A 144179-nucleotide genomic window follows, 5' to 3' on the forward strand; every position below is an offset into this window, starting at 1 on the left:
AAGTTCCCACCGGCTCCCGCATTTCTTCCTCTACGGAGGATCCCAGAGACAAGATTTGTTTTCCATTCAACAATTAATACTTCATTCCTATTTTCCTTTACTGAAGATATCTTTTTAATTAATTAATTAATCAATTAATTTTTGGCTGTGTTGGGTCTTCGTCTCAGTGCGCGGGCTTTCTCTAGTTGCGGCAAGCAGGGGCCACTCTTCATCGCGGTGCGCGGGCCTCTCACTATCGCGGCCTCTCTTGTTGCGGAGCACAGGCTCCAGACGTGCAGGCTCAGTAGTTGTGGCTCACGGGCCTAGTTGCTCTGCGGCATGTGGGATCTTCCCAGACCAGGGCTCGAACCTGTGTCCCCTGCATTGGCAGGCAGATTCTCAACCACTGCGCCACCAGGGAAGCCCCAGATATCTTCTAAAGGGGCTAAAAACTGGGTTGGATGTGCCCAAACTGGGTATCTTCATCCTTGGGAAAAAAACATCCTTAGCAGTTATTGGGGGAACTTGATGAGCCAACTCACTTCCAATCCTTTATGTCAGATGTGTCCATGTAGGCTTTAACTATCACAGTGACTTAGTAAAGGGGGCAGAATTCACTCTGAGCCCAGATGAATAAAGGACTCTATCTTTTAACAGAAAAAGGCCACGACAAACGCTAATGAGTTTTTGATTGATGTGGATGAAGGAGAAAACTACTGTTTCAATGTTCAAGCAGTGATTCCATCACGAAGAGCTAACCAGAAGAGTCCAGAAAGTCCCATCGAGTGCACTAGCCAAGAGAAAGTTGTGTCCACGGGTGAGTGGCTCTACCCCTGATCCATCTGGGAGGGAGGGGTGCCTTCCAGGACCAGGATGTACTTTCTTCAGGGGAAAACTGCCTTGGTTTTTTGTGGTTTTGGGGGTACTCATAATTTTAGGCATTTAGAGATGTTTCTATGTTGTTCCCTTGTATTAGCAAGTGCTTTTTTGAGCACATACCATGCGCTAAGCTCTCTGCTGAGCCCTGGGCCCATGGTACGTGTTTAGAATTTAGCATCAAATGCAGGTTTCTCTGAGCATTTCTTCATACTTAAATTCTGATTTGGGGAGCTTGGGGGGAGCTTCTGGACCAGGTGCAGTAGCACCTGATGCACATTTATGAGCACCTACCGTGGGCTGTTGCCACAAAGGTTGTAACCCACGAAGGGAAGGGACTGAGTCTGTCAGGTATACCACGTGCATGTGTGTGTCCCTGGCCGGCACGTGTGTGTGTACATATGTGCCACACCAGGGCCCTGACACCAAGTGAGGAGTGGATCTTATCTGGAGATGCCATGGAGGCTCAGACACGTGCGTGAGGATGAGAGCCCAGGAATCTCCCACCAGGCTTGAGCGGGATAGTGCTCTGAGTACTTTTGGGAACAAAAAAGTCAAAGGATAGCAATAATGACCTAGTGCCTTGTTAAGATGTAATTTAAGCCTTTTAAAAACACTTCTAAAATTCCCTCCCATTTATTGACACCGACAGAAGGAAAGGGCTCTCCTTCCCTCTGGTTCTGCACCGTCTGGGCCCTCATACCCACAGCCCTCAGGTCCATCCTCCTAAAGCCAGCTTGAGTTCCGCTGCTCTCTGACTTCACGCACACGTAGATCGCTGCTTCCCCTGCCTCTTCTCTATCTGCTGAATTGGGTCCTTTGAGAATCATTTCAGATGCCACCTCTACCAGGAAACCTTCTTACTGCCCCAACCAGTTATCATCTCTTCTTTACTTGAATCTTGGTGGTGCTCGGTATCTCTCTTTGCACTCATAGTTCAGCTTCTATAATCGTTGCCACCAAACTCAGCATCATTTTTAGCCACTTGTTTCTAACAGCCGTTCTTGCTTCCATCTTCATGTATCTTTCTAGACTGTGAGCATTATCCAGTTTATTAAATCATTTTCACCATTGTCAATTGCCTGCAAACATCTAGGGTTTGACAGATTCTTTCCTAATCGAAATGTGTTGTGGTGGAAAGAGTGCAGGAAAGATTTCAAGTTACGCAAAAGCAGGATGGTGTAATTTGGGGTTATGCCTTCAGTTCTGCCCACTGATAAATGGGATTCAAGCTCTCTGAGTTGACTTGGTACCTTTTATTTTTCAGAAATGTTCTTCATCGTTGTAGCAGTGACGCTTGTGGTCATCATCTTCATCATCGTCCTGTCTGTGTCTCTGTATAAGTGCAGGAAGGCGAGAGCAGGGCGAAGTGGGAAGGAGAGCTTGCCCCTCAATGTTGCATGAAAGATCCTGCTCTTGGATCTGCCAACTCTGCAGAGCTCGTGTTGCACTGTGACCAAGAACATTTAAGGCAGTAGAATACATGGAAACACAAATGAGTGTTTGTTTGGAGCTTAGAGACCCTTGGGCTCAAAGAAAGCTCTTATCCGACCTGTTCTCACAATTAGCATTCTGGTTTCAACATCAGCATTAGACACTTTGGAATGTAATGAGCGGTACAACCAATTTCAAGTTTTTAAAATTTCTATTTTAATGCTACAGCACCTTTTGCACATATTGTGCTCTAGACTGTATATTTTCTACACTCAAGTTGAAGACAGATCATCTAAGGAAAAACAAATGAACAAATGCCCTAAAAAATCCTGGGTGGATTTTTGGAGAACTTTTGAGAGGCCGACTTCAAAGCATGTGGGAGAGTAAAATGGAAACTGGGTAGACTTTCTAACGTATGTCTGTCCTTTTGTAATATGGTGTTTAGGGGTTTTTTCTTGAGTACTTTTGGAGGTTCGAAACAATTAGCAAACATTTATATGAATGTGTTAAAAGCAGAAGACTTGTATTTGGGGCACATTCATAACATGCATTACAGTTTAGCACTTTAACTGACTTAAATGCTGTTGATGAAACACTTGACAGATAGCTGTATTTTTATAAGACCACTATACCAACAAATTACATAGAGTTTAAGATTTAAGGTACTTCACACTTTATGATCAACATTGTACATATTTATATAATTTGAAAAAAGGTTTTATATATGGGGATTTTCTATTTATAGAGGTAATATTGTTCTGTTTGTATATATTGAGATAATTTATTTAATATACTTTTATATAAATAAAGGTAACTGGGAATTGTGACTATTTATTATATCTTATTTATCTTATTTAGTTATTATTTATGGTTTGGCCTTTGTATTAGTTGGCTCTGCTGCAGTAACAAATGACCCTGAAATTCTCAGTGGCTTATGACAATGGTATCTTTACATTACACTTACAGTTTGGTGGCTGTAGATTGACTATAGCTCTTCTTAATGTCTTCTCATTCTTGGACCAAAACCAAAGGTGAAGCCCCTATTTGGATCAGGGCAGAGGGAAAAGCAAAAAACTAGTAGAACAGGGAGCCATGTCTTCAAGGTTTAAGCCTCCTCCTAAAACTCCACTCCAGAGTGGCTCAGTGTCACTTCTGCTCACATGCCACTGGCCTAAGCAAGACATATGACCAAGCCTGGTAACACTCTGCCTGCCGGGAGGCACCATGAGTCACACAGCAATGGGCATGGATGTATGGTTTCCAGGGAAGGGAGGATCTTATACCATCTACTGCAGGCTTAGCGGGAGAGAGATCTTCCCATGGGCGTTAGTTTGAGTTGCAGATGAGGGAGAGGAGAACAGAAGAAAAATTCTTCAGATTATTGAAAGAAAATTTGATAAAAGGACAATGTAAGATAGGGAGAGAGAGAAGTGGAGTTTCTAGAGTTATTAGAAGCAAACTAGGTTGAGAGCTCTTTGTGGGCAGGATGGGGGGTCACCGTCTGCTGCTCCTTGAGGGTGACCGTGCCAGTGGGCTCTTAGACATGGCTGAGTCGAACTGACTTCACTTCCTCCATCTAGAATGTAGAAATAGTGAGTTCTCCATTCAAATGCAAATAAAATCTAGCAGAACAGTCTTGACCTCACAACTGCACTGAAAGAGGATTCTAAGTAGAGATGAAAATGAGGCTCCTGGCACCTGGTTGAGCCCAGCCGTGTTTGCCTCCTGTTGTGGAAGGCTGGGCCAGCGCGGCCTGGGGAAAGCTTCCAGAGGCCACCCCCGCCTGGACGTGGTCCCACCAAGGAGACACTGAGCAAGCACTGAAAGCCAAGACTCAGCTCACTGTCCAGCTGTTCATGAATTAAGTGCATTTTGTTCCTTTGCTCCAAAGAACTCAAAGCATTGTCAATAAAAATCTAAACATGAAATGTTAGGTATAACACCATATTCTTAGAAAGAATGGGGCCAAACAACCTTTCACGTCCTCAGAAAGATGGCAGCCTGAAAAAAATATATATATATATATTTTTTGGAGAAATTAAGGGAAACAGACCAGTGGTTGGTTTATTGGCTGGTTCTGATGGGTTGTTTGCCAGTCTGTGTCAATGCTGGAGTGGCATTCAAGCCAGAGAAAGAGGGCGTGCATTTGCAGCAGAGTCAACAAAGGAGAGGTTGGCATGGGAGCATGTCCCAAAAGAAGTATGCTTTGGCTGTTATCTTGAATTCCTGCTCACATGGGGCTATCCAGGACAAAGAGCTCAGTGCATGGGGGTAGAACAAGCTCCCAGAGAGGGTATCTGACTGGGTGGTTCCATCAGGCTGCTCTCTCCCTGCCAGGAATAAGTACAGCATTATGCAATTCCATGGTCTCATAATCTAAGGAACTTGAATGGTCCCACTAAAGAAAGTACTGGCAGAGTGAAAGCAGGTCTGGGTAGTAATGAGGTGTCTGGCTGTTCACAGGGAAGGAATTCATTACAGATCCAAATGAGGCTGCACTGCAATGATCGGGAAGCTTCAATATTGCAAATTTTAACCACGACTCAGGTTTCCACCCCCGCCCTTATCCCTGAGACTAAAGAGCTGCTGCTCAAATCAACATCGTAATTAGCACTGGAGCAGAAAACCATACTCTAAATTGTTGGCTGGTATCCAGAAACTACTGCCCTCCAGTGGGCCAAATTATACTTCATTATTTATCCCGGTCCTTAAAAGTATCCCATAAAGCTAATTGCTGGTAAACTAAACGTTCATGCTTTGAAGACAGATTTTTACCATCTTAAATTATTAACCAAGTTTGACTTACATATAAGAGACTAATACTTGTGAAATCCAAAGACATTTTATCTTAGTTAGAGCTGAGAGCCAATAACCTAAGGACTTGTCTCAAATAAACAAAGGACCAATTCTATCAAATAGTAAATAAACTCATTACCAAATGCAGTTTTGACCTGTTCTAAGACATGTGTATTTAGCATGTGTTATTTTTCTTCGGTGGTTGCCTGAGAAGCTTTGTGATGGTTACAAGGTGACTTTCATTCATACCACACACTTATAGTGGACTCTAGTTCTTCTTTCCCACAGCCCTGCTTTTCAACTGCAGACAGAGGTGATTCTGGCTTTGCCATTCAGCACATTCCTTCCTCATGACTGCAGAAACTGGTTTAGGGGTAAGCACATGCCCTAACTTGGTCTAGGAAGGGTGAATCTCAGCACTCTTTGTGGGAATGTTGGGATGCTCTCTTTCTTGATGAACATAATGAAGAAACATGTAGCCCCAATGTTAGCTTAATCTGATGGTTCTCAAAGTGTGGTCCTGCATCTCAGGTGATGGAATAAGAATTAGCATCACCTGAGAGCTTGTTAGAACTTCAACTTCACAACCCTGACCTCAGGCTTACTGAATTAGAAATCTGCATTTTAACAAGAAGCCCTTCAAGTGATTCTAATGCCCAGTGAAGTTTCAGAACCACTGGCTTAATCTATAATTTACTGCAATGAGAGACTACAAGTAGCTCTAGACACAAATGGGGCATTCCTAGCCCTGGGAGAGGTCAGAAAGCAGCTTGCTGTGAAGCCAAAATCAAATTAAGAATACATAAAGCATAGACAAGATCCTCTGTCTTTAGCTGCACTGGAAGGTCTGTCATATATGGGTCTGTTAGGATTTTTTCTGTTGCAACGTACCGAAACTCTTCCAAGGGAACTTAAGCAAAACTGGGGAGCCTGTTTTCTCTTTTGTCAAGTGAGCTAATTGGTTGAAAGCTCTTCAATCTCTTTTAGCCTAAATTCCATGATTATGTATTCATTAGATAGAGCATGAATAATTAACAACAGAAAGACAACACTTTCTCTGGGAGAAATGAAAACACTTCAAAACAATCCAGGAATTTTGTAACAGAAATTGCAATTCATCTTGAATATACAAAATTTAATAAACATTTAAAACAGGGTTCTAAAAAAGCTTTAAGAAAAAAGTTTTTGACCTATCTTAATCCAGCCTGATTTTCAAAAATCACTGGAAAACTATGCTCCATCTGCAAAGAAACCTGTCTTCTCTAAGCATATATCAGGCCGGAGAATAAGAAACATTCAGAGGGGCAGGAAAATGCTTTTCCTTTGCATAACAGCATTTAGGATGGAAGTGTCCTTTAATGACTAAGATTGTGGTGCCATCTTCAGTTCCTGAGGAGGATTGCAACTTAACCAGAATTCACGAACTGGATTGTAAAAGCAAAGGAATAGTAAATAAAACCCAAAACACCTGTAAATGATTAAGAATGAAGGAACATGGTGGGAGGGGTGGGCAGAATCACTGAACCAGAGAACCTTCTCCAAGTTGCTGCAACTCTACCTGTGATGGTCTCTTTAGTCCACAGCTAGAGCTCCACCCCAGATCCTGCTACTTAAAGTGTGGTCTCAGGACAGCCTTTGAGCATCACTTGAGAGGTAGTTAGAGATGGAAATTCTCGGACCCCACCCCCGACCTACTGAACCAGAATCTGCATTTTCCAGGTGATTTATATGCACATTGAAGTCTGAGAAGCTCTGTGCTCTGTGCTTTCCCCAATCATTTAGCCCACTCTTCTGATTTCACAAAGGCAGGGTAGGGGAAGTGAGGTGGAGAAAGGGAAGAGACACCTCACCAATGGATAGAACTGCACAGCCTTGACAAGAAGTTGCCATTTATTAAACTTAAATTTTAGCAAGTTATTAATCCATGCCAGAAGTAAAAGCAGAGCCATGATCATATTGTAAATACTACACATTTCACTAGGACAATACTTTGAGGACCTCTGCTTTAATCCACAGTTTTCTAAAGACCAAAAGCTTTCCTGCCTCAATTTCACTGATTCATGTGCCCTGCTTCTACCTACCCATCCTTCCAGACTGGATAATAATTCCTGGATCTTACCCAGGAGCTTTCCTCTCCCATATTCCCAGTGTACTCTTCCTACCTCCTTACTGCATTCTCACAATTCTTTCTTACCACCCTTAGTATTGTACAGATCTTTACCTGTTACAGCCCCTTTCTAGATGGTAATTTTTCTGGCAAGAACCATGCTTATTCATTTGAATTCATTCATTTATTCTAATATTAAGCACCTACTATGTGCCAGGCATTTTGGATTTGATAAAATACAACAGGTATAATCTCAGCTCTTGTGGAGCTCATGTATTTGCAGGGTAAAATGTCAAACAAGTAATGAGAATAGAACATAAACATTATGATAGGGGAAGTATAGGGTGCTTTGGGAACTCATGTGGGGCCACCTAACTTGGACTTGGAAGGGCTACCTAAAACCTCAGCTGAAGGACACAGTTAACCAGGCAGATGGAGGAAAGGGAGAGGAGAAAGTGTGAGAAGTGTTCCAGGAAGACGGAAGGCTTGATCACAAAACAATGTCTTGGACATAGGATAATGCCCAAAATAAATACGTGTTTGAAAAAGCTTGGAGTTTTGTATTGCCTTAAGCATCCCAAAGTCAAAGCCATTTGGCAAAATATCTTTGGCTAAATAGTTTGAGCAATTAATTGATGCTTAAAATTTAAATTTCTAATGGATATGTGTATAACTCACTCACTTTGCTGTAGAGCAGAAACTAACACAACATTGTAAAGCAGGCTAGGATCATTAGCTAAAAGCCCACCTGTGACAAACTCAAATCCTCACACATCGACTGCTTTAAATATTGTTCCAAACCATAATTTTAGCCGATTAGAGCCTACCTAACTTTATATACCCCATGAAACTGTAATGAACATCTGCTGACCATAGATAAGACAATCCTATAGCTGTAAGACCCCAAACCACTGCTCGTCCTTCAGAGCAATTGCTGCTGAGGGACATCACTAGACACATGAGCCCCTCTCTGATTTCCCTGTTGCCCCTGGGAGTCCCCTTGTCCTATTCCGCTTATAGGCAGTGGTCTCACGCCACCATCTCTGGAACTAATTTTTTCTTAAGTTCTGTCAGTTTTCACGTGTTGAAGGACTTCCTCTCTCATGCAATCCTGTCCAACTGCCAACCAAATAAAGTTTATGCATTTAAAGTTTATCTTGTCTCCTCCTTGATCAACACCCAAGCCCCTGACTTACCACAAGAACTTACGAACTTCACAGGTTCAAGGGGTGGGATTATAAATCTCACTTCTCCTTGGAGGATGTTCATACCACACTGTAAAGAGCATGTGGGATGGGACCATCCTTGGAAAATACAATCTGTCACAAAGATCAATTTACAAAAATTAACAAGTAGAAAATAAAACATACTATACTAGAATCAACAAACATCAAATGCCTAGCAATGAAGATGTGCAAAACCTCTACACAGAAAACAACAAAATATTACTGACAGAAATTCAAGAAGTCTTAAATAAATAGAGGGATTTATCATGCTCAGTGAATTCTGCAGTTGCTGGGTACACGTTAATTAGGTCAAGTTGGTTAATTGTGTTCAATATTTGTGTGGGTTTTCTTCCCCCCACTACTGGTGGATCAACCTTTTATCATCATGAAACGTCCTTTTTAATTTTTAGAAATGTTCATTATCTTAAACGTCTACTTTGGGTTCTGGGACAAGATGATAGAGTAGAAGGACTTGAGCTCACCTACTCTCATGAAAACACCGAAATCACAACTATCTGCTGAACAACCATCAACAAAAAAGACTGGAACCTACCAAAAAGATATTCTATGTCCAAAGACAAAGAAGAAGCCACAGCAAACAGTAGGAGGGCGTATTTGTGATATAATCAAATCCCATACCTCCTGGTTGGGTGACCCACAAACTGGAAAATAATTGTATCACAGAGGTTCTCCCACAGGAGTGAGAGTTCTGAGCCCCATGTCCGGCTCCCCAGCCTGGGGATCTGGCATCAGGAGGAGCCCCCAGAGCATTTGGCTTTGAAGGCCAGCGGGGCTTGATGGCAGGAACTCCATAGGACTGGGGAAAACAAAAACTCCACTCTTGGAGGGTACACACGAGGTCTCATGTGCACTGGGACCCAGGGAAAAAGCAGTGACTTCATAGGAGCCTGGGCCACACCTACCTGCTGCTCTTGGAGAGTCTCTTGGGGAGGCGGGGGTGGCTGTGGCCCACTGTGGGGACATGGACACTGGTGACAGAGGTACTGGGGATTACTCATTGGCGTAAGGTCTCCTGGAGGCTGTCATTCTGACACCAAGACCTGGCCCCACCCAACAGCCTGTAGGCTCCAGTGTTGTGACACCTCAGGCCAAACAACCAACAGGGTGGCAACAGAGCCCCACCCATCAGCAGACAGGCTGCCTAAAGTCTTCCTGAGCCCACAGCCACCTCTAAGCACGCCCCTTGACGTAGCCCTGCCCACCAGAGGGTCAAGACCCAGCTCACCCACCAGTGGGCAGGCAACAGTCTTCCTACTAGGAAGCCAGCACAAGTCTCTAGACCAGCCTCACCCACCAGGGGGCAGACACCAGAAGCAAGAGGACCTACAACCCTGAAGCCTGTGGAATGGAGACCACAAACACAGAAAGTTACGCAAAATGAGATGGCAGAGGAATATGCTGAAGGAATAAGATAAAACCCCAGAAGAATAACTAAATGAAGTGGAGACAGGCAATCTACTCAAAAAAAGAATTCAGAGTAATGATCGTAAAGATGACACTAGATCTCAGAAAAAGAATGGAGGTACAGACCAGGAAGATACAAGAAATGTTTAACAAAGAGCTAGATGCTATAAAGAACAGAGTTGAACAATACAATAACTGAAATGAAAAATACACTAAAAGGAATCAATAGCAGAATGAGGCAGAAGAACAGATAAGTGACCTGGAAGACAGAATGGTGGAAATCACTGTCATGGAACAGAATAAAGAAAAAAGAATGAAAAGAAATGAGGACAGTTTAAGAGATTTCTGGGACATTAAACACACCAACATTCACATTATAGGGGTCCCAGTAGGAGAAGAGAGAGAGAAAGGGCCTGAGAAAATATCTGAAAGGGCCTGAGATAATAATAGCTGAAAACTTCCCTAACATGGGAAAAGAAACAGTCACCCAAGTCCAGGAAGTGCAGAGTCCCATATAGGATAAACCCAAGGAGGAACACGCTGAGACACATAGTAATCAAACTGATAAAAATTAAAGGCACAGAGAAAATATTAAAAGCAACAAGGGAAAAGCAACAAATAACATACAAGGGAATCCCCATAAGGCTGTCAGCTGATTTTTCAACAGAAACTCTACAGGCCAGAAGGAAGTGGCACAACATAAAGTGATGAAAGAGAAAAACCTACAATCAAGAATGCTCCACCCAGCAAGGCTCTCATTCAGATTCAACAGAGAAATCAAAAGCTTTACAGACAAGCAAAAGATAAGAGAAGTCAGCACCACCAAACCAGCTTTACAACAAAAGAACTTCTAAAAGAACTTCTCTAAATGGAAAAGAAAAGGCCACAGCTAGAAACAAGAAAATTACGAATAGGAAAGCTCACCAGTAAAGGCAAACATATAGTAAAGATAGGAATCATCCACAAACAAATATATCAAAACCAGCAATTGTGAGGAGAGTACAAATGTAGGATATTGGAAATGCATTTGAAATTAAGAGACCAGCAACTTAAAACAATCGTGTGTGTGTGTGTGTGTGTGTGTGTGTATGGACTGCTGTATCAAAACCTCATGGTAACTGCAAACCAAAATTCTACAATACATATACACACGAAAAAAGGAAAAGCAACCCAAACACAACACTAAAAATGGTCATCAAATCACAAGATAACAAAAGAGGAAGAAAAAAGACCTACAAAAACAAATTCAAAACAATTAACAACATGACAATAAGAACATACATATCAATAATTACCTTAAATGTAAACGGATTAAATACTCCAACCAAAAGACAGACTGGCTGAATGGATACAAAAACAAGACCTATATATATGTTATCTACAAGGACCCACTTCAGATCAAGGGACACATACATACAGACTGAAAGTGAGGGGATGGAAAAAGGTATTCCATGCAATTGGAAATCAAAAGAAAGCTGGAGTAGCAACACTCCTATCAGACAAAATAGACTTTAAAATAAAGAATGTTACAAGAGACAAAGAAGGACACTAAATAATGATCAAGGGATCAATCCAAGAAGATATAACAACTGTAAATATGTATGCACCCAACAAAGGAGCACGTTAATATATAAGGGATATGTTAACAGCCATAAAAGGAGAAATCAACAGAAACACAAGTGTAGTGGGGGGTTTTAACATCCCACTTACATCAATGAACAGACCATCCAGACAGAAAATCAATAAGGGAACACAGGCCTTAAACGACATATCAGACCAGATGGACTTAATTGATATTTATAGAGCATTCCACCCGAAAGCAGCAGAATACACTTTCTTCTCAAGTGCACATGGAACATTCTCCAAAATAGATCACATGCTGGGCCACAAAGCAAGCCTTGGTACATTTAAGAAAACTGAAATCATATCAAGCATCTTTTCCAACCACAACACTATGAGATTAGAAATCAACTTCGAGCCCTCGTGCAGGAAGATCCCACATGCCATGGAGCAACCAAGCCCGTGCACCAAAACTACTGAAGCCTGCATGCCTAGAGCCCGTGCTCCACAACAAAGAGAAGCCACTGCAATGAGAAGCACACGCACCGCAACGAAGAGTAGCCCCCACTTGCCACAACTAGAGAAAGCCCATGCGCAGCAAGAAAGACCCAACGCAGCCAAAAATAAAATAAATCAAATAAAAAAAAAAAGAGAAATCAACTACAACTAAAAAACTATAAAGAACACAAACATGTGGAGGCTAAACCATATGCTACTAAATAACCAATGGATCACTGAAGAAATCAGAGGAAATCAAAAAAATACCTAGAGACAAATGAAAATGAAAATATGATGATCCAAAACCTACGGGATGCAGCAAAAGCAGTTCTAAGAGGGAAGTATTCAATATATAGCAATACAAGCGTATCTCAGGAAACAAGAAAAATCTCAAACAACCTAGCCTTACACCTGCAACAACTAGAGAAAGAAGAACAAACAAAACCCAAAGTTAGTAGAAGGAAAGAAATCATAAAGATCAGAGCAGAAATAAATGAATTAGAGATGACGAAAACAACAGAAAAGATAAATGAAACTAAAAGCTGGTTCTTTAAAAAGACAAACAAAATTGATAAACATTTAGTCAGACACATCAAGAAAAAAAGGGAGAGGGTTCAAACCACTAAAATTAGAAATGAAAAAGGAGAAGTTACAACTGACACCACAGAAATACAAAGGATCATAAGAGACTACTACAAGCAACTATATGCCAATAAAATGGACAACCTAGAAGAAATGGACAAATTCTTAGAAAGGTACAATCTCCCAAGACTGAACCATAAAGAAACAGAAAATACGAACAGACCCATCACAAGTACTGAAATTGAAACTGTTATTTAAAAACTCCCAACAAACAAAAGTCCAGGACCAGACAGTTTCACAGGCAAATACTATCAAACATTTAGAGAAAGTTAACACCTACCCTTCTGAAACTATTCCAAAAAACTGCACAGGAAGGAACACTCCCAAACTCAATTCCATGAGGCCCCCATCACCCTGAAAACAAAATCAGATAAAGATATGCCAAAAAAAGAAAATTACAGCCAATATCATTAATGAACATAGACACAAAAATTCTCAACAAAATACTAGCAAACTGAATCCAACAATACATTAAAAGGATCATATACCATGATCAAATGGGATTTATCCAGGGATACAAGGACTCTTCAATACATGAAAATCAATCAGTGTGATACACCACATTAACAAACTGAAGAATAAAAACCATATGATCATCTCAATACATGCAGAAAAAGCTTTTGACAAAATTCAACACCCACTTATGATAAAAACTCCCCACAAAGTGGGCATACAGGGAACCTACCTCAACATAATAAAGGCCATCTATGACAAACCCACAGCTAACATCATACTCAATGGTAAAAAGCTGAAAGCATTTCCTCCAAGATCAGGAACAGAACACGTTTATTCAACATAGTTTTGGAAGTCCTAGCCATGACAATCAGAGAAAAAGAAATAAAAGGAATACAAACTGAAAAAGAAAACTGTCACTGTTTGTAGATGACATAATACTATACATAGAGGATCCTAAAGATGCTACCAGAAAACTACTAGAGCTCATCAATGAATTATGGTAAAGTTGCAGGATACAAAATGAATACACAGAAATCTGTTGCACTTCTATACATTAACAATGAAAGATCAGAAACAGAAATGAAGGAAACACACCCATTTACCATTGCATTAAAAAGAATAAAATACCTAAAAATAAACCTACCTAAGGATGCAAAGGACCTGTACTCTGAAGGGAGTACACAAAGGGTATCCAATTACATATGAAGTTCACAAACAGGCAACCTAATTTATAAGTCAGGATAAAGTGGCTTTTATGGGCTAACGATTGGAAGAAGACATGAAGGAGGCTCAGAGGCGTGACAACGTCCTATTTCTTGATCTGGGGGGTGGTAATGCACATGAACACTTTCTAAAAATCCAATGAGCCTTTGATTGATCCAATGAGCCAATGATTTGTGGGCCTTTCTGCTTATGTATTATATTGCAATAAAGTGTTACATGTGGTGGCTGTGGCTGGAATACAGGCAGCAGGGGATGCCTAGAACTGACAAAGTAAGAAGTAGCTATATAATACACTGCTTAAAAATAAAACCATCACAAAACAGTTACAGGTTAAAAATGGTTGCCCCACTGAACAGCAGAAACAACCTCAGCATTGTAAAGCAATTATACTCCAATTTAAAACAAAAAAAAAAAAGAGAGAGAGATTGCCCCTAGGGTGTGGGGAGGGACTGTTATTTATGAATTTCTGCTACTAGATTTTTTTAAGTGGCATGCATACGTTTATAGGTCAGAGCATTTCAACTCTTCACAAAAGAAAAATTACTGGAGGTAAAAATATAAACAGCTTCCTAAAACTAACAATGCTAAAGTCCCATCTGATAGGAGAAAACTCACTCTGCTTTTAGGCAAACTATGGTTTTAAACACCAAATTTAAAAGTTAAAAAATTATATAAGGAAATGATATATGCTATAATATCACCAGTTTTAAGCCAAATGCTAATTAAGGGGGGGAGGGGGAAGAGGTGAAGGGTGGTAGGATTTGTCATCCCAAAATATGCCACTTTGGCATAAGGACTAGTCTGAGCTACAGGCACTTAAACAGCAGGTGCAGGAAAGGCACTCTTACTCTCCCCCTTTTCTTCCTAAAAACAGGAGAAAAAACCCCCATATGGAATATGTCCTCACTACACCAGAAGGAGAATAACACTGTTATCAAGGACAGATGTTGAGGCTGAGAGAATTCTATACAAAACTTTTTAAAAATAATTCTTACCTTCTTTTAGCTTCTCCACATAGTTATTTTCCACAATTGCTTGTCTGTTCAGCTTTGTAGCCTCAGGTTTTGCCACTTCTTTGGGGCTTTACTTCCTTACGAGGGCTCCCGTGTCACATAAAACTTATATTAAATAAATGTATATGTTTTTGTCCTGTTAATCTGTCTTATGTCAATTTAATTCTTAGGCCCAGTCAAAAACCCTAAGAGGGTAGAAGTAAACTTTTGCCTCCCCTATAGAGGCAAACCCCAGATACATTTATTCTATTAGTGCATAGCATACAACCCTAGGTGTCTGCATCCCTATTTTCTCACAGAAGAAGTAGAAGCTTGGTATGATACACTTGATACACTTGATATGCAGTGTGTTGCTCATGGATAAAAGTCCTTATCTTCAGTTTATTCTTCAGATTAAACTGCCATTTCCCAGTTCAGTCTATGGATGATACTAACAGGAATTATGTGGGAAAAGATGTTCCATGGTCAATCACGTTCTGGAAACACTGGATTCCTTTACTGCAAGCCTTCCTAGAACCAACAAGTTAATGTATACTGCGATTCTCCAGGAAAGGGATCTTTCTTTATACCTCATACGGTGAGGCACTTTAACATTTGTTAAATTAAAAAGGGAAGAAAAAATAAAGAAAAAAAAACAAAAACAAAAAAATTTTTTTGATTGCAAGAATTCATTACAGAGAAATAAGGAGGCAGCTAGGAAAATACTTCTATTAGTAGGCTTAGGGTAACCTAGAAATCTGAAAATCTGAAATTTCCCCTATGCCATAAAATGTTTCCCAGGACTGATACTATCTTTTAAGGTCTGTCTATTTGGTAGCATTTGTGAAGTACACTGAAGGTTTTTTCCTGGCTTTTCTAAAGAAGAAATTCATTCCATTAAAACCACATTTGACAAAAAATTTTAAAAAAGAGATACTGGATGCTAAAAGGGCTTTCTGAATGTTTATTTTTGTATTTTTCAAGTCAAGACTGTATAACTCTGTATGAACTACCTAGGATTTATATACCAGAATAAAAAGAACAAGCAAAGGTTGTATAGGATATCTGATTCTTTTTTAATCTGAACAGAAAATAGGTAAGTATACAAGTTTGCTAAAGAGAAGTGGTAAAAATTGAATGTTATGTATTATGGAATCAGTACATCAAGTTTTAACTTTGGTAGTCAGTGATTCTTACAGTTAATTCTGAAAAAAAAAAACCCAAACCAGTTATGCAGAAACAAGAATATAAAAAGCCCCTTTCTGAATCCCAGTTTGATAAAACTGATTTCATATCTAGCTTATTGATAATACTCAATTTCAGTTCTCCCTGTGCAAATAATACACAGTCATTAATGGTGGTCTGGTGAGATGAAATTGATTCCTCTTAGGATATAGTTCAACATAATGACCCAAATATAAAAAGGTTATTAAAGAGTCACAGAGATAAACCAGTGCCTTAGGAAACATAATTCACTCATGTGCATAATTTTATAACATATTTTTAAACATAAAATCACAGTCAAAGACAGTGATAACATTGCATACTCAGTGCTTTACTTCATGTAGTACATTCCTATGGCTCATCTGGAGTTTAATGCCATGTAACCACCACACTTCTAATGAATGGGCTCCTAACATATACAAATCCATCTAATTCTTTAAAAATTCTAAAAATCTTATAAGACCTTGAGCTTGACATGTAAGGACTTTGTGTTTTCATATTCCATCACTGAGAAGATTAGGTGTGAAACACAGTAACCATTCCCTGTAAGCAAGGCTGCACATATACTTCTGTTGCATCACCACAAATAACCCTCAAAACAACTCAATAATGAAGATTGCGAGGGGCATATTTATTATTTAGCCAAAGAAAATCCAAATGGCTTTCCTGGATTCAAATGTACCCCAAGACATAAGGAATGAGTATAACTGTGGCAGCTGAAGACATCTGCCACAGGGTAATAAAGGCCATTATGACAAGATGTACATTTTGATAATTCACTATGATTTGTTTGTTTCCCACTATCATGGGCCACAAGAAAATGAAACTCAAGACTATCTTGTTAGAACAGGACAAGTGATGACCCTAGTTTTAAACAGGGTTCTTCATTGAAGGAAAAGATAGAGCCATAAAAGTCAAAGTAGCTGACTTCAAATGGTTTACATCCCAGGATGAATCAGGTTACACTGATTTAAGCCCAATTTAATTTAGGCAGGTTTTTAACCACAAGAATAAGGACATTCTTAGTACATATTAATAATTAAACCGACATATACACAATTAGCAATATCCTATATAATATTAAATGTTTCAACAACTTATTCATGATTATTTTATATCTAGTTAATTTGTTGTTTTCTTTAAAAAAACAAGCTCAAGTTTATTTTACAATGTACTTTATATTTCTAATTGTATTGTGTAATTATTTCATTGAAGCTGGTTCAATACAGTTCTCTGGATTCTAAGAGCCAAACTCAACTGTATCTTCTGTTATCTGTTTGAATTCATAATTGCCTCTGCCATCCATATGCAGGTAGTACTATGGGAAAGAAGGGGGAAAAAATCAATAACTGAGAATCTCCTTTTTGTCAGGAATTTATGTAGAGGTTATTATACAAGAAAATGATTGAAAATAATTATTTTAAGCCACTAAAATCTTCAAAAGTTTATACTCAGAAATGCATACCATTTTCCAAGGAAAGACTAAAAGAAGATGTCCGCTCTTTTTAAAAGGAGCCACAATATACATCTGCTTGTAGTGGATATAGTACTTTCCATTAAGAGAACTAAAACACCAGACTTCCTTATTATTTTTTTTCCTTATTATTTTAAAGGAACCAAATCTGTAAGCATCCCACAAATTAGAATGCTTCTACCACTCCACAACCAACGATCTGATCTACAGAGGTGCAAGTGCACTAAGTGCAAGCCTGTCGTACAGGAGAGCCTCTAAAATACTTACTTTAGATGGTTTCCCAGATCAGCTCAGAACCTCTAACTTAAGGCTTTTTGTTCATTTGTTCTTTGACTTAGCAGAGGAGGATGAGAACTATAGAGTGAGCTCAAATATCTCATCCTATGAAGATGCTTAGGGCAGCAGTTACAAAGCCTTCCGTTTTATTTAGTGGTTTTTTGTTTACAGAAAAGACCTTTGTTTTTCCATTTTCTATATTGTTATTTTTAAGCTATTCTAGACTCTTTAACATTGCAGTTCTTTGTGTTACCCCTCCTTCACATGATCACTGGCCTGATGGTTATTTTGATAACTGTCTACACCTCCAGGAGAAGAGGAGAGGGGAAACCCAAGTGCTTTCACTGTCCTATGGCTGTAATGTTTATGAACTTCTGAGAAAACACAAAGGCTTGGGTATATTTTAAACTGCTTTGATTTCTAGTTATTTAGTTTTTCATTCAATTCATGAAAATGGGCAAATTATAAATATGTCATTAAGATAATAAAAGTATCTTTAAAAGTCAACAGCTATATAGAACTTCATTACGGTTTTTTAAGAACTTTCATACAGGCTACCTCTCTGATCCTCACGGTAATCTGAGACAGTTAGGCAAGGATCAATACTTTATTAAACGAAGGAAGCAATTAATGCCAGAAAGTGATACCTGAACCCAGGTTTTCTGACTTCAAATCCCATGTTCTTCATTTAACCATTTATACACTATCATCTAAACCGTAAGGTTCTTTTTTTTTTAATTTTTCTTTATTTTTTATTTTTATTTTTTTGCTTTATAACAAATTTAATCAGTTATACATATACATATGTTCCCATATCCCCTCCCTTTTGCGTCTCCCTCCCACCCTCCCTATCCCACCCCTCCAGGCGGTCACAAAGCACCGAGCTGATCTCCCTGTGCTATGCGGCTGCTTCCCACTAAACCGTAAGGTTCTTGAGTGTAAGGACAGTACTCTGTATCCCTCATGACACTTAGCCCAGTATCTGGTTAAAAAGATAATCAATCAGGTATGTATTTTATGGGACAAAACACCCTTACCATGTTCCAATTTTTCTCAACCCTTTTCTGTATCAATTAGGAAGGAAAAAAAGGAAAGAAGAGGGAAGGGAGAAAGAAAGGATGGAAGGAAGGAAGGGGGGAGAGAGGAAGGAAGGAAGGAAAGAAGGAAGGGAAAAGAAAAGAAAAGAAAAGAAAAGAAAAAAGAAAAGAGGATCTAAGCTGGGTTTATTTTTAGGGTTTGATTATTTTACATTAAGAGTTGAAAAGGACTCCCATACTGAGAATGGCACTATGGCACTGCTGGAGCACCTGTACCCATGTAAACCTCACTGCAATATCTTTGTAAATTATAGTGACCACCTAATGAATTCTGTTTATTACAGTGTGATGACAAACATAGCTGACATTATACAGTTTCCTCCTTGTAGTCCTGATCTCTACTAAAACTGTCTCTAAACTTTTTGCTGATCCTCCTTAAGACTTTCTCCTTCTGTCAATACAGAATGGTAAGAAAAAGTTTGTTTGGCCATAGTTGTGATAAGATTATGCACATTTTAGTCAGTTATTATACAACAGTCATTTATAAAACTGGAGAACCACTAACTGGTTCTCTAATATCTATCATATGTAACTAGGGACTGTTTACATATATTGTAGCTTTCAAAATTAACAACTACAATAATATTTATGAAAATCCTGTTTTATAAAAATGAATTAGAATCACCTTTTTCCCTTAAGTTATATATTTATAAGGGAATATACACCAAGAAATCTAAAACCATAATCACCTGAATTCATATATGAAAATAAACTCTCACTATACCATTCAGTATAAGAAATACAAACCTCATGGTGTTTCCAAAGAGACTTTCTATGTGACACAGTGAAGAGGGTAATGCCAACCTAATACAAGGAAAATGATTTAGGTTTATATCAATAACACAGAGTCACAAATTAAACTAGTCTATATAATTTAAGCTGTTAAGATGACTGTCTTCAGTAGCTATAGTTAAAAATCAATGCCAAAGAGAAAAAACTATAACTGACGCCAAATGTTTAAGGTAATGCAAAGTACAGGCCATTGACCACAGAATAAAAACTAACAAGTATCAATATAATCTTTAAGAAAAAAAAACTAAACTAATAGGTACTAGCTTAATTAAGTGTATTATTTTGTTTTGGGCAGAAAATATATATCCTAGCACATTTTATATTTTATTGTGAAAAATATATGAAAAGAGTATAAAGGTGGTAAAAGTAGCAAAAAGTCAAAAACAGGAAAATTAAATCAATATAGTACTGCCTACAGTAAATTTGTTTTTCAAATACAGGGTCATAATCTTTTACTGGAAACCCTTATTTTGGAATGTCTTAGAATTCAGATTTTGGAAAAGTAGTATTTACCACCCCCAGAGGGTTCTGAGGCAGAATTCTGAAATCAAACACATCAATGTTTCTGCAACAACACATTTGGACATGAACATTCAGTGAGATAAATAAGAGCTTAAAAATCTTCTGTTAGTTCAGGCCAGGTCTGGCTACCCAGTGAGCTTGCTACAAAATAATGAAAAATCTTTTGGTTTTACAAGCTTACTGGATCTCAGACTGTGAATGAGGATTTATGGGTTGTTCTTCAAATTTTCAAAACAACACTAAGAGATATAGCTAGTTGCTCTGGATCAGTGATTCTCAACCAGGGAGGGGAGGCAGGGGATTTTGTCCCATAGGGGACATTTGGCAAGGTCTTTTTGATTGTTGCAACTGAGAGTGCTACAGAAGTCTAATGAGTAGATGTCAGAAATGCTGCCAAACATCCTACAAAGCAGAGGACAGCCTCCCACAAGTAAGAGTCATCCAACCCACAATGTCAATAGTGCTGAGATTGAGAACACTTGCTCTAGATCAGTGTTTCTCAAAATGGATCTCTCGAGGCTGAGATACATGTTAGGGTAGCCAGGAAATCTCCACCATGAGTTCCAATTTTTATATTCCTTTTGATAATTAAAAAGAATTTTGAGTAAGTATGTTCTTCTTATCACTTCTATCATGTGCCCAAGTTTGTGTTTACACTTCTGTTGGCACCAAGTGGTGACTTAAAGTGGTATCATTTAAAACTTTTAATGTATCATAAGTTTGGCTGCCATGGGAAAGGTTTTCAAACAGGTTAGGAATTGCATGACAAGTATACGGTCAGTTATTAATAAAACATATATTTCGATGGTAAAACACATCTGATTTTTGAAAGCTCACTTCAGATATTATTTCTCTTACAACTCTAAAATAACTGGATTAGATCTCAACTTAATGAAGGCATTCTTATAATAGAATTACTTAGGTCAAAATACGTAAGCAAAATTCAAAACATAAGATCTGGACCTCCTATTATTTTTGGACCTCAGATTAAACCTAAACCAGTGGTTTAGTTTCAGCAAAACAGTATCATAGGTCTCTCTAATGCTGCAGTTTTGAAACTGTGTTTTAAAGTTTTATCTGTACTTAATTTATAGGTTTATACTGGTTTTGTAGCTTTTGTAAATGAGTTTTAAGTTTAAGTTCATACTTCATTTCATGCTTATCCATATTCAAGTGCCATTATAGTAATACAATTTATCAACTGGGGGCTCCATAAGAATTTTTTCTTTTAAGTGGAATCTATACATAGGAGAATTGCATCCTTTGTGGGGACTTGCAGCCTACAGCTAGATAGAAGAGGAAACTGCATGGACAAAATTACCAGCAAAGAGCCTCTAAATCACTAATCAAGTAGAGACTACATGGTTTTATGTGTAAGAGATTCCACAAACACCTCTAATGCCTATAAATCTGAAAATGTGTATGGACAAATGGATAAAAAATTATAAATGACTAAAACTGATTAAGAACAGAAAACCATTAAAGAAATAAAATCAGTACCTATAAAATCTTCCTAAAATATGAATGTAGCAAATTTATGCCTTCATCATTATGCCAATTCTTCTCAAACTTTAATGTGCATTTGAATCATCTGGGGGTTTTGTTAAAATGCAGGCTCTGATTTAGTAGTAGGGCTTGAGACTGCATTTCTAACAAGCTCCGAGGCGATGCTGCCGCTGCTGAGCTATGACCACACTTTGAGCAGAAGGAATTGTATGTATATATATATATGTGTGTATATATATATATATATATATATATATATATATATATATATATATATATATATAAATGTATATATGCATCATGACTTTTTATATTTATTGTGAATTCCCAAAGAGCAGTTACAAAACGTTAAAAGACTCCTGTACTTCATTTGCTTACACTGAAACTCTAAAACAGTTAGGATACATTGCTCTTGTTCTCAAAATCCAAAACAAGTATAGATGATGGTGACAATTCCTCACAGGAAAAAAAAACAAACAAAAAAACTGAGATTACTGAATAATTACTTAAAGAATGGAACCAATGTAGACAGCCTAAGAAAAGGCTACCAAAAGAAGCCTTGGTAAAATACTGGCCAGGCCAGAGAAAAAAATGGATAAATTAAAAGTTGCCAAATAATTACTATCGAATTTTTTTAATTAAATTTTTTTTTTATTTTTCGCATTTTCTTTATAAAAAAACAAATGATATTTAGGTAAAGTTGATGGAACAAATTAAGAAAATATCAGTTTATTAACTCTGAGTATAGAGAATGAGTTAAAAGGAAAATAAATTTAAACATTTATTTTATATCTAATACACGGCTAAAAAGAATTATATTCAGAATTCATTGATAATTTTTTTACTCATATCTATTAATTATCAGTTTAAAATATTAAAGCAAGATATCATCCTATGATAGTAATTTTGTCACTTTATAACTTGGAATCTTCTCTTTGGGTAGATATTTGGTTGGACACAGAGTAAACTGAAAGGGGGGACTGAGAATTTATCACACTTACCTTTCGACAATGACTGTAAATGTAGTCTTCCACATCCACACTAACTGCACTTGTGCATTCATCCAAAATGGCAAACTGGGGCTTATGATAAAATAATCTTGCCATCTGAAGCATAAAAAGAAATATTCTGTATAATCATTTAGAGAGCTAAAATTAATATGTGAAAATAGATTTACTTTAAATACTCATTTACAGTCTTCTAAAGCAAAGATGGAAATTATTCTAACTCAAAAAATCGACTCCTCAGAAGCAAAAACAATATAAAGAAACATGATTGTTTTTATTGTCTTCCCGAACAAAGGGAAAAATGTAACACATGGGAAATATTGTTAAGAGTAAAGCAAAAACTTTTAAGACTGATGGGAGATGAAGTTGAGTTTTAAACTAGTATTAAAGAAAGTTCTCTAAAAAAGGTTAGAGGGTACACTTTTTGATGAAATCTTAGAATTCAGACTATAGATGACTCATGCAAAAACTGACTATTTTTAAACATTTTGTTGCTAAAGTAATGTCAATATTATGTTACCAATTAATATTCCCACCAACAATGTTTGAGTGTACCTGTTGTATATATCCCTGTGGTCAGTATTGGGCATGCTCATTTTTTAAAGGCTGTGCTAATTTTATAAGTGAAAATTAACATCAAGGTTATTATAGCTTACATCTCTTTGATTAGCAGTAATGCTGAACATTTTGCTGTTTATTTTCCATATGTATCTTATTTTCTGGGAATTATTTATTCTGATCCTTTGTCTAACAGATATTTCAAATTGTCATCTGCTCCTAGCAATGACCTCCATGTTGCATGACCAATGGACACTTTCTATCCTTGCCCAATTTATCTTCTCTGCAACATTCAACGCAGGTGACCATTCCCTCCTTCTTGAGAAAGTGAGAGTGAAACCATGGTTTTAAGTTTCTTTCCATTTCTTATGCTGTTTTCTCAGTTTCTTTTCCAGCATTTTCTCTTTCACTTGACCATTAAATGTTGGGGTCCCCGAGGGTTAATTCCTAGGTCCTCTCCGCTTTTTCCTATGTTGTTTCTCTCTGAGTGATCTCATCAAATCTCATGATTTCAAATATTATTTACATTTGTAAACTCCCAATATATCTCCCTCACCCATACTTCTCTTCTAATTTCCAAACTAATACATAAAAATTCCTATTTGATCTTTCTATTTGGATATCTTACAGGACTCGCAGACTTTAAAAATCTAGAACAACGGATTTTCTAGATTTTTCCCTTAAATCCATTCATCCATTTCCCCCACCCCATCTTGAACATTTCAGAAATGAAGCTATCAAACAGCTGCTCAAGCTAGAAAGCTGTGAGTCCTCCTTGATCTTTCCCTTCTCCTCCTCCCTTCCCTTCCCCCACCCCCATTTTCAGTCCATTCAAGTCAGTCCTGTGGACCCTACTCACTTTCCCCCAGCTCACAATCATGTCCTTAGCCCAGAGCATAATTCTCTCCTGCCTGGATGACCACAAATAGCCTCCTGCTTCCTCTTTTGCACCTCTTTAACCCATTCTCCATGTAACCAGAGAGGATCTTCCAGAAACATAACAGAGAATTTCATTCTTCTGCTTAAAACCCTTCAATAACTTCCCATTTCACTTAGAATAAAATTCAAACTCTTTACCATGGTCTACAAGGCCCCACACAACCTTATTACTACTCACTCTCTAACTTCAACATTCCAGCCACCATCTCCTCTCAACTACTAGGACACAATGTGTCACAGGTCTTACAGGCTTAGCACATGTCACTTTCCTTATGTCTCAAACGCCTTACTCTGCTCCTTGCACCTTTCAAACTTCTGCTTAATGTCATCTTCTCAGACAAACCTACCCTGATTCCTTTCCCCATTCCAAGTGGGTCCCTTCTGTAACATCTCTGCAGCTCTTCACATACTGTAAATTGTATGTTGTCTGCTTCTTTGTCTACCCCTTAGGCTATAATATTCACAAAAGCTGAGACTCCGTTTTAAACATTACTGTACACCCAACACCTGTATAGTATAGCAAACATTCAAATATTTGATAAATGACTGACTAAAACATAAAAACAGCTTTCTTGGGGTTTATATCTTATTTATAAGAGGTGTGAGGAAGGGGAAGCAGCAAGGACAGACCATCAAGAATTTCAGCTGTGCAGAGAATGAAAGGTATAGACTACATGGGACCTTTGGTTAAGGCAGAGTTTGCTTTTTAGATCACAGAGACCTGAAAATATCTTTCTATAAGAGGACTAGAAGAGATTAAATATTGGGGGGGGGTGTCGGAGAGGGTGCATAACTGAGGGAGAGGGATGTGATAAAGTTGGAGAAGGGAGGGTCCAAAAACATAGATGGAGACATTAAGCCTTTCTCAAGAGGAAGGATGACATATCCTCCACTAACAGTGGGAGCAGGGAGGTCAGGACAGCCCGGTGCAAAGTTATTAAGAGGAGTGATTATTTGAAGGCATTCCACAAATGCCCCTCCTCTGTGTTCCCATGCAATGCTTTGCATACCTTCGTCACCACACTTAGCACATTATATGGAAATTTTTTCATCATGTGTCTTTCTCTCTCCCACTATGTAGTCAGCTACTTGGTTTCTCAATACAAGGAGATTTTGGAGTATATGAACTCTGCAGTCATACTGCTGACTGAGCATGACAGGCCACTCCCACCCCCCACCAGCTTTAACATTTCCTAGATATCTTTGCCTGGCAAGCCACTTAACTGTTCTACATTCTATTTCCTCTGTGAAATGGGACACTCACAGCTCTCATCTCACAGGACTATGGCGAGAATGAAATGAGATAACCCGTGTAAAGTGCTTGGCATACTGCCTATCGCCTATTTAGCACTAAATAAAAATTAGCAGTCATGTAACTGAAATAACAGCATCTCTTTTTTAAGAGGAGAGTTATTCTGCTGAGAGTGGGGGAGTAGGTAATGGGGTAGAAAGCCTGAGACTGGTAGTTTTCAAATGATTATATCATGAAAAATGAGACAGAGGGACAAAAATCAGTAATAGGATTGCCAAGCCATGCTGTGAATCCCTGTAATACTGGAAACCATGGAAGTGCAGTGCCACCAATCTATCTTATTCCCTGATTTTTTTCCAGCTGTGCTCAGAAGCCAATGTACAGAAATGCCAAGGCAAACAATTGCTCTTGGATTGGTGTTTAAATAATACGAGAAAACAAAAAGTGGGAAAGGAAGTTAAGGGGAAGGATCATTTGTTCATTCCTTTAAGAAATATCTCCTGTGTTCTAGGCCCTGGATTGTTAAGTCTGTGCTGGACAGGAAAGAAGGTAGTCAGAAGGGAACTGATCAATTATAGAGAAGGAATGGGTCAATAATAGAGAGACCTCAGTGAGTTTGAAGAACGGGGACAGTTGCCAATTAGGTAAAAGAAAAAGAATTAATTACAAAAATGAATTTAAAAAAATACTAAAAATCTTATGACAGTGGTATGTCTGGTAAGGTGGTTTGGGCCTTTCTTTTTCTTTTTCTTTTTTTTTTTTTTGGCGGTACGCGGGCCTCTCACTGTTGTGGCCTCTCCCGTTGCAGAGCACAGGCTCCAGACACGCAGGCTTCAGCGGCCATGGCTCACGGGCCCAGCTGCTCCGTGGCATGCGGGATCCTCCCGGACCGGGGCATGAACCCGCGTCCCCTGTATCAGCAGGCGGACTCTCAACCACTGCGCCACCAGGGAAGCCCTGGGCCTTTCTTTACACTTTTATAAATATTCCAACTTTTCTATCATATATACTTTTTCATAATTCAATATAAAAAAAACCATCACTAAAGAGGAAGAGCAAGAACAGAAGAGTAGAAAAGAAAACTATGGGTCAGAGAAATAAGACAGCCCAATTTACGATTAGGTGGAGCAACCCTGGCTGATGTTTGGGTCAGGGTTGGACTAGCTGATGGCTGGACCCAAATGGGTACAATGGGGGAAAAAGACATGTCACTTGAGACTTCAAGGCACAGTGAGAGAAGAGAACTGGTCAGACAGTCCACTTGCACATTGAAGGCCATATACTGTAATGTACTGGTTAAGAGCAAGTGTTCTGGGGTCAGACCCACCTGCACGTGGATCTCAGTTCTGCCATGCAGCAGCTGTTTGGTATCAGAAAGCTGCTTAAGTTCTCCAAGTCTTTCCCTCATCTGTACCTTACTTCACAGGGCTCTTGGGAGAATTAAACAGGACCTGCCATTCCAAATCAATCTTTCCCTCAACAATATTCTAGTGCATTTTCTTTGTAATTATCACTGAAGACTGCCTGCCTGGTATCATAATTAAAGGAGCATATCTGGCTCTCCTAACTAGATTATAAAGGCAGGCACCTAGCTAAGTGCCTTGCACAGAATAGATTCTTGGCTAATCCTAAACTCTGTGGCAAGCATACCATAATTAATTTTTTTGCTGTTAAAATAATGGAATAATATTTCCCCCTATATTTATGTTGATATTTTTCAAGGGACTTTTAGAAATGTGTTCACCAGATCTCCCTTTATTCAGTAGTTTTATTCCATTCCCTCAAATTCAAATCCTGATTCTCCTTACCTAAGAGTTCCTTTGGTTCATCTGTTTATTTTTTTTTTGCGCTACGCGGGCCTCTCACTGTTGTGGCCTCTCCTGTAGTGGAGTACAGGCTCCAGATGTGCAGGCTCAGCGGCCATGGCTCACGGGCCCAGCCGCCCTGCGGCATGTGGGATCTTCCCGGACTGGGGCACGAACCTGTGTCCCCTGCACCAGCAGGCGGACTCTCAACCACTGCGCCATCAGGGAAGCCTTGGTTCATCTGTCTTACACCAACCTTCACTCTTATAGATTCACTGTTTTGGTTAAACCTCTCACGTCTGTTCTTCCTAAAAACTATAATTTTTATAATTTATAAATTATAGGTTTTTATAACTTATAAAAATTATGTCTTCTCTTCCCATCAACTTTTTACTTTGAAACTTTTAATCCTACCAAAAAAAATGAAAGAATAAATGATTACTCCACCCAACTTCAGCCATGTTAATATTTATTGCATTAGCCTTTTCTATCTCCCTCCAAACCCTTCTAAAGTAGCAAAACAATATGCTCTCTTTTAAACTTCACATTCAATTCTCCAAATATTGGCCTATACAGAACACACCTTGTCAAGGGCTTGGCCATGCAACTGTGTTACAGGTGAGCTTTCCCCATTTCCCAGCTCTATCATGGTTCATCTAGTTTTACAGGGTTCCTTCCCCCACTACCTATTCTTCCAAAATAACCTCTCACTCCTCTAGGCATACCCTTAAATTTCATATCTTCTAATAAAAACTACCCTCTGTGTAACATTTATACCACACATATAGAATTCCTTAGTTTAAGCAGATTTATTTTTCTTTCTGAGTCTCCATTGTGTCCACTTGTGAATCTTGCCTTATCCTTCCACTTTCTTTGAAGTCATAGGATAAGAATTTAAATTAGTTTTCTTGAATTGCAGTTATTTCTATAGGCATCTTCTAAACTGATTCCAGAAATGCCCAATCACTTTAAATTCTCACACCCTCAGCCCAATTTCCACTTTGAGTATGGCTGATATCTCTCTTCTCTTTCGTTTATGATTCATTCATCACTCTAGATTAATCTCACTAGCCAAACAAATCACAATATTAAGTTGATATTAAGTTCATATAGAATGGGTATGATCTAGAGAAAAACAACATGCAAAACAATCAGGGAATAGGAGGTAACCAAAAGGTAGAATATAACCTGAAGATAAACAGTAAACAATTCTGAAATAAGTACATTCTTCTGCTATCTTTCCTTGGCTACAGTTTTCTCTAATTTCCACAAGGTTATAACACTCCCTCACCAAAAAATTCCTCTGGATCTGCTCAAACTATGGTATGTCTAGTTAGAAAATTACTCCCTAAAAGTTATCCCCCTTGTGACTTCCCTGGTGGCGCAGTGGTTAAGAATCCGCCTGCCAATGCAAGGGACACAGGTTCAGTCCCTGGTCTGGGAAGATTCCCACATGCCATGGAGCAACTAAGCCGGTGCACCACAACTAAAGCCCACACGCCTAGAGCCCATGCTCCACAATAAGAGAAGCCAATTCAATGAGAAGCCTGTGCACCACAACAAAGAGCAGCCCCTGCTCGCCGCAACTAGAGAAAGCCCGCGTGCACCAATGAAGACCCAACGCAGCCAAAAATTAATTAATTAATTACAAAAAATAAAATGAAAAAATAAAAGTTATCCCCCTTTACAGAGTACTCAAAGAATCACTCTTAATGTGTCACATTTTGTAGTCATGTTTGATTGAGATAACTTCAGTTGATCATAAAATAATTGCTTTGAAATGTTTCTTTATATTAGGAAAATTTTTAAATTCTAAATAACTTTAGGTAGTAGATACTGAGCCCTGAAACAAGGATAAATATAATGATAGAGGGAAAGGACAAGAACGGAATAAAGAATAAAATGATAATAAAATTAACATCTCTAACACCTTCAGCTACTTTAGAGAGAACAGGCTAAGACAGAGAGGTGTCTATAGGGAAAAAATACTGAAAGGGATCTCATAACCCAACCAGGACCTATGTGCTACAAAGTTCCCCCAACTTTTGGAAAAACGGATTAACGGTATATAATTGGATCTGCATCTTTTCCTTTCATAGGAATATTTTTGAATTTTTCAGAATTCCAAATTTACATGCAAGCTATACTTCTATTATCATATAAACTAAGCCACACTATAATAATTGCTAAATAAAAAGATTAAAACAAAACTGTATGCCTTGATTATCAAAATGCTGGATTCTAAGAGTGACTTTATGCAACCAGATGCATCGCTGTGCAGTGTTTTCAGAGCACACTTACCGCCATTCTTTGCTTTTCTCCACCACTGAGTACATCCATCCAATCCTGAACACTGTCCCAGCCTCCTTCACGTTCAAGGATATGACCCAACTGGACATTGTCTAAGTATTCCTTCAGTACCTTTCAGCAAAATGATTAAAGGTGAAATCATGCTTAATATAAACCAATATTCTCTATCTTGCTTTATTTTTTAAACTAGAAGGACTATAATACTATTGTCAATATCACTAAAAAAGGCACATTTCACAAAAGAATGTGGCACAAAGGTAAACAAACTCTTTACTTCCTATTTATACTAATTTTGACAAAATATATCTAGAGGCATAAAGAAAATAATACTATTGTACATAATTAAAGGACAAGGGCAATGAGAAAACAAACAATAGTGTAAAGACAAGGTTAAACATTCAACAAGTCATATTTAAGCAAAATGGTTAACGTCTTACCTCAACCTGGAAAGTTATAATTAATGATTAGGCTGTAGAAGCCTTTACAAAAGGTTATAAACTACTTGAAATCTAAAATACTTAACTGATTAAGATAAAGACTCTGAAGTGGAGTGTTTTCAGTAAGTCTAGGATATAAACATTTCCTTACGAGGTCAGAAATTCCCTTCTTTTTCTGATCTTCTCTTCCATCTGGATATATCACTTGGTCTCGAAGTGTTCCAAGGGTCATATAAGGTCTCTGATAGTAACAGAGCAAAAATCATTAGAAGTGGTTTAAAAAAAAATAAGTTAAAAGATCTTGAAATCAAAGATTATAAAATAACTCAAACAAGGTCTTACCTGGGGAACATAAAATAACTTTCCTCTCTCGGGTTTAGTTAGACGTCCTCCAAAAAGAGGCCATAACTATAAAAGCAAAGGAGGAGGGGGAAGAAGAGCTGTAAATTCCACAATGTGGTAGATTATATGGCAAAATAAGACTACAAAACCTTGAGGCCAATTTTTACTTACTTCACCAAGAACACGGAAAAGTGAACTCTTTCCACAGCCATTTGGACCACAAATTAGAACGTTGGCCCCAGATCGAACCTGAAAGGAAATGAGTCTATGAATTAATTAAATAGAATATACACTCAATGAACATTTCCATAGAGTCAAATAGCTCTTTGCTAATGATAAGCTTTCTATTATGTCTATAAATGTGATATTAGGTAGAAGCAGTGGAGGGTATGGATGAAGAGACCTTTTATTTTTGTTTACTTTCAATTTTTACTCAGTCACTTTTTTTCCCACTTAAATATCACTATTGAATGATATCAACTGAATCTCAATCAGAATACAAAGATCTAAAGCTTGAATTCTTGAAAACAGTAATTATGTATGTAAACACAGTCTTGTTTTAAAAAATAGAATTGTACTATATATACTGCTCTACAACTTGTTATTATTTAACAGTATATCAGGTGCTGAATAGACTCATCCTGCCTAGTTGGGGAGTTCAGCAAAGAACTATAATGTTTTATTTTGCTTTGCCTTTGAGGTTTTTAAAATGTACTTTTAAAAAAATCTAGTTATATATTGTTTACAAGAAATATACCATAATAAAACGGCTCAGGAAAGGTATAAACAAAGACTTGTACAAAATATATGATCAGATGTAAACAAAATGAATTTCATGGAAGGGATCAAGATGGTGGAATAGAAGGATGTGCCCTCCCTCTTGCAAGAGCACCAGAATCACAACTAACTGCTGAACAATCATCAAGAGGAAAACACTGGAACTCACCAAAAAAGATACCCCACATCCAAAGGCAAAGGTGGAGCCGCAATGTGACGGTAGGAGGGGAACAATCACAATAAAATCAAATCCCATAGCCACTGGGAGAACACAAACTGGAGAACAATTATACCACAGAAGTCCACCCTCTGGAGTGAAGGTTCTGAGCCCCACGTCAGGATTCCCAACCTAGGGGTCTGGCAATGGGAGGAAGAATTCCCAGAGAATCAGCCTTTGAAGGCTAGCAGGATTTGATTGCAGTACGTCAACAGGACTGGGGGAAACAGCGACTCCACTCTTGGAGGGCACACACAAAGTAGTGTGCACATCAGGACCCAGGGGGAAGGAGCAGTGACTTCACAGGAGACTGAACCACACCTACCTGCCAGTGTGGGAGGGTCCCCTGCAGAGGCGGGGGGTGGTGTGGTGGCTGTGGCTCACCCTGGGGACAAGGACACTGGCAGCAGAAGTTCTGGGAAGTAATCCTTGGCATGAGCACTCCCAGAGTCACCATTAGCCCCACCAAAGAGCTGGGTAGGCTCCAGTATTGGGTCACCTCAGGCCAAACAACCAACAGGGAGGGAACTCAGCCCCACACATCAGCAGACAAGTGGATTAAAGTTTTACTGAGTTCTGCCCACCAGAGCAACACCCAGTCTAGCTACCACCAGTCCCTCCCAACAGGAAGCTTACACAAGACTCTTAGATAGCCTCATCCACCAGAGGGCAGACAGCAGAAACAAGAAGAACTACAGTCCTGCAGCCTGTGGAACGAAAAACCACATTCACAGAAAGAAAGACAAAATGAAAAGGCAGAGTACTATGTACCAGATGAAGGAACAAGATAAAACCCCAGAAAAACAACTAAATGAAGTGGAGATAGGCAACCTTCCAGAAAAAGAATTCAGAATAATGATAGTGAAGATGATCCAGGACCTCGGAAAAAGAACGGAGGAGTCAAAGATTGAGAAGATGCAAGAAATATTTAACAAAGACCTAGAAGAATTAAAGAACAAACACCCAGAAGATTTAAGAACAAACAAACAGAGATGAACAACACAATAACTGAAATGAAAAGTACACTAGAAGGAATCAATAGCAGAGTAACTGAGGCAGAAGAACAGATAAGTGACCTGGAAGAAATGGTGGAATTCACTGCAGTGGAACAGAATATGGAAGAAAGAATGGTGGGATTCACTGCTGTGGAACAGAACAAAGAAAACAGAATGAACAGAAATGAAGACAGACTGAGAAACCTCTGGGACAACATTAAACGCATGAACATTTGCATTACAGGGGTCCCAAGAAGAAGAAGAGAGAGAAAGGACCCGAGAAAATATTTGAAGACATTAGAGTCTAAAACTTCCCTTAACATGGGTAAGAAAATAGCCACCCAAGTCCAGGAAGTGCAGAGAGTCCCACACAGGATAAACCCAAGGAGAAACACACCAAGATACACAGTAATCAAACTGGCAAAAATTAAAGACAAAGAAAAATTATTAAAAGCAACAAGGGAAAAATGAAAAATACAAGAGAACTCCCATAAGGTTAACAGCTGATTTCTCAGCAGAAACTCTACAAGCCAAAAGGGAGTGGCATGATATATCTAAAGTACAACTAAGATTACTTCCCTGGCAAGGATCTCATTCAGATTGAGTGGAGAAATCAAAAGCTTTACAGACAAGCAAAAGCTAAGAGAATTCAGCACCACCAAACCAGCTCTACAACAAATGCTAAAGGAACTTCTCTAGGTGGGAAACATAAGAGAAAAAAAGGACATACAAAAACAAACCCAAAACAATTAAGAAAATGGTAATAGGAACATACATATTGATAATTACCTTAAATGTGAATGGATTAAATGCTCCAACCAAAAGACACAGGATCGCTGAATGGATACAAAAACAAGACCCATAAATATGCTGTCTACAAGAGACCCACTTCAGACCTAGGGACACAAGCAGACTGAAAGTGACGAGATGGAAAAAGATATTCCATGCAAATGGAAATCAAAAGAAAGCTGGAATAGCAACACTCATATCAGATAAAATAGACTTTAAAATAAAGAATGTTACATGAGACAAGGAAGGACACTACATAATGATCAAGGGATCAATCCAAGAAGAAGATATAACAATTATAAATATTTATGCACCAACACAGGAGCACCTCAATATATAAGGTAATTGCTAACAGCTATAAAAGAGGAAATCAACGGTAACACAATAGAGGGGGACCTTAACACCTCACTTACACCAATGGACAGATAATCCAGACAGAAAATTAACAAGGAAGCACAAGCTTTAAATGACACAACAGCCCAGACAGATATAATTGATATTTATAGGACATTCCATCCCAAAACAGCAGATTACACTTTCTTTTCAAGTAGATATGGAACATTCTCCAGGATAGATCACACCTTGGGTCACAAATCAAACCTCAGTAAGTTAAGAACACTGAAATCATAGCAAGCATCTTTTTCGACCACAACACTATGAGATTCGAAATCAATTACAGGGAAAAAAACGTAAAAAACACAAACACATGGAGGCTAAACAATACATTAATAAATAACCAAGAGATCACTGAAGAAATCACAGAGGAAATCAAAACATACCTAGAGACAAATGACACTGAAAACACAATGACCCAAAACCTATGGGATGCAGCAAAAGCAGTTCTAAGAGGGAAGTTTAGAGCAACACAATCCTACCTCAAGAAACAAGAAAAATCTCAAATAAGCAATCTAAGCTTACACCTAAAGGAACTAGAGACAGAAGAACAAACAAAACCAAAGTTAGTAGAAGGAAACAAACCATAAAGATCAGAGCAGAAATAAATGCAATGGAAACAAAGAAAACAATAGCAAAGATCAATAAAACTAAAAGCTAGTTCTCTGAGAAGATAAACAGGATTGATAAACCTTTAGCCAGACTCATCAAGAAAAAGAGGGAGAGGACTCAAATCAATAAAATTAGAAACAAAAAAGAAGTCACAATGGACACCACAGAAATACAAAGCATCATAAGAGACTACTATAAGCAACTCTATGCCAATAAAATGGACAACCTGGAAGAAATGGACAAATTCTTAGAAAAGCATAACCTTCCAAGACTGAACCAGGAAGATATAGAAAATATAAACAGACCAATCACAAGTAATGAAATTGAAACTGTGATTAAAAATCTTCCAACAGGGCTTCCCTGGCAGCGCAGTGGTTGAGAGTCCACCTGCCGAGGCAGGGGACATGGGTTTGTGCCCTGGTCCAGGAAGATCCCACATGCCGCGGAGCGGCTGGGCCCATGAGCCATGGCCACTGAGCCTGCACGTCTGGAGCCTGTGCTCCGCAACAGGAGAGGCCACAACAGTGAGAGGCCCGTGTACTGCAAAAAAAAAAAAAAAAAATCTCCCAACAAACAAAAATCCAGGACCAAATGGCTTCACAGGTGAATTCTATCAAACATTTAGAGGAGAGCTAACATCTATCCTTCTCAAACTCTTCCAAATTATAGCAGAGGGAGGAACACTCCCAAACTCATTCTATAAGGCCACCATCACCCTGATACCCAAACCAGACAAAGATACTACAAAAAAAGAAAATTACAGACTAATGAACACAGATGCAAAAGTCCTCAACAAAATACTAACAAACAGAATCCAGCAACACATTAAAAGGCTCATACACAATGATCAAGTGGGATTTATCCCAGGGATGCAAGGATTCTTCAATATATGCAAATCAATGCAATACACCATATTAACAAATTGAAGAAAAAAACCATATGATCATCTCAATAGATGCAGAAAAAGCTTTGGACAAAATTCAACACCCATTTATGATAAAAACTCTCCAGAAAGTGGGCATATTGGGAACCTACCTTAACATAATAAAGGCCATATATAACAAACCCACAGCAAACATCATTCTCAAAGGTGAAAAACTGAAAGCATTTCCTCTAAGATCAGGAACAAGACAAGGATGTCCACTCTCACCACTTTTATCCAACATAGTTTTGGAAGTCCTAGCCACGGCAATCAGAGAAGAAAAAGAAATAAAAGGAATACAAATTGGAAAAGAAGAAGTAAAAGTGTCACTGTTTGCAGATCATATGATACTATACATAGAGAATCCTAAAGATGCCACCAGAAAACTACTAGAGCTGATCAATGAATTTGGTAAAGTTGCAAGATACAAAATTAATGCACAGAAATCTCTTGTATTCCTATACACTAACAATGAAAGATCAGAAAGAGAAATTAGGAAACAATCTTATTTACCACTGCAATGAAAAGAAAAAAATACCTAGGAATCAACCTACCTAAGGAGGTGAAAGACCTGTACTCAGAAAACTATAAGACACTGATGAAAGAAATCAAAGATGACACAAACAGATGGAGAGATATACCATGTTCATGGATTGGAAGAATCAATACTGTGAAAATGACTATACTACCCAAAGCAATCTACAGATTCAATGCAATCTCTACCAAATTACCAATGGCAATTTTTACAGAACTACAACCAAAAAAATCTTAAAATTTGTATAGAGACACAAAAGACCCTGAATAGCCAAAGCTAGCTTGAGGGGAAAAAAACAGAGCTGGAGGAATCACACTCCCTGACTTCAGACTATATCACAAAGCTACAGTAATCAAGACAATATGGTAGGGGCTTCCCTGGTGGCACAGTGGTTAAGAATCCGCCTGCCAATGCAAGGGACATGGGTTTGAGTCTGGCCCAGGAAGATCCCACATACCGCGGAGCTACATGCACCACAACTACTGAGCCTGAGCTCTAGAGCCCGCAAGCCACAACTACTGAGGCCACGTGCCACAACTACTGAAACCTGTGCGCCTAGAGCCCGTGCTCTGCAACAAGAGAAGCCACGACAATGAGAAGCCCGCACACCATAACGAAGAGTAGCCCTGGCTCACCACAACTAGAGAAAGCCCGCGCACAGCAATGGCGACCCAACACAGCCAAAAATAAAAAAATAAAATAAAATAAAGAGAATATGGTATTAGCACAGAAAGAGAATATAGATCAGTAGAACAGGATAGAAAGCCCAGAGATAAACCCATGCACCTATGGTCAACTAATCGATGACAAAGGAGGCAAGGATATATAATAGAGAAAAGACAGCCTCTTCAATATGTGGTGCTGGGAAAACTGGACAGCTACATGTAAAAGAATGAAATTAGAACACTCCCTAACACCATATACAAAAAATAAACTCAAAATGGATTAAAGACCTAAATTTAAGACCAGACACTATAAAACTGTTAGAGAAAAACACAGGAAGAAGACTCTTGAAATAAATCACAGCAAGATCTTTTTTTTATCCACCTCCTAGAGTAATGGAAATAAAAACAAAAATCAAGAAATGGGACCTAATAAACTCCAAAGCTTTTGCACAGCAAAGGAAACTATAAACAAGACAAAAAGATAACCCTCAGAATGGGATAAAATATTTGCAAATGAATCAATGGACAAAGGATTAATCTCCAAACTATATAAACAGCTCATGCAGCTCAGTATTAAAAAGAACAAACAACCCAATCAAAAAATGGGCAGAAGACCTAAATAGACATTTCTCCAAAGAAGACATACAGATGCCCAAGAGGCACATGAAAAGCTGCTCAACATTACTAATTATTTGAGAAATGCAAATCAAAACTACAATGAGGTATCACCTCACACCAGTTAGAATGGGCAGCATTAGAAAATCCACAAACAACAAACGCTGGAGAGGGTGTGGAGAAAAAGGAACCTTCTCGCACTGTTGGTGGGAATGTAAATGGATACAGCCACTATAGAGAACAGCATGGAGGGTCCTTAAAAAATTAAAAATAGAATTACCATATGACCCAGCAATCCCACTACTGGGCAGATAGCCAGAGAAAACCATAGTTCAAAAAGACACATGCACCCCAATGCTCATTGCAGCACTACTTACAATAGTAAGGTCATGGAAGCAACCTAAATGCCCACGAACAGGCGAATGGATAAAGAAGATGTGGTACATATATACAATGGAATATTATTCAGCCAGAAAAAGGAACAAAATTGGGTCATTTGTCGAGACGTGGATGGACCTGGAGACTGTCATAGAGAGTGAAGTAAGTCAGAAAGAGAAAAACAAGTATCATATATTAACGCATATATGTGGAATCTAGAAAAATGGTGCAGATGAACTGGTTTGCATGGCAGAAATAGAGACACAGATGAAGAGAACAAATGTATGGACACCAAGGTGAGGGAAGCGGAGGTGGGGGTCAAGGGTGGGGGGCAGGGTGGTGGTGGTATGAAATGGGAGATTGGGATTGACATATATATACCAATATGTATAAAAGATATAACTAATAAGAACCTGCTGTATAAAAATAAAATTTAAAATAAATAAATAACCAAACAAACAATATATCACAGATATTCTTCAGTATATTCAGATTCTCCCCATTCCTCTCTTAATGCCTGCAGTGTATTCCATAGTAAGGATGTATCATAACTTATTTAAATACTCTCCTTTTGTTAAATATTTAGGTCATCTGCATTTTACTTGCTCTTTTAATAATACTGCAATGAAGCTCTGAGAGAGCAAATTGATGCACTAGTGAGAAATACTTCTACAGATTAGATTCTTAGAAATTATGTATCAAAGTACGTATGTATTATAAATATTTATAAGTGCCACCAAATTGCTCTGCAACAACGTAAAGTTAAATGAAAAATATCAAGAGTGGTTGATTTCTAAGCTTATGGTCTTATCTGAGTTAATCAACCTGGTGATGAATCAAAAAACCTGAGTCATAATTGTAACTCACACAGCAACGTATCACAGCAGGAAAAGACAACAGAGAGATATGAGTTACCCTGGCTGTGGAACCTGCCTTTTTAAACTGTTGAGCCTTAGGTTCCTATTTTTTAATTCAATGAATATGTACTGAATACTCAGTGTCTGGCTCTGTTCGAGGCAATGCAGGTACATTAGTGATTAAAAGAAACCAAAGAAACCCAAAGAACAACAAAAAAACACAACAAAATCCTTACCCTTACCAGTATACATTCTAGTGGGAGAGATATACAATAAGGAACATGCATAATAAATAATTAAACAGTAGTTAGAAAATAAGTGCTACAGGGAAAAAATAGATAAAGGTAAAAAAAACTGTGGGGGGGGTTGCATTTTTAAGGTGGTCAGGCCAGGCCTCACTGATAATGACAACTGGGCAAAGCTGTGAAAGAAAGAGTAAACCAGAAGTTTATTTGGAGGGACTGTTGCAGTCCCAACCCTACCCACAAAAAGTAGCTACAAAGGCTGAGGCAGGAATGTACCTGTCCTATTCAAAAACCAGAAAGGATTCTGCTGAAGAAGAATGAGCAGGAGGGAAGAGTAGTAGGAAATGAGCTCAGAGAGGTCAGAGGTGGTGGTAGGGTAATGGCAGGTAAACACTATAGGGTGCTGTAAGCCAGTGAAAGAACTTTTTCTGATGGAATGCAGAGCCTTCTGCGTTATTCACAATAGTCGAAAGTGGAAGCAACCCAAGTGGATAAATGAACAAACAAAATGTGGCATATACATACAATGGAATATTATTATTCAGCCTTAAAAGGAATGAAATTCTGATACATGCCACAACATGAATGAATCTGAAGACATGATGCTAAGTGAGATATGCCAGACACAAAAGGACAAATATTATGATTCCATTCACATGAGGTACCCAGAATAGGCAAATTCAGTGAGACAGAAAGTAGAACAGAGGTTACCAGGGACTAAGGGGGGGCGGGGAGAAACGAGTTACTGTTTAATGGGTACAGAGTTTCTCTTTGCTGTGATGAAAAAGTTCTGAAGATAGTGGTGATGGTTGCACAACACACTAAATGTACTTAATGCCACTGAATTGTATACTTCCAAATAGTTAAAATGGTAAATTTTATATTGTGTATTAGAGAATGAGCTATTCTGAATGACTTTTCCAGGTATTTGTCTTTTTTTCTGAGAAATTATTTTAAAGAGTTATTTTGATGGACTTCTTCTAAATACATATTTCTTTTTCCTATAAAGTTGAATACAGTGAATATTCCTAGTAATACATTATATATAATTGTACTCTACTATAAAAGTGTTTCTTTCCCCTAGGAGCACCTTAAAGTTCAGAGAACGATTAATTAAATGGTTCCCTATCACTCTGATTTATTTAGGTAATGTTAGCCATATGTACTGTTTTCTGCACCTAACTGCTTTTTGTGGTTTTCACTGATACCCAATACCCCTCCACATTATTTGGTGCAACATGCCAGGAAACCTAAAAACCAAGTTTGTAATGATGTGTATAAATAATAACTAGAGTTACTGAAATCCTTAGGTAGTCTTCTACGCACAAATGTCTTAGACTCAGCATTAACTTTTCTTTACTCCGTGGCTTTTGATAATGTTGGACAAAACTTCCAATTATGACATCAGCTATGGTAAGCCAGTGATAATTTTTCCAAATTAAAGATTTGTGAAAACATGTATTTTTTTTCTGGGTTGAATTAAGACTAAAAGCCAAGGGTAATTTTCACTGAAAACCAGTTATTAAGTTAATAACACTCTATTTTTAAATTTTTTTAATATAAATTTATTTTATTTATTTATTTTTGGCTGCATTGGGTCTTCATTGCTGTGCACGGGCTTTCTTTGCTGCGGTGTGCTTCTCACTGTGGTGGCTTCTCCTGTTGCAGAGCATGGGCTCTAGGCACAGGCTTCAGTAGCTGTGGAGCACAGGCTTAGCTGCTCCGCGGCATGTGGGATCTTCCCGGACCAGGGCTGGAACCAGTGTCCCCTGCACTGGCAGGCGGATTCTTAACCACTGTGCTACCAGGGAAGTCCCAATAACACTCTATTATTGAGGATCCTGGATTGCTTTACTGGGGCAACGAACGCTTTGAACCACCATATCTTTACCAATAAAAATATTCCCGAGACTTCCGGGTAAGATGGCAGAAGAGTAAGACGCGGAGATCACCTTCCTCCCCACGGATACACCAGAAATACAGCTACACGTGGAACAACTCCTACAGAACACCTACTGAATGCTGGCAGAAGACCCCAGACCTCCCAAAAGGCAAGAAACTCCCCACATACCTGGGTAGGGCAAAGCGGAGAGATCCCCACACAGAGGATCGGTGCCGAGCGGCACTCACCAGCCCGAGAGGCTTGTCTGCTCGCCCGCCAGGGCGGGCGGCGCTGGAAGCTGAGGCTGGGGCTGGCGGCGAGAACTCAGCCTGAAGGGGGCTAATGTGCCACAGCTAGCCGGCAGGGAATCCGGGAAAACTCTGGAGCTGCCGAAGAGGCAAGAGACTTTTTCTTCCCTCTTGGTTTCCTGGTGCGTGAGGAGAGGGGATTAAGAGCGCTGCTTAAAGGGGCTCCACAGACGGGCGCGAGTCACGACTGAAAGCGCGGAGCCCAGTGACGGGCGTGGGACGCTGGGGCTGCTGCTGCCGCCGCCAAGAAGCCTGTGTGCGAGCGCAGGTCACTGTCCACACCGCCCTTCCGGGAGCCTGTGCAGCCCGCCACTGCTGGGGTCCCGGGATCCAGGGGCGGCTTCCCTGGGAGAACGCACGGCGCGCCTCGGGCTGGTGCAACGTCACGCCGAACTCTGCCGCTGCAGGCTCGCCCCGCACTCCGTGCCCCTCCCTCCCACCCGGCCTGAGTGAGCCAGAGTCCCCGAAGCGGCTGCTCCTTTAACCCTGTCCTGTCTGAGCGAAGAACAGACGCCCTCCGGCGACCTACACGCAGAGGCGGGGCCAAATCCAAAGCTGAGACCCAGGAGCTGTGAGAACAAAGAAGAGAAAGGGAAACCTCTCCCAGCAGCCTCAGAAGCAGCAGATTAAAGCTCCACAATCAACTTGATGTACCCTGCATCTGTGGAATACATGAATAGACAACAAATCATTCCAAATTGAGGAGCCAGAAGTCAGTGCTGTGCCTCTGAGGTGGGAGAGCCAACTTCAGGACACTGGTCCACAAGAGACCTCCCAGCTCCACATAATATCAAACGGCGAAAATCTTCCAGAGATCTCCATCTCAACACCAGCACCCAGCTTCACTCAACGACCAGCAAGCTACAGTGCTGGACACCCTATGCCAAACAACTAGCAAGACAGAAACACAACGCCACCCATTAGCAGAGAGGTGGCCTAAAATCATAAAAAGTCCGCAGACACCCCAAAACACACCACCAGACGTGGACCTGCCCACCAGAAAGACAAGATCCAGCCTCATTCACCAGAACACAGGCAATAGTACCTTCCACCAGGAAGCCTACACAACCCACTAAACCAACCTTAGCCACTGGGGACAGACACCAAAAACAACGGGAACTACGAACCTGCAGCCTGCAAAAAGGAGACCCCAAACACAGTAACATAAGCAAAATGAGAAGACAGAAAAACACACAGCAGGAGAAGGAACAAGATAAAAACCCACCAGACCTAACAAATGAAGAGGTAATAGGCAGTCTACCTGAAAAAGAATTCAGAATAATGATGGTAAAGATGATCCAAGATTCTATTTCCCAGATCCAAAATCTTGGAAATAGAATAGACAAAATGCAAGAAACAGTTAACAAGGACCTAGAAGAACCAAAGATGAATCAAGCATCGATTAAAAACACAATACATGAAATAAAAAATACTCTAGATGGAATCAATAGCAGAATAACTGAGGCAGAAGAACGGATAAGTGAGGTGGAAGATAAAATAGTGGAAATAACTGCTGCAGAGCAAAATAAAGAAAAAAGAATGAAAAGAACAGAGGACAGTCTCAGAGACCTCTGGGACAACATTAAACGCACCAACATTCGAATTATAGGGGTTCCAGAAGAAGAAGAGAAAAAGAAAGGGACTGAGAAAATATTTGAAGAGATTATAGTTGAAAACTTCCCTAATATGGGAAAGGAAATAGTTAATCAAGTCCAGGAAGCACAGAGAGTCCCATACAGAATAAATCCAAGGAGAAATACGCCAAGACACATATTAATCAAACTGTCAAAAATTAAACACAAAGAAATCATATTAAAAGCAGCAAGCCAAAAACAAAAAATAACACACAAGGGAATCCCCATCAGGATAACAGCTGATCTATCAGCAGAAACTCTACAAGCCAGAAGGGAGTGGCAGGACATAATTAAAGTGATGAAGGAGAAAAACCTGCAACCAAGATTACTCTACCCAGCAAGGATCTCATTCAGATTTGATGGAGAAATTAAAACGTTTACAGACAAGCAAAAGCTGAGAGAGTTCAGCACCACCAAACCAGCTTTACAACAAATGCTAAAGGAACTTCTCTAGGCAAGAAACACAACAGAAGGAAAAGACCTACAATAACGAACCCAAAACAATTAAGAAAATGGGAATAGGAACATACATATCGATAATTACCTTAAATGTAAATGGACTAAATGCTCCCACCAAAAGACACAGATTGGCTGAATGGATACAAAAACAAGACCCATATATATGCTGTCTACAAGAGACCCACTTCAGACCTAGAGACACATACAGACTGAAAGTAAGGGGATGGAAAAAGATATTCCATGCAAATGGAAACCAAAAGAAAGCTGGAGTAGCAATTCTCATATCAGGCAAAATAGACTTTAAAATAAAGACTACTAGAAGAGACAAAGAAGGACACTACATAATGATAAAGGGATCGATCCAAGAAGAAGATATAACAATTGTAAATATTTATGCACCAAACATAGGAGCACCTCAATACATAAGGCAAATACTAACAGCCATAAAAGGAGAAATCGACAGTAACACACTCATAGTAGGGGACTTTAACACCCCACTTTCACCAATGGACAGATCTTCCAAAATGAAAATAAATAAGGAAACACAAGCTTTAAATGATACATTAAACAAGATGGACTTAATTGATATTTATAGACATTCCATCCAAAAACAACAGAATACACATTTTTCTCAAGTGCTCATGGAACATTCTCCAGGATAGATCATATCTTGGGTCACAAATCAAGCCTTGGTAAATTTAAGAAAATTGAAATTGTATCAAGTGTCTTTTCTGACCACAATGCTATGAGACTAGATATCAATTACAGGAAAAGAGCTGTAAAAAATACAAACACATGGAGGCTAAACAATACACTACTTAATAACGAAGTGATCACTGAAGAAATCAAAGAGGAAATTAAAAAATACCTAGAAACAAATGACAATGGAGACACGACGACCCAAAACCTATGGGATGCAGCAAAAGCAGTTCTAAGAGGGAAGTTTATAGCAATACAATCCCACCTTAAGAAACAGGAAACATCTCGAATAAACAACCTAACCTTGCACCTAAAGCAATTAGAGAAAGAAGAACAAAAACACCCCAAAGTTAGCAGAAGGAAAGAAATCATAAAAATCAGATCAGAAATAAATGAAAAAGAAATGAAGGAAACGATAGCAAAGATCAATAAAACTAAAAGCTGGTTCTTTGAGAAGATAAACAAAATTGATAAACCATTAGCCAGACTCATCAAGAAAAGAAGGGAGAAGACTCAAATCAATAGAATTAGAAATGAAAAAGGAGAAGTAACAACTGACACTGCAGAAATACAAAAGATCATGAGAGATTACTACAAGCAACTCTATGCCCATAAAATGGACAACCTGGAAGAGATGGACAAATTCTTAGAAATGCACAACCTGCCAAGACTGACTCAGGAAGAAATAGAAAATATGAATAGACCAATCACAAGCACTGAAATTGAAACTGTGATTAAAAATCTTCCATCAAACAAAAGCCCAGGACCAGATGGCTTCACAGGCGAATTCTATCAAACATTTAGAGAAGAGCTAACACCCATCCTTCTCAAACTCTTCCAAACAATATCAGAGGAAGGAACACTCCCAAACTCATTCTACGAGGCCACCATCACCTTGATACCAAAACCAGGCAAGGATGTCACAAAGAAAGAAAACTACAGGCCAATTCACTGATGAACATAGATGCAAAAATCCTCAACAAAATACTAGCAAACAGAATCCAACAGCACATTAAAAGGATCATACACCATGATCAAGTGGGGTTTATTCCAGGAATGCAAGGATTCTTCAATATACGCAAATCAATCAATGTGATACACCATATTAACAAGTTGAAGGAGAAAAACCATATGATCATCTCAATAGATGCAGAGAAAGCTTTCGACAAAATTCAACACCCATTTATGATAAAAACCCTGCAGAAAGTAGGCATAGAGGGAACTTTCCTCAACATCATAAAGGCCATATATGACAAACCCACAGCCAACATTGTCCTCAATGGTGAAAAACTGAAACCATTTCCACTAAGATCAGGAACAAGACAAGGCTGCCCACTCTCACCACTCTTATTCAACATAGTTTTGGAAGTTTTAGCCACAGCAATCAGAGAAGAAAAGGAAATAAAAGGAATCCAAATTGGAAAAGAAGAAGTAAAGCTGTCACTGTTTGCAGATGACATGATACTATACATAGAGAATCCTAAAGATGCTACCGAAAAACTACTAGAACTAATCAATGAATTTGGTAAAGTAGCAGGATACAAAATTAATGTACAGAAATCTCTGGCATTCCTGTACACTAATGATGAAAAATCTGAAAATGAAATCAAGAAAACACTCCCATTTACCATTGCAACAAAAAGAATAAAATATCTAGGAATAAACCTACCTAAGGAGACAAAAGACCTGTATGCAGAAAATTATAAGACACTGATGAAAGAAATTAAAGATGATACAAATAGATGGAGAGATATACCATGCTCCTGGATTGGAAGAATCAATATTGTGAAAATGACTCTACTACCCAAAGCAATCTACAGATTCATTGCAATCCCTATCAAACTACCACTGGCATTTTTCACAGAACTAGAACAAAAAATTTCAAAATTTGTTTGGAAAAACAAAAGACCCCGAATAGCCAAAGCAATCTTGAGAACGAAAAATGGAGCTGGAGGAATCAGGCTCCCTGACTTCAGACTATACTACAAAGCTACAGTAATCAAGATAGTGTGGTACTGGCACAAAAACAGAAAGATAGATCAGTGGATCAGGATAGAAAGCCCAGAGATAAACCCACGCACATATGGCCAACTTATCTTTGATAAAGGAGGCAGGAATGTACAGTGGAGAAAGGACAGCCTCTTCAATAAGTGGTGCTGGGAAAACTGGACAGGGACATGTAAAAGTTTGAGATTAGATCATTCCCTAACACCATACACAAAAATAAGCTCAAAATGGATTAAAGACTTAAATGTAAGGCCAGAAACTATCAAACTCTTAGAGGAAAACATAGGTAGAACACTCTATGACATAAATCACAGCAAGATCCTTTTGGACCCACCTCCTAGAGAAATGGAAATAAAAACAAAGATAAACAAATGGGACCTAATGAAACTTCAAAGCTTTTGCACAGCAAAGGAAACCATAAACAAGACCAAAAGACAACCCTCAGAATGGGAGAAAATATTTGCAAATGAAGCAACTGACAAAGGATTAATCTCCAAAATTTATAAACAGCTCATGCAGCTCAATAGCAAAAAAACAAACAACCCAATCCAAAAATGGGCAGAAGACTTAAATAGGCATTTCTCCAAAGAAGATATACAGACTGCCAACAAACACATGAAAGAATGCTCAACATCATTAATCATTAGAGAAATGCAAATCAAAACTACAATGAGATATCATCTCACACCAGTCAGAATGGCCATCATCAAGAAATCTAGAAACAATAAATGCTGGAGAGGGTGTGGAAAAAAGGGAACACTCTTGCACTGCTGGTGGGAATGTGAATTGGTACAGCCACTATGGAGAACAGTATGGAGGTTCCTTAAAAAACTAAAAATAGAACTACCATATGACCCAGCAATCCCACTACTAGGCATATACCCTGAGAAAACCATAATTCCAAAAGAGACATGTACCAAAATGTTCATTGCAGCTCTATTCACAATAGCCCGGAGCTGGAAACAACCTAAGTGTCCATCATCGGATGAATGGATAAAGAAGATGTGGCACATATATACAATGGAATATTACTCAGCCATAAAAAGAAACGAAACTGAGCTATTTGTAATGAGGTGGATAGACCTAGAGTCTGTCATACAGAGTGAAGTAAGTCAGAAAGAGAAAGACAAATACCGTATGCTAACACATATATACAGAATTAAAAAAAAAAAAAAAAAAGTCATGAAGGACCTAGGGGCAAAACAGGAATAAAGACACAGACCTACTTGAGAATGGACTTGAGGCTATGGGGAGGGGGAAGGGTAAGCTGTGACAAAGCGAAAGAGAGGCATGGACATATATACACTACCAAACGTAAGGTAGATAGATAGTGGGAAGTAGCCACAGAGCACAGGGAGATCAGCTCGGTGCTTTGTGACCACCTGGAGGGGTGGGATGGGGAGGGTTGGAGGGAGGGAGATGCATGAGGGAAGGGATGTGGGAACAGATGTATATGTATGACTGATTCACTTTGTTATAAAGCAGAAACTAATTAAAAAAAGAAAAAAAAAAGAAAATTTAAAAAAAAAAAATTCCCCCCGAAATATCACTTCTTGATAAATCCTACTTCCTATGAATTTACTATAATAAAACATCAAAATATTCTACACATAAATATGACTTAAATAAAAGAGAGATTACATGAAAGTGTGCTGTTTACGAAGATTAACTTAGGCTTCTTTAAACATTAAAATATGCTCACTTACTGAAAAGGTAAAAATTTTAGTAAGTTACAAAGTACTATTTTAATGCCCACATTATAACATACAAGTAGTTATTTCTTAGGGTTTCTCCAGTCTATATAAATATGCCATTGCTGAGGGAGTTTATAAAGGAATAAGATATAAAATCTCCTATCTCAAAGAAGCTTACATTATTTGATTATTAGGTAACCCAAAAGGCAAAATGATCATAAAGTAGGACACATTTATTTGTGATGGCCAAGTCTCAGTTTTATCATGCCTCTTTGCAGGAGAAAGGACTCTTTATTTTCAAGTAAGCCAGATGGATAGAAAACAATCAGATGTTACAAAGAAGTGATGGATGTTTGTTGAATTAAAAAACAAAACAATGTTAAAAAAATGATAGAAAGACAAAATAAATGAGAAAAAGCCAAGTCTAACTTAGAATACCCTAAGTCAGAAAGAGACAGAAGAGGAATTGATAACAGTGGACCAAAAGTACAGAAGTCAAAGAAACAGCTCCAAGTGGAGGAGAAAACAATACAAGAATCACAGAATAGACAACAGTGATATAGAACATGGTCACAGAGTAAAAAAACTTAAACAAGCAGGGGTGTAACTGATAACTAAAATAAGACTTTCCAAAATGAACCCAAAATAAGAGCAAAGAAGTTAGGTCCTTTCTGAGACTAAAAGAGTGAAGTTATCAGGACTGGCCAGAAGTATACTAAAATTCAAACATAAAGGCTTTAAAGGGAAGGGCGGCTTTGGACTAAAATAAAAGGGACAGCATTAGTGTGGTAACACTATGACAAAGTGAGCATATCACAGACCATAATCATGATCTATTTATTCCATGTGGCTGTACATACAGATCACAAATCTCTCCTCACTAGGCTCAAGCCATGTGTGCATCTGTATTGTTGGCGTATTCTATGTCTGTGTAAAGACACAAGTGAGGGAAAGTAGGAGAAAGGGCTAAGAGGATTCTTCAATGGAGAAATATCATGGCCCTTTTTACTCTTGGGTAGTGACAATAAAGGGGCTACTGGAAATCTATCAAAGGTGGAGTTTTGAGCTCTGTTTTATTCCTGAAATCAAGCCCTGTAGGTGGCCACCTACTTTGCCAAGGGAGCAAAGCAGCACCTAGAGCTGTAGCTCTGACTGCAGCACCTGGAGCTAAATGAGAAAACACTTCTGTAATACTTGTGCCATTAAATATTTACCAACTATATTCACATTTCCTGTACTTCCCTTTTTGTTTCCTGGCTTCAAAATAAACATGACAATATATAATACTCATTGTTGAATAAGTCCAAAGTACTTTGCATAACCAACACTCTTCATTATTACAGTTCCTTAAAAAGAAAGTGGAGATGTACATAATAAATATACATGACTAAGAGTAGAAAAACTGAAGACTTACCTATAATTATAACACTTTGAAAACAAATCCAATAATTATACTCCTTATTTTATAAACTATCAGACAACATTCCTTCAATAACAGCAGTTGAAAAGAATCTCCATATACAACATAAATTACAGAGGACCATAAACATAAGCATGTAGAGAATTCTAGAGTTGTGCTGTCCAATACAATAGCCACTAGTCACATGGCTATTTAAGGTCAAATTCATTAAAATTAAGTAAAATCTAAAATTCAGTTCCTCAACTGTACTAGCCATATTTCAAGAATACAATATCCACATGTGGCTACTATACTGGACAATGCAGATATAGAACATTTCCATCATGGCAGAAAGTTCTATTGGACAGTGTTATTCTAGAGTAATGGTATCTGGAACTGGAGAGACAGCCCACATGATAGACATCTGTTACTAATCTTCAAGATTTTCAGATGTGGACTATTCGTAAAGTCACAATAGACACATAACCTAAATAGTAACCCTTAAGTCTGCAAGAGTCTTATAAAATCATACAATAACAATAATTCTCATCTTTTGCTTTTTCTTTTTAATTTGGCCTGCCATATTCCCATTTGGCTGACAGACTATATTGATCAGCATCACGATTCACTTGGCTCGAGATGTTATGTGTCTTGGGTGAGTGGCAATCTGCAGTGCTATTGTGCTGCTCTTCCACTGTTTTCATCAGTAATATGAAAATCTATGTTTTGTTTTTATAGGTACAGATCCTCCTATACCATCAAAATACTACCAAATGGTAAATTATTTTAATTTAAAGAGACTAATGTTATATTTGCATGTTTAAATATTCATCTTACATCAGAGATTCCAATTATCTATATCTTCTATGGCTCTCTTCAGATGGACTTTATTTGCAAAAGATTTTTGATAGTAGTATTTGAAACTTTAAAGTCCTGTCAAATAAGAAAAATAAATTTCTATTTCAAAGACTTTTTATATTTTTCTTCCAGTTTTATTGAGATATCATTGACATGCAACACTGTCTAAGTTTAAAGTGTACAGCATAAGGATTTGACTTCCATACACCATGAAATGATTATCACAGTAAGGTTAGTGAACATCCATCATCTCATACAGATACAAAATTAAAGAAATAGAAAAAAAATGTGTGTGTGATGAGAACTCCTAGGGTTTACTCTCTTAACAACTTTTCTATATAACATACAGCAGTGTTTTTATATTGATCATGTTGTACATTACATCCCTGGTACTTATTTATCTTGTAACTGGAAATTTACAGTACCTTATGACTACCTTAATCAAAGGCAGTCCTCCTTTATAAAGGCTTACTTTTTTTTTTTATTTTAAAGGCTTACTTTTTAAAGCAATTTTGTGGGTTCAGAAACTAAGTGAAGCCTTAAAATTATCTTAAATATTCAGACAACAGTTCCTCATTTCACGTTTTGAAGATGATTTAAGCTTTTATATAACCATGTAAAAACTTACTTCAAAATTAAGGTCTCGAATCAAGATATCTCCATTTGGCGTTGCTAAAGGAACATGATCAAATCTATAGAGGAAATTAATAAAAAGAGAATAATTTTACATTAAACACTAAGCAGATGTAGCTGTAAGAGAAAGGCTACTGTGTAGTTTAACAGATGTTTATGGTGCTAAAGAACCCTTTTCTGTACGTACTTTATAATGTTATCTGCATTGATGATTTCTCCAACACCAGGTATCAAGGGAATGCCTTGTGCTCCTTCAATACATTAAATGGAAAAATCAGTATTAAAGCATCATGTCATGTCAGCAAAAACTTATAATATGTGACCTAGTGCATTCATATTTACCTTTTTCCTGTTGTGAGACCATGGTGCGTTCATATTTGCCCTGATTTAAATCCTTTAGTACTTGCATTAATTCTGTAATCCGAGCAGTAAAGCTGAAGAAAAAAAAGAAGTCATAATCAAAACTCCAAAGGCTATATCTTTAATTTTTATTATTTATCTATTTGAATATAACTGACATATAACATTAAGTTCGTATTTTTTACTTTATACAAATCTAACTCAAGTTTCTAAACTTATCATTTAGTTTAAATAAGATAACTTAAAAGACATCTCATCAACATGAAGTATTAGTGACAGTACACGTTTTATTATTATGCTTCAATAGGAGAGTAGGAACACGTGGCTAAGAAAAGAGGTCTCATAGGATCCCATCTCAACAGATACTTCATTAATAGGCAAATCAAGAAGGCTCTCTGCCACTAGAATTTTAAGGAATTTTCTAGTAAATACTATAAAAGGACTAATGCTAGTGCATTCCTTAGGTCCAGGAAGCGTGGACCCTGAGTTCCTGCTGGAGTGAGTTATAAAGCCTTGGATAAAGTTGGCTTTTCTCTCTGAGGACATCATTTATTTTAAGTATGCCAAACGCACACTACTTCCCTGCAAACATGAAAGAATTTGAAGGATTCCTCTCTTTCTTCCTCTGAAGAGGGAAAACGATGAAGTGTTATTAATATTAGAGAGAAATCACTGTGGTGATAGAAATCAAAACTAACGACAAGAAGTTGAGGAGTAGAAGAATGATATGATGGTCGAAGAGAAAGCAGTCTAACCAGAGAAGCAAACAGGATCATTCTGTGAATAACAAGCAGAAACTTCCTAAAGGAACAGAAGCATCCCATATGATAAGAACTGTAAAGGCATGAGAAAGTTATTAACAAGTAGGAAGAATGTCAGCATTCTCAAGAGAGAGACTCCTCATAGTAGTTTATAACTTCTTCTATCTTGCCATGAAGACCTTAACTGCCAAAGGAGTAAAGAAGGAACAGAGGAAATAGGCAGACTAATCACAGGCCTGGGAAAGATCCAAAGACATCTAATTTCTTCAGATGACCTGAAACTTACAGTGCTTTTTTTTTACATTATAGTTTTTTTGACACCATACCAAGCCCTTTATATTAGACCCTGAAATTTTGAAATATTTAACTCCATTTGATGGTTTAAGAACAATTTTACTAGACACCCTGACCATATTTACAACTGGACCTACAGCTACCATAAGGTAACTTTTCATTTTTTTCATTAAAGTCAACTTCATCCTTGTTTATCTTTTGCTGAGTTGCCAGGTATCAAAGAACTAAGGAAAAAAAAAGTATGGTAGGGAACAAAAAAGTTCAAACGAGAAAATTCTATTCACTAACTTAATTTTCTATGAATCAAGGAAAGACTGCCACAATTCAACATTTCCCAGCTTACTGAATACCAGTGTCCACAGAACAGACAGCTTGAGAACAACTAACCTAGTTTAAGGCTCCAAAAAGCTATCTTAAGGAAACATGAAAAGTTCACTATCAAAGAAAATCTTCCTAATTTTCTATCAAAACCAGCTTGCAAGAGCAAGAAATACGGGGCTTCACTGCCCCTTATCTCAACCTCAACTGGGCACAATCATTAAGGATAACATATTTGAAAAAAATTATTCTCTGCAATTGCTCATTATTACTAATCTTACTTACCCAGCCAATCTTGTCATTTCACGGCCAGCCAAAACTATTCGACCCAGAGCTTGAGACATTCGCAAAAGCATTCTTCCACTTTGGTAGTAATCCTGACATAGAAATAAATATTAGTTTTCACTTATATTTCTAAGATTAAAACGAGCTTTTCTTTATTGTTATATTTAAAATTTCAATTGAGTATGACTACTATCACTTTACCTCCAGAAGTTCTGCATGTGAGCTTTTGAGATGTCGAGGATGAGACAAATCTAGGAAAGGACGACTGACAACTAGGTAACCAACCACAGTGGCGAAATCTGAAACAAAACAGTTAAGACTTAAAAACATCAACAATACTTCACTTTTCCCACAAATTCCATTCCACTATCTCTTTTAAAGCATACTTACATTTGGCAATTATGCTATCAATGAAGCCCATAGAAAACCGAAACAAAATGAAATTATGTAGGTGCTCCACCTGGCAGAAAGCAAAAACAAAAAATATATATACTTTCTGTATATTAAAAAAGTGAATCTACCATGAGGACAAAAGAAACTAAGTAACTTTTGTATTCAACAAATATTAACTGAGTGCCTGTGATCTCTGATTACATTATATATCACATTTCATTGAGCACAATGCTGATCACAGAACAGGTGCCAAACAAATACTTCATGAAACCATCTTTATGCAAACAGAATGGAAACTACTTAAAGAATATTAATGTGGTGTCCCTTGCATGTAACAGTACAATGATACTGTATTCATAATATTGTCAGATACATACATGTTAAAATTGATCAATAATCAAAAGAAAAAGAACAGAAAGATGAGCTAATTTAGGTGAAACACCAGCTGTCTGGAAATAGCACTCAATGCTTTGCCTTAGTTGGAAACCTCTGGTCTGTGCTTTCTCTAAGAATTATATTACACTCAATTTGAACCAAGCGCTAATGATGCTGCACAGCCCGAGTCTGTAGCTTTAATCTCAGCATGCATTATCTCAAAATTACAAGTCTAAAAATATATTTTATTCTGCATTTTTAATGTTCTTGACTTTTCCATCTATCATATTACTCAAGGCCCTGCATGATCCGGCACTGGTTTCTATCTTAAACCTCATCTGCTTCTACTTTGCTCTTTCTCACTGAGCTCCAGAAATATTGGTTCCTCAAACATGCTTCTACCTTAAGGCTTTCCTCCTGCTGTTCCCTCTGCCAGGATTATTGTCTTCCTAGATATTTATATTCTGTGACTAACTCCCTCACTTCATATGGGTTTCTGATAAAATGCCACCTCTTCAAGAAAGACCTTCTTGCCATCCCCTACCTAAAATAGCTAGGCAACAGCCCCCATCATACTCTACCACTTTATTCCATTTTATTTTGGGTCACAAAATTCACTACAACCTAAAATCATATATTGTAAAATATCCAGTTGTTTACTTGTTTATTGTCTCCCCCACTAAAACGTGGATTTCCTGAGTACAGGGTAGCTTGCTCTTAATATCTTCTGTAAAAGAACAATGGCTGGAACATGTATTCAATGAATGACAGACGTTACATACTGAGCTCAATGCTGGAGATACAACAATGAATAAAGCAGACAAGGTCCCTGAGCTCTTGGAATTCACATACTAATGAAAGAGACAAACTAGTAAACAAACAAGATAATTATAAATCACAATGTACGCTTTTAAGGAAACAGATCATTAAAATGGGAAAATAACTGGTGGAGGCCATCAGAGAAGACAAGGCCTCAAAAAGGTGTTAACTTTTGGGCTGAAATCTAAAGGATAAGCATGGGCAAGCCATGTGAAGAGCGAACTAGTTAACAGCAGTCCCCTAGAACATTACCTTAAATGCATTTTATCAGTGAATACTATCAAAGTTCAGTCATGTTAAATATAAAAAAGGCAAAAATTCAATTTCTGAAATAATTTAAAATAACTTCTTTAACCTTTAAAAATCACCTCAAATATGTATTTAATTTCAGAGACTTCCACTAAAATGTAAGCTCCTTAAAGGGAGGATGTGGCCCATCACACACACCACTGTTACCACACTAATCACCTGGACAAGCACAGACACCTAGATGGTGCTCCATATCTTTTGAATGAATAATCAATAAAATTAATTAAATTCAAATTTTCCAAGTGGCAAGTAAATAAAAACCAAGGTATAGTTTTCATAAGAAACAACGTTTATATTCTAAATCAAGGGTCAGCAAACTATGGCCCACAGTTCAAATCCAGCCTGTCACTTATTTTTGTAAATCAAGTTTTATTAGAACATAGCCACATCCATTCATTTACATATAGAATATGGTTACTCTTGAGTGGCAGAGTTGAACAGTTGCAGCAGAGACCATATGGCCTGAAAAGCCTAAACTATACATGTATTATCTTGCCCATTACAGAAAATGTTTGCTGAACTGTGCTCACAGTATTTCCATGAATGCTATAGGAACAAATTCTTTCTGTAATAATCACTAAATTTATCACTAAATAAGACTCCTAAGTAACCGCTTTAAAAGTACAGACAATTATGTTAATAAAACCTACCCATTTTTATAGTTGGACAGCTTAATACATTGATTTGATAGTTTTTAGGAAAACACAGTATAAAAATTCTTCATAGTTAGTTATTTAAAAAATAAATATTTTAAAGATTAAAGGTATATGTATGTATCTTGGCAAAGGCCCCCAATTTTTTTTCCATAAACACATGAACCTCCAACATGTTATCTTACCAGTTTTCGGAAGACTGAGTGGATTGTCTGCTTTTCTCTTTTATTTCCATTGTAAAAGGCAATTTCTTCACTATTAAAGAAAATAATTTAGCAATTAATTTTAATGTTACCTAATCCTGAAAAATAACTGAAATACCATATTTAATGACTGAATATTTGTATATAACTGGACATTTTGTGACTATGAGCTTACTGGGTACATCTCAAGCCACTATCTGTACCTAGCCCAACTGATCAGAGCACAGGAATACACACCTGACTGGATCACAGACTGCACTACTGACATAGGTTGCATATGGAAAAGATGTGCTGGGTTAATTCTCAGAAATGTGAATAAAGAAATAAGAAATATAATAAGAAATAAGAAGTAAGAAGGAAATTGCCATGACATATAGGGAGGCAGGACTAGGGCAGCCATTACTACAAACTGAGTTCAGATCTAACCAGAAGGGAGAGGAGAAAACAACAGTTAGAAAAAAAATAAGGTAGTGATGCCATGGCATACAGCCTTTAAAAGACAGAACAGCAAACTAAGTCCTGCCCGCCTCACAGTGCCAGTTCCCAAGAGGCCTAGCTGAACAGTTGTTCTTATTCTTGGAACCCCAGCATAGCCTCGCAACTCCTATTCCTTTGAGCTGATGTGAATGGGTACACAGGGGCCACAAGGATCTTAACTAGGAAAAAAGGGTCATTTTACGGATGAAGAAAGGTTAAATATAGTTAACTAAATTTGCAGAAGTCATGGAGCTGGCAAGTCAAATAGCTGAAATTATAACTCATATCTGACACTAAAGTCTAGTTTTCCACTCTATTCAGTATAATGTAAACTCTCCCAGCAAAGTACCTCTTACAGCAGAGGAAAGTAAAGATTTACATAGGCATCTAGAAGGCACAGTTATAACAGCTCTTAATAAACACACAATATTTCTTTAAAGTCTCCTTTTTCCCTTAAAAATTTATGTGAGTTTTATATTCTAGTCCAAAATGTACCTGTATTTTTTTCCATCATAAAAACAAGGTAGCCCCTATCTCAACCCATTCAAGTAAAATTAACTTTCCATAAAGTTGCTTCGTGTTTGACCTGCCTTTCACAATTTCCTTTACACAATAATACAGGGCCCCAGGGTATCAGAATCCCAGTTTAACACAATTCTATATCTATAATTTCTTTTCTTACTTCCTTTTACTTCATCTGCACATTTAAGTCAGTGGAGAAAGATGAGGTGATAATTCTACTTCTCCTGAACGTTTTAGCCTAAACCTAAAACCTGAAAGAACAGAACATCCCAGAATACTGACAACTGCCTATCCAACATCTATTCTCTTCCATGTCCTTCCTCCTAAGAGAACCCCAATTTTCTTAAAGTTCTCTCTCCTTTTCTATGCATCCAAATGGTTGAGGAATGGCCTCAACCCCACCCACAGGGGAAGAGTTCCCAATGGTCTAAGCCAATCATTTTGCTGTAATTGCTTTAGTGATAATTCTGGCCAATGAGATGTGAAAGAAAGTCTGTTGTGGGGCTTCTGGCGAAGTTTCCTTGCTCTCTTAAAGAGACAGCAGAAATGGTCTGTTTTTGTTTCTGGACTTTTTGCAGGGGAGGAGGGCTGGTGAGATCTAAAACTGCTTTTGCCATCTTGTGATCACAAAAAGAAATAGCCAGAGGAAAAGGGTAACATACAGAGGAGGACAGAGCCAAGAGAAGACCCAGACACCCCAATCATGCTGCGCCTGGTACTGCTCTATCTTTAAGAGTTTTTATGTGAAGTAGTAAGTGTCTTTATTGTTGGAGCCACCTGAGTCAGGGTTTTCTGTTTCTTGCAATGGAAAGCATCCTAGCTGATACCATCTTTCATTCACTTGGCAGATCACCGCTCTACTCAACCTTCTATTCTTCTGTCTCCCTACAGCACAAAAACCCTATTTAGAATTGGTACTATTTTAGCAATCCAAGGAAATAAAGGAAGAGGGAACTGTTAAAAGAATAATTTCCTAAATAATTTTGTAATGCCAACACAGGGTAGTAAATAAATATTAGGACCCTCAAGATGACCTAAGGTTGACACATCATCAATATGCAAGAAAATTTATTGAGCACTTGCTACATATTAAAAACAGTGCTGGAAGCTTTATATATATTTCATATTTAATCCTCATGACAACCCTATATTATCTACCTAGCATCAACAAGAAAAGTGAGGCTATAAATAACTTGCCAAAAGTCATATATAACTGGTAAGTGGAGAAGGTAGATTTTGAAACTAGTCAGGCTGGCTCCAACGCCCAATACTTCTTCGGATTTTTAAACTGTCTGGAAAATAGGTAGAGACACATGCAGTGAGACTGAATTAACTCTGAGTATTCCAAATATAGTCTCAAACAAAAAACATTTGTGGATAAATTGAGACAAAATTTTCTTTGAAGAGGTAGATTTGAATTGAAATTGTTTTTTGACTTTGCTTAAAGTGAAATCAACAGAAAGTTAGTCAATAGAAGACATGAAGAGGTAAATCAGGGATACTAAACGGTTTAACAAGAAAAAGGGTTAGAAACGTAGAGGATTACTACTTTATAAAACTGATATCCTTCATAATGTATATTTTCAAAAGAAGTAAATACACACAGACATAATTTCAGTAACAGTGTTACTAGACTTTTTAGAGTCAGCTTACAGGACTTCAGTATCCATACAAAGGAATTTTTAGTACAGCCAATTACATTTAATACATTTGTACACACCTGTTTGTGATGAGCCGAGAATTAACATATCTATACTCTCCTTCAAGCTTTTGCTCAGTTATTGTCATCTTACCAATGGGTCTTCTAATTCGAGTTAGGAATAGCCCAGAAACAAGCAAGTAGGCCATCATGCTTGCTGGGCCCTGTTATTATTGGGAGAGAAAGATATACAAAGGTCAAGGATATAATAAATTCACTGAAGGCAACACTCACAATTTATTATAATTAACTCCAGTTACTTTGAGAGAAATTACTCTTTTGACTCATTTTTTCCCTTAATTGTTTCTTTTCCGAGAAATTACACACTGGGTCTTCTTTGGTTTTACTACTCGTCTACTCCTCCTCCCACCACTCTTTCCCCAGCTCTCCCAAATTTGCTCACTTAAAAACTCCTAACTGTAGTCCTCACTCTTTCTTTTACAGCACCTAAAACTCTTCTGATGGAACTCTTCTTGATACTCTCTTAATTCCACAATAACTCGCAAACCTCTTTTTTGCCTTCTCTTTGAATGTTAATACTCCCTGAGGTTTCCTCTTTCACTCCTTTCTCCCAAATTTATACCTCTAATCCCATCACTCTTAAGAATCCAAGATGTTATTTCCAAATACTTACTGTACATCTGAAGCTTACTACTCTGTAGAACCTCAAGCTCAATTCCCCCAAATGAGCTCAATCTGCCTTTCCCTTCTGCGTCTTGCTTCTAGCTGCCGTACTTTCTAATGTGGTAAAGTGACTCATCACGCATTGACCCTTCTAAGAGAGAAGCTTCAAGCTTGCCTTTCCAAGCTCATCGAAAGTACTTCCCTCATTCCCATATATATATCCTATGTTCTGCCATACTGAAATAACTGTTTCCTGAACATGCCTTTCAATGAAGTTGTTCTTATGTCTGGCAAGCCTGACATGTCTAATGGAGGCCCTACTCATCATCCTCAAAGCAGCGTAAATATCACCTCCAATTCTTCTGGACAATAAATACATTTCCACACCTCCATTACTGGACTTATCACTCTGCATTACAATTGTTTGAATATCTACCCTTTCACCAGATCATAATCCCTCTTCAGTAGGAACTGTGTCTTACTCATCTTTTTATTCAGTGTGTATGGAATATAGTGTGTATTATTTTTAAATTCAATATGATTGATTCAATGCATTTCAACAATTACTAGAAGTATGGGCAAAAGAGATAACTAAAACATAGTTTTCACCTAAGAAATACAAAATCAGAAAATATGAACACATGGAGATATATTTAAATATAAATATAATGCTTAAGTATTATAAACATGTAATAAGCACCATCAAAATATTACAGTATACCGATAAGAGGCATTAAGCCTATTCACTTGTTTACAGTAAAAACAAGTTTTAAGAATGATTAAACCTGGCTTATGGGATATCAAAAGGTTAGGAAGATAGACATGAAAATTAAAATAAAAAACTGCTTTCCCCAATGTTCTGGAACAGAACAAAAATCACTACATAAATTATTTATTAATCAACTACAGAAAGTATATACATACACATGTACATATATACATAAAACAACCACACTATCATATGATTGTTATAAATATATAACAATAATACTACATATTAAATGACTAAAGTTAGACTTCAACGAGAATACTCAGAATATAAAGGTCATTCTTACTAACACAAATGTCAGAGAGACACCTAATAAGGCTCATGGGATAGTCAACCATTTATATTATTATAAAATATTCTTGAAACTGTTATGGCCACTCTAAAAGTATTTAAACATTCAAATTTCATAGTAAAATAGCTGTCTCCAAATTTCTTTTTACACATTACTTTGCAACAATAAATACATGTATGTTCAATGTTTAAGCAATTCTGGTTGTTAAAGCCACAAAAATTTTCCAGTGTCTGGCTTAAGCAAAATTAAAAAGCTAAATTAGAAAACTTAAAAAATCTCTAGTATGGTATTATTTTATAAACAGACTTTATTAGCTACACTTGTAAAAAATACATTCTTTGAGATACATAAAAATTCTTACAAACCATCCAGCTATTCACAGCCCAGTACTGTAGCCATTTAAAAGACAGAATAAAAGTAAACTTACCTGAGCTCCTATTGCACTTGTTAACTTGAAGATATACAAAACTATGTCTAAAAATGGCTGTAAAATAAACATCAGAAGGTTCAGAATTAAAAAGAACTAGATTGCCTAGACTGATAGCCAATAAACATGTTAAATACAAAATGCTATTCAACATTTAACACATAATTGTCAACATGCAGAGTTCCCACTATGTATAATGTACTGGAACAGTATGCAGCTCAATGAATACATAAAAGACACAGTTCTTACTCTCAAGAAACTCAAAATGGAAACAGCCTGACCAATGTCTACTGACCATCAACTGGGAAAAGTATTTACCACTTTCCATCAACTAAGGTAGCTCTACTGTGATAATTAGCCATTACTTACTTAGCAATTTCTCAATGTAGTATAAAGACACTGAATAAAATGACCTGAGTTTTAACCCCAAATCTACTAACAGCTTTTCTGGTTTCTATATATCTTCACCTGAAAAATGAGAGACTCTTTCTGCTCTTAACGTTGTCTGATTTTATCACAACATCTATATGTTGAAATATGGTGAGTGAGCTTATGAATCTAATTTTCTGACCTAAAACTCAAGCTCCTAGAACTAAAATAATACATTAATGTACTGCTCCTCACACAGAGACAACTCAACTGACATACCAAAAGTTGTACATATTTTGAACTGTTTTTCAAGAAACCCAAACTGTGTTCATTTACTTTAAGTCCATAGCCACTCCTTTCTGACTATATTAGGATAGGTGGCTTGGTTTATTAATTGGCTTGTACTAAGATGAACCTTTTCTTTCTTGTCTTATGAATTATCAAGAAGTTAGATATATTTAGACATATACTTAGATATATAAAATTCAAGTACACTTAAGTTACTGACTCAATTTAAGTCAGAGTTCAAGCAATCAGATATTTTATAAACTAAATATACTGTAGTATATAGCACCACTACAATCAATTAATTTGATAATATTTTTCTTTACTGCAGCTGTGACAAGTCCTGAGCTATGGACTTACTCAAGTGCCAAGATGTAATAAAAAATACACAACAATGTCTACAGAATTACATGAAGAATATTATATACAGCACCTCCCCCCTACACACACACAGAGAACAAACTAAAATGTGGTGATGGGCAGAGGGAAAAAAGCAGCTGAATTACTGAACAACTTGCAGCTGTCTGAGTTTCTAGAGTCTGGATCAGTAAAGACTTAAAGAGAGCTAAATAAAGAACAAAGTTTGGCATGAAGTGAAAAGGTGTCCTAGCAGTGGGCCTATCAAGAGGGGTGAAGTTCTTATAGATACACATAGCTTTTCTTAGAACTGCCTATCCTCCTTCCATCCACATGGTTGAAATGGGAGCATTCCTATTCTTACAATGTGACCCAGCCCCTTGTAGTATATAGTGTTTTGCCTCAAAACTGGGTATTTGGATCAATTGTGGTCAGAGGCAAGATACTACAAATGGTCCAGTTTGAGACAAGCTCCGACCACAAACCAAGAGCAGTCATGTGGACTGGATGGGAAATGGGGCATCTAAGATGAAGAGTGGCGGGGGAAATGCTGGGCAGACAGTCTTGTAGATGCCCTCTACATGTGCTAGCCAATGCAGGAGGTAACAGCAAAGAAGATGGCTTAATGAGAAGACCACAGCAAAAACTGTAGGGGTGGTGAGATAAGAAGAGGAAGTTAAGAGCTGACATAATCAGCAGGAAGAAAACTAGTTAAGGTCAGAGTCAAAAGCTTTGGCAATATTCTGGAAAGGGGGAAAATACAGTAATTAGAAAAAACTGAAATGTACTAATATCTTGTGAAATTTTTTTGACTATTACTTAAATGATCTATTAGAGATACTGAAGCAGAGAATTGGGCAGGAATATGTCCTAGCCTAGGGTTATGAATGTGGAATTAAAAATAAATTGATCATGAATTTCTAACAACTGCCAGAAGTACACAGGTCAAGAGATAAAAATCCAAGTTTCTGTCGTTTTACTGAAATCAGCCTGCAAAGTTCTTATAAAATCTTTATAAGACACTAAATTCTCAGTTCTTGGCCAAAGCACCTCACACCAATAATATAAAAAATTAAGGAACTGTAGTTAAAACTATTATAACAACTCTATAATTTTCTTATAAAAGCATTAAATACTTACATGCTACTGTTATGTGCATCAAACCAATTCCATATAAATTTGCTTAGATTCAAAAATAAGCAAAGTAACAACAATAAAAATAGAAAAACTTACCTTACTAAGATTTGAATACAGATCAACTACACTGTTACAAAACTTTTCTACATCTTGTGTAAGCAGCTGGTCTGGATTGGCTATTCTGTTGTCCAGATTTCCCATTTTATAATATGTGAAAGTTCTAAAATAACAATAAGAAGAAGACTTTAAAACAAATGATTTTAAAAACAAAAAAATTCACATTATACTATGTAGTGCAAATTCATAGAAACAGAAAAATCTGGAGCTGGAAGAGGCCCTAAAGATTGTCCTAATTTATTTTAGAGATGCAGATGCAAGTCTGGAGAAGGATCACTGGCCAGTTAATGGAAGAGCTAGGATTAGATTCCAAATAGCTGATGTCTTTCCCTACATGCTTCTAGGTCTAAGAGCAATCCTCTTGAAATACATATCAAATAAAAAAGAAAAACTTCTACATCTCAATATCATAAGTATTATTGTTTAAGTATTTTTAATATAAAAGTAGGTTATCACTTACTGGAGATACTCCTCATAGAGGTACTTAGTTAGTCTTACTCGGAAGCACAGTTTGAGCTCATTTAACCCAAACTTCAAGAAGTTATTAACCAGAGAAATCTAAAACAAACAAACACATATTATTGGTTTTGCTTCATTTCTACTTACTAAATTATAATTTATTTCCCTATCATTGATTTTGTCTCCAAATCCTATAAATTTTTTATAACTGATAATACAAATTGATATAATTCAGTTCTGTTTTACTTAACATTTCCAAAGACACAAAGAGAACATGCTAAATCAAATGCAATTAGCTATATTACCCTTTACTTGGAAATTAATTTTAGAACATATTAATATTATTAATTATGAGAAGCACCTTGTTACCTCTTTTTTTGGGGGGGGGGAGATATAAACAAGCCAAAGAGCAAATCTGTCACCTTTCTATCCAGTGTAAAGAACTTACTTTAGGAGTACTGACATTTATGCTTAGTATATCTTCTCTTTCCTGCTACCAGCACTACAACCCTAGACAATGGAACTCTATACCCACTGTATTTGCATGTGCTAAAAAAATTACTACAAGTTTTATACCAACTAATGCCATCTTCTAGATTATTTCTGGAGTCAACTTTACTACTCTTTTCCACCATTATATTAAAAGTAATTCTTCCATAGTTCTGAGGTCACATTTATAAAAAAATTTTCTCAAGAAAACACTGGTCTTCTGCTGAATCTCCATCTTTGATTGACATCAATGCTGCTTTTCTCAATTTTCTATTTTAAAAGGTCTTCCATGTACGTCTATCCTCAAGCTTTATTAAATCTGACATATGTTCTAATTAATTAAGTTGTATAATCAAGCTCCTCCCTTTTACTCCCACACATACAATAATAAAATTCTTTTCGTGCCGATAAAATAGAATAAAGATAAGACTCAAGCTAAGAAAATTACTTATGATTTGGACCACTTAACATTTATTTTTAGTAAATTTGGACAATAAATTCCAATTACATTACATTACATTACATTAGTGGTTCGAGTTACTGTAACAGTTTATGGCCTACAGCAATGATTCTCACCCAGGATTTCTGCCCTCAGCTCACTGCCCCACAACCTCACCTTAGCCCCCCACAGGCCACTTGGCAATGTTTGGAGACACTGAAGACATTTTTTTTTGTTGTCACAACTTGGGGAGGGGTACTATTTCCATCTAGTGGCATGTTACTAAATATTTGAGAAACCCTGGCCTAATGGTCAAAGAAAAAATCATCTACACTTGTATACACCTACATATGTACGCAAAGAAACTGATCCAAACATAATTCCTTTAAATTTTTCTATCTAGTGTAAAGGTTTGCGCACAGAAAAACTCCACTATAAGTTACAAAACTAAACTTGAAAAAACTTAGTACATAAATCTTCAAAGAACTTAATAAGTAAAAATCCTAAAAGATTTCAGTAAGATGCAATTTTTTCCCTATGTAAAAATCTTTAAAGAATTAACACTTACGAGAGGCATGGCAGCGATGAAGTTGAATAAGTATTTCTTGAAATCTTTTCTGCTACGACCAATGATACCACTGCAAACCACCACATGCAATGCATTAGTTGCAAAAGAAGCAATATTTAACACTAAAAAAACCTCTCTAAATCTCTAAAACTATTTTTGGAAATTTTCATTGAATCAAATGAATCAATAAGAAAAAAGATGCTAAAAGCATTTTCTTACAAAAACATTAACTTTTGAAATTCTGTCATTTTAAACAGCTTGCTTGGAAATCGCTCTACAAACGGCAAAATTAAATAAGAATGATAGCTAGTTCTTTCCTTCGTAAAAATGGTAATTAAACAGCAGGCTTGGGCTTCCCTGGTGGCGCAGTGGTTGAGAGTCCGCCTGCTGATGCTGAGGACGCGGGTTCGTGCCCTGGTCCAGGAGGATCCCACATGTCGCGGAGCGGCTGGGCCCATGAGCCATGGCTGCTGGGCCTGCACGTCCGGGGCCTGTGCTCCGCAACGGGAGAGGCCGCAACAGTGAGAGGTCCGCGTACCGCAAAAAAAAACACACAAAAAAACCCCCAGCAGGCTTATACTTAAGCAGTCACAAAAGGGGTTTTATATGATGAAACAATTAACAACTTTATACACCCAGGAATGGATTACTGTGGATAAAACAAAGTACTATTTCTTTGTTTTCTTTTAAATAGTTTAACATCCTGTCATTTGTATGAACTAATGGCAAGGAGACAGACTAATGACAGATGAGCAAATTCTTACTATAAAGGGCCAAGAGCAACCATTTTAAGCTTTGTGGGCCATAAGGTCTCTGTTGCAACTACTCAATTCTGCTATTGTAAAGCTAAAACAGCTAAGAATGAGATTGACTGTGGTCCTAAGAAAATTTTACCAAAAAAGATGGCAGCGGGATTTCAATGAAACCAGATCTTTTATCCATTTTTAATCTATTTTAAATATTTATCTGTTTTAAAAATATCCACTAAGAACTTATTTAAAGGGTTCCACTACTTTTTTAAAAAGCTAGAAAGCCATTATATCATTATAAGTAAAGGATCTCTGACTGCCAAATGTCTGTGGTCTAGTGCAAAGATAATGTTAATATTCCCAGAAGTAAATTAACCATATTTTGAAAAACAATGCGCTAAATGATTCAAACCTAGCTCTACACAAAAAAAATGACTGGTATACATACTGATAAATAATTTCTTTTTATGAGGGAGTAGATGAATAATGCCAAGTAATATGAACTGATCTTTTAGAGCAAAAAAGTTCCATGGTCAAATAAATTTGCAAAACCCTGAGTTAACGCTAACAAATGTCTTTACCAAAGGCCCTCTCAAAGCTCTAATGTATAATATGCATTGTAAAACTCTCTGAGAGGGCTTTGTAGCACTAGCATTTCCTCCATCATAGCTAAGATTCCAAAGAACATACTTTGGGAAATGTTACTCTAGACCAATAGAAAAATTAATAGTCCAATTTTGACACAGCTGCTAAAAAGTGTAAAAAAAAATTTTTTTAAAGCTGAACTAGAAAAAAGTTAAAATAGAGCCACACAAAAATGCTTTTTACAGCAATAAGAATATTAGAGACGAAAAGTAATTAAGTACAAAAGTTTAGAGGTTTAAATTAAAATTATTTGAACCAAACTTTACATAAAACCAAAGTGCTTTAGTGCTGCCCAAGCTGTGAAACACACAAGATTATCAAACTTTGGTAAAGCACATGCCATCATTCAACAATGGTTTACCACTGGAGTAGCAGCTACAAATTTAAAAAATGGTTTCTTGAATAAAGCTTTATTTCTGCTTATTAGTCCGCTGCAAAAGAAAAATAATCATCAATAAAGTAATTTTAGAGTAGTCCCAATCATAGTTACTTCTAAAACATACAGGAATCTTAAGATAGTTTGGTAATTTTGAAATGCTACTTATAGCCAAGTGGTTAAAAATAAAATATATATTTATGATTACATACGGCAGTATAGGGGAACAAACTCTGCCACCCCAAAATGTGTTTCTTTGGCATAAGGATTATTTTAGACTGATTATTTTTAAGAAACAGAAGCCTCAGGAAGTCTTTCTTTTTGCCTCCCCCTTAGCTGCCTAAAGAATTTAGATAAAATGGCCTGCTCCCAGAACAGAGCTATGACCAGAGATATCTGCAACGCATATGGGCTAAGTGTGTGCGGGGAAAGTAGGCAGGACCTAGAGATCAGAGTCCATGCTGTGTACCAGAGTCTCCACATGGCCCAGCAAACATTTGTTTACCAAACATTTGCTTTTCCATCTTCATGTGAATTGCCTTCCTCCCCTGTGAAGTCCCAAACCCCTACCCCCAACATCCTCTCTGTCGTTAGCTGAAGATGGTATTCAAGATGAGGAAAAAAAAAAAAAAAAAAAAAAGCTACACAAGATGAGGGCTTCGGCTATTCTGGCAAGTTACTAAGTTCTCCTGGGTCTCTCCCATGTACACATGTTATTATACTTTTGTCTGATTTTCTCCTGTTAATCTGTCTCACGCCCATTTAATTCTTAGACCAGCCAGAATAACCTAGAAGGGCAGAGGGGAATTTCTTCCTCCTCAGCAGCAGCAACAAGATATGAAATATTACCTTCCATATCACAGAATTGCCAGTTTCTACCTTAAAGAAGGGGTCTGCCCTATTAAAATCTGCCCCATTCCGAAATCATTAGTCACTGCTAACAAGTAAGCCTAAAAGATGTAAAGGATATTAAAATTAAGTACATTAAGGACCATAACAAGTCTCTTTGTGACTCTATTTTAGCAGAAGAACATAAATCTAAACACACTTTGCAATAGGCAAAATGGAAAAGACAAATAAAGTTTACAATGTAGCTTTAGTAGCAAGTTGGAGAAATGTGTTAATTTTTCAAATAAAACTGTTCTATATTATGAATTCACAATATTTTAAAACTTTTAATTTGACCAAATATCAAAAGATCTCATGCATAGCAGAAGCTCAAAAATCTTTACTCAGGAGAAAGTAAACAATTAACTTTTGTTTTTGTTTTTTTGAGGGAGGAGCAGAGAAAGGTTTATTGCAGGGCCAAGCAAGGAGAAGAGGTGGCTCATGCTCAAAAAAAACCCAAACTCAACCATTAATTTTATTTATTTATTTATTTAGGCCACACTGCACAGTATGCGGGATCTTCCCCGACCAGGGATTGAACTCATGCCCCCCGCAGTGGAAGTGCGCAGTCTTAACCACTGGACTGTCAAGGAAGTCCTCAACAATTAATTTTTAAATGACTGCTTCAGGGATTTCCCTGGTAGTGCAGTGGTTGAGAATCCGCCTGCCAATGCAGGGGACACGGGATCAATCCCTGGTCCGGGAAGATGCCACATGCCGCAGAGCAGCTAAGCTCGTGTGCCACAACTACTGAGCCTGTGCTCTAGAGCCTGCAGCTATAACTATTGAGCCCACGCGCCACAACTACTGAAGCCCGTGCACTCTAGGGCCTGCGTGCTGTAACTACTGAGCCCACTTGCTGCAACTACTGAAGCCCACACACCTACAGCCTGTGCTCCACAACAAGAGAAACCACCACAATGAGAAGCCCGCACAACACAACAAACAGTAGTCCCTGCTCGTCGCAATTAGAGAAAGCCCACACGCAGCAACAAAGACCTAATGCAGCTAATAAACAAACAAACAAACAAATAAATAAAATGACTGCTTCGGAATCGTGAATTTGGGTTAAGAGTATAAGGAAGCTCCCTGTACTATTCTTGCAGCTTTTCTGCAAGCTTAAATTATGTCAAAATCATATGTTTCTTAAAAACTCTTAAAGTTTTTGTTTTTTTATTTTTTTCTACATCTCATAACTGAATTTTAAGGCTGAGTACCCAACAAGTTGCTGAGTAGAATTATAAGTTGGCTCATGCTACATAATAACTTTCCTCTTATTCATCATTACCCATTAAATTAATGCACCACATACTCTTGGTGATGGATTTTCTCTAGAGCATTCAGTCTTTGAGAAAATTAAAATAAGCACCTATTTAATTAAAGTTGGGAATCCCTAGTTTAGAAAATTAAATATTATTCTTTTAGGTTACAAAAACATGAAATCACAAAATCTGAATAAAAGGCAAAAAACTTTAAAAAATAATCTTCTATACTATACCATGATTGTACAGGGTTCTTTATATGTATCATGTGACTGACTGTACACAGATATTTAATATAATGTTATTCACAGTGGATGTAACCTGTTATTTTTGTCACAGGTAATTAATAACACTACAGTTGGGGAGCCTGTATTTTTATTAACAGATATGACATTTAAATAATAAGTAAAGCCATCAAAGGAAAAAAATATAAAATTCTATAACCATGTAAAAGGACATAAATGTCTTCTCTGTATTAATTATACAAATGACTCCAATTACTTGTGCACAAAGCTCATAGAAAGAGAACTTAACAGAACTGATCCTGCTAAAGCTGATGCGCTAGCAGCAATGAACAAATACTTCAATCACACTCATGCTTAACTTCTTAGAATTCGTTAGAGGATTCCTCACTGGGGCACAAACCCACAGAACGGACCAGACTCCCCCCACAAATTCCCTTCAGGGAAACCAGACAATCAACAATCCCACAACTTGGCTTCTAGCAAGTTAAATATGAACACACAGCCAAGAGTGACTGCTTAAGGAAAGCTCTAAACGGAATGACAAAGATCAGAACAACAAAGGACACTGAAAGTCACAGACTTGAAAGAATGACTGCTACAAAAATGAACATTCATACAAAAAGATAGCTCCTGCAAATAAAATTAAAACAGATACAAATTCACTGGATGATAAAGTTAAAAGAAATCTCCTATAATATAATATAAAATGTCAGAGATGTAAACAGAGAAATTATAGGCAGAAGATCAGTCCAGGAAGTCCAACACTCAACTAAGATTCCAGAAAAAGCACAGAAAAAACTGGAGAGGAAGAACTTTTTTAAGAACACAAGAAAATTTCATTCTTCAGAATGAAGAATGAGTTTCTAGATTGCAAAGAGCCCACCTAATGCCTAGCACAAACACAAGGAATAAAAAAAAATTCACACCAACATTCAGTGAAATTCCCATAACACCAGCAATAATACATCAACAATAAAGAAATAAAAGCTTCCAAAGCAGGTAAAAGAGATCCGCTGCTAAGGGCGGGCAATCAGCACAGGAATGGGACTCAACACCAAATGTGGAAGCTAGATCAGTAGTTTTTAACCTTGGCTGGGATCAAGGTTAGGATCACCTGGGATGCTTCAAAAAGTAATGACTGAATCAGAATCTCTAGGGGTGGGCCCAGGCATTAGTAGGTCTCAAAATTCCCCAGATCATTCTAATTATACTGCAGCCGAGGTTGAGAACCACAGAGTCCTATAGAAGACAACAGGGTGATGCTTTCCAAATTCTGAAAAAAAGTGATTTCCAATTTAGAATGAATAAATACAGCTAAATTATCAATCAAGTGTGAGAGTAGAAGACTTTATCAGACCCACAAGGTCTCAAAATTTTACTTCCCTTGTAACCTTTTCTCAGAAAAAGACTGCATCTGCCAAAATGAGAACGTAAACTGAGGAAGAGGAAAACAAAAGATCCAGAACATAGGAGTTATTTAATGCAGGAAAGAAAGAAGAAAAAAATTCCTAAGATCATGATAAAAGTAAATTCAAACATGACTGCTATTTAGTGAAGCTAAAGCACAATCAATCCTAATGAGAGCCGGAGGACAGAAAACTAACAAGAGGTATGGGGTGGGGTGGTAATAGATAAAAATCAGTAAGTTATCTAGTGTTTGACATATTACAATACTGAGATGATTTTTTTTTTTTTTGCGGTACGCGGGCCTCTCACTGTTGTGGCCTCTCCCGTTGCGGAGCGCAGGCTCGGACGCGCAGGCTCAGTGGTCATGGCTTACGGGCCCAGCCGCTCTGCGGCATGTGGGATCTTCCCGGTCCGGGGCACGAACCCGTGTCCCCTGCATCGGCAGGCGGACTCTCAACCACTGCGCCACCAGGGAAGCCCCCAAATAGTGAGATTTTATAGTGCTGTCAATAAGCTTGAGCTGAATTAGTAAGAAGTAGGCAAAATATTAATGTACACAAAAACCTGCAATTTATAAATGCCAGGAAAAGAAGTTGTATATAAAAGAAACTACCCAAGAAGAGCATTTGGCTCAGCTATAAACAAAAGTCAAAATCATGTAAACAATAAATTCTGATTTAACAAAAAACTGTGATATAACATTGAGAGAATGAGCACAGACATGGGTAGGAGTGTAAAAGAGGTAATTCTCATCTTCCAAAAGAGAAATAAATACACGCATATTCTCTAAGACTGAAAAATCTAGAGGCAGTAACATAAGTGTGTTACAATGAAATGCAGAGACAAAATAAGAGATGAAACAGTAGAAAGAACAGAAGACAACTGGCTCCAGGAATGACAGTTACAGGTGGGAGGAATGGGGCACAGAACTAATGTTTTTGTGATTAAGTCCTGTAAGGCTATTTGATATTAAACTATATTCATGTTTTACTTTTTAAGCTTTTCATATATTATTTTGATTAAAATAAAAAGGCATGGGACTGACCAAAGGATTCAGGGAGACCTGAATTGAATATTGGCATCTATACCATTTACACATATTCAGAGGCACATGGTCATGGCTTTAATCCTATGCAGATAACAGTCTTTGTTCTTCTAGAGAGATGAGTCAGAAAACGCCTGCATAAAGCATTCTGCCTCTCCTACAAATCCTCTAAGCCACACACAAATCAAGGATGTCAGAAAAAAACTTACAAAATTTGGGAGCATTTAAAAATTTTAAGTACTGTCATTCAAACAGTTATGTTATATTAAGTACTTTAAGAAATTTTCTGATAGAATACTGCATGCCGGGAAACAAAATTCCAAGAAAAAGTTTTTTACTGACATTCAAATTGGTATCATGAGGAATAAATCCTTTATTAACAGATAAATGTTAATATCCCAACTGTTCTTTTGTTTTTAAATTCCAAATCATCAATTGCAGTGATTAATATATGTACAAAGACTATAATGAAAAAATATATAAAGCACTAACTTCAGAAACTGAAGAAAATGTCTAAGAATTTTTTTCTGTTTAATAAACATTCTCAACATGATTCCCTGAAATGCTTTGATATTTTCCTCAAATTATCTCATTAATTTCAGACATCCAGCTTGGTGACTTTTTAAGTTCCCACTACAGCATTTATTATACTGCATATTAATTTTCTTTCTTTCTTTCTTTTTTTTGGCCGGGCCCTGGGGGCATGCGATATCTTAGTTCCCCAACTAGGGATCGGACCTGTGCCCCCTTCAGTGGAAGCATGGAGTCTTAACCACTGGACCGCCAGGGAAGTTCCATAATTTTCTGTTTACTTGTCTCTGACCCTCTATAAACGGGCAGCTCTGCAGGGCTTGGTACAGGCTCTCTCCTGTTCACTCATGGGTACATCCCTATCACTGCCTGTGGCACAAGGGAGACAATAAATATCTACTAAGTAAATGAACAAAGACATAATTTGACTTAAGTATTTATACCTAACTTAGAATCTATTTCTTGCTTAAAATAATACTTAAATATGACACAAATTAGTATTTCATACATACAGGAGGAAGATGAAAAATACCTTTCAATGAGTGTCCCGTTCTGAATCATCCAAACATCACAGTATGTTCGAGACACCAGCATAACAGCAATAAGTATCAGGTAACCTGTCTAAAATAAACCAGGTAAATTAATTAAATGCATTTAAGAAAGTTAAAAGAAACATTACTTTGGTAAAGATTTTTGGTTTCTAAATTCAAAGCTTTATTCTAGCTTTAATGTAGTTGGCTGACATTTTACCTACAGGTTATTTTTAAATATAATTTTGAAAGAAGTTTAAAATATAATGTAAATGGAAAAGGCCTTATAGATCATTTAATCTAATTTTTCATCCAGATTCAAAAGTGAATCCCAGGCAGGTCAAATCACTTCCCTTCATATAATTAGTCAATGACAGAAACCAGCAGTATAACTTAGACTACCTAAATCACAGTGTATTGTGATTGTCCTATGTTTTTAATATACAACTCTAATAAAGAAAAATGACAACTACCAATATACAGTTAAGAACAAATACTGGAGCCTAAAATTTTGCTTAAGTAGAATAAATTTGGTTCGGTTTGTTAGAAAAATCTCTTAATAGTGCCCCTGCCCTTGCAGGGCTTTCAATTTATTTATTAAGGCAAATTTACACATAAAATGTAAGAAAACAGACCAGTGTAGGTAAGGATATTTGCATCACTTCATGTGATACGTGGCAGGATCGAAAGGTCTGAGGTAGCAAAAAAGGCTTATGACATTAGAAATACATTAAATAAACCAAGTAAAACAAAGGAGAAAATAAGGATTATGAGTAAAAAAAAAAACAGATTTCACGGAAAATAAAAATAGATTAGGGCTTCCCTGGTGGCGCAGTGGTTGAGAGTCCGCCTGCCGATGGAGGGGACACGGGTTCGTGCCCCTATCCCGGAAGATCCCACATGCCGCGGAGCGGCTGGGCCCGCGAGCCATGGCTGCGGAGCCTGTGTGTCCGGAGCCTGTGCTCCGCAACGGGAGAGGCCACAGCAGTGAGAGGCCCGCGTACAGCAAAAAAAAATAAAATAAAAATAAAAATAAAAAAATAAAATAAATAAAAAATAAAAATAAAAATAGATTAAAACCATATGAATTATGGTATTGCATATCCAGCAGAGCTTATAAAACTACTGCAAGCTTTTAGGTAGAACAAAATATTAAAAAGTGTTGTTTACTTAAGCAATGCTGGGCAAGATGGATCATCATGGGGGAGAGATGAGAGGCTGAGTGGCTGGATAGGAGTCAATTGTCTTTGTGTGGGATGAAAATCTACCCTCCAGCCTCCAATTGCAACACACACCCATTCAAAGGTGACCTTAAACTTTCTAAATGGGAAAAATACGACAGCAGCATAGAAGCTAAAGTCAGAGAAGAGGGTGTGCGGCAGGGGGAATGTTTGTTGGATAAGGTGTTTGATTTCAAAGTTATGGAATTGAGGGGCAAATGCATCTATGACTTCTGTAATATTTGCAAAACAAAGCTTGTTTTTTAAAAAAGGTGAAGGTACTGAAAATACAGCCCTTAAGTGAAAGACAAGGCAGGGAGTCATAAACACGGAAGTAATAAATGAATCCATAAGAAAGAGGACAATGTCAAAGAAAGTCTACACAACTGAGTTGTGACAGCTGCTCCCCCAACGTTTGCCAGAGTTGTCCAGCAAGGAAGATACCATCTTCCTACCCTGTCCCACCATCTCGAAGTTAGGTATTAAACTGACAACAGAAGAACCTACTGATTTTAATAAATCCTATCTGTAGATGACACTTTAACGGTAATGCTAACTTTTAATTCAGACCTTAAGTACAGCCTCAATCCTCAATTAATCATTTGAGGAATAAAGGTAACATTAGACAAAGATAGTTTATTTTTTCCTTTATTTTATATACTTTGCTTAATTTTTTCTTTAAATAAGTATCAAGTTTATTGCCTCATTTAGCAAAATCTGCCGAACTGTGATTACTGACAGTCCTGAAATGCCTTTTTATGCAAAGGCTGTCCTCAGAATCACCATAATTCCATTACTGGGTTCGTAGAATATGTCAGAAACTAAAGATAGGCTTGATTTAGGCAGTCCCTCACCTTATGATACAGATGAACTTCCATATGTTCATATGCAGTATTTTATTTTTTATTTTATTTTTTTTTTTGCGATACATGGGCCTCTCACTGTTGTGGCCTCTCCCACTGCGGAGCACAGGCTCCGGACGCACAGGCTCCGGACGCGCAGGCTCAGAGGCCATGGCTCACGGGCCCAGCCGCTCCACGGCATGTGGGATCTTCCCAGACCGGGGCACAAACCTGTGTCCCCTGCATCGGCAGGCAGACTCTCAACCACTGCGCCACCAGGGAAGCCCCATATGCAGTATTTTTATTTCATAAATTGATTAAATTAATCTCTCTATCTCTACCTCCACTTATCTGTGATTTCTACTGGAGTTTATTTCACTTTCTTGAACTGGGGTTAAGCCCGGATTTTTATATCCCTCAAAGATGGTTCATAAAATGGCTCTGTGGCATGGATATACCTTGACAGAACTGGGAGGTTGGCCAAGTTAGGCCCATCTACCTTCTTACTAACTCCCAGAGATCTATTCAATGTCTCACATTCATTTCATATTCAGCAAACCTCTGCTAAAAGGTTAAATGAACATTAAGCTGTTAACTGATAAGGGGGGGGGTAATACAAAAATCTTTCCAGAGAAGAGCTTGTATTTTAAATAAAGATTCTTCAAAGTCAGGTAAATTGTAGAATGAGAAAACAATTAATTATATCCAGAGAGTCACGGGATGCCTTCACAAAGAAGATAAAGAGCATTAAGCTGTTTTTTAAACATATCTGTTTTTGTTGGGGGTGTTGTCACAAACAATGGTGTCATGAAAGTACGAGGGCACAAGGCCTGGCTACAAAACAGCAAAGAACCTTCCAAGTAGATGGTATGCAAAGGAAGGGCAAAGTCACGTTGTGATTTACCCCACAGGAGAAAAGAAGCCAAGTGTTCTTATTCAGGTTTTAGAAAGAAGACTAGTTGGAAAAGGAGAAGAGATTATAATAATCCAAGCAAGTGAGAACAGTAAAAATGGAAAGTAAGGGACTAATCGAAGAGAAACTCAAGGATGCTTGGAAAAAACATTTGAAATATAAGGGACGAAGCAGATTTAAAAAGTGCATTTTCCAATTTTTCTTCAAGAAACACATAGGATCTCTAATTAGAAAAAAACCAAATGTTATTAAATTATTTTTTAGAGTCTCTTTTAAGGGCAGAGTCAACAAGACATGATGCTGAAGTGAGGGGAAGGAGAGCAAGTCCAGTGTGATGGAGGAATGTGCCTTTCCTTTGAGAATTATAGTGCTTTTGGAACATCTTATCCTTTTCCTGCTATCAATAGATTACAAGCCTAATGCTTTTTAAAATTTGAACGGTGGGAAACAATTATGTTTGAAGAAGACAAACTTGGCAGAAAAGATTTAAAAAGGAGAGATTCTTTGAAATGAGACTAATTAAGAACACTGTAATATCTAGGTAAGAATATTTAGAAAGAAAAATTAGCAGATACCAGTGACTGAAAGGATGAGAGGTAGGTATGGGGAGGAGAAAGAGTCAACAGTGATAATATTTCTAGTTGTACAAAAGGAGAATACTAAGGTAATTAAAGATGGAGAACACAGCATTATTTTATTTTTTAATCATTAAAATACTTAAAAAATCATGACAGGGGCTCCCCTGGTGGCGCAGTGGTTGAGAGTCCGCCTGCCGATGCAGGGGACACGGGTTCGTGCCCCGGTCCGGGAAGATCCCACATGCCGCGGAGCAGCTGGGCCCGTGAGCCATGGCCGCTGAGCCTGCGCGTCCGGAGCCTGTGCTCCGCAACGGGAGAGCCCACAACAGTGAGAGGCCCGCGTACCGCAAAAAAAAAAAAAAAAAAAAAAAATCATGACAAAGATAATCTTGACAAAAGAGCAAATGAAAGAATAATAAAACTTTATTCTTACAACCAGTTCACTTCCTAAAAATACTTGAAGAATTCAGGTATCTTAAAAACATATTTAATCAAATATGAAGCAACTCTCAAACATATGCCATATCAATGCTACTTGTTAACATCTTAATGTAATAAAAAGGTCTTTCTAAATTTAATCTCGTTTTCATTATATTATAATAAAGCAACACCATTTAGGCTGGCTGTACTGAAGTACTCTAGTATTTCACATAAAATATAATAAAATAATATTTCATAAACAAGAGAAAATCATTTAAAAACTGGCGCTGAACAACAAGGGTACTTGCATGACAGGCAATGACTCAGACAAAAATTTAGTCTTCATTACCTACCGAGGAGACACTTGACCTGCAGTAGAACAAAGGCTTTATAATTCTATTGTTCTGATCTCACATAAGCTTTAAAGTTGAACACTTAACATTATCGTTTCATAAGACTTACCTCTTTACAAAATGTTCTAGGGACCATGATTTTCAGAATTCGTGTGAGCCTTGAAAAAAACACCTTGTCCACCACAGCTCGTTCTTTTTTCCCCTCTTTCTACATTAAAAAAAAGAAAGAAAGCTTTTAAAATAGTTATAACAAATAAGATTAAAGAACCATGCTTCATCTAAGGCAACATAAACAACTGCTAAGATGGATACTGCATTTGAAGAACATAGTCTTCATATTCAAACATGCTTTCAAGAAACTAAGTTGTTACCAAAAACTGAATAAGGAAGTGAGAAATTCTTTCAGAAGTAAAGTTGCAGAAATATCTGGAAAAAGAACACTGCAAACAGAAGAAACAGCAAATGCCAAATACCAAGGTAAAAGCTCGTTTAATAACAAAATGGCCAATCTGGCTGGAGCTGTAAGCAAGAGAAAGTAGAAGATGAGGTCAGAGGACAGCTAAGAAATGGCCATTATCCATATCATCACCGTTTGTTCATCATTCACTTCCTTATTAACAGAATTTTTTAAAAATCCTGAACAGGAGTTTTCCTGCTATCTATTACAGGAAACTTTTGGATTCCTAGATTTATCATTTAACATTTCTAATATGCACTCTTCCTTACAAATTCAAAGACAGACAAGGTTCCCTCACTTATACAGTTTACATTCTAGCAGGAGAAATCCAGATAAAAATAAACCAATAAATAAACTGTTACAGATAGACTAGGCAGGGTCAAGAGAAAAAGAATGATCCAGAAAAGTATGAGAAGAAAGGTCTCTTTGGGGGAGGGTAGTAAAGCACAGGGAACACCAAGCACAAAACCCAGTTCAGGAATAAAATTGGTATGCACACTGAAGAGCAAGATGACAGTGCTGCTAGAGCAGAGGGGACAAAAGGAGAGAAGCTGAAGAGATGGGCAGGACCTATAAAAAAACAGAGCCCTGAAGCCATAGAAGGATTTAGAGTTTACTGTTAGTGTAGAGGGAAACCACTGACAATAATTAAGAGCAGTAAATCATTTTATTACCCTCAGATATTTCTTCATTTTCACTGGTCCAAGGAAATAGAGCTATAAAACCATTTGCAAGGATAAGGAAAGAGTGACACAAACTGGGTATAGTGGATGTTATTTACTTCATTACCCTTGGGCTGTCTGGAAGAACAGGCAGAAGAAACTTAATAGGCAAGACTCTCCAGAAGGACTCCATCCCCAGTTGAGCTCCTTTCCCCAACTCCTATAATCACAGCTCACTTATGTATTAACTACTGTGCTCTTGATAAACAAATACCCATGGTATAGTAAATTCTATTAGTTAGACAAATTTTGCTGTAAATATGCTTTAATTAAATTAATATCTAACTTGATAAACCTTAAATGAGTTGTTTGTGTATTGAATTAGAATAATAAGCTACCATCCATATGTCACTCACTGTGCTAAGGGCTTTATATATGTAATCCTAATAAATAGACGCTGCATATCGTACAGAATTGTAGACAAGAGATGAAGGCACTGGGTGTGTAGAGTTAGATCAGAAAGACTAGGACAGAAAGAACTGGATAAGAACCAACCTACTGTGTAACGGCTGGAACAGAGTTCAGGTCTTTCAAACCGTACAAAGGTTGTAAACCCCATCCCCCTGAGTCACAGGCCTAGTCTACTTCATTCACACATGTATGTATTCATTCATTCAATATTTACTTGGCCCAAGGCACTGTTCTAAACCATGGGGACACACCAGTGAACAAGACACAAAACGCCCTACTCGCAGTCTATTTACTCTAGCTAGCCTATTCTCCTCAAGCTAAACCTTACAACTTCAACCTAAATCTCCCCTTTCACCTCCCCAAACTGAGAAAGTATAGGAAGAAAAGAATAAAGAGAAAGCGCTTTATGTACATCAACTACCTTTAAAGAAAGTTAGACCTCTACTCTCGTTTCCCTCCTGTCACTGCCTCCCTACCTCACTTCATCCCACCTTCATAATGGAGAAGTCAGTACCTTCTCCATCCCTAGCTTGAGCCTTAGACAGAATAATTCCAAGGTGAAATGGCCACCTTCTGATTTAAACTGAGGATAACTATTTCCAGCTGTTCTCAAGAAATGATCTAGGGCCAACAATGAGGTAGGTTTAAAAAAAAGTTATAAGAAAGTGAAGCATGTCGTATACAATTAGCAGTTTACCTGGTATTAATTCCTCCTCCTCTTTTTCTTCTGTCCCTGTTGTCACTGCTCCTATTTCTTAAGCTGTCTGAAAGCTGACCTTATTATTTTCATTACATTTGAATCCATAAAGGGAACGATATACTTCCTAAAGTCAGGAAACACCAAACATCTGGACTGGAGGGCTGACTCAGGCTGAAGAAATAATCAAGATGCTGTACCATTCTTTTTTTTAAAAAAAACATGGAACGCTTCACGAATTTGCGTGTCATCCTTGCGCAGGGGCCATGCTAATCTTCTCTGTATCATTCCAATTTTAGTATATGTGCTGCCAAAGCAAGCACTGTACTATTCTTGATACATAATAAAAGTTATACCTGAAACCAATCTAAATGCAAATATTTACAGAGACAGTACATCTCATAAATACCACTAGCTTCTCCTAAGAATTCATTTTAACCACAATTGACTTTCCCCACCTTTAAACTTCCCAGTAATTTTTAAAAAATATAAAAAACACTTTTATGATATAAATATAACATGCAAATCATAGAAAAAAAACAACAACCATTAAAGACCATTTAAGAAGCTAAAGTAATAATGCAGTCAGAAAAAAAAAAATGTACCTAACATTCAGGAGGCAACAAGGTCAAAGGGCAATGAGAAGTTCCTATTGATGTGTCAATCAACTTAGAAAGGTGACATGAACGGAACTGACCAGAAAAGACAGATGTCTGAAATAGCAAATAAAAGGTCATGTGGTGCTGACAAATGTGTAAGCATTTCTGGATATTGTTAGGGGAAGTATAAATCAACATAACTATTATGTTGCATCTATCAAAATATAAAATGTACACTCATTGCAAAATGTAAAACAACCCTGCAAATTTACTTTTAGAAACTTATCCTAGAGGTATTCCTGAACATATGCTTAAACACATAAATGAAAAAACTTGCATATTGTTTTATAATACTATAAAATTAAAAACCTAAATGTACATCAATTATGAGATACTACATAAATCATGGTAAATTTATGCAATGAAGATTCTACACAACTGTAGAAAAGGAAGCAGCTCATATTCATACAAGAGAATACTATAGAGTGGTTAATTAACTAGATCTATAGCTATCAACATAGATGGATCTTTAAAAAACATTATGCTGAAAAAAAAGGAGAATGATACATACAATGATTCAATTTATAAAATTTTTCAATAAGCAAAATAATTCTACCTATATTGTTTATGGAGATACACACACCCCAAAAGTACAAAAATATGCATAGGAATGCTGAAGACCAAACCCAGCACAGTGCTACATTTGTATATTTTGAATTTTATACCCTGTGTATTACATCAAAAAGAATTAATATTTTAAAATCAAGTCAACTATCTCTTTATACTATTCTCTATCTAAATATTTTTCTCCTTAAATCTCATGTCTTATGAAACTTGTCTCACCTCAACCCATCCCACCAAAGATTATAAAAAATTTCAATAAAAAATTCTTTTCAATTGCGTCCCCTCATAAGTGACACACGTTCACTGCCGTAAAATTAGAAAATTCTGATGAGCAAAAATAAGGAGCCTATGGCTACTACTGAGAGACATCAACTGTTAATATTTGGCACATCTCTTGCCAAATTTCATTTCAGCATATGTCTGTGTGCGCACTTCCTATAGATTTCACAAATGTGGTATCAGGACGTACACTGCCTTAAACCTTTTTTTTGGCCAACCATTTGATCTAAACTAAATTTATTTTGCTTACACTATATGACTAGCAAACAAGTATATATATATTTAAATGTACCAAAAAAATAGGAAGAATTAAAAAATGAGTGAATGAATACTGCCGTACTGGATAGTTTCACTGATGTCCTAGAACTTTCAGATACGGCGGTATACAAATAGTAGCTATAACTAAGATAACTAAGGTTTGATTACTCAGTATAATTTAGATATGAGAGATTATGAAGATGGAAATTTGCCAAATGACTGGAGATAAGCATATCCTGTCTCATTTTTCAAAGATTATGGAAACTGAAGTACAGCAATTTTGATGTCAATCTCCAGGAGATTCAGAGAATAGACATTAATATTGAGGGTTTAGGAAGACCTAAGAGACGCTAATCACTAGAAGCCAGCATAAGTTTACTAGGAAGAAGTCATGTCAAAGCCTTCTAATTTCCTTCTTTGTTAAGGATACTGTGCTAGTATATTAGCTGACATGCACAACATTAAGCTCCATGAGGGTAGGAACTTTTGTTAACTGCTATACACGCAGAACCAAGAACGATGCCAGGCATATATGAGGGGCTCAATCAATATTTGTTGACAGGCTGACTTAATAAATGAATTAACAAATTAATCAAGGAATTTGATGTTTCTTATAAAACTATTGTGGCCTTAATGGAGAAATAAAGACCAGATTTTTCTGCAGTTGCATATAGTCACAGCTGAATAACCATAACTAAAAAAACAAAGATCAAGAGATGCCACAGAGGAATTTTCTGGTCCTAACCTAGACAATATTATCAGCAATTGTGAGGAACATAGAGAAGACAAATTAAGTTTGTAGATAATACCTTCCACTTAACAAACTAGATGTTAGAATTACATTCAGAATTACACTAGGGAGTTCCCTGGTGGCCTAGTGGTTAGGATTCCAGGCTTTCACTTCCATGGCCCGGGTTCAATCCCTGGTCAGCGAACTGAGATCCCGCAAGCTGTGCAGTGTGGCCAAAAAGAAAAAAAAAAAAGAAAGAAAAGAAAATTACAGTAATAGAATAGACATATTATAGAATAGACTAATAGTATAGACCCTATAGGCTGACATTTACAGGGAAACAACTGAGTTACCATATGACCTAGCAAGTCTACTCCTAAGTATATACCCAAGAGAAATGAAAACATATGTCCACACAAAAACTTGACATGAATGTTAATAGCAGCATTATTCATAATGACCAAAAGGGGGAAACCACTTAAATTTCCCTCAACTGATGGATAAATACATGTGGTATATCTAAACAATGAAATACTATTCAGCAATAAAAAAGAATGAAATACTGATACATTCAACAATACATATGAACCTTGAAAACATCATGTTAAGTGAAAGAAGCCAGTCACAAAAGGCCACATATTACATGATTCTATTTACATGAAATGTCCAAAATAGGCAAATCAATAGAGACAGAAAGTAGATCAGTGGTTACCAAGGGCCAGGAGGAGAGGGTAATGAGGAATGACTGCTAATGTGTATGGAATTTCCTCCTGGGGAATTGAAAATTTTCTAAAATTAGATAGTGGTGATGGCTGTACAACTCTGTGAACATACTAAAACCACTGAATTGTACACTTAAATAGATGGATTTTATGGTATATGAATTACATCTCAATAAAATTGTTATTAAAAAAAGAAATAAAGAAATCAACTAATGAATACAGACGTCTGTCAAAAGAGCTGTTCATCAGAAAGACACCTGAAGGCTTACAATTTATCACAAACTCCACTTAATATAAACAGAAGTAATGGCTAAAGAAGTAAAAGCAACTTTAGGCTGAATTTTAGCAACATATCAACACATCATATCAAGAAATGTAGTAGTGCTGATGCATTCCACACTAGTCAGACCACGTCTACATTAGACTACATTCTATAGACCATAGACTACATTCTATCCTAAACATGATGTCTAGAGGAACTAACTAGTATAGATCCAGAGGAATGTATACATAATTGAAGAAAAATTAGAAACCATGTCACCTGAGAAACACTTGAAGGAATGAGGATTGCTTAGCGGGAGAAAAAGATTCAGAAAATACAACCATCTTCAAACAATATGAGAGTCTATTAAGAGAAAATAGAGTAAACTTGTCCTGTGTTTCTACAAACAACAAAATAGAGGCTTAGAGAGGGAAGATTAATTCCATCATGGACTTGAACTAATACAGTTATGGCTATCTCCTAGGTAGTACTTTCCATCAAATGAACAGATTCAAGTAAATACGAAAAGTGACCTACCAAGGATTCCTATTTTAGGAAGAATTCCTATAATATGTAGTGGATTAGAGGTGATATTTAAGTTCCCTTCTAATTCTTAAATTCCATGATTTTATCCTAATTCAAAAATATATAATGAAACAAATGAAATAAATGCACGAAATCCCAAAGAGTAGACAGCATAAATTTTACCTCATTGTTCCGTAATGGTGGTTTTCCATTTTTCTTACTGCAGAGAAAAAGAAGAAAGAGCAAGACAGCTTTATTTGCAAACTGTTCCCATCATAAAATATTATTTTAAGATATCAAAAGAATATACCAAATCCTCCAAATGAGTTTCTTCTTTTACATTTCATACTGAGATAGAATATATTAAATACAATAGTCCAACTGTATAATCCACAGTCCTCTTACTAAGTATAAATCACAAAAGGTGCTCAATAAATGTTAACTACTACTATAATGTATCAGGCATTACACTGTAATTTTTTCATACACACACAAATACACTTATTTTACAAATTCTCCCATGGAGATGCAGAGTCTGTTTTTCCATCCTTGAATCAAGGCTTGGCCGTGACATTAGCAATTGACACAAGGAAGGGCTTGAAAAACGTTTGTGCATTGGCTCACTCTCTTGCTGCTGGGAATCTTTTCCCAGCCACGTGAGCAATCCCAGGTTAGCTGCCTAAAGGATGGGAGACCATGTGTCATTTCTATGTTACAAATGAAAATACTGGCTTGGGGGACTTCACTGGCAGCACAGTGGTTAAGAATCCGCCTGCCAATGCAAGGGACATGGGTTCGAGCCCTGGTCTGGGAAGATCCCACATGCTGTGGAGCAACTAAGCCCGTGTGCCACAACTACTGAGCCTGCACTCTAGAGCCCGTGAGTCACAACTACTGAGCCCGCTCACCACAATTACTGAAGCCCACGTGCCTAGAGCCCATGCTCCGCAACAAGAGAAGCCACCGCAATGAGAAGCCCGCACACCGCAACCAAGAGTAGCCCCCGCTCACTGCAACTAGAGAAAGACCCAACGCAGCCAAAAATAAATTAATTAATTTAAAAAAAAAAAGAAAAAACTGGCTTGGAAAAGTCAGTACCACGTCCAAGGTTCACGCTACTCAAAGTAGTTAATCTAGCACTTGAACGCAGGTCTGACTATTAACCCAGGCTTCCCCCCAAAACAATATAATAACCAGGCTTGGCTTCTTTTTATACACACTACCATAGCACCCTATGCTTCTATATAACATTAATCACATTTTAAATCTCTTGTTTAACATATATTTCCTCCCAGTATATTAGTTCCATGAGATCAGGAGCTATTGCAGGTTGGCTTCTCCAAAGTAGAGGTGAGGTGGTGTTTGGAGTACAAAATGTTTATTAGAGATCAGTACCTGTGAAAGGAAGGCAAAGAAAGAAAGTTTGGGCAGAACTCAAACTGTGATATAGGCCAACAAAATTTCAGCCAACCAAGTGGGAAGCCCTGAATCAAATACTGTCCATCATAGTGCTCTGTGATGGGATGAAATGGTCAGGTCTTTAAACCTTTTTCTAGCTCAGCATGCAAATGTATGCTGCTCCAGGGAGATCATGACCTTGAGGGAGGTAGCTCTGCAGGTAAGGCAGACCCTAGAGATGTGTGCAGAAGGGGCTACCTGGTAATCCGCACTCCTCATAGCTGGACAATGAGCCCTTCTTTGAAGGGGAATCTGGGTAGCATATCTCCTTGTCTACTACAGGGGTCATATATTACCCAACCCTATAGGTTCAATACCTAGTTGAGCCACAGCAATCTGTACAGCAATCAGTGAACGTTTTCAGTAATAGGATACCACATCACCGAATAACGTTAGAAAGGCAAATAACTATTGATACAATTCGGTAGATGCTATCATTTTTAAAGTGCTTAGGTTTATTACTGTTTCTAGTTTCAATTATACTGCAGGATTGTTCATCTGTTTTTAAATTTCCACGAGACCGCAAAACTGTTTCACAGAATGCCTTTTATATATATGTTCAAGCATGCACAGTTAATTATGAGCCCCTTTTATAAATAAGGCTTTCTAAATTCCTCTTTTTAAAGAATTCTTTAATGTTTCCTCAATTTTGAAGATACCAGCTATATAAATACATATAAATTACTTAGGATAAATTAGAGCAGTATACTATATTTATGAGCTAAATCCATTAAAATAAAAGTATTCAACATGTTTGAAATATATTATCAATATGCACACAAAATGGCGAGGTGTCTATAATATCTAGAATAATCACTAAATATCAGTTATCTTGTTACATTTCAGGGTATAACCAACTGAAGTTATTTTTAAATCTAATTTTGTGACTATGTGAATGATGACCTTAAACCAATCTATTATACCAATATCAATGTCATGTTCAGTCAGGAGCTGCTCATCTATCTTCTTCTCACTCAATAAATCAGCACACTTTCCAAAATACGACGGCACTACTGCATCAATCCTTTTCATTGCCTTGCCCAACATCCAGGCATGGGCAAAGGCAAGGAAAAGAGAATCGCAGTACCAGGATAAGATATATAAAAACAACTTGGATGCTAGAGTATGAAACAAAGGCACACAGAAAAGATACATTATCAAGTGCATGTGGTACTGAAAAGACAGGTAAATTATAAAAGTGACATGGTCAAGAAGCATTCAAACATCTACTAATTGCTTACTACATGCTAGGCACTATTCTAGATCAGCATTTCTCAAACCTCGTGGTCTCAGGATCCCCAACAACTTTTATATATTTGTGTTACACGGATATTTATCATATGAAATTTCAACCTCATAAATTTAAAAAATACTTATTTACTCATTTAAAGACAACAAACACATTACATGTTAAATAAAATTTTTATAAAAACAGCTATATTTTCTCAAACAAAACAATTTAGTAAGAAAAGTGGCATTGTTTTTACATTTTGGCAAATCTCCTTTATGTCTGGCTCAATAGACGACAAATGGATTCTCATATCTGAGTCTGTATTTGTTCTATCTACTGCAATTCAGATAGGTAGTTGTAAAACAGGAGTATTCTAATAACTGTGGATATTCTTCTGTGATACTATAATGCTGCAATGCAGTCTGATAATTATATCAATGAACTTGTACTCTGATACAATAAAATTCACTGGTCTATATTATATTACACTTTAAAAAAATAAATTTATTTTATTTATTTATTTTTGGCTCTGTTGGGTCTTCGTTGCTGTGCACGGGCTTTCTCTAATTGCGGTGAGCAGGGGCTACTCTTCGTTCTGGTGTGCAGGCTTCTCATTGTGGTGGCTTCTCTGGTTGCGGAGCATGGGCTCTAGGCACACGGATTTCAGTAGTTGCAGCATATGGGCTCAGTAGTTGTGGCTCGCGGGCTTAGTTGCTCTGCAGCATGTGGGATCTTCCCAGACCAGGGATGGAACCCGTGTCCCCTGAATTGGCAGGCGGATTCTCAACCACTGTGCCACCAGGGAAGCCCCTATGTTACACTTTCAGTGGCTCTTTTAACCCACTCAAAATTCTCTAAGATCATGCATTAGTCATTTGGAAAATGCTGGTTCACTGAGTTATATAGTAGGCCTTCCAAATGTAATACATTTTATTATACAATTTTTTTAAATTATATTTGTTAACATTACCACCAATCTCATCAGAAAGGTCTTAAGCACTGGGAAGCTAGCAAGCTCATGGTAACAGACAAGATTTCCAAATTCTAATTTTCACTTGAAAGCTTAAACTGTAACATTAGCAACAAACACTGCCAGCTGTTTTTCCTTGAAGGCATTACAAGAAAATGTCTGCAACATTCAAGGCTGAATAACCAGAGTTATTCAGTCTTTCTTTCAAGTAAAAATGATGTTCCACCAAAAAAACAACAAAAAAAGGTGGCTAGTTCAGTTCACAACTCAAACAACTGCACAGTGCTTTCCCTCAAGACAACCTCTGTACTTGATATGTTACGAGAAGTGCTTTTGCAAATTTCTCGTTTTTCTTTGGCAAAGACATTACAAAAAAGAAAAGACAAGATCAGTAACCAGCTATAAAAAGTATAGGAAGGTTTCATCCAAGAAATGTAAAGTCAGGTTAACATTTGAGAAAACAATGTAATTCATCATATTAACAGTCTAAAGAAGAATAAACATATGATCACATCAATAGATACAGAAAAGGCCTATAAAACCCAACACCTACTCATCCTAAGGACTCTCATCAAACTAGAAATAAAAGGAACTTCCTCAGTCTGATAAAGGACATCACCAAACACCTACAACTATCATCATACCAATTAACAAAAGACTGAGTCTCTGTAAGATCTGGGACATTACAAAGATGCCAACACTCACCACTTTTATTCAGTATTGTTACTGAAGGACACAGTGCAATAAAGTAAGCAGAACAAACAAAAGGCACATAGAATGAAAACGAAGAAGTAAAACTATCTTTATTGCAGACTCTATAAACACTATATAGAAAAGCCTAAGGAATCTACAAAAAAGCTAAGTGAGTTCAACTGGTTTCCAGGATACAACATCTATATATAAATACCAATTTTATTTCTACATATGAGTGAAGAACAATTGGAAATTGAAATTTTAAACATACCATTTATAAAAGCATCAAAAATATTAAATACTTAGGGCTAAAATTAAAAAGAAAAAAAGACGTGCAAGACTTGCATGCTGAAAACTACAACACATTGCAAAGAAATGTTCAAAGAAGACTAGATAGAGAGATATATATCATGGTCATGGATCAGAAGACTCAATATTATTAAAGTGTCAATTCTTTCCAAATTGATTTAGAAATACAATGAAATCCCAATCAAAATCGTACCAGACTTTTCTATAGAGAATAACAAGTTGAATCTAAAATCCGTATGTAAATGCAAAGGACATAGAACAATCAATAAATTTTTACAAAGAAGAACAAAGTTGGAGGAATTGCACCTGATTTCAAGGCTTATCATAAAGCTATACTAATCAAGAGTTTGATACTGGAGTATACACAGAGATCAAAGAAACAGAAAAGTCCAAAGTAGACCTACACATATAAGGTCAATTGATTTAAGACAAAAGTGCCATGGCAACTCAATGAGGAAAGGATAATCTTTTAACAAATGGTACTGGATCAACTGGACAGACATATGCAAAAAAATCAAAAGGAACCTCAGATGTTATTGCACACCATATACAAAAATTAACCTGTAGTGAAACAGAGACCTAAATGTAAGAGCTAAAACTACAAAATTTCTAGAAGAAAACAGAAGATCTCAGTAATCTTGAGTTAAAGACTTGTTAAATAGAACAAAGTACAAACTACACACAGAAAAAAAAAATCAATAAACTAGAATTCATCAAAATTCTAAATGTCTGTTTCTCAAAATATACTACTAAGAAAATTAAGACAAGCCACCAACTGGGAGAAAATATATGCAAAATACATACCCAAGAAAAAACTTGTATTCAGAATACATAACAGACTCTTACAATCAAATAAGGTGGCAATTCATTTAAAGATTTAAACAGACACTTTGTCAAAGAAAATGTATGGATGGAAAATAAACACAGGAAACATGCTCCAAATCATTAGTTCATAGGGAAATTCAAATTAAAACCACAGTGAGAAACCACTATACACATCCACTAGAATGGCTAAGATTAAAAAGACTGATCATAGCAAGTGTTATCAAGGATGTGGAGCAACTGGAATTTTCTTATACTGCTGATGGGAATATAAAATGGTACAATCACTTTGGAAAACAGCTTCTTAAAAAGTTAAACATACACCTACCATACAAGCCAGCCATTCCACTACTAAGTATTTGCTCAAGGAAAATAAAAGCATATTTCCATATATAAACCTTACACAAATATTCATAGCTGCTTTATTTTTAATAGCCAAAACCTGGAAACATCCAAATGTTCATCAACAAGTGAATGGATTTTAAAAATTGTAGTTATTTCCATAAAATGTACTCAACAATTAAAAAAAAAAACTATTGATGCACACAACATGGATGAATCTCAAAATCATTCTGCCGACTAAAAGTAGCTAGACAAAAATGTACACAGTGTAGATCCCACTTACATGAAATTCTAGACCAGTCAAATCTAATCTACAGTTATAGAAAGCAGGTCAGTGGTCGCTTCAGGCTGGTGCAAGGGAGAAGACTGACTACAACGGGGCATGAGGGATCTTTGGAGTGATGGAAATGTTTGCTATCTTGATGGGACTGATGGTTTCACAGGTGCTTACATGTCAAAACTCATTAAGTTGTGTATTTTAAACATAAGCAGTTTCTTGTACATCAGTAAAGCTTCAATAAAGCTATAAAAGAAAAAGATGACCAAAACCTAGGGGAGACTTTTTCCTAAGAACACGATAGAAAAGTACATTTTGTTTGTTCTTTATTGTTGAAGGGGTGAGGGAGAAGGAGATGGAGTTAACTATTCCTTAATAATGCCAACAAAATATGTAAAACTAATAAGCAGAAACTTCCCCCAACAAACTATGAAACTAGGAAAAAGAAACTGACAAAAATTAAAAGAGAAGTTTTCAGATAACTTTCAGACTAAGTAAAAAAAAAGAAAACAATTCTGAAAACTTTGATCAGAGTTTAGTTACCCAGAACAATAACTGTGACCCTAAAATTTCTCACTTAGTTCATTTTTCTAGGCCAGTGTTTCCTGGACTCCAGATAATATATGAACCTCTCCTGAAGGAAAAAAAATTCTTACAGACCCCAGCATTGACTTAATTTGGTGCTTCCTTAAATATGTATAAGCGGGCTTCCTTAGTGGTGCAGTGGTTAGGAATCCGCCAGCCAATGCAGAAGTCACGGGTTCAAGCCCTGGTCCGGGAGGATCCCACATGCCACAGAGCAGCTAAGCCTGTGCGCCACACTACTGAGCCTGCACTCTACAGCCCATGAGACACAATTGCTGAAGCCCGGGAGCCACAACTACTGAAGCCCATGCACCTAGAGCCCATGCTCCACAATGGGAGAGGCCACCGCAATGGGAAGCCCACGCACCGCAACGGAGAGTAGCCCCAACTGGGGGGGCCCGCACGCAGCGACGAAGACCCAACACAGCCAAAAATAAATAAATAAAAATTTTAAAAATGTATAAGCATAAAATTAAGTTAATTGACCCTTAACATGAGAGTTAGGAGCACTGACCCTCACTGCAGTTGAAAATTCACCTATAACTATACAGTAGGCCTTCTGTATCCGAGGTTCCAGATCCTTGGATTCAACCAACCATGGATCATGTAGTATGGAAGTACATATGTAGTGAAAAAAATCCACACATAAGCGGACCCTCGCAGTTCGAAAACATGTTGTTCAAGGGTCAACTGTATACATTCCTTTTGTTTACAGCTCTTCTACAACCACAAAATAAAATTTATCACTTAAAAACTTGCAAAAATTTTAAAGCCAATAAAAATGGAATCAACATTCATTTAAAGTGATAGATGAGATAACACTGCTACAACTAATCACCAGTGCTGGGGTAAAAGAGTAGAAGGAATTATTTATGTGTTATATGTTCCAGTTAATAGCCAAGATTTTTAAATAATCTTCATTATTTTTCTTTTGTAAACAATGAACTGGCCTTAAATCACTGCTTCAGTAATGTTGATGGGATAATCAATTTATTAGTATACCCCAAAATTCTAAAAATTAAAATACTCAGTGAAAATGTCATAGAACTTACTGCTAATAATACTACTAATAATAAGTGTTACAAATTGGTATTTATAGAGACAAATGGAGATCCATGCAATGTAACTGCTCACAAAAATATAATTTGCATATATATATAAAACATACATATACATATATACACACATATCCACCCACAATACATATACATACACACACCCACAACGGGCCACATGATCAGTCAGCTCTCCCATCACTTTTCCCTCTTCAAGCTACCATGAAATACCTTATTCAGAGTACACCATGACATCTTATGAGGCATTCACTTGGTGTAAACACATAATCTACATGTTAGCCCTACGTTCTTTTAACAGTTTGTGACAAAGTAATACACTACTCAATTGCTCTACGTCTTTTTCATGATTTCAAACCAAAGCTTCATTATAAGATTTCAGTTACTTAGAAATTCTATGAAAACACCTTTCACCTATAATTATCACTACAAAAGAAAAATTTAATAGCAAAATAATTCAGTATGAATACTAAGGTTGAAGATGATTTTCTTAGTTTTACATTACTACCCTTCAGCCTGATGTAGGTTCTAATGCAGCAGATTTGTCTACCATACATGTGGTCTCTTTCGATGATCACTTAAGCAACAATTCAAACACAAATACGGGCACAAAAATCTGCAATACTATGGTAGTCATTCAGATGATCCAGAATGTGCTTATACTAATTTATTTATAATTTATCACCAAGATGAAAACACAAAGTTAGAAAATTCTCATAGACTTTAGGACCCTGAAGAATGAATCATTAGATCCATTATCTCTAGGCCCTAGAGATACTACTTTAGAACACCTCGGTCAAAACCATGATATCAGCTATCACCCATTCTCTAATGACTCCCCAGATCCCTAGCTCCCTCATCTTTCCTAAGCTCCTGACTTTAAATAAGGTATCTGTACCTGGATCTACTGAAATCATTTTAAACTCAACATGCATTCTATGTCTGAACTTACCTTTCCACCCCAAATCTACCCTTCCACCTTCTCATTCTGAGCTGGGCCCTAACTCAGTGAATGTACCTTCTTCTATCCAATCACCCAAGCCACAAACTTGGGAATTATTCTTAGATATTCTCCCTTTCTCATACTCTCCCTATCCAATCTCTCTCCATGCTCTCCTTTTCCTCTATTGCAACGACTTCAGTTCAGGCTATCAAAATTTCTCATGTAAACTAACAATTTTCTCACCTGCTTTCTAAGTAGGTTCCTTATCATTTCTACTGTCCCCCAATTCACTTCCTTAGCCATATCAAATATAGCTGTGTGTGTGTGAGTGTTTGTGTGTGTGGGCACACATGCACACGCACACAACCAAGGTCAATCAGGGCCCAGAAATGATGAAGACCTGAACAAAGGTGTTGGCTATGGAAATGGAAAGATGAAAGAAAATTGCTAGAAATAACAGGGTGAGGGAATAGATAACAGCTAAGACCTAACTGAATATGGAAACGAGAGGAGAAGACGAGCAAAGACTTAAAGAACTATGTAAAGATACAGGAGGTATTAGAAACCTTCGGCTCCAAACTTATGCCCTGCAAGGCAAAGATCATTTTTCCTCAGGTCTCACAAACAGTTTGCACCCTAAGCAACCCGAGGACAGTCATTCCATTTACCATAATAAAGAATAACAGTAGAAGCATTCAGGGAAATAATCATTGGACTCATTATAAATGTGTTAAATTTCAGGTTCCAATAAGATAACTATATGGAATTGTCCAGAAGATTTTTTTTTTTAAGTTTAGATTTGAAGTTCAAGAGTGGAGATGTTGATTTGACAGGAATTAACATGACAATACCGTGAATATACAATGATATAACTCCTTTGGGAAACAAAAATATGAAATCTGAAATGCGAGTCTTGCACCTGTTTATTAAGCTACTGTACTAAAAATTTTAGTATGTGCTCTTAAGAAACTTGGTTTAAGTTGTTCCCTGACTGATACTGTTCCCAGGTACTTTAACAAGTAAACTTTCCTCTTAAAATGAAAGTATGTTTACTATAAGCCTCAAAATTATTCCTACAAGTAATTTTAAATAAAATGTCTAGACCATAATCAAAAATAACCAAGCACACAGGAAACTACACTCCATAACCAAGAACCAGTAGAAATTACAGAAAACAGGAGCAGACCCAAAAAGATTTCAGATGTTGGAATTTCCAAACATACCCTATAAAACAAGGCAGACTATATTTCAAGAAATAAATAGATAAAATAAAACAAAGATATCTACCAAGATAAGGAAATAATCAAAAGCTACACAGACTTAAGAAAACCAAATGGAATTCTTAAAAATAAAAATAAAATTAAAATTAAATATTTAATCAATAGGTTTAATAGATTTCACATAGCTGAAGAGAAAATTAATAATCTAGCAGCTAAGTCAGAATTGACTATACAGAGTATAGCAAGGAGAAAACAAAAAGACAGCAAACAAAGAAATAAGAGACAGTGGTTACAATAAGACTATCTTAGTTGGTGTCCAGGAAAAATAAAGAAAGAAAACAAGGCATAGGTAATGGCTGAGAATATTCCAAAATGGAAGAAAGACACCAATCCACAAAAATTAAAAGGCCCAGTGAATTCTAAGCAAGACTGATAAAAAATAAATCCACACCTAACCAAATCATAGTGAGCTTCAGAAAACCAAAGACAAACATAAATCCTTAAAAGCCTCTACAGGAGCATAAAAGAATAATTACCTTCAAGGCAGCAACAGTTACAAACTAACAGTTGACTTCTCAACATTAATAATGGAAACCAGAATATAGTGGCATCAAATCTTCAATGTACAAAAAGAAAATTACTGCCAATCTAGAATTAAACATTCAGGAAAAAAGACACTTACATGAATGAAGGCAAATAAAGACATTCCCTGGCAACATGGAGAGGGTTCATCATCAGCAGACTTGTACTAAAGAAATTTATAAAGGACATATTATGGGGGAGAGGAGGGTTGATCTCAGTTGAAAGGTATAGATTGCAAGAAGGAATGGAAAGCAAAGAATGTGGTAAATATATAACTAACTCTAAATATTATATAAAACAATAATAATAATGTCTTATAGTGCTAAAAAAAAACCCACAACAAATGCATCTAAATAAGGAGGAAAAGTTAATGGGGTCACTGCTCTGAAGTCCTTTTACTGCCTGGGAGAATGATGAAGTATTTCTTATTGATTAATATTTAGACTTGAAAAGGTAAACAGATGGCAAAATTTCTAGGGTAACCAGTAAAATTAAAAAAAAATTATATAGAGAATAACTTCCAAACAACAAAAAGAGGTAAAAATAAAATGAGGAAAAAAATCAATACTCTAACCACAAAGCAATTATGCTGGTAATTAACAGCAAAAAGAAAAATACAAGAAAAATTCCCAAATGTTTTGAAATTCTAGTATACTAAATACTGAGACAAATTCCTAAAAAGGAGGAATCTTTTTTCCCACCCTTGAATCTGGGCCAGGCTTGTGACTTGCTCTAGCCAACAGAATGGGTAGAAGCCTTTCTGCTTTCACCCTGGCTTCTTGGAATGCTGACCTGAGACCACCATGTGAGGAACTGGTACAGCCTACTAAATGATATAGTCACTTAGATGAAAATCAAGGCATCCAGCCACCAGCCAGCACCAACTACCAGATATGAACCTTCCAGTGCAGCCAATCCTCTACTGGGTTCCTCATAAGGGAACCCAAACAAAACAAGCAAAGGAACTACCCAGCCATCCATAGAAATAAGGGGGTAAAATAACTGTTGGGGTGGTTTGTTACACAACAATAGGTAACTGACATAAATAAAGAGATTCGCTTTGGTTTGTGAAAAGTCATGGGTCAAAGGAATTTTTAAAATATTTGAAACGAATGATATACATATCAAATGATATGTTTACAACTAAACAGTGCTTAGAGAACTTAAATAACCTTAAACGAATACATTAGAAAAGACTGAAAATTCATCATCTATGTGAACATTAGAAAAAGAACAAAATTAACTGAAGTATAAAGAATAAAAGAATACAGATAAAAGCAAATAAAATGAAATAAAAGACACTCAACAGAGGTAAGCAAAACTGAAAGTCAGATTTTTTAAAAAATTGACACATGTTACAAACTCATGGCAAGATTGATCAACAAAAAAGGGCACTATAACCAATTTTAGAAATTAATCTATAAATTAGATGAAATCCTCATCAAAATCCCAACTTGCTGATTCTAAAATTTAAATAGAAATAAAACCAATGCAAGAGTTGATAACTGAGGCACATTTCATATTTTTATAAGATTCACTGCATTCATAAAGGTTCCTCCAAAGCATCTATAACAGAGCATTAACTACTTATTTACAAGTAGTGAATCATTAGGTTCATAATGACACTTAAGAAGAATTCATTGGTCACCTCCAGAGAATAACAAGAAACTGATGTATAATGAAGAAGCAAATATCCATCCTGCCTTTCCTAACTGAACTGTACCACTGGGGAACCAAACAGATGAAGAAAACTTCCTTTTTACAGAAGCATTCCACCTTATAAATGAAGTAATAACCGAATTCAAATATCACCATTTTGTAAGACCTAATAAACTCATTGTTCTAGGTATCAAATATCAGTGGCTGCTCAAATCACAAAAAGAAACCACCAGACATTATATACCTCATGACAGAGAGTATACCACATCAACACCTAGGAAGCATTCTTGTCCAAAAAATAAAAACAAAATCTAAACTTGATCAAGCTTTTAGATCCAACTAGCAATTTACAGGAAATACAGAGAATGAAGAAAAATTATACAACTGGCATAATCCAAATTACAGAATATGTATAGGTGAAAACACCTGGTTGCTTCAACAAATAAACTATAACAAAGGGGAAAGAGAAATGGCATGCAGACTCATAGATTAAGAGAGACTTGAACAAAAAATCCTACAAACACATCTGAATTATAGTGCTCAGGAGCGCACCTTTGGGTGATAAAATTATAAAGAAATGCCACAATGTAATTACTATAGAAGTCAGGATAGTACAGGGAAGGGGCTGTGACTGGGAAGGGGCATGTGGCTTCTGGGTGGATGGCAAAGATATTTCTTGACCTGGGTGGCAGTTACAAAAAAAGTCATTAATTTATATATGTGTTTTATGCACTTTTCTGTATTTGCTGTATAATATACAATAAAAATGTTTTAAAAATCTTAAGAGTATTTCACCATGACTATATTTTAAAATTAATATACAATAAAACTGTTAATCTAACAATTAACATAACTTTGAATTTAACATAAGTCTTTTTCTTAGCCCCTGAATGATTCTTGACTGTTCTTTTGAATCTGAAACCGAGTTCCCTCACTGAGTTTATGATTACTCTCTCTATCCAATTCTTTATTGCCTTTTTTGTCCCCTCTGACCTCAATCCTGTGCTAACTGAAGACTAATCAACCAGAGTCAGATGACGAAAACTGCTATTGTCGATAACATCGTTAATGTACTAAAATTGCTATTATATATATCATCATTAACATACAAACCCAGGTTGTTTCTCCAGGGCAAGATGAGCTAATGGACCCCCAAGCCACGGACCACCTGGTCTGAGCCTCATAAACCAGAACATTCCAACTCCCGAAACTATGATGAAGAAATGTCACAAGATGATGATTAGTCCCAGCCTTTGTTTTTCCCCTTTAAAAAAAAAAAAAATCCCTAACTCAAAGACCAAGATGGAGTGGATCTGAAGCTTGTCTCTCACTCTCTTGCTTGGTGCCGTGCAATAAACCCTTACTTTGCTGAAAACACCTGCTGTCAAGAGTTTGGCTTTCTGTCCATGGGCACATGAGGCCTTGCTTGGTTACAAATCTATCTGAAGGATCTGATAAAAATGTTTTATTCTGTCTTTTACCCTCCACCTGGCTAATTCAAACGTAAGAACTCTTATAATCAGGTACCATTTTTACCTTTCTGATTACTCATCAATAAAATAAAGATAAAAAAACAACTATCTCAAAAGACTGTTGTGAGGAATAAATGTAAAATATTTAGAACCTATAATATGGCAAGTGCTCAATAAATAGTTAATAGTAAGGTTACCAGCTTCATGTCTTTGCAGTCCCTTCTTCTCAAATCATAACTCCACTAACGCCATGCCTTGCTCATGCTATTTTCTCTACCTAGAATGCCTTTTACGCCTTATCTCTTAAGATCAGGCACAAAAGTGAAACCTCCCCAGGTAACAACCAAAACAATCAAACATTCCCAATTCAGCGCTCCCTCCCACAGAATTATTATTAGACCACAGGTCTAGTCATACTGACTTGTACAACTTTTCTATGTATTTGTGTTTCCACAAGACAGGGGTTAGAAATAACGTTCATCAATTTGGTATCTCAATGCCTAGCTTAGAGACATACAAGAAGCATTCAATAGAATGTACTGGATAAACATTGTATTTCCTTCCACATTGAAATTTTCTTCAATGAAGTAAGGGGAAGTAGCTATTTTGTTGAACCAGTGATAAAATGCAGAGAGAAATGCATTCACTCATCAATAGTTAAATTGGAAATTATCTGATACTTTCGTTAAAAATGGGATCATTTCATTGATTCTGTCCTACACTTGCCTCCCCCCGTGCCTCCACTGCTTTACTAAACAACACATCTTGGGCATTACTGCAGGGGAAAGAAAATGAATACCATAGTTGAAAACACCTTAAATCTAATTTCCTGATGCAACAAAATTGTATCACAGGTAAATGGAGAATAATATTTTAAATAAAATATACCAGGAGTTTCTTTTCTTAACTAGAAATTTGGTGTGAAATGTCCAGACACAGGATTCTCTCTTTTAATGGTCTGTGGGTTTCTTAACAGCAAAAATCTTGCCTGATTTAATTTTTAATCTTCCCAAGTGCCCGATACAAAACTAAAATGAAATGGGCTGTCTTCTCTCACTACAGGATCCATCTAGGAAACAGACCTACTCTCATTCACTACTGTGTGTCCTCAGCACCTAGCACTAAATGTTGAATGAAGGTACAGACTTGTATCATACCCCCCAACTCTCGAGAATAGGACCTTTTTTTCATCTCTATAAACCCAGCATCTGACACGTAGCAGGCACGAGATGTTTTATGAGTTAGTGCATGATCTTTGGGTCCCTTTCTTTGAGTGGTTCATTGATTCCCATGCCACCCTACTTCCTCCAGTCCTTGTTCTGGAATGAGGAAAAGATCTGATTCTACCTCAACTTAAGTTAACTTAAGTTAACCTCTAAGATATAATGAAGAAAGAATGACAGTAACACTGAATATGGAGTCAGAAGATTGAGTTTGATGTAAATTACCATGAAGCATTTTTATAAGCAAATTAAAAACATGCATAGTAAAAAGGAAATGTAACAATATGCCAATACCATATTAATCAAAGCTAAGATGCGTCAGCTGTAAATTGCATCCTAATTTCAGAGAAGCTGAAATGTAAACAAGTCCTACTCACTAAAGTATGATAAATTTATAGGACCATACTTTTTCCTTCTGAGGAGACACTATGTGTCTTGTTGCTTACTTCATAGGTTTATGAAAGTGTAAATGTTTTAAATAGCGACATGTAGTGACACAGTATGCTGATTAAATAACCAAATTATGATTTACCTAGAGAAGCTGCCTCATCCACATAGTACATTTATTTTTAATGCCAACAGATAACTACTGGCACTAAATTAATGCCAATAACTTCTTCAGCAGAGAGTAAACCATACAACCCATGTTTATGTCTATTATTATGGTACCATTACAGTGGTATGTGAGATTGTTGCGTCTATTCAGATTCCAAATTAGCTGAATGCTTTGATGAGCTTTATTTTCAATTTTATACTTTATTAATTTAATTGCAATCATTCAGGACTGCTAATTAGCCAAACAACAAATGCATGTTTTTTTTAAAAAAACACACAACCATCAGTTATCCAGACCATTTTATCCTAATGCTTATGGAAGGCTATATTCTTAAAAGAGATGCCTAAAACAAAGGTTATTTCCTCATAAAAAGAATGTTATGATAAAAGCCATATTCTTAAGCAAGGGCCTTATGTCTAATTTTTTGTAGAAATGACTACAAATGTCATTTATAAACAACTCTAACATTCTGTAAAAAAATCACTCCAAAAAAAATAACAATAGGGAAATACAGTACCCATTTTGCATAAAATTTAATTTGCCATATATAACTCTAAAGAAAATTATAAAGAGCGCCTATCTTTCTTCTTCGTAACTCCAGTTTAGGGAATTCCCTGGGAGTCCAATGGTTAGGACTCCACGCTTCCACTGCAGTGGGCATGGGCTCAATCCCTGGTCAGAGAACTAAGATCCTGCAAGCTGCGTGGTGAGGCCAATAAAATAATAATAATAATAATTCCAGTTTATATTTTATTGCAACAGATTAGAAGGTGGTGATATTCATCATCCATGACCGAAAAAGGAAGACCATTCCCCACTGACTCCACAGCAGAAACATCGCAGAGGAGGAAGGATTCTGACTGGCCCAGTATGGATCAAACGCCTAGCCCTACTGTCCGAGTGCAAAATATCACCAAAAGGAAAGGTGTGAAAAGGTACCAGGTAAGTTAAAGATGAGAACCAATACAACCCCCAAAAGGTATCATTTAAAAGAAAGGCTATAGTGACATAAATACATTGTTCTATACTTAGTCCTGTCCAATAACTTATTGACAAAATATACAGAAAGGATACTAATTAAATGTGCAGGATCTACTGTATAGCACAGGGAACTCTACTCAATGTCTGAGGTGACCTAAATGGGAAGGAAATCCAAAAAAGAGGGGATATATGTATATGTATAGCTGATTCGCTTTGCTGTACAATAGAAACTAACACAACATTGCAAAGCAACTATACTCCAATAAATTTTTTTTAAATGTGCATGATGAAAAAAAAATTTAGGAGAAAGTGATGTGCCCAAAGATAAGTTGTAAATACCCACACCCAGGTTTAAAAAAAAAAAAAATCAAACACAGCAAGCTAAGAAGGGGAAAGGAAGGGAAAACAATTGTGCAAGCTAAAATATGAGTGAAGAATACTGACTGTCACAAAAATGAATGTAACCTCACCTATTTTAACAAAAGTTTTGGATTTACAAAGCAGGTAACAGCCCCACTCCACTCTGTCAGTTAGACCACACTTAGAATAATGAATTCAGTTTCACACCTCCCTTTAAGGGGTGGAGAAATAGAGTATCATATTCAGGAAGCAACAACTGAAAAAAAAAAAAACAGAGGACTGAAACCATGTCACATAACAGTAACTTAAATACTTTCCAACTCTGAATGAGTCTATCAATTCGAAAGGTTTCTTTAGGGAGATTTTCGTGGGCATATTTGAGGAAATTTTTATGAAGGCTCAATAGTTACTGAGTACATAACAATGGGATGTTTTGCTGTCCTTTGGTAAGCACAGGGAAAGCTAAAGCTATCTTCTTTTTACTGACCTTTGTTCCAGCTACTGAGTTAGGACATTTTCTCATTTAATCCTCACAACTACTGATTAAGTAAATACTATTATCCCTGTTCTACAGATGAGAAAACTGAGGCTCAAAGAGGCTGAGTAAATTGACCAAGATCACAGGTCTAGCAGATGGTTGAATAAAAACCTGAACCCATATCTAACACCAAAGACCATGTTTTATACTATGCTGAGTGCCTCCATAATAAAGACAGGTTTCTGCATATAAAAATATGCATTCTTGGAAATTAAAATAATCCTGAAACATTATTTTACATCTCTAAAGTAGTTCCCCCTCCAAAAAAATTCAAACATCCCTTAATGATGATTAGAGAATTAAATTAGCACCCATTCATAGTATTCTATGGCACAATTCTTAAAAAGTAATATGTGGAATTTGTGTAGCTCCAGAATGTTTATGTTTTCCTTTTCCACAAACACTAAAGAAAGCTTATAACCTTCATTCATTAATCCTAATTCTGGCAATTTATTCCAAGGAAATAACTCAGCAGAAACAGAAATGTTCACTCACAAACACACATAGTATTATCCGTAAAAATTACAGAAGCAATCTAGATACCAAATATTTAAGGGTAAAATAAATTATGATATAGTTACACAAAGGAGTATGTATGTATTTCTTTTCAAATATAGTAATGAGGTTCATGTAGAAACACAGGAATGATGTCTATGCTTTAAATGAAAATAGCAAACCATGTATATAACTGTGTAAAAATATATGCATATAAATAATAAAAGGTAATAAAAATAAAACAATATGTGTGTTATGGTGATGACATGCATGATTTTTTAATAGATCTTTATTGGAGTATAACTGCTTCACAATACTGTGTTAGTGTCTGTTGTACACCAAAGTACATGATTTTTAATTTCTTAATATTGTCTTTAGTGTTTCTACTCTATTGTTAAGTGTCAAAAGCAGGTCATAAAATAATGATACTATTTCTATAAATTTCTAAGACTTGCTTTACCCATGCATATAGAAGGGGCCTGGCTCCTAAAGAGCTCATAATATACTTCAGGAGACAACATTTACACTTGTAGCAAGAAAAAAATTGTTATTTAAACAAACAGTAACCACAGCTCTAAGAAAAATGGGAGGGAACACAATGAGGATGTATGGGGAAAGAGAATTCCAGGCAGGGGAATAGCAACTGCAAAAGCCCTAAAATGGAATGCCTGGCCAATGATGCTAATGTGCCCAAAGCTGAGAAGTTTAATTATAATAATTAAACAGTCAGTACCCAGTTACCCCCAGCATACCACAGACAGCTGCACAGTTCTGAGAACATGACCTGCATCAGTTGGTTTCTGTATGGAGCTGCTTTTCCTGGCAAATCCTTTAAGGCCTTCTTTACCTATAGCTGCTTAAGCATCTCCTTTTTATTCTGAGGATCCATTTGGTGATGAACCCTACAACATCCACTCATGGTTCATCCTAAGAGTCTCATTCAACTCCAGCCCCTCACCTGACACACGCCTGTACTTTGCAGAACATTCAGTGAGCCCGTGAAACTGAGAAAAGTGAAGCCAGCCCCTTCTAAAGCTTGATATGAAAGGAGCAGATCTCAAGAAGGAAAGCTGAATTCAGTATGCAGGAAAGCTGTAGGGAGGTTAGTGGGGAGAGAGAGAGTACAGGGAGTAGAAGCTAGAGATATGGAAACATCCAAGGGGTACAGAAAAGACCCAGCAACAGGCCACAGGGCTGAGTCTCAGGGGAAAATAGCCAACAAATTTCCAACAGTGGGAATGTACAAGAAACTTATAAATGTCATTGTTTAGGTTCTAATACGTCCCCTCTCCGGTCCCGGTTACTGTACTCAGTAGATTTAGATGGCGTGGACTTGAAATAAAGCACCTTTGTGTTTAAAAAAAAAAAAAAAAAGAAACTTGTAAATAAAAGAACTTCTCCATTTTAAGCTGTTCCCTATGTTGCAATATAATCCCTGCCACTACTCCCAAATTTTCAGTAAAGCTCTACTACAAATACCTGCTTTGTGACTGATGCTTTGGAGGAATCAAGGCAGATACCAAAATGACAGGCTCAAGAGACAACATACAAGTGGGATCTAAAATAGAGCAGAAGCATAGAAGTAAGGCATGACTAAGAGAAACAAAAGCTCCCTGAAACTCTCCAAAAATATTTGGTTATTCCTACCATCAATAGATTGGGGATTTGAAAAAGGACGAAGGAGGACCCCATAAGCTGGTGGACATGGCTACACTCTGATGGCTAACAACTAGATCATACCCAGTCAAACAATTAATAGATGAAAAGAGAAAAGTACCTAAATACATGGTTCATAAGATTAAAAAGGGGTTGTTTAAAATTACTTCATGGAAAAGGTGACCTTGATGTAACCCTTAAAGGATAAGAGTTGAACAACAGAGGATACAGGAAGAGATAGATATTCCAGGTATGGCTAATATCATGAATAAGGCTCCAAAGCCAGGAATGAGTGTGGCCTGTTCAGAAAACAGTGCAGAAACTGGCCTATTTGGAACAGAGAGTAGTCACTGGCAGGCAGTGGAATAAAAGATTAGCCAGGTAAGGTGAGACCAGATAAAGGAAGGTTCTGAAATCCAGGAAGAGAAATCTGAACTTTGACAAGCATTCATGGGAAGAGAAAGAAAACTGCTTTGTTCTGTTTTTGTTCTTTGTTTGGTTTTATTAAGATCATAAAATAGTTTGGCAATGTAGACTGGTCTCTTCCCTGCCTTCTAATACTGGCCCACTGATTTCCTACCCCCAGTTCCTGTTATATAATCTCAGGTACACAACAATCACTTCTCTGAAGATAATGCCTTTACTCATGTTTGAACTAGTACCCCATCTCCAACTGCCTGTCAGACAATTACCCTTAAAAATTCTTCAACTATTCTACATCATTTGTCCACCCTATAAATACTTACTGAATGTTTATCCTATGACATGTGCAAACTAGGAATTTAAAGATGACTCAGTCCATGCCCTCCAGAAACTCACAGTCTGATGCAGGTAGAAGCCAAGAAAATAAACTACCATACAGAGTGGTAACTTGAGTAGGGGAATGCTTAGAGCAGCCTGAGAGCAGAGGACAACAACATCAGTTTGCAGATAAGGAAAAGACACGAAAGTGCTAACTGAACTGAGTCTTGAAGGAAAATAAACATCAGAGGGTGGGAAGAAGTGGTGGGGATGACAGTGATTACAATAAGAGGGCAACGGCTGGGCAGAGCCTCTCCTACTCAGAGTGTGTTAATTCCATATGGCTGGCTGACTAGAAATAGCAAAGGACCAGATCATGAACATCATTCACTCATGCTAAGAATTTTGTAGTTTAGAATAGCTCAAAGATTTTAATGAAGAAATAACATGATTATATTTGTGTTTGGACTGAAAGAGTACCACCAAGCTTCTTCCTCCCATAAAAGGCAACAAAAATCTGATAAAGGCTGCTACTGACATTCAATTTATCTCCAGTTATTCATTCCTACCCTCTTTCTAGGCTTAGCTCACATCCTTCATAAAACCTTCCCTAACTCTTCCCAAACACATTAATCTCTTCTTTCTCAAGATTTTTAATATGACTGTCTGTACACTGCATTGTCATCATCTTACATTTTTAACTAATTCACACTTAAAGATGTCATATATTTCTTTAATGTATGTGTAACACACACACACACACACACCTCTCCAACCCATAGCACCTAGTAATACAACATTCTGAAACAGATACTTCCTTTGAACTGAAATACATGGTCTCCTTTATCCATGAGTAAAAAGATTCCACTATTCCCCATATAAATAATAAACAAAATAAGATGTACGATTAAGCAAAACTAGGGTGAAAAAGGTTAGTATGGTGGTCATGTAGAATGAATACAAGAGAACTTTCTGGGGAGATGAAAATGTTCTAATTTATGAAAGGGATGTGTTATACTATTGTATCCACTTATTTTAAAAATGTACAAGATGTGTACAGTTCAATATATATAAATTTTACCTAAAAATCTGTAAAAATAAGGGGTGGGGAGCAAGGAGCTATAAGAAACAAGAATGGTAAAATGTTAATGGTACTTCTTGTGTGAAGTGTATAGGAGGTCCATTATATTATTCTGCTTACTTTGAATATGTGTAAAATTTTCCATAATAAAAAGTAAATTTCACCCAGTCAAATCATATGTAACTAAAAACTTACTCAGAACATTAAATTACTCATTCTCCCAATGTCTGGAATAAAATGACACTGTAACTTTTAAAGTGATTTTATTATCTTTATTAACTATCTGGTTCTAAGGAATATCTTCTAAGACAAATCTACTGTCAATAGCATAGACAAATAAAGGTCAAGCAGTCACAGGTTCCTTAATTAGGCACTAAATAGTAAAATTAATTAGCCCTGTTACCAAAGCTACCCGAAAAGCCAGTAAAATATAAAGTTAGAATTTTCTGATTTTCAAACTATGATGCCAAAGATAGCAGCTGAAAGATATCCAAATGATTATGGAAGTATATTATCTACAAAGATAGATTTGACACCATTCTTAATGGTTTTATAGTAATTCAACCATTTTACCTCAGTAATTTAAACATGCTTATCTGCTCATAATTTGCATTCTCCTCCCACAAACTAATGTGTAAAATAAAAGATTTTCCTCACTACTGCCAGTGCAAAAGATTAACAACAATCTTTTGTTCAGTAAATTAACAGTTGCATAATTTAATCCCCCCAAAAGTTTACACAGTTTCTCAAAAAGAGGTTTGTAAAGCAGTTTACACAATAATGAATAAACACTTAAATTATTTAATAAAACTGACTGCATTATACCATCTTGCTATTATTGCTACTATTTCCCATTAGATTATGTTTAAAATTTCCCTCGCTCAATAATCTATGGCCTTATTAATCAGTAACTACTTTAGCTGTGACTGGAAGGGACTTGAAAAGAGCTTCTGGGTTGCTGATAATATTTTTATCTGGGTGCAGATGAGGGTGATGATTACATGAGTGAGTTCTACTTGTGAAAACTCTTCAAGCTCTACACTTATGTGTATTTTTCTACAAGTATGTAATACTCCAATAAAACAAAGTTTTTAATTAAAAACATCATAAAAGCAAGCCAGAGCTGTTAGGGCTGTCCTCAAATCCCCCTCTCCCATACTAAAACACCTGTTCTATGCACTAAAACACTTCTCTGCAAAAATGTCATTCAAAGTTATTTTATAGCATTCAGCATTTTCTATTGGCATATTCCCAGATAACAAATAACTTCCATTTGCAACTGGGAGATCAGAAAGCACACAATCTAACAGAAAATTTTGTTTATATTTTCCAGAATAAATCATTTTAAAAGCAAACTGAAGAGAGGAAAAGTGAATAGGTACTGTACTGTCCTGACAAAGAAGCAAATCATTTTCAACTTTGTTAAGCAGATTTAGGAAGGAAAAGAAAGACCGCTGCTCCAGACTAATAAGATAAAGAAGCCAGGGGAAGGTTAGTAAGAACTTCATGGGAAGTAAGGCCACTTGTCAGTGTTTTAGTCCAAAATCTACTACTAATAAGATATATTAGGCAAATCAGAACAGAAGGCAACAGTACCTGCCCAAAGAAATGAAGTAAAATGGATGAAAGCACTATGCTAAGATTTAATATGAAATATCCAATAGTAGCAAGAATGCTTTGGAAGTAGCCTTTTCTCACTCATTTGCTGAATGAAAGTGACTCCCAGCAAATAAAAAATGTCTTGTAACGCCACAACAGTAACTCAGTTCTCTCTCTTCCTTCTCTAATCTTATAATCTCCCAAAGTTAAATTTAAACATTAAAATTCTCGAGGGAGAAGCAGCGGCATATCATCAAAAGGGATCTGGACCCTTATCTAGAACACACTTTCACGTTCCACCTGCGAGTCAGGGAAAACGAACCTTGCCCTCCAAATACCTCGGAACCGATTCAGCTTTTCCGATGAAATGCTAGGGCGTTCACTGGCCAACTCGAAGGGGACACCACTTTAGAAAGCAACTTTGCCAAATGGACCCAGGATAGTTCACACGAACCATCCTCGCGACTTTCACCAGCAACTACTAAGGAATCGTGCCAAATCTCACTCATCCAATGACTTAGACAACAGCCGCCAGCCTGGTGAGTCCAATCCCCATCCTCAAATCACACATACACGTCCACAAAGCAAATCCACGGTCTGTCAGGAGATGAGATGGCAAAACAAGAATACACCCATAAAGTTGATGCAAAAAGGAGGTGGTGGTGTTGATGCAAAAAAGGGGAGGACATCAGGGGCGACGGCCTCGGGGCAGAGGCACGGGTTTGCTAGCGGGCGCAGGAAAAAGATTCGCACACCCGGGGGCAGAGTGAGCAGCCGGACAGGCCGGCGGAGCGCAGGGAGCACGGGGGACGCCCGCGCCGCGGGGATACCGGACATCCTGACATTGGAGCCTGGCATCGGCCGCAGCCGGCCCCCTCTCCGCTTGACCCCGCGGGGCAAAGGGACTCGTCCGCCGGACGAAGAAGAAGAGAACGCGGGGAGCTCACGTTCGGGCCCGGGAAGGCAGCGCGGCCACGGGCCTTCTTACCCGTGCAGGCCGAGGGCGCGGCGTCGCTTGTGGAGCAGGCAAAGCAGCAGGAACGCGGCCCCCGCCAGCGAGGAGTTTCGCACGGTCAGGTACTTGCTGAAGGCCGCCATGGCACAGCCTGTGCTAGCGAGACGGGGACAGGCACGGGGACGCGGCGGCGACTACCGTACTGCAGGAAGCGCGGGGGAGACTGGGAGGAGAGGAGCGCGCGGGGGGCGGGCAGTGCCGGCCGCGCAGGACCGCCCCCTGGCGCGCGCCGCCGCACCGGCCGCGCGCCGGAGCCCACCTCGGCCTTTAGCTCGTGGGGAGCGCGCGCGGGCGCCACGGAGGCCGGAAAGGTCCCGGGACGCGCTCTGCGCACGCGTTGACCCTCGCAGGGTCTCCGAGGACGCGGGCTCGGAAACGGCCCTGGGCCTCCCTCTGCTGCTCCTGGCTACTGCTGGGTCAGTGTGTCGCCACTGGCTCACCCCTACCCCCCACCTCCGCGCGCACACACGCGCAGGCTTTCACACGAACTGGAAAAGCGGGCCTGGCCTGCGCCGGGGGATTGGTGGGACCTGCCACTCCACCTCCAGTATGGGCCGTTACCACCCTCTTAAAGGAGCCAGGAAGAAGGGAAACGGCCCCGTCACAGAGCATTTACACAAAACTGAGGGCACAGTAATCTTTTAGATGAAAACAGCTGTGGGGAACTCTCCGAGGTGTACGGAAATGTGGAAAGAATGACTACAAATCAAAAACCTTTTGCCAAGGCGGTGTTTTCTAAACCATCGATTATAATCTCTAGGGGATTGTGTTATCGGTTTGATAGATGGAGACCACCACTTTTTTTTAATGAAATCTAGAAGAATAGAACACAATAGAACAATCTCAGAGTGCATTACATGTAAAGGAGTTGTTTTGAGAAATTTTTATACCAGTCTTTTATATCTATGTGTCCCGAGGGGTGATACAAAATGTATTTCTTGGGCTTCCCTGGTGGCGCAGTGGTTGAGAGTCCTCCTGCCGACGCAGGGGACACGGGTTCGTGTCCCGGTCCGGAAAGATCCCACATGCTGCGGAGCGGCTGGGCCCGTGAGCCATGGGCGCTGAGCCTGCGCGTCCGGAGCCTGTGCTGCGCAACGGGAGAGGCCACAGTAGTGAGAAGCCCGCGTACAGAAAAAAAAAAAAAAAAATGTATTTCTTAATGTGGATCTGATCAAACAAAAAGTTTGAGAAACACTGTTCTTTGCAGAGGGACATTCAGACATAACAAGAGTGCATTGTATTAATGCTGGCCTTACTCTCAGAATCAGAAGGGCATTACAGATTACAGCATTCTTCTGTCAGGCCCTATGATACAGAATTTCTTATCCTTAGCATTTAGACTCGGGTATGTACAGTGACTAGCGAGTCCCTGTCTTTAGTTGAGGAAACGAGAAAAAAGCAAGTGTGTCAGTCAGAAAATAAGTACATAAAACCTTGCATAATACACATACTAAAGTAGCCCACTTTAGCCCACAAAACAGTGGTTTCCTAGGTGTTTTCTCAATATAAATTGGTAGTTGCCTAATAAAGATTACAAGAGTCACTCAGTAAGACAAGAGGGAAAGCTACTAATTCACTAATAAATTGCATAGTACTGTGAAAGTGTTAGGGACCTTGGGAGAAAGTGACTGTATCATCTTGGAGTTTGTACCACTGAAGGAAGGGCATGCAAGGTTAGTCCAAAACATGTCTAATTAGTAAATAGATTATATTTCAAAGAAAAGATATATTTAAGAAGTAGACTATAGTTCAGAGGAAAGATAAGAATGACTCATTGGGCAAGATATTCTAAAAGATACCCTTCTTCAAGGAGCATGAGTGATTCTTAAAAAATGAAATTAGTTAATAATGAGCTCAAATAATTTTAGTTCTTCATAAGCCCATCATATAAAGACCACCAGGGACAAACCTGTAACCCAACAAAGTTAGGTTTATTAACTTGCTGCAGCAAAGGAAACCACACAGCAGAGGAAGCAGAGGAATTGTGGGTATGTCTCCAAAAAAGGGAGGAAATGGGGATCATTATGGTATCAGGGGAAGGGAAGAGTTTAGGTAGATTCTAAATACAACAGTAGTTAATAGGCTCAGAGCAAATCAGATCTGTATGTAAAGGGGTTAATATCAGACCTGGCTTGAGAAGCAGACTAGTGGTTCTATTTTCTTGAAAGATAAATTTAAGATTAATGTAGAGTATTGTGTCCAAACCCCCCGCACTGAAAATTGAAGCCAATTCTCTAAATCAAAGTGACCTGGAGGGTATAAATCCCCCAGGCAAGAAAGGAATGTTCTGCTCACTAATATGAGTTCCAAACAATGAAGTTTCTGTCAACCTAGGATTTTAGAGAAGGTTCCTTAGCACTGTGTCCTTTGATAATTAACCAAAACAATTTTTTGGATTTATACTTTATAATGTTAAATGATTTTTTTAAGTGTAAATTAATTGGGAGATCTTCAGGAGCTCTGATTTTTAAAGAATTTGAACTTTTGGGAATAGGGAGGAGAGGGGCATATGGAGATAGGGAATCTAGAAAGCCTCTTGAAGAGATGTTGTGACAGCCAGCCTCCAACACTGTCCCAGATGATCCTTGCTTCCTGGTATTTATGCCTTTGTGTAATCTCCCTCATGCTAGGACTGGTCTGTGTAACCAAAAGAGTATGGCAAAAGTGATGGTATGTACTTCTGAAACCAGATCATAAAAGGCATCGTGGTTCCTGCCTTGGTCTCTCAGATTGCTGCTGCTTGGGAAGCCAGCTGCGCAGAGAACAAATAGCCCTAGGGAAGAACTGAGGACTCCTACCAAGAACCAGCACCAGGTTCCCAGCCTAGGAAGCAGATCTGCCATCCCCAGTCAAGCCTCAGATGACTGCAGCCTCATGAGCCATCCCAAGCCAGAACACTCAACCAAGACGCTCCTAAATTCCTGACTCACACAAACTGTAGGAAATAATAAATGCTGGTCGTTGCTTTAAACTACTAAATTTTGGAGTAATATGTTATGCAGCTGATGTGATTTGGGCCAGGCCTTGAAAAATGGATGGAAGAAAAGGGCTTTAGGAGAAGATATAATAGGAGCAAAGCTACAGAGACAAGAAGGTACAAAGCAGATTCAGGAAGGTGATTAACTCTGGTGTGGACGGAGGTTCAAGAAGGGGTGTGAAATGAGAGAAAAGGATGAAATGTTTAATGGAAGATCTAAAACACTAAGTTAACCAGGTGGGATTTTATTCTGCATGTAAGAGGGAGTATTGCAGCTTTGGGGGAAGGGTAGTGACCTCAGCTATCATTTAAGGAAGACCATGATAGTGGCAGTGTGTAGGACAGATTGAAGGAGCGAAACATCAAGTAGAGAAACCAGTTTGAACACTCCTGAAATAATCTAGGTAAAATGTTGTGGGCATCTGAGAGAGTGCAGCACAGAGCAAACAGGAAGGAAAGGACTTTGTGGATTCAAGTTGGGTGGGGATGGGTGAGATCATTACTTAGTAGGAAGAAAAAATTTTTATTAACTCCAAAATTTCCTGGTTGAGTGCCTGAGAGGATAATAATATTTACCAGAGAGCAGGGGCACAGAAATGGCACATGCTTGTCAGGAAAGATATTGAGATGCAGATGAATAAATTCCTCACTGGTTCCTCATCACCAAGATAGACCCCAAGATCCTTAGCATCTTACGGAAAGGCAGTTATGATATAAGCTCTGCCTACCTCTCTGAATTCCTAACCTGGCACTCTTCCCCTCCAGCAGGTATATTCTACCCCTGCCCCAGGACGCACTTCTATTCCCCTCTGTGGTTTTCCCTCGAGCATGCTATTCCTTCTACCTGAAATACCAATCCCGTTCTGCCCTAACATCCTTTACGATGAAGCTTTGATGGTCTCCGACCCCAAACTGTTTTCTGACCACTTCCACCCCTGCCACCCCCACTCCCTGCAAAGTTAATCACTCCCCCCTTTGTACTACTTATGTTCACATGTAATTCTATTAATGTACAGTAGGGTGTCGGGGAGGCAGATCTTAAAACATTTTTAAAGAGAAACAGCCAATCATTTCTCTGACAAGGTAAACACCTCTGGTCACAAGGAACAATTCATCTTTGCTTAGAAAAGAAACACTTGAGAAGCGCCTCTTACTGACACATTTATAGGAGAGTTTGGTACCCATTGGATTGGGGAAAGTATATAACAGGACATCTGGACAAGACCATTCCTCCAAATAACCCTAGTTAGCCCAAACTGGTAATGTGAAAATTTGCCTAGGATTGCCTTCTGGGAAGAAAGACTGAGATGTCAACCTCTTTCCTTTTGAGGTTCCATATTATTAGAACCTTCTGATAGACTGAGATAGTCCTGTCTCATAAGCTCGGGATCCTAAAGAGAAACTCCCAGGGGAAATAGGAAGCCTGGGCTGGTGAACTAGTTCAAAAACAGCCTCATGGCCACAAGGAGAGCTGGTTCCAGCACAGTACTTGGCTAAGTCATGAAGGCCATCCAAATTCAGCCATCTAGGAATACCCGTGTTCTTTGGGAACAGTATCCAAGTGTAGGAAAACTTTGGGAGTCCATGCTTCAGCCACTCTACAAGCTGTGCACCCAGGACAACATGACAGGGGAGCAAGGATGCTGAGGAGGGCCAACTGGCAATGGCAACAGCAGCTAGTACCCAAAGAGTTTTGGCAGTAGTTCCCTCTTACCTGGAGACAGACAACTTTTAACTTCTCTGGACTAAACTACTGCCTGTGGTTTTTGGTGAATTAGGTGAGAAAGGCAGCCTCAAGGGTAAGACACAGGTTTTCCTAATAAGGACCTAAATTGAGCAATTAATTGGAAAAATAAATGATATGAAATGATATGTGACTTTTACCCCAAACTGATGGAGCAGGTCATACTGATTAAAAGCACTCACACACACAATTGTGCTTTTTGTTTCTTTAGGATAGATATATCCTTAGGCCCTATATACTGTTGGCACACAGCAAATGTTTGTTAACCTGAACAAATATTTTGGAGTGTTAAGAGAAATGCCAAGTGGAAATGCCCAGTAGGTAATCAGAAAATTAAGATCTAGTTCATAGGAAAAAAGATCAGTACTAAACATTTATTCATATGAAAATATTTGTTAATGACTTACTATGTGCCAGGAACTGAGGCCAGAGGTGAGAAAAACAGAATAGTCCTAACCCAGAACAGTCTAGTAGGTGAACAGATACTAAACAAATAATCAAATAAATATAAAATCCCAAATATAATAAGAGTTTCAAACACACATTTAGAAAAAATATACATGGATTTAGAGGTCTTCCATATACAAAACAGATGAATCCTTGGAAGTGAATAAGAGTTAAAAAGAAGAATGGGCAGTTGAGAAGTGGAGTGTAATCCTATGAAACACCTACATTTTAAGGATAAAGGAAGGAAAAGGAGCCAGGACAGTGAGAATACTTTAAAAGGTAGTATGGGAATGCAGAGACATGAGAATCAGAGAAGTCAAGATAAAAGAGAGTTCCAGAAGTATATAGGAGCATTAATTCTGATCAGTAAGTATTGGAGATAGATTCCCTTGTGAAGCCTTTTCTGGACTCTCTTTTCCTCTTTGGTGTCCCCAATGCACACTGTTCTGATTTCTGTCACAGCTCCTATAATGCTTATTTATTTAAATGGCAGTAACCATTACAAGGGAAGAAACCAAGTCTTATTTTTCTTTAATCCTGCATCATCTCAATAAAAAGAATTGGATCCATACCTCATACTCCAAACAAAATAAAGAGAATAATTTCCAAATTGATCAAAGAATGAATAAAAAGAAAAAAGAAATTTAAAGAAACTATAAAACTATTGGAAGGAAACATAAAATAATTATTCATGAAATAATTATCTTATAACCTTGGCATGAGGAAGACCTTTACAAGTGTTAAAATCCAGAAACTGTAGAAGAAAATAATTGATGCTTGGCTACTAAAAATAATTTCTTCATGACAAAAAACACAATAAACTGAGCAGAAAGAAAACTGTAGGAAACAATTGCACTTTATTTCATAGATTAGTGGTTCATTTTCCTAAAAGTACATCAAATCAGTAAGAAAAAGACCATAGCTACATAGAAAATGGGTAAATAATATGAAATATAGTTCATAGAATAAAAAATTAAAACTAATATGAAACGATGCTTTTTGTCACACATGATAAGTGATACAAAATAAAACTACACTAAAATGCAATTTTCACCTACCAGATTGGCAAAGATCCCAAATTTTTTAAAACATATTATGAAAATTTTTAATTAATATTTCTGAGGGGCAGGTAAATTAGAGCAAACTATAAAATAATTGATCAAAAGCTTTAAAATAGGGCTTCCCTGGTGGCTCAGTGGTTAAGAATCCACCTGCCAATGCAGGGGACATGGGTTCGAGGTCTGGTCCAGGAAGATCCCACATGCCGTGGAGCAACTAAGCCCGTGCGCCACAACTACTGAGCCTGCGCTCTAGAGCCCACAAGCCACAACTACTGAAGCCTGTGCGCCTGGAGCCCATGCTCCACAACAAGAGAAGCCACCGCAATGAGAAGCCTGCGCACAGCAACGAAGACCCAACACAGCCAAAAGTAAATAATAAATAAATTAATTAATTTTTTTAAAAAAGCTTTAAAATAGTCAGAAATGCACATACCCTATGACCTAGTAATTCACTTCAGGGAATTGATTCTGTAGATGTACTCTCATATAAGTGAAATGTCATAGATATAATGCATCTTTGTAAAACAAAGGAATTGGGAATATTCTTTCATTTCTATCAGTGAAAAACTGGTTAAATAAATGTAATGGAATATTGTACATGCATTAAAATAATGAAGCAATTCTGTATGTACTACTATGGAATGACATCAAAATATAATATTAAGCAGAAAAAATAAACAGGAGCAGAATAGTATGTGAAATGTGTTACCATTCATAAAAGGAGTGGAGAGGTGAGCAATATATACTTACTTGCTTATAGATGAATGTAAAATCTTTGGAAGGATACTCATGAAGTTGATCATATTGACTAGTTGCAGGAAGGGTAAAATTGTGGTGAAAGGCAGGAAGAAATATTTGCACTGAATAAATTTGTACCTTTTATATTTTTCACCATATGAATATATCATCTATTACATTTCAGAAAAAAATTTAATGAGGTGAAATTCACATAACATAAAATTAACTATTTTGAAGTCAACAATTCAGTGGCATTTAGTACATTCACAATATTATACAACTGCCGCCTATATCTAGATCTAAAATATTTTCATCTCCCCAAAAGAAAACCCCATACCCATTAAGCAGTTACTCTCCACTGTCCCCTCCCCATAGCCTCTGGCAACCACCAATCTTCTTTCTCTATGGATTTATCTATTCTGGATATTTCATAAAAATGAAATCATACAATAAGTGACATTTTGTGTCTGGCTTCCTTTACATAGCATAATGTTTTCCAGGTTCATCCACATTGTAGCCTTCCTTTTTATGACTGAACAATGTTACATTGTATGGATAGATCACATTTTATTTATCCACTTGTCAGCTAAGGACATTTGGATTCTTTCTACCTTTGGGCTACTGTGAATAGTGCTGCTATGAACATCCATGTACAAGTATTTGCTTGAGTACCTGTTTTCAATTCCTTTGGGTGTACACCTGGGAGTAAAATTGCTAGACATATAGTAATTCTATGCTTAAATTTTTTGAGGAGCCGCCAAACTGTTTTTCACAGCAACTGAACCATTTTGTGTTTCCACCAGCAATGAATGAGGGTTCCAATTCCTTGACATTCTCACCAACACCTGTTATTGTTTGGTTTTTTGATTATAGCCATCCTAGTGAGTGTGAATACTCAATGTGGTAATGATTTGTATTTTCCTAGTGACTAATGATGGTGAGTACATATTCATGTGCTTATTGGCCACTTGTGTATCTTCTTTGGAGAAATGTCTGTTCAACTCCTTTGTCCTTTTTAAAATTGGGTTGTTTTTGTTGTTGAGTTGTAAGAGTTCTTCATATATTCTGGATACTAGATCTTTATCAGATATATGGTTTGCAAGTAGTTTCTCTCATTCTTTAGGTTGTCTTTTCACTTTCTTGATCATGTCCCTTAATGCACATTAGTTTTTAATTTTGACCAAGTCCAGTTTATCTGTTTTTTCTTTTGTTGCTTATGCTTTTGGTGACATATCTAAGAATCTATTGCCAAATCCAAGGTCATGAAGATTTATCTTCATGATAAAGAAGAAGTTATATCTTCTTCTAAGTGTTTTATTGTTTTAGCTCTTATATTTAGACCTTTGATCCATTTTTAGTTAATTTTTGCATATGGTATGAAGTTGTCTAATTTTCTTCTTTTTTGTGTGGATATCCAGTTATCCCAGAACTATTTTTGAACTTATTATATTTTTAAAATGAAATTTAAGTATAAAACAAATAGATAAACTTAGTCTTTTCAGGCTTTCCTCCTTTTGGGGGTGTAAAAGTTTTGGGGTCTCATACATCACTAAGGAATTGTAGAGGCCCCTTCATTTATCAGTTCTCTATCTGTACTAGCTGTGACTGAAGCATCATTGTCTCAGCCTGCACAGTTCCTTCCATGCCAGGAGATTTTGGATGAGGCTAGTATCTTCGAACCTAGCATTTAGCTGACCTGGTACACTCTGCAGCTAAAGAACCCCTCTCTCCTCCTGTCTCAGGCAAGATCTTTTTGTTCTCTTCAAACCTCAGTCTCAGTTTAAGCTTTGACAATCAAAAGTCATAAAGCCATCCTACCAAGCCCAACTGAAACAATGAAGCATAGAGCTTGCTCCATGAATGGGAAAGGGAAAGGGAAAACGATAGGGGGAAAACATAAACTGATATTATGCTGCTACCCATGTATTGGGAACCTACTTACAAGAAATTTGAAAGCAAATAAGATAGTCCTCACCCTCTTGAAATTAACAATGTAAGGACAAACACAGGCTAGGGAGTTATAAGGCACCAAGTTTCTGATAACATTTATTTCTGTATTTACTTTTACATTTACATTCACTTCAGTTCTCTGTCTGGTCCACTGTGCCCCACACTTGCATGCTCAGTTCCAGTCACTTTTAAGCAAATCCTGACTCAAATAGTAGTTACAGTATTGATGCCCTATCTGACAGGCTAAATTCTCAGTCACCCACTTGTATATGGGATCCAGTCAACCAGACACAGCTCCTGGGCCTCAGTAAAGCAAAGTTTGATTCATTATTCAGCTGAATACCACCATCTGTCTTTTAAGACTAATGTGCTGCCCTGACCCAGGCTGGGACTGGACACTATGCTGAGTCTTCTCAGGCCTCCTTCACAGGAATAGAACTTTGCACAATTCCACGGCCAGCCTAGGATCCTGCTCCCCAGTCTCTTTATATGACTATTGGCCATTGTCTGATTCCTGGATTCTCTACCACTCTGTGCTATCCACCAGAATGGAAATTTAAAAGGCTGCTAAAATTTGGTGTATCAGAAAAACCATAATAAAGCCAGAAAGATATGAAATATAAAAGCTATAAAAAGGCCAATGAAGTCTCTACTATTTTCATTTATATAATTTTTAAAAAACTGAAAATGCATACTGTTTTACCAATATAGTTGACACTTGAGCAACATGGGTTTGAACTGAGTAGGTCCACTTTCATACAAATTTTTCTCAGTAAATATATACCTGTATTTTCATTTTGCAGGTCTTTAAATTAACAAGTTTGGGGGAAAGTTTATCTTCGATAAGGGGTCACAATATATGGAATCAAAAGAAGTAGGGTTTGAGTCCTGATTCTATCCAAACTGTTTCACCTTTCATCTCAGGTGAGTCATTGATCAATTCCTTTGTTTTTTGTTTGTTTGTTTGTTTTGTTTTTTGTTTTTTTCATTTTTTTATTTTTCATTTTTTTATTTTTATTTTTTTTTTATTTTTATTTTTTTTTAAAGAAGATGTTGGGGGTAGGAGTTTTTATTAATTAATTTATTTATTTTTGCTGTGTTGCGTCTTCATTTCTGTGTGAGGGCTTTCTCTAGTTGTGGCAAGCGGGGGCCACTCTTCATCGCGGTGCGCGGGCCTCTCACTATCGCGGCCTCTTGTTGCGGAGCACAGGCTCCAGACGCGCAGGCTCAGTAGCCGTGGCTCACGGGCCTAGTTGCTCCGCGGCATGTGGGATCCTCCCAGACCAGGGCTCGAACCCGTGTCCCCTGCATTAGCAGGCAGACTCTCAACCACTGCGCCACCAGGGAAGCCCTATTTTTATTTTTTTTAATTTTAATTTTAATTTTTTATTTTTTCTGCTTTATAACAAATTTAATCAGTTATACATATACATATGTTCCCATATACCCGCCCTTTTGCATCTCCCTCCCACCCTCCCTATCCCACCCCTCCAGGCGGTCACAAAGCACCGAGATGATCTCCCTGTGCTATGCGGCTGCTTCCCACTAGCTATCTACCTTATGTTTGGTAGCGTATATATGTCCATGCCGATCTTTCGTTTTGTCACAGCTTACCCTTCCCCCTCCCCATATCCTCAAGTCTATTCTCTAGTAGGTCTCTGTCTTTATTCCTGTCTTACCCCTATGTTCTTCATGACATTTTTTTTCTTAAAATCCATATATATGTGTCAGCATACAGTATTTGTCTTTCTCTTTCTGACTTACTTCACTCTGTATGACAGACTCTAGGTCCATTCACCTCATTACAAATAGCTGAATTTCATTTCTTTTTATGGCTGAGTAATATTCCATTGTATATATGTGCCACATCTTCTTTATCCATTCATCCGATGATGGACACCTAGGTTGTTTCCATCTCTGGGCTATTGTAAATAGGGCTGCTATGAACATTTTGGTACATGACTGTTTTTGAATTATGGTTTTCTCAGGGTATATGCCCAGTAGTGGGATTGCTGGGTCATATGGTAGAACTATTTTTAGTTTTTTAAGGAACCTCCATACTGTTCTCCATAGTGGCTGTACCAATTCACATTCCCACCAGCAGTGCAAGAGTGTTCCCTTTTTTCCACACCCTCTCCAGCATTTATTGTTTCTAGATTTTTTTTTTTAACATTTTATTTATTTATTTTTGTTTTGTTTTATTCATTAAATTGTTTTTTTTTAAGTTTATTTATTTATTTTTTTAATTAGTTTCTGCTTTATAACAAAGTGAATCAGTCATACATATACATCTGTTCCCACATCCCTTCCCTCATGCATCTCCCTCCCTCCCACCCCTCCAGGCGGTCACAAAGCACCGAGCTGATCTCCCTGTGCTCTGCGGCTGCTTCCCACTATCTATCTACCTTACGTTTGGTAGTGTATATATGTCCATGCCTCTCTTTCGCTTTGTCACAGCTTACCCTTCCCCCTCCCCATATCCTCAAGTCCATTCTCAAGTAGGTCTGTGTCTTTATTCCCGTTTTGCCCCTAGGTTCTTCATGACATTTTTTTTTTTAAATTCCGTATATATGTGTTAGCATACGGTATTTGTCTTTCTCTTTCTGACTAACTTCACTCTGTATGACAGACTCTAGGTCTATCCACCTCATTACAAATAGCTCAGTTTCGTTTCTTTTTATGGCTGAGTATATTCCATTGTATATATGTGCCACATCTTCTTTATCCATTCATCCGATGATGGACACTTAGGTTGTTTCCAGCTCCGGGCTATTGTGAATAGAGCTGCAATGAACATTTTGGTACATGTCTCTTTTTGAATTATGGTTTTCTCAGGGTATATGCCCAGTAGTGGGATTGCTGGGTCATATGGTAGTTCTATTTGTAGTTTTTTAAGGAACCTCCATACCGTTCTCCATAGTGGCTGTACCAATTCACATTCCCACCAGCAGTGCAAGAGTGTTCCCTTTTCTCCACACCCTCTCCAGCATTTATTGTTTCTAGATTTCTTGATGATGGCCATTCTGACTGGTGTGAGATGATATCTCATTGTAGTTTTGATTTGCATTTCTCTAATGATTAATGATGTTGAGCATCCTTTCATGTGTTTGTTGGCAGTCTGTATATCTTCTGTGGAGAAATGTCTATTTAGGTCTTCTGCCCATTTTTGGATTGGGTTGTTTGTTTTTTTTGTTATTGAGCTGCATGAGCTGCTTATAAATTTTGGAGATTAATCCTTTGTCAGTTGCTTCATTTGCAAATATTTTCTCCCATTCTGAGGGTTGTCTTTTGGTCTTGTTTATGGTTTCCTTTGCTGTGCAAAAGCTTTTAAGTTTCATTAGGTCCCATGTGTTTATTTTTGTCTTTATTTCCATTTCTCTAGGAGGTGGGTCCAAAAGGATCTTGCTGTGATTTATGTCATAGAGTGTTCTTCCTATGTTTTCCTCGAAGAGTTTGATAGTGTCTGACCTTACATTTAGGTCTTTAATCCATTTTGAGCTTATTTTTGTGTATGGTGTTAGGGAGTGATCTAATCTCATACTTTTACATGTCCCTGTCCAGTTTTCCCAGCACCACTTATTGAAGAGGCTGTCCTTTCTCCACTGTACATTCCTGCCTCCTTTATCAAAGATAAGTTGACCATATGTCCGTGGGTTTATCTCTGGGCATTCTATCCTGTTCCATTGATCTATCTTTCTGTTTTTGTGCCAGTACCATACTGTATTCATTACTGTAGCTTTGTAGTATAGTCTGAAGTCAGGGAGCCTGATTCCTCCAGCTCCGTTTTTCGTTCTCAAGATTGCTTTGGCTACTTGGGGTCTTTTGTGTTTCCATACAAATTGTGAAATTTTTTGTTCTAGTTCTGTGAAAAATGCCAGTGGTAGTTTGATAGGGATTGCATTGAATCTGTAGATTGCTTTGGGTAGTAGAGTCATTTCCACAATACTGATTCTTCCAATCCAAGAACATGGTACATCTCTCCATCTATTTGTATCATCTTTAATTTGTTTCATCAGTGTCTTATAATTTTCTGCAAACAGGTCTTTTGTCTCCTTAGGTAGGTTTATTCCTAGATATTTTATTCTTTTTGTGGCAATGGTAAATGGGAATGTTTTCTTGATTTCACTTTCAGATTTTTCATCATTAGTATATAGGAATGCCAGAGATTTCTGTGCATTAATTTTGTATCCTGCTACTTTACCAAATTCATTGATTAGCTCTAGTAGTTTTCTGGTAGCATCTTTAGGATTCTCTATGTATAGTATCATGTCATCTGCAAACAGTGACAGCTTTACTTCTTCTTTTCCGATTTGGATTCCTTTTATTTCCTTTTCTTCTCTGATTGCTGTGGCTAAAACTTCCAAAACTAGGTTGAATAAGAGTGGTGAGAGTGGGCAACCTTGTCTTGTTCCTGATCTTAGTGGAAATGGTTTCTGTTTTTCACCATTGAGGACTATGTTGGCTGTGGGTTTGTCATATATGGCCTTTATTATGTTGAGGAAAGTTCCCTCTATGCCTACTTTCTGCAGGGTTTCTATCATAAATGGGTGTTGAATTTTGTCGAAAGCTTTCTCTGCATCTATTGAAATGATCATATGGTTTTTCTCCTTCAATTTGTTAATATGGTGTATCACGTTGATTGATTTGCGTATATTGAAGAATCCTTGCATTCCTGGAATAAACCCCATTTGATCATGGTGTATGATCCTTTTAATGTGGTGTTGGATTCTGTTTGCTAGTATTTTGTTGAGGATTTTTGCATCTATGTTCATCAGTGATATTGGCCTGTAGTTTTCTTTCTTTGTGACATCCTTGTCTGGTTTTGGTATCAAGGTGATGGTGGCCTCAAAGAATGAGTTTGGGAGTGTTCCTCCCTCTGCTATATTTTGGAAGAGTTTCAGAAGGATAGGTGTTAGCTCTTCTCTAAATGCTTGATAGAATTCGCCTGTGAAGCCATCTGGTCCTGGGCTTTTGTTTGTTGGAAGATTTTTAATCACAGTTTCAATTTCAGTGCTTGTGATTGGTCTGTTCATATTTTCTATTTCTTCCTGATTCAGTCTTGGCAGGTTGTGCATTTCTAAGAATTTGTCCATTTCTTCCAGATTGTCGATTTTATTGGCATAGAGTTGCTTATAGTAATCTCTCATGATCTTTTGTATTTCTGCAGTGACAGTTGTTACTTCTCCTTTTTCATTTCTAATTCTATTGATTTGAGTCTTCTCCCTTATTTTCTTGATGAGTCTGGCTAATGGTTTATCAATTTTGTTTATCTTCTCAAAGAACCAGCCTTTAGTTTTATTGATCTTTGCTATCGTTTCCTTCATTTCTTTTTCATTTATTTCTGATCTGATTTTTATGATTTCTTTCCTTCTGCTAACTTTGGGATGTTTTTGTTCTTCTTTCTCTAATTGCTTTAGGTGCAAGGTTAGGTTGTTTATTTGAGATGTTTCCGGTTTCTTAAGGTGGGATTGTATTGCTATAAACTTCCCTCTTAGAACTGCTTTTGCTGCATCCCATAGGTTTTGGGTCGTCGTGTCTCCATTGTCATTTGTTTCTAGGTATTTTTTAATTTCCTTTTTGATTTCTTCAGTGATCACTTCGTTATTAAGTAGTGTATTGATTAGCCTCCATGTGTTTGTATTTTTTACAGCTCTTTTCCTGTAATTGATATCTAGTCTCATAGCATTGTGGTCGGAAAAGATACTTGATACAATTTCAATTTTCTTAAATTTACCAAGGCTTGATTTGTGACCCATGATATGATCTATCCTGGAGAATGTTCCATGAGCACTTAAGAAAAATGTGTATTCTGTTGTTTTTGGATGGAATATCCTATAAATGTCAATTAAGTCCATCTTGTTTAATGTATCATTTAAAGCTTGTGTTTCCTTATTTATTTTCATTTTGGATGATCTGTCCATTGGTGAAAGTGGGGTGTTAAAGTCCCCTACTATGATTGTGTTACTGTCAATTTCTCCTTTTATGGCTGTTAGTATTTGCCTTATGTATTGAGGTGCTCCTATGTTGGGTGCATAAATATTTACAATTGTTATATCTTCTTCTTGGATCGATCCCTTGATCATTATGTAGTGTCCTTCTTTGTCTCTTCTAGTAGTCTTTATTTTAAAGTCTATTTTGTCTGATATGAGAATTGCTACTCCAGCTTTCTTTTGGTTTCCATTTGCATGGTATATCTTTTTCCATCCCCTTACTTTCAATCTGTATGTGTCTCTAAGTCTGAAGTGGGTCTCTTGTAGACAGCATATATATGGGTCTTGTTTTTGTATCCATTCAGCCAATCTGTGTCTTTTGGTGGGAGCATTTAGTCCATTTACATTTAAGGTAATTATCGATATGTATGTTCCTATTCCCATTTTCTTAATTGTTTTGGGTTCGTTATTGTAGGTCTTTTCCTTCTGTTGTGTTTCTTGCCTAGAGAAGTTCCTTTAGCATTTGTTGTAAAGCTGGTTTGGTGGTGCTGAACTCTCTCAGCTTTTGCTTGTCTGTAAACTTTTTAATTTCTCCATCAAATCTGAATGAGATCCTTGCTGGGTAGAGCAATCTTGGTTGCAGGTTTTTCTCCTTCATCACTTTAATTATGTCCTGCCACTCCCTTCTGGCTTGTAGAGTTTCTGCTGAGAGATCAGCTGTTATCCTGATGGGGATTCCCTTTTGTGTTTTTTGTTGTTTTTCCCTTGCTGCTTTTAATATGATTTCTTTGTGTTTAATTTTTGACAGTTTGATTAATATGTGTCTTGGCGTATTTCTCCTTGGATTTATTCTGTATGGGACTCTCTGTGCCTCCTGGATTTGTTTAACTATTTCCTTTCCCATATTAGGGAAGTTTTCAACTATAATCTCTTCAAATATTTTCTCAGTCCCTTTCTTTTTCTCTTCTTCTTCTGGAACCCCTATAATTCGAATGTTGGTGTGTTTAATGTTGTCCCAGAGGTCTCTGAGACTGTCCTCTGTTCTTTTCATTCTTTTTTCTTTATTTTGCTCTGCAGCAGTTATTTCCACTATTTTATCTTCCACCTCACTTATCCGTTCTTCTGCCTCAGTTATTCTGCTATTGATTCTATCTAGAGTATTTTTCATTTCATTTATTGTGTTTTTAATCGATGCTTGATTCATCTTTAGTTCTTCTAGGTCCTTGTTAACTGTTCTTGCATTCTGTCTATTCTATTTCCAAGATTTTGGATCTTGGAAATAGAATCTTAGATCATCTTTACTATCATTATTCTGAATTCTTTTTCAGGTAGACTGCCTATTACCTCTTCATTTGTTAGGTCTGGTGGGTTTTTATCTTGCTCCTTCTCCTGCTGTGTGTTTTTCTGTCTTCTCATTTTGCTAATGTTACTGTGTTTGGGGTCTCCTTTTTGCAGGCTGCAGGTTCGTAGTTCCCGTTGTTTTTGGTGTCTGTCCCCAGTGGCTAAGGTTGGTTTAGTGGGTTGTGTAAGCTTCCTGGTGGAGGGGACTAGTGCCTGTGTTCTGGTGGATGAGGCTGGATCTTGTCTTTCTGGTGGGCAGGTCCACGTCTGGTGGTGTGTTTTGGGGTGTCTGTGGACTTTTTATGATTTTAGGCAGCCTCTCTGCTGATGGTGGCATTGTGTTCCTGTCTTGCTAGTTGTTTGTCATAGGGTGTCCAGCACTGTAGCTTGCTGGTCGTTGAGTGAAGCTGGGTGTTGGTGTTGAGATGGAGATCTCTGGAAGATTTTCGCCATTTGATATTATGTGGAGCTGGGAGGTCTCTTGTGGACCAGTGTCCTGAAGTTGGCTCTCCCACCTCAGAGGCACAGCACTGACTCCTGGCTCCTCAATTTGGGATGATTTGTTGTCTATTTATGTATTCCACAGATGCAGGGTACATCAAGTTGATTGTGGAGCTTTAATCCGCTGCTTCTGAGGCTGCTGGGAGAGATTTCCCTTTCTCTTCTTTGTTCTCACAGCTCCCGGGTCTCAGCTTTGGATTTGGCCCCACCTCTGAATGTAGGTCGCCGGAGGGCGTCTGTTCTTCGCTCAGACAGGACAGGGTTAAAGCAGCAGCCACTTCGGGGACTGGCTCACTCAGGCCGGGGGGGAGGGAGGGGCACGGAGTGAGGGTGGAGCCTGCAGCGGCAGAGGCCGGCGTGACGTTGCACCAGCCCAAGGCGCGCTGTGCGTTCTCCCAGGGAAGCCGTCCCTGGATCCCGGGACCCCAGCAGTGACGGGCTGCACAGGCTCCCGGAAGGGCGGCGTGGACAGTGACCTGCACTCGCACACAGGCCTCTTGGCGGCGGCGGCAGCAGCCCCAGCGTCCCACGCCCGTCTCTGGTCTCTGCGCTTTCAGCCGCGGCTCGCGTCCGTCTGTGGAGCTCCTTTAAGCAGCGCTCTTAATCCCCTCTCCTCGCACACCGGGAAACCGAGAGGGAAGAAAAAGTCTCTTGCCTCTTCGGCAGTTCCAGCGTTTTCCCGGACTCCCTCCCGGCTAGCTGTGGAATTCCTTTGTTTTTGAGGCAGAGAAAGCAGCACTGATTTTCATCTGGGCAGGGGGGTCAGTGCCCCTAACTCCCACATTGTTCAACGGTCAACTGTGTAGCTGCATACTGTAGTGATAAATTGTTAGATAAGAAAAATGTAAATTGGCTTATAATAAAATTGTAGATCTAAATTAATTCATCCTCTGTTTTCTCAATTGCCTATTCATAAAATGTTTCAAAGATCTATCAGTGATCTTTAGGGGAAAAGGACTGAAACATAAAACCTTTAAAACTGTAAGGTGACTTATTTAATGTAAAAATGAGCATAGGCAAAAATGCCTTAGAAGTTTCAAAAAGGAGCAGAATAATATGAATGGAATTAGTATGGTGAAAAGTTCTCTGTTCTCTGAATGTTCCTTTTATAGACTCTTATTCTTACATGATGGTTGTGGTATCATTTCTTATCTCTCTGAGACTATGAATGATAGTTGTTTTTGTTTTTGTTTTGTGGTATGCGGGCCTCTCACTGCTGTGGCCTCTCCAGCCGCAGAGCACAGGCTCCGGACACGCAGGCTCAGTGGCCATGGCTCACGGGCCTAGCCGCTCTGCGGCACGTGGGATCCTCCCGGACCGGGACACAAACCCGTGTCCCCCGCATCGGCAAGCAGACTCCCAACCACTGCGCCACCAGGGAAGCCCGAATGATAGTTATTTTTAAGTTGTCTTCTCTCTGCACACTCTGTTTTCTCCAAGTTATTATTTCTTTTTTTAAAAATTAATTTATTTAATTTATTTATTTTTGGCTGCATGGGGTCTTCGTTGCTCCTGCCGGCTTTTCTCTAGTTGCGGCAAGCGGGGGCTACTCTTCATTGCGGTGCGCGGGCTTCTCACTGCAGTGGCTTCTCTTGTTGTGGAGCACAGGCTCTAGGCACGCGGGCTTCAGTAGTTGTGGCACGCAGGCACAGTAGTTGTGGCTTGCAGGCTCTAGAGTCCAGGCTCCGTAGTTGTGACGCATGGGCTTAGTTGCTCCGCGGCATGTGGGATCTTCCTGGACCAGGGCTTGAACCCATGTCCCCTGCTTTGGTAGGCAGACTCTTAACCACTGCACCACCAGGGAATTCCCCAAGTTGTTATTTCTATCATGCCTTTATCTTCCACATAGGAGATTTTCCTTGGATGTCTAATAATCCTTGATTGTGTGCTCATGATCCTTGATTGTGTGGAACAATTTTTAAAGCCTAAAAATTAGCACTGATTAAAAAGAAAAATACCACCAACATGTAGGTATTTTACTTTATTCAACTGACTTAGTTTACTTTATTTACTTTATGCCTTCATGTCTATTCCTATATTTACTTGGGTCCTACTTTGTGAAACAGGTTCAAGAAGATGATTATTTAAATCATAATGATAACTATGAGGGGGAAAGCTATAAAAAGGTAAGCATGAGCAGAAGATTCTAAAGCTACAATGGACCTTTTTTTGATGCTAATGCTTTTTTAAAATTGAAGTATAGCTGATATACAATGTTGTACTAGTTTCAGGTGTATAGCAAGTGGTTCAGTTATACATGTATCTATATCTATTCTTTTTCAGATTCTTTTCCCTTATAGGTTATTACAGAATATTGAGTAGAGTTCCCTGTGCTATACAGTAGGTCCTTGTTGATTATCTATTTTATATATAGTAGTATGTGTATGTTAATCCCAAACTCCTAATTTATCCCTCTCCCTTCTTTCCCCTTTGGTAACCATAAGTTTGTTTTCTATGTCTGTGGGTCTATTTGTTTTGTATATAAGTTCATTTGTATCACTTTTTTTAGAGTCCACATATAAATGATATCATATGATATTTGTCTTTCTCTGTCTGTCTGTCTTACTTCACCTAATATGATAATCTCTAGGTCCATCCATGTTGCTGCAAATTATATAATTTCATTCTTTTTATGGCTGAGTAACATTCCATTGTGTATATATACCACATCTTCTTTATCCATTCATTTGTCAATGGGCATTTAGTTTTTAAAAAACTAAAAGTAGAGCTACCATATGATCCTGCAATCCCACTCCTGGGCATATATCCAGAGAACACCATAATTCAAAAAGCACGCCAATGTTCACTGCATCACTATTTACAATAGCAAGACATGGAAGCAACCTAAATGTCCATTGACAGATAAATGGACCTTTACATCTAGACCCATGGCCTTATTTACAGATGAAGAAACTGAGTTAAGGAGAGGTGAAGTGACTTGGCCAATGTTCTGTGACTAATTAGTGACAAAATCAGTATAATTTTCCCAATTCTATTTTTTGTTTCTATATTCTTCCCAGTTCCTTCCTCTGTAATATAGTTACAGGAAGACAGACCCATTCACAGTAGTGTATAAATGTTGGTACCCACTTGAATTCAAATATTTCTGTTTAAAGTTGTTAACTTGAGGTTTTAATAATCAAAGCAGGATTATTAGAAAATAAATAATGAGATTCATTAAACAAATTAAGAAATTGCCAATTAAATATATCTTTTTAAAGAAAGCTATACATAGGAAAGTTGACTTGATTACCAATCCGTGACCATTAAGAAGGTTTTGATAGTTTTGTTTAAAATTTTTGTTTATTTTCATCTTATGATCTATTTATTCTATTCTCTTGGTCTCAATTAATTGTTTCCTAATATCCCTGATAGCATCTTGGAGCAGTTTTGTTCATAGTTTCATTTGTGCTACAAGAATGAATGGATATTTTTTTCATCATGACAAAATATATGAACCTTACTCCTAAAGTCAGCTCCTAAATGAGGAAACTCTAGCAGCATTCTCACTAAAGTCAGGAGCAACAGTTGCCTGCTATCTCCACTATTATTTAACATTCTCTGGAGTTACTATCCAGTGTAATTAGACTACTAGAAACAATGAGGCAGAAGAAAATAAGAAGTAAATCTATCTATTTGCAGATAAGATGGTGATATACCTGGAAAACCCTAGAATAGGGGTCAGCAAACTATGGACCACAGGTGAAATTCATCCCCTCATCTGTGTTTTAAATAAAGTTTTAGTGGAACACAGCTATGTCTACTCATTTGTGACTTGTCTATGGCTGCTTTTGCACTACAATGGCAGGGTTGAGTAGTTGCATCAGAGACCTTTAGACCATCGGGTCTAACATATTTACTCTCTGGTCCTTTACATAAAATGTTTGCTGACTTCTGCCCTAGAGAATCAATGGTAAATTTATCTCAAACAAAAAAAGAATTACAAAAGGTAGCAAGATATAAATTTACCATGCAAGAATCAATAACATTCATATACACAAATAACAACCAGTTAGAAGATATAATGGATGAGAAAACCCCATTTACAATAGCAACAAAAAAGAAAAAATATTTCAGAATAAACCTAGTAATAAATGTTCGAAACCGATATGAAGAAAATTATAAAACATTCCCAAAAGACACAATAGTAGTTTTGAACAAATAGAAAGACATCCCCATTCTTGGTTAGGATGTTTCAACATCATCCATATGTGAGTTCTCCCTTAGTAAACACTGCAATTTCAAGAAAAATCCCAACGAGCTTTGTTTGGAAGTAGATAAGTTAATCCCAAAGTTCATATGGGAAAATAAACATGCAAGAATATCTGACAAGAAAGCGTTTAACCCTTTCAGATATTAAAATACACTATAATGACTCTATAATTAAAAGTGTGGTATTGACACATGAATAGATAGACCAATGGAATAGTATAGAAAATCCAGAAATGGAGCCAACTGCATATAACAGTCTAGCATATGATAAATGTGTTATCTCTCATCACTGGGCAAATATAATTATTTTTTAATAAATGGTGTTGAGACAACTGGATAACCATTTGAGAAAAGATAAATTTAAGTCCATTTCTCACACCATACACCAGAATAAACTCCAAATGGATCAGATATCTAAATGTAAAAAATAAATTACAGGGCTTACCTGGTGGCTCAGTGGTTGGGAGTCTGCCTGCCGATGCAGGGGACGCAGGTTCGTGCCCAGGTCTGGGAGGATCCCGCATGCCACGGAGCGGCTGGGCTCGTGAGCCGTGGCCGCTGAGCCTGCGCGACTGGAGCCTGTGCTCCGCAACGGGAGAGGATGCGGCAGTGGGAGGCCCACGTACCACTAAAAAAATAAATTAAATAAAAACAAATAAATAAATAAATAAATTACAGAAGTACTGCAAGAAAACATGAGTGAATTCCTCTATAACACAGATATCAGAAAAGTCTTTCTAACTATAATTAAAAATCCAGATGCAGTAAAAGAAAAAGATTGATAAATATAAGGACTAAAAATTTTAAAATTTTGATATGTCCAAAAAACAGCATAAGTAAAGTCAAAAGACAGATGATAAACTAGAAGAAAATATTTGCAACCTACGTTCCAGTTGATGGGATAATATCCCTAATTTATAAATAATGTATAAAACCTGAAAGAAAGAAAGCCTATAGAAAAATGGGCAAATGACAAAACACAGACAATTTACAAAAAGAGGTATAAAAAATGGCCTTTAAACATATTGAAAGATGTTTAATAAGAGAAATTAATGGAAGTAAATTTCTTACCAATAACATTGGCAAGAATTCAAAAGCTTATCAAGTTACCCTCTGGCAATAATATGAGGAAAACAGACACCTTCATACATCACCGTGGGAATGGAAAAAAAAAAAATGAGGGAAGTTGGGCAATACAAATACAAACACAAAATTATACATGCATTTACCCCTTGCCCAGAAATCCTACTTCTAGGAACTTAAATGCCCAAGGAAGTGGATCCACTTCCAGAAATACAAAAATCCATGTGCACAAAATTCTTTCTTGCAGCATTATTTGAAATTGCAAAATAATGGAAACCAGCCAAAGATTCAAGCATACGACATTGATTGAAGAATCTCTGATACAGGCACACAAAGAAATTCTATGCAGCTTTAAAAAAAATAATAGAGAAGATCTCTGTGAATTGAAATGGAGTAATTTTAGGAGGTATGACTAAGTTTAGAAAAAGCAGAAGGGCTTACATAGGATATTATATTTTATGTACGAAAAAAGGGAAAACAAGGATACATACTTTTTTTGCTTATCTTTTTTTTCCTTTAATTTATTTATTTTTGGCTGCGTTGGGTCTTCGTTGCTGCGCACTGGCTTTCTCTGGCTGTGGTGAGCGGGGGCTACTCTTCGTTGCGGTGAGCAGGCTTCTCATTGCAGTGACTTCTCTTGTTGCGGAGCACGGGCTCTAGGCGCACGGGCTTCAGTAGTTGTGGCACGCGGGCTCAGTAGTTGTGGCTCGTGGGTTCTAGAGTGCAGGCTCAGTAGTTGTGGCGCACGGGCTTATTTGCTCCGCGGCGTGTGGGATCTTGCCGGACCAGGGCTCAAACCTGTGTACCCTGCATTGGCAGGCAGATTCTCAACTACTGCGCCACCAGGGAAGCCCATTTTTGCTTATCCTTACAAAAAGAAACACTGAAGGAGAAACCAGGTAACAGTGAAAGTGGTGGCATACAAGGACAGGAGGAAATAGGGTGGAAGGAATGTGAAGAGAGTATCCCTTCTCTGAGGATACCCTTTTGCATAATTTTGATACTTGAAAGCATGTTTATGTTCTACATATTCAAAAATTAAATTCAACCACTAAGAATGGGGAGAAAATCAAAAACTTAAAGCAAAATAAAACAAATGAATCTAATTGTACTTCAAATGAATACCATAACCACACTGAGGGAAGAAAAAGGAAGGAAAGAGCCAAGGAAAGAAGGAGCCTAGATACTTATGAACAAATATTTGACTACACACCCTGAGTCTTGGACAGGGTGGGGGCTAGGAAAGAATTACAAGTGAATCCTGAGCTCATTTTAGAGATTTGTTTATTGTAGTAGTATGGGAAAATACTGAAGCTATTTTAGAATATATTACAGGATTGAACAAATGTACTGATGTTCCTGGGAGCTGGAGATCTCACAGAGGAAGAAAGGACATACAAATACGGAATAGAAGAAGACAAAAAAGAACCCTAAGGGCATGGATTGGAACTGGAGATCTCAGGTATGAATTTATGATTTATAAAATATGCATATGGGGTGTGTGTGCATATATCAGTGCATGTGTGTAAGTATGTAGGTATAGGTATTTAATTCTGTCCACTGAAAGGACCAAGAAGCAAAGATACTGGCAGCAATGATCATACCTAGTACTTAGGTCTTGGTCTTTAATACCATTCTTCACTAAGACGAACCAGGGCTCCTCAAAGAAATGGCTAATACCAGGAATGGAGCAAAGTAGATGTTAGATGAACCTGAAACATCTAGTTATACCAGAAAATAAGAAAGTGATTTAAAAAATCATGAGGGAAAGAATGTCACAAGAACACAACCGCCATCTTGAAGAGACTTTTCTTAGCCAAATCTGGGATAATTTGTGTGTCAAAATATGTAGAGTAATGAATTGTAAACCATTGAAAAAATAGAAATTAATGAGTTTGTACCTATAATAAATAAATAAATAATAGTGCAGAGGAAAGAGCTCTTGATTACAGTTGAATGTTGAGGGCCAACTGGTAAATGTGGAAGAGTAAGCAAGTTGGAAAATGATCATCTTGCAACAATCACAGTAAAGATTGTATCAGGTAAGAATCACCAATGATGCTAACTCTAGGAGGAAATTTTCATAAGGAGTAGGATATTTTCTTGATTCTAAATTATCTCTGCATAGTCCACCTATGATTTACAACAGAGAGGAAAATAGTAATTTTACACTGAATAAATTAGACAACATCTTGACAGGGCAATCCAAATTAACATCACCAGTGGGGGACAGATGGACAGTTCATGCCTCTAACTGTGCTACCCTGAGAAAGATATAGCATCTCCCATGCAGTATTCTGGTCTAGACTGCATAATATAAATCTAATTCTGAGGAAACATCAGAACAACCTGAAATGAGGAACACTTTTTTTTAAGGAGAGGGTGGTACCAATTTGTCAAAAATGTAATGTTATAAAGAGAAAAAAAGGCTTTAGAAATATTCCAGATTAAAGGAGGCTAAAGAGAGGTGACAGTTAAAAGCAATAGCTGATCCTAAACTGGATTTTTTTTATTGGGGGAGTAGGGGACTTTGTTAAGGACATTATTGGGTCAATAATTGACAAAATTGGAATACAATTGCTAGATTAGAGTATTACACTGATGTTAAAGTCACTGAAATTGGTAACTATACTGTGACTATATTAGAGAAGATCCACATTCTAAGGAAGTATGGACTGAACTTTTTAGGAGTAAAAGGCCATAATTTTGGAGCAAAGGACCTTCAAATTGTTCAGGGAAAACACACACACACACACACACACACACACAAATGATAAAGCAAAGTTTAAATAGTTACAATAGATAAATCTGGATAAAGCGTATATAAGTGTTTTGTGCAACTTCAGTTTTTGCTACTTTTGGTAAGGTTGAAATTATTTTTTAAAAAGAAGTTTTTTAAAAAGAGAAAATTTAAAGACATTCGAGAACATCCGTAGCAGCCTTATTCATAACAGCCTTAAACTGGAAACCCTCGTGTCCATCAACAAGAGAATGAGTTAATAGGCTGTGATATAGCCATACACTAGAACACTACTCAACAACAAAAATGAAGAACTACTGACAAGTACAGCAACATGGATGAATCTCAGAAACTGAAAGAAGATACATGCACACACGCATGTGCACACACGCACACACACGCTACTTGATTCAATGAATATGAAGTGCAAGAACAGGCAAAATACTATAAACGTATCATAGAAGTCAGAAAATGGTTGCATTTGGAAGTGGGGTAAAATCGACCAGAACTTTCCGGGGTGATTAAAGTGTTCTATATTTTGTTTGGGGTCAGGGTTTCATGGGTGTTTACAGATGTCAAAACATCAAACTGAACACTTAAGATCTGTGTCTTTTATGGTCTATAAATTATAACTCCAACTAAATGAATGAATGAATAAACAAACAAACAAGCTAATTCTTTTTTAAGGGCAATAACTTAAGGTAAATTCAGGTTCAAAGAGAAGTTAACATCCCTGGAATTTGTTCCAGTGTTAAGACCATTATGTCCTGAGAAAGCCCTGGAGTTTCTAAAAATAGCAAAGGGAAATAATTTATCTTAAGAAGACCTAGGGGGCTTCCCTGGTGGCGCAGTGGTTGAGAGTCCGCCTGCCGATGCAGGGGACACGGGTTCGTGCCCCGGTCTGGGAAGATCCCACGTGCCGCGGAGCAGCTGGGCCCGTGAGCCATGGCCACTGAGCCTGCGCATCCGGAGCCTGTGTTCCACAACGGGAGAGGCCACAGCAGTGAGAGGCCCGCGTACCACCAAAAAAAAAAAAAAAAAAAGAAGACCTAGGGTATCTGAAAACATGGAAGGGAAATAATTTATCTTAACCATCCCTCAAACAACCTTTAGAATATTTAAGAATGTCCTGTGGGATGTATGGTTAATTTCAAAACATAACTAACTAGTTTGTTAACCCCAAAAGATGCATATATTGCTACACTTGTGAGGATGCCCAGATTTTGCTGCTATGGTTTTTATTTTTCTCTTACATATAAGGAGTGGCATGTCTTCATAGAACTGGGGCCTGTTTGGGCACCATTCTGTGCTGGGAATGTTCTCCTCGTTTGCTCACACTGGGCCCAAACCAGGGCTGCAACTACGTGTGTTACCTGAGTTCCACCCAGTTCAGGCATCTGTCTTTAGCAGTACATGAAGGAGTTCATTTTATTCAAATGATAAAAGGATTAGTCCACAAAAACTAAATTGTGCAATGGAAATAATGCTAGTTTAAATGTCTGTGCCATATTTCAAGTACTCACAGCTATAATCATAGCATAGCTTTAGAGTTGCAGCAGCGCCTCTCCTCTAGATGCTGGTGTAGGCTTCATCCAAGAGGCACTAGGGTGATGCTCTATTCCGGTCCTGCTCGTCAAAGTTCAGTTTCAAGGGCACAGATTTTATCAATGGTTCTTTTATTGTTCTAGCATATTGTGCTCCTAATTGCTACTGCTCCGATCTTTGCAAAACAGGGACTTCCATGAGAAAATCCTTGCTGGTGCCTTCTGTCTGTGAGCTGCTCTATGAATTCCTACTAAACCCCTGCTGCGGCCAGAGTGGAAAGGTTTTTTATAGCCCTTCATGGCATAACACGGAAGATAAAAATCATACTCCCCCAACACATGACTGCCCCTTTATCCACAGCTACCGCAGCTGAGGTCAAAACGGTCTACTTACCACCTCATGGGTGTTTTACAAGTTGTCCATTTCACACTCATCTATATTTGGGTTGCAGATTGATCTGAGTACATGCCTTTGAACAAAAACACCAGGAAGTAGAAAGAAAAATGATCTGGTAGTCTTGAGTCTGAGATCCAGCTCGGTTTGTCATAACAAAACTTGTGTGACCTTAAACTCTGATATGTGAAATAAAAGAGTCAATACCAATTAACTCTGAGAGTGGGGCTTGGAACCATTATTAACTACTAGGCCAGATATGGACATACCAATGGAGATAAAAAGAACTACAGAAATAGTCAAACCCTTACATATTCACACAATACAAACAACTGAGGGAGAATTGTTTTCACGTTATACCTTTCTCTACCATTAAACAAAAATGTGTGTGTATTTTATAAATTTTAAAAATACAAAAAAAATTATAAAATAGAAAAATTTTGGACAAGTTGATTCCTAATATTCTTTATTGCTTAAAAATGTTTATTATTTTACCAGAAGGCATTAGAGCAGGGGAAAGAATGTATGAAAAATAAATGACTCAGCTGCATGGGGATAGGAGAAGAGCTGACCCATCTGGGAGAAGAGTGTTTTTACTGGAAACTGTAAGACTAAAGACAAAAAGAACTGATGAAAACACTGATATATTTTACTTGGTAAATGTGTGTCACACAAGAGTACAGTTTAGCAATTCCAATACTGCATTACAAGTATACTAGGGTTGAACAGAAGTAAGTAAATTGTAGATAATGGAAATCATGTTTCTCATTGTCGGAGAAAGTAAATTACAAATAAGTAAGGGAGGAAAGGCTAGAATGAACCCTGTGGAGTTGAATGAGTCAAAGATATCAGCATAAACTCACATAGTTGTTAGATAGATAGATAGATAGATAGATAGATATAAATGATACAGAAATAAAAAGAGCTTCATTGACCAAACTTGGAGGAATTTGAGCAATAAAATTAATAACAATAGTATTGGATTATAACTCAAAGAATAAAATAAGTATCTATTAATTCATACCGATATAAATAAATAATTGAATAAATAAATGGAGAAGGGAAAACTCTTCCTTACAGAAAAATTCCAAAATTCCAAATAATAAATATAGAAGGAATGAGGGCAATAGAAAAATCACTATTTGAACACCAGAGTAATAACTACTGTGGGCAAGATTCAAGGATGTGTGCTAAAATTAGTGGGTGAAACTTTAAGGAGAAACAGAATAGTTGCACAGCCTCACCATATCTCCCCCCAAATATTTATTAAATGCTTTAGTGGTTTTAACATATGTCCACAAATTCTTTAATACTCCTCCCTCCAAAAGGTGTCATTTATTTCCTGAGATCTTGAGTGTTGACTGGACTTAGAAAGTAGCTTCTAATGAATACAGTATGGAAATGGAAAAAAAATAGTAATTTTACAGTGTAGAAACCTGGCAGACACCACTGTAACCAAGTGATCACCAGTAATAAGTTGATTAGTACATGCTGATATCATGTATCCTTGATATGATGCAATGAGAAGGACACTTCATCTCTGTGGTATTCTAAAAACTCCACAACTCCAGTCAGATCATGAGAAAACATTAGACAAACTCAAATTGAGGGACATTCTGGAAAATATCTGGCCAGTGCTCTTCAAAAGCATCAAGTTCATGAAACACAAGGAAAGACTGAGAACCCATCAGAGATTAGAGGAGACTAAGGAGATATGATGACTAAATGCAGTATAGAATCCCACTCAATCCTGGAACAGAAAAAGCAGAAGTGGGGAAACTGGTGAAATTCAATTGAAGTTTGTGATTTTGTTAATAATGCTGTACCAAAGTTGATTTATTAGGCTTTGATAAATAGAATACGCAATGTAATAACATTAGGGGAAGCTGGGTGAAACATATGCAAGAATTCTCTGTACTATCTTTGTAACTTAATCTCTGCACTATGTAACTTATCTTTGTAACATCTGTAAATCTAAACTGTTTCAAAATTAAAGTTCAGAAAAATGTCATGATAAAATGCATTCAGTGTTGATATACAAAATATACATGTCTAATCAGGAGCCTTACTGTTGAACTCAGAAATCAAGAAAGAAACTAGCATTAAAAAAATCCTTAAAAAAAGGTTAAATGTAAAGAAATATAGACAACTACACTCTTTTTTCTTGGAATACCAGCCAACAACATCTTGGACTTATCAACAAAGCCTGGGCACATACCTTGCACATCATGTAAGGCTAGAACTCATTATTTTGTCATAAGCTTGCTTTTCATATCTCTAAAAGAACCTCAGGAGATCATTGAGTCCCAGGCTGGGGGACTGTTTCATTCCCATCCACACGCATAGACCCAGAGAAAAACATAAGCATTAGGACAAAACAATTTAATGCCATTTCAGTTGTTAGTTTTTTTTTTTTTAGAGATAGAAATGTGTAACATTATATTCATGTGCATCTAAAATTAAGAAGAGTTTACATAAAATTGTTCCATAAATGTAGAAAAAAAAGACCAAACAAACAAACTTCTATCCACACTAGGAACAGTGTATGGAGTGAGAAGGAAAGGGGAGAGGAAGGGAGATGAGGATTAGCTGCCTGCTGCCCTAAGATGGGCACTGACCTCATGGCTAAACTTCTCGTGGTGCCCTAGAGAATGAGGTTGGATGAGGTGTGTATATGAAGCAGCCCTTGAGAGAGTAGCTGCAGTCGGTGTCCTGGTAAAGAAGAGTGTTAAAGTTCACTATCAAGATTTTGTTATCTGGTCTGAGGGGTGAAAAGGGAAAGACTGAGTAATTACTAGAGCCTCCACTTATAGGAACATATTTTATTTATTTTTAGGGAAACTAAAGCTTAGGGACAATAAGGAACTTGCCCAAGGTCACACAGTAACTGGGGAAGCCAGAACTGGAACCTAGGTTTATGTGACCTCAGAGTTGGAGCTCTTAACCACAACACAGAAGGAGTCAATAGCTGAGCAGACACAGAAACGAAGAACAGAAAGAAAGGCTGGACAGAAATGATGTGAGAGAGTTTAGCATTTGCCTCAAATACCTGAGATTCACTTCTAATGGCTGCTGGATTTTCCAGGTTGCTGGGTTATCACTGGCACAAACAAAGAAAATTCAGTGGATATAGAGACGTAAAAATGCTCCCTTTCTCTCTCTCTCTCTCTCTCTCTCCCATACACACACACACACACACACACACACAGAGAAATCTTAGCCTCACAGAGGATATGGAATTGGAGCCACCACATGTAACCACACACACACCTATAGAAGCAGTTTTTCTCCTTTTCTAGGTCCAACCTTCCATCTGGCTCCATCCTGTGAGGGCCTTGAACTTGGCAGAGTCGAAGCTGGTTGGATAGTGACTGGGAACTCTTTCACCAAGACAGAGTGGTATCTGGAAGTGGTTTGCTGCTCTCACACCTGCCAGCAAGATACTGCTTCTAAACTGGCCAAAACATCTAAAAAACTAGAGAAGAACAAAATGGTGTTCAAAGCCTCATGCTTCTCATGATCCCCTTCCCCAACCTCTTTGTCTCAGGTGACATCTTGTGTGTCTTCCCCAGAAGGCATCTTGTGCTCAAACTCTACCCCCGTGCCATCTTCCTCTCTCCTCCTCCGTAAAAACCTGACACCTTGGGCTTCCCTGGTGGCGCAGTGGTTGAGAGTCCGCCTGCCGATGCAGGGGACACGGGTTCGTGCCCCGGTCCGGGAAGATCCCACATGCTGTGGAGCAGCTAGGCCCGTGAGCCATGGCCGCTGAGCCTGTGCGTCCGGAGTCTGTGCTCCACAACGGGGAAGGCCATGGCAGTGAGAGGCCCGCGTACCACAAAAAAAAAAAAAAAAAAAAAAAAACCTGACACCTTAAAATCGGACCCTCTGAGAATCCAAATGCAAAACCTCTAATTCTGCTTCTAAGTTAACGAGCAAATAAACAACTAGAAGGAAAGATTAAAATAGCAATTACCCTTGATTTTTCATAATAGACAAATACACTCCAAAACTCCTAGGAGAAAACTTGCTTTCTGTTTCTGTCAGTCTGTTTGTTGAAGGCATTTGGTAAGTCACCCATTCCTTTCAAAACAGGGAAACTTTGTTTTAAATAAGTCTACCTTAAGGGACATCCTTAAAAGAGAGGAGACAATGGAATCTATTTCTTAATTTTTATGCAGAAGCTTCTGAAAGACAAACTGACTCCAAAAAACATCTCTAAAAGGATCCTTACAGCATACAAAAACAAAAACCAAACAAAAAACTTTGACTACCTGGGCAAGTAAACTTAATTTAGTTGTTGGTTTAATTAAAAACAAGCATGTCTTTGGAGTTATCAAATCTGAAAGTAATTGCAGGCATACAATTTTAATTCTATCTGGATGTATTGACCAGAGAAGTTCATGTTATTTTTTTTACAAAATTTGTCAGCCAGAAAAATAACTTAAGATGGCTAACTGTTTTAATGTCATATGAAAGTTTTTGTGAATAATCTAAACATAATTGTTAGAAACAAATAATTTAGGTAGAGGAAAATAGAATAAGAGTTTTTGGTATAATAATTATGTTTTGAGGTATATGTACTTGAAAAGTAAATTCCTGAAAACTTTTTGGTAACTTGAAACTTTGGAGTCTTGCTAAGATTAAATTAAATGATGAGTAGTCTAGATCTCTATATATGGAAATATCGAGATCATTTCCAAATAAGTTAAAACACTGAAACATTACTAAAAATAGATTCATCAACTTTTGACTTTCTTTACAAAGAAACTAAAGATATTTGGGTATATTGGTAAACATTTTTGGTGCCACATTGGAAAATTTACTATGAAGGAGATATACTTTTATTCTGGTCCGCTCCTGATGACAGATTGTGAAGGATTTTTCTTTACCTATTAAGTAATCTGCTTAGAAAACAAAGATTTGTGTTTTATGAAAATAATTTCTTGCCCTTCATGTGGTATTTTTTTTTGTCCGGGCCTTATGGCTTGTGGGATCTTAGTTCCCCAGCTAGGGATTGAACCCCAACCCTGAGTAGTGAAAGCACAGAGTCCTAACCACTGGACTGCCAGGGAATTCTCACCCTTCATGTGGTCTTAATCAGGTGTTTGATTACTAAAGGAAACTGAATCTTCTCAATATTCAAAGAGCTAAGATTTGCTACAACTATGTAAGGTATTTGTGTTTGCCTTTGAAATCTTTTATTGTTACTTTCATCAAATAGATAAATTAAGTACCATTTCATAATGATCTATGGTCCTGTTTGGTCAAGTGTCCAAAACTTTTTGATGTTTTTGAAAAATTTCCCAAAAGCTGGGTTCTAAATGAAGTCTTCTTGTCCTTGAACTAACTTTGGGTTCATACAGAGGGCCAAAAATCTTAAAGAATTTGTCTCTCACCTGGTAAAATGTTACTAATCAATATTATGTTATATGCAGAATTACATGGGAAGCTTGTCAAGAAGGAATACTAAAACTTTTTTTTTTTACATCTTCATTGGAGTATAATTGCATTACATTGCTGTGTTACTTTCTGCTGTATAACAAAGTGAATCAGCAATATGTGTACTTATATCCCCATATCCCCTCCCTCTTGTGTCTCCCTCCCACCCTCCCTATCCCACCCTTCTAGGTGGTCACAAAGCACCCAGCTGATCTCCCTGTGCTATGCAGCTGCTTCCCACTAGCTATCTATTTTACATGTGGTTGTGTATATATGTCCATGCCACTCTCTCATTTCGTCCCAGCTTACCCTTCCCCCTCCACTTGTCCTTAAGTCCATCTCTACATCTGCTTCTTTATTCCTGTCCTTCCTCTAGGTTGTTCAGAAACATTTTCTGTTTTAGATTCCATATATATGTGTTAGCATATGGTATTTGTTTTTCTCTTTCTGACTTACTTCACTCTCTATCTGTCATATAGAGTGACAGAGAGTGAAAGTCCATCCACCTCACTACAAATAACTCAATTTCATTTCTTCTTATGGCTGAGTAATATTCCATTGTATATATGTGCCACATCTTCTTTATCCATTCATCTGTCAGTGGACACTTAGGTTGCTTCCATGTCCTGGCTACTGTAAATAGTGCTGCAGTGAACATTGTGGTACATGACTCTTTTTGAATTATGGTTTTCTCAGGGTATATGCCCAATAGTGGGATTGCTGGTAGTTCTATTTTTAGTATCTTAAGGGACCTCCATACTGTTCTGCATAGTGGATGCATCAATCCACATTCCCACCAACAATGTAGGAGGGTTCCCTTTTCTCCACATCCTCTTGAGCATTTATCGTTTGTAGATTTTTTGATGATGGCCATTCTGACCGGTGTGAAGTGATACCTCATTGTAGTTTTGATTTGCATTTCTCTAATGATTAGTGATGTTGAGCATCCTTTCATGTGTTTGTTGGCAATCTGTATATCTTCTTTGGAGAAATGTCTGTTTAGGTCTTCTGCCCATTTTTGGATTGGATTGTTTGTTTTTTTGATATTGAGCTGCATGAGCTGCTTGTGTATTTTGGAGATTAACCCTTTGTCAGTTTCTTCATTTCCAAATATTATCTCCCATTCTGAGGGTTGTCTTTTCATCTTGTTTATGGTTTCCTTTGCTATGCAAAAGCTTTTAAATTTCATTTGATCGTATTTGTTTATTTTTGTTTTTATTTCCATTTCTCTAGGAGGTGGGTCAAAAAGGATCTTCCTGTGATTTATGTCATAAAGTGTATTGCCTGTGTTTTGCTCTAAGAGTTTTATGGTGTCTGGCCTTACATTTAGGTTTTTAATCCATTTTGAGTTTATTTTTGTGTATGGTGTTAGGTAGTGTTCTAATTTCATTATTTTACATGTAGCTGTCCAGTTTTCCCAGCACCACTTATTGAAGAGACTCTCTTTTCTCCTTTGTATATCCTTGCCTCCTTTGTCATAGATTAGTTGACCATATGTGCGTGGGTTTATCTCTGGGCTTTCTATCCAGTTCCATTGATCTGTATTTCTGTTTTTGTACCAGTACCATACTGTCTTCATTACTGTAGCTTTGTAGTATAGTCTGAAGTCAGGGAGCGTGATTCCTCCAGCTCTGTTTTTCTTTCTCAAGATTGCTTTAGCTCTTTGGAGTCTTTTGCGTTTCCATACAAATTGTGAAATTTTTTGTTCTAGTTCTGTGAAAAATGACATTGGTAGTTTGATAAGGATTGCATTGAATCTGTAGATTGCTTTGGGTAGTATAGTTATTTTCACAATGTTGATCCTTCCAATCCAAGAACACGGTATTTCTCTCCATCTGTTTGTATCATCTTTAATATCTTTCATCACTGTCATAATTTTCTGCATACAGCTCTTTTGTCTCCTTAGGTAGGTTTATTCCTAGGTATTTTAGTCTTTTTGTTGCAGTGGTAAATGGGAGTGTTTCCTTAATTTCTCTTTCAGATTTTTCATCCTTAGTGTATAGGAATGCAAGAGATTTCTGTGCATTAATTTTGTATCCTGCTACTTTACCAAATTCATTGAATAGCTCTAGTAGTTTATTGGTAACGTCTTTAGGTTTCTCTGTGTATAGTATCACGTCATCTGCAACAGTAACAGTTTTACTTCTTCTTTTCCGATTTGGATTCCTTTTATTTCTATTTCTTCTCTGATTGCTGTGGCTAAAACTTCCAAAACTTTGTTGACTAATATTGGTGCGAGTGCGCAACATTGTCTTGTTCCTGATCTTAGAGGAAATGGTTTCAGTTTTTCACCACTGAGAACAATGTTGGCTATGGGTTTGTCATATATGGCCTTTATTATGTTGAGGTAAGATCCCTCTATGCCTGCTTTCTGGAGAGTTTTTATCATAAATAGGTGTTGAAGTTTGTCAAAAGCTTTTTCTGCATCTATTGAGATGATCATATGGTTTTTCTCCTTCAATTTGTTAATATGGTGTATCACATTGATTGATTTGCCTATATTGAAGAATCCTTGCATTCCTGGGATAAACCTCACTTGATCATGGTGTATGATCCTTTTAATGTGCTGTTGGATTCTGTTTGCTAGTATTTTGTTGAGGATTTTTGCATCTATGTTCATCAGTGCTATTGGCCTGTAGTTTTCTTTTTTTGTGACATCTTTGTCTGGTTTTGGTATCAGGGTGATGGTGGCCTCAAAGAATGAGTTTGGGAGTGTTCCTCCCTCTGTTATATTTTGTAAGTGTTTGAGAAGGATAAGTGTTAGTTCTTCTGTAAATGTTTGATAGAATTCACCTGTGAAGCCATCTGGTCCTGGGCTTTTGTTTGTTGGAAGTTTTTAATCACAGTTTCAATTTCAGTGCTTGTGATTGGTCTGTTTATATTTCCTATTTATTCCTGGTTCAGTCTCAGAAGGTTGTTTTTTTCTAAGAATGTGTCCATTTCTTCCAGGTTGTCCACTTTTTGGCATATAGTTGCTTGTAGTAATCTCTCATGATCCTTTGTATTTCTGCAGTGTCAGTTGTTACTTCTCCTTTTCACTTCTAATTCTGTTGATTTGAGTCTTCTCCCTTTTTTTCTTGATGAGACCAGCTAATGGTTTATCAATTTTGCTTATCTTCTCAAAGAACCAGCTTTTAGTTTTATTGATCTTTGCTACTGTTTCCTTCATTTCTTTTTCATTTATTTCTGATCTGATCTTTATGGTTTCTTTCCTTCTGCTAACTTTGGGGGTTTTTTGTTCTTCTTTCTCTAATTGCTTTAGGTGTTAGGTTAGGTTGTTTATTTGAGATTTTTCTTGTTTCTTGAGGTAGGATTGTAGTGCTATAAACTTCCCTCTTAGAACTGCTATTGTTGCATCCCATAGATTTTGGGTTGTCATGTTTTCACTGTGATATGTTTCTAGGTATTTTTTTATTTCCTCTTTGAGTTCTTCAGTGATCTCTTGGTTATATAGTAGCGCATTGTTTAGCCTCCATGTGTTTGTATTTTTTACAGTTTTTTCCTGTAATTGATATGTAGTCTCATACTGTTGTGGTTGGAAAAGATAATTGATATGATTTCAATTTTCTTAAATTTACCAAGGCTTTATTTGTGACCCAAGATATGATCTATCCTGGAGAATGTTCCATGAGCACTTGAGAAGAAAATGTATTCTGTTGGTTTTGGATGGAACGTCCTGTAAATATCAATTATATCCATCTGTTTAATGTATCATTTAAAGCTTGTGTTTCCTTATTTATTTTCATTTTGGTTGATCTGTCCTTTGGTGAAAGTGGGGTGCTGAAGTCCCCTACTCTTATTGTGTTACTGTCGATTTCCCCTATTATGGCTGTTAGTGTTTGCCTTATGTATTGAGGTGCTCCTATGTAGGGTGCATAAATATTTACAATTGTTATATCTTCGTCTTGGATTCATCCCTTGATCATTATGTAGTGTCCTTCTTTGTCTCTTGTAATAATCTTTACTTTAAAATCTATTTTGTCTGATACAAGAATTGCTACTGCAGCTTTCTTTTGATTTCCATTTGCATGGAATATCTTTTTCCATCCCCTCACTATCAGTCTGTATGTGTCTCTAGGTCTGAAGTGGGTCTCTTGTAGACAGCATATAAACGAGCCTTGTTTTTGTATCCATTCAGCCAGTCTATGTCTTTTGGTTGGAACATTTAATCCATTTACATTTAAGGTAATTATCGATATGTATGTTGCTATTACCATTTTCTTAATTGTTTTGGGTTTGGTATTGTAGGTCTTTTCCTTCTCTTGTGTTTCCTTCCTAGAGAAGGTCCTTTAGTGTTTGTTGTAGAGCTGGTTTGGTGGTGCTGAATTTTCTTAGTTTTTGCTTCTCTGTAAATATTTTAATTTCTCCGTCAAATCTGAATGAGATCCTTGCTGGGTAGAGTAATCTTAGTTGTAGGTTTTTCCCTTTCCTCACTTTAAATATGTCCTGGACTCCCTTCTGGCTTGCAGAGTTTCTGCTGAAATATCAGCTGTTAACCTTATGGGGATTCCCCTGTATGTTATTTGTTGCTTTTCCCTTGCTGCTTTCAGTATTTTTTCTTTGTATTTAATTTTTGATAGTTTGATTAATATGTGTCTTGTCATGTTTCTCCTTGGAATTATCCTGTATGGGACTCTCTGTGCTTCCTGGACTTGATTGACTCTTTTGTTTCCCATGTTAGGGGAGATTTCAACTATCATCTCTTCAAATATTTTCTCAGACCCTTTCTTTTTCTTTTCTTCTTTGGCGACCCCTATAATTCGAATGTTGGTACATTTAATGTTGTCCCAGATGTCTCTGAGACTGTCCTCGGTTCTTTTCATTCTTTTTTTTTTTTTTTTTTTTTTTTTGCGGTAGGCGGGCCTCTCACTGTTGTGGCCTCTCCCCTTGCAGAGCACAGGCTCCGGACGCGCAGGCTCAGCAGCCATGGCTCACGGGTCTAGCCGCTCTGCGGCATGTGGGATCTTCCCAGACCGGGGCACGAACCCGTGTCCCCTGCATCGGCAGGCGGACTCTCAACCACTGCGCCACCAGGGAAGCCCTCATTCTTTTTTTCTTTATTCTGCTCTGCAGTAGTTATTTCCACTATTTTTATCTTACAGGTCACTTATCCATTCTTCTGCCTCAGTTATTCTGCTATTGATTCCTTCTAGAGAATTTTAAATTTCATTTATTGTGTTGTTCATCATTTTTTGTTTGCTCTTTAATTCTTCCAGGTCTTTATTAAACGTTTCTTGTATTTTCTCTATTCTATTTCCAAGATTTTGGATCATCTTTTCTATCATTACTCTAAATTCTTTTTCAGGTAGACTGCCTATTTCCTCTTCATTTGTTTGGTCTGGTGGGTTTTTATCGTGCTCCTTCATCTGCTGAATATTTCTCTGTCTTCTCATTTTGCTTAACTTATTGCATTTGGGGTACCCTTTTCACAGGCTGCAGGTTTGTAGTTCCCGTTGTCTTAGGTGTCTGCCCCCAGTGGGTAAGGTTGGTTCAGTGGCTTGTGTTGGCTTCCTGGTGGAAGGGCCTGGTGCCTGTGTTCCAGTGGGTAGGGCTGGAACTTGTCTTTCTGGTGGGCAAGGCTGCTTTCTGTGGTGTGTTTTGGGGTATCTGTGAACTTATTAGGATTTTAGGCAGCCTCTCTGCTAATGGGTGGGGTTGTGTTCCTGTCTTGCTAGTTGTTTGGCCTGGGGCATCCAGCACTGGAGCTTGCTGGTCATTGAGTGAAGCTGGGTCTTAGGGTTGAGACAGAGATCTCTGGGACAGCTCTCGCCATTTGATATTACAGGGGGCCAGTAGGTCTCTGGTGGTCCAATGTCCAGAACTTGGCTCTCCCACCAAAGAAGCTCAGGCCTGACACCAGGCCGGACCACTAGGACCCTGTCAGCCACATGGCTCAGGAAAAAAGGGAGAAGAAAAAAAGAAAGAAAGAGAAAAAATAAAATAAAATAGTTGTTCAAATTAAAAAATTTAAAAAATATATTATTAAAATAAAATAATAAAGAAGTAATTAAAAAAAGAAAAGAAAAAAGAGAGCAACCAAACCAATAAACAAATCCACCAATGATAACCAGCAGTGAAAACTAAACTAAGATAGACATAAACCCAGAAACAAATTAGATGCATAAAGCAAATTCCAAGTCTACAGTTGCTCCCAAAGTCTACCGCCTCAATTTTGGGATGATACATTGTTTATTCAGGTATTCCACAGATGCAGGGTACATCAAGTTGACTGTGGAAATTTAATCCACTGCTCCTGAGGCTGCACAGAGAAATTTCCCT

General features: G+C 37.5%; 2 protein-coding genes across 3 annotated transcripts in view; one reads left to right on the forward strand and one right to left on the reverse strand.

The window, feature by feature from the left end:
* F3 (coagulation factor III, tissue factor) overlaps positions 1–3116 on the forward strand; it is an 11138-nt gene extending 8022 nt beyond the window's left edge. The window contains exons 5-6 of the mRNA XM_081222776.1: positions 637–796; positions 2123–3116. Coding sequence (XP_081078902.1) covers positions 637–796; positions 2123–2259 — 297 coding nt within the window. The 3' untranslated portion in view covers positions 2260–3116. The remainder of the gene's footprint in view (positions 1–636; positions 797–2122) is intronic.
* Positions 3117–15673: 12557 nt separating this feature from the next.
* On the reverse strand, positions 15674–105956 carry ABCD3 (ATP binding cassette subfamily D member 3). Of its 2 annotated transcripts, XM_081222788.1 has the most exons (23): positions 105773–105956; positions 82102–82138; positions 75742–75840; positions 71309–71397; positions 63629–63698; positions 62134–62231; positions 61653–61776; positions 59409–59465; positions 57318–57460; positions 54581–54650; positions 52237–52306; positions 52048–52145; positions 51847–51938; positions 50171–50262; positions 50016–50079; positions 49824–49887; positions 30427–30504; positions 30256–30321; positions 30065–30154; positions 29468–29587; positions 22607–22711; positions 19533–19589; positions 15674–17256 (listed from the first exon to the last, which is right to left on the reverse strand). In XM_081222788.1, exons 1-23 carry the CDS (start codon positions 105880–105882, stop codon positions 17179–17181), a joined length of 1971 nt encoding a protein of 656 aa, XP_081078914.1. In that variant the 5' UTR covers positions 105883–105956; the 3' UTR covers positions 15674–17178. The 2 variants fall into 2 exon arrangements, with proteins under 2 accessions (XP_081078914.1, XP_081078915.1); XM_081222789.1 differs by lacking the exons at positions 15674–17256; positions 19533–19589; positions 22607–22711; ... (1 more) ...; positions 30065–30154; positions 30256–30321 and adding an exon at positions 49175–49270 and having other exon boundaries at positions 30471–30504.
* Positions 105957–144179: the final 38223 nt, after the last annotated feature.

This window comes from Mesoplodon bidens (genome assembly GCF_964165515.1).
Source record: "Mesoplodon bidens genome assembly, chromosome: 2".
Taxonomy (NCBI): Eukaryota; Metazoa; Chordata; class Mammalia; order Artiodactyla; family Ziphiidae; genus Mesoplodon; species Mesoplodon bidens.

Excerpts from the sequence above, each read along its gene's own strand:
- ABCD3 (XM_081222788.1), bottom strand. The coding sequence starts at position 105,882 with ATGGCGGCCTTCAGCAAGTACCTGACCGTGCGAAACTCCTCGCTGGCG. Across the intron at positions 50,080-50,170 it reads GGTCTCACAACAGGAAAAAG|GAGCACAAGGCATTCCCTTG; the intron begins GTAAATATGAAT and ends AATGTATTGAAG. Across the intron at positions 17,257-19,532 it reads CTCTTTGGAAACACCATGAG|TACTACCTGCATATGGATGG; the intron begins GTTTGTATTTCT and ends TCTTTCCCATAG.